This window comes from Silurus meridionalis, chromosome 11, assembly GCF_014805685.1.
Source record: "Silurus meridionalis isolate SWU-2019-XX chromosome 11, ASM1480568v1, whole genome shotgun sequence".
NCBI classification, from domain to species: domain Eukaryota; kingdom Metazoa; phylum Chordata; class Actinopteri; order Siluriformes; family Siluridae; genus Silurus; species Silurus meridionalis.
Window position 1 is genome coordinate 7,941,115 of NC_060894.1, and position 144,179 is coordinate 8,085,293.

At 38.8% G+C, this 144,179-nt stretch overlaps 3 protein-coding genes across 20 annotated transcripts in view; 2 read left to right on the forward strand and 1 right to left on the reverse strand.

Moving 5' to 3' along the window:
- vezf1a (vascular endothelial zinc finger 1a) overlaps positions 1 to 22,555 on the reverse strand; it is a 23,859-nt gene extending 1,304 nt beyond the window's left edge. The window contains exons 1-6 of one of the 3 annotated variants that reach the window (XM_046861731.1): positions 22,217 to 22,555; positions 9,611 to 10,371; positions 6,663 to 6,732; positions 5,725 to 5,890; positions 3,111 to 3,146; positions 1 to 1,833 (exon numbers count right to left, since the gene is read on the reverse strand). The exon at positions 1 to 1,833 is cut by the window's left edge and continues 1,304 nt beyond it. In XM_046861731.1, coding sequence (XP_046717687.1) covers positions 1,460 to 1,833; positions 3,111 to 3,146; positions 5,725 to 5,890; positions 6,663 to 6,732; positions 9,611 to 10,371; positions 22,217 to 22,249 — 1,440 coding nt within the window. In that variant the 5' untranslated portion in view covers positions 22,250 to 22,555 and the 3' untranslated portion in view covers positions 1 to 1,459. Of the gene's footprint in view, positions 1,834 to 3,110; positions 3,147 to 5,724; positions 5,891 to 6,662; positions 6,733 to 9,610; positions 10,375 to 22,216 lie in introns of all 3 variants that reach the window. The other 2 variants (XM_046861730.1, XM_046861732.1) reach the window with 2 other exon arrangements.
- A 3,838-nt stretch (positions 22,556 to 26,393) lies between these two features.
- Positions 26,394 to 106,686, forward strand: myo18aa (myosin XVIIIAa). 9 transcript variants are annotated; one of them, XM_046861722.1, is made up of 48 exons: positions 44,875 to 44,970; positions 46,483 to 46,606; positions 47,559 to 47,597; positions 49,439 to 50,218; positions 51,387 to 51,458; positions 51,696 to 51,764; positions 53,317 to 53,382; positions 54,126 to 54,213; positions 55,048 to 55,154; positions 56,818 to 56,994; positions 57,077 to 57,287; positions 57,546 to 57,688; positions 57,763 to 57,863; positions 58,952 to 59,015; positions 59,107 to 59,251; positions 60,321 to 60,332; positions 61,814 to 61,981; positions 66,725 to 66,815; positions 67,215 to 67,410; positions 68,558 to 68,644; positions 70,033 to 70,174; positions 70,273 to 70,432; positions 70,727 to 70,913; positions 71,273 to 71,477; positions 71,571 to 71,680; positions 72,690 to 72,755; positions 76,167 to 76,295; positions 81,097 to 81,240; positions 82,400 to 82,489; positions 82,675 to 82,794; positions 83,124 to 83,235; positions 83,378 to 83,505; positions 85,613 to 85,767; positions 88,627 to 88,750; positions 89,953 to 90,153; positions 90,249 to 90,359; positions 90,539 to 90,643; positions 90,905 to 91,051; positions 91,191 to 91,304; positions 95,517 to 95,633; positions 95,725 to 95,808; positions 97,190 to 97,327; positions 97,806 to 97,991; positions 98,265 to 98,404; positions 98,873 to 98,917; positions 102,648 to 102,770; positions 103,047 to 104,529; positions 105,340 to 106,686. In XM_046861722.1, exons 2-47 carry the CDS (start codon positions 46,568 to 46,570, stop codon positions 104,509 to 104,511), a joined length of 7,503 nt encoding a protein of 2,500 aa, XP_046717678.1. In that variant the 5' UTR covers positions 44,875 to 44,970; positions 46,483 to 46,567; the 3' UTR covers positions 104,512 to 104,529; positions 105,340 to 106,686. The 9 variants fall into 9 exon arrangements, with proteins under 9 accessions (XP_046717680.1, XP_046717681.1, XP_046717678.1 ...); XM_046861723.1 differs by having other exon boundaries at positions 44,878 to 44,970; positions 46,338 to 46,606; XM_046861721.1 differs by lacking the exons at positions 44,875 to 44,970; positions 46,483 to 46,606; positions 47,559 to 47,597 and adding an exon at positions 48,604 to 48,819.
- A 31,702-nt stretch (positions 106,687 to 138,388) lies between these two features.
- The window catches only part of sez6a (seizure related 6 homolog a), a 127,697-nt gene continuing 121,906 nt past the window's right edge, over positions 138,389 to 144,179 (forward strand). For 4 of the 8 annotated variants that reach the window (XM_046861268.1, XM_046861269.1, XM_046861271.1 and 1 more), the window contains exon 1: positions 138,390 to 138,868. In XM_046861268.1, the coding sequence (XP_046717224.1) occupies positions 138,763 to 138,868 (106 nt within the window). In that variant the 5' untranslated portion in view covers positions 138,390 to 138,762. Of the gene's footprint in view, positions 138,869 to 144,179 lie in introns of all 8 variants that reach the window. The other 4 variants (XM_046861274.1, XM_046861272.1, XM_046861273.1 and 1 more) reach the window with 2 other exon arrangements.

Genomic DNA, 144,179 nt, shown 5'->3' on the forward strand with positions numbered 1-144,179 from the left:
AGAACACTGAACTTCAAAGCAAGATACAGTCAATCGTCTCAGAACCTCAGCGGCTGTTGGCCATGTTGAAAGACAACACGAAAGTACCTGGGCTTGTTCGAGAATAATGAAAGTTAATTAGGAATTCAGCATAACCTTGCACACAGGGTAAAGGGAATTGCTTTAATGACTGCTTTCACTGCAGGTGGCCCCCTCCAGGGACGTCTGAATCCTGATGGAAAGTCGATGAGTGCGTGCTTAAAAACTGCACGTGTGCACAAGGCAAAGTGAAAGAGTCGGATTTCTCATTAAAACACCAAGACGGAATCGTTCCATTAAAAATGGCCGGTAATATCAGTTGTTCATTTTGTTACCCCCCCTAAACCATGATAGGGGGGGAACAGTGCATGGGGAAATAGATATTTACAAAAAAAATTATTCCAGGATGCTGGACATTATTATTAAGGAAAAAAAATATATATAAAAAGTTGTTTACTGGGTTTTCCTGAGCAGAACATTCCTCTTAACAGGGCCCTTGCTAAAAAAAAAAAAAGAGAAGGAAAAATAATTATTCATTGTATGTTTAAAAACAAGGGTATAAAAACACTACCTACTAGTCTTACGACATGAATCCAGTCCAAATCAAATTGAACTTTTGAGTTGCAGCTTTTCACCAGTCACTAATGGCCAAGTGCTGTCCAGGCTGGTTGCCCGAAACAGGTTTGATCTTTGATAATACTGTTGCTGTACACAAGGGATACGCTTTCAGTGCAGGAATCATTCCTTTATCTGTTCCTAATTTAAATAAAAATAATAATACAAAAAAAAAATTTGAGTAAACAAATCATACCCCAACTGTCCTAAAAAGAGCAAGAAGAAACTAACAGTCATGAGTCAGTGATGGAGCACTGCAACTGAGGGAAAAAAAGTTCACAATTGTAGTCAGTTAAAATGCAAACACCAGCATAAGCAACTGTACAATAAAATACAGTTACTTGTACCTCGAGTCATTAATCAGCCACCCTTTTCTGTAAAACATTTCAAAACCTCCCTCTCAGTAAAAGCTTTCATCCCTTTGAAAGTTACTTCCTTTAAAAAAAAAAAACTAAATTAAAGCAGGCTACAGCTAAACAACATAAAAAGAAATCCCAATGTTCTGAGATAGAAAATTAATATTTATATATAGAAAAAAATATAAATCAGCACTTTATTGCATTTGTCTTTAAAAAACCTCGGTGAGGTCTGCGTGCTCAGTGTCACTAAATATTCGTCCCATCGGTCATCAAACCGCGAACGAAATCAAATCGAAGTAAGAAATCCTTCACAAAACGTCGGCAGGGAACTCCGTCGCCGCTGCAGCGTTGCCTGTGATGTGGCTGCAGGGCCGCGCCACAAGAGTAAACACTTACTGGCTGGGGAAAGGGGAGGGGGCGGAGTCAGCTGGTTAGGAGAATCAGGTTTGGATGAGCTCAGGTGCAGATCACCATGGAGGTGAGGAGGGCAGGACCTGTGATAGAAAGGACATGCTATCCATGGGCCGCATGGCGATGTTGAGCGGACCGCCGATGTTCATGGGCATGGGTGTGGTGATGGCGACCGGGTGTGCGATGTTCATTGCCGACGCCGTGGCCGGGATGTTCACCGAGGCGATGTTAACTGGGCCTGTGATGGTCACCGGGTGCTGCAGGCTCACCGGCGCTGACGTAATGTTCACAGTGTTTACCGTTGTGCTGAGGTTCACCTGAGCGCCGATGGTCACGGCCGTGCCGGCGTTGACGCGGCTCATCTGCGTCGTGACAGGCGCAGACATGGAGACGGACGTGACTGTGCCAGAGTGGCACACGTCGGTGTTGTCTGGAATAAGAAAATAACACAAATGAGAGGATTGGTTAATCAGATCACTCGCTCGCTCACTTTCCATACCCTATAACTCCAATCCACTTGTCCTAACAACTTTTAAATATAATTTTACTTAAAAATAAACACCACACTGTATTGCATAGACTGAGGTGTATGAATAAATGTGTACTTTTTTAAAAATATGAGTATAAACACTAGACACACACCTTTGGCCTACATTCAGAGAAATGTGTTTTCTATGCTTATATTATATATATATATATATATATTTTATATATATATATATATATATATATATATATATATATATATATATATATATATATATATATATATATATATATATATATATACGTACACAAAATTAACGGTACACAATTTTTTAATTGACGTACTTTATTATTAATGATATTTGTGATCAAAATTTGAACAGTTTACATTTTCTACCAATTTTAAATTAAATGTCTGCTTTGTTAAATAATAGAAGACTAATATATATAAAAAAATATAAATCAAATTAATGCAATACACTTTTATTACATTGAGGTGTGTAATTAATTTAATTGTCAATTAAATAAAATAAAATAAATTTGTTTACGTTTGTTAGACCCTATTTGGGTAATACAGATGTGTATGTAAGTGTGTGGGTGTGTTTTACATTTAATATAAACTTTTCTAAATATATGATCTATTTAACTGTTCTACTTATTTCAACATAATTAACAAATGTCTTCATTCCTTCCATCCTTTATTCATTCACTCCCTCGATATGCAGAATTGTCAGGATTTCCTCCTTTTAAGAGAAATTCTTGAAGCTGGACACAAAATGCTAAAGAATCCGTAGCGCAAGCGTTAGCCGCTAACCAGGAAATGGATTCAAGATTCTTTTCTTTTTTTACATTTTCATTTCACAGCAAGTCGTATCCTGCATATAACATGCATGTTTGTGACGAATAAAAAATCTTAAATCCACAGCGCTAACGTTAGCAGCTAGCCGCTCCCTGGTTAGCAGCTAATGTTAACGGTACTGATTCTTTAGCGTGTTCTTGCACGCGCAAAAAAACAAATCTTATTTCCGGTACGCAGTGAGTAGCCACAGTGGCACTGCGCTAACTCTAGTTTCTTTTCTCATACCACTGGCATTGTTGTGTATGTTTCCAAATGTAAAAATAATAAAACATATGCTCAAACACCAGATTTTTGACCTGGAATTGAGAAATATCTCAAACAAAATGAAAAATCTGCATCATCACATAAATCTCCATGTTTACCTCTTAGCAGCCCTGATGTGTTCCACTGCCAGTCCCCTATTCAGAAATACAGACACAGAGTGTTACGATAACCAGGTGGCCATAGCCGTGGGTGCGAGTTGCGGTGATGTCACACTCCACGACATCACATCACGCACTCAGCCTCGGGCCCGAGGTGATGGACGGCATTGATATTAAATATAAATTGGCTTCTTGTGCATTGGGATGAGACGGATCTTTCTAAAAGCGAGTACCACTAATGGTTGATTCATTTTGTGTGTAATAAAGAATAGGAAGGTATTATATTGTGTGATCGATGAACTATGGTAATGTCACACTCTGGCAATGAAAGCAAAGCAGACTGCAGAGTGCAGTGGGGTACGAAGTACACAAACTATGTACTTGAGTTAAGGTAGAGATACAGTAGGTAAAATATTACTCTAGTAAAAGTGCTCCCTTTAAACATTTACTTGAGTAAAAGCACAAAAGTATTTGCCTTTAAATAGACTTAAGTATCCAAACTACTATGATTTATTATGGCTATAATGTTCCCATTATTATTTGGGTCACAAAACTCTTGTTTATTCAAATCAGCTTATGTGAAATGACTAATGTTATTCTTAGCACAACAATCTATTAATAAAATGATCTTAATGAGTCAAATACTGACTGATATCTAATTAAATGATCACAAGCCAAAAACCTTCTTCGTACAAATAAAGCTATGGGTGCTATGGCGAGTTTCCTCCATTATTTATTCCTGATGCTGAACTGTAAGTTGGTGCTAAGTAGAAACCACGAAATGTAGAAACCACCAGCGCGCGCTAGACCCTGGTTTGTGGCTTTATGTGCTTCAACAGTTCCAATTTTATCCGCTCATGAATTAAAAAAAGAACGACTGATTTCACAAAATGTAGTTGATTAAAAGTAAGATATTTGATTTGAAATGTAGAAGTTGAGGTAAAATTGTCCCCCCATAAATAAATATACTTCAGTAAAGTACAGATACTTGAAAAAAGCTACTTAGGTACAGTAACGTATTACATTTACTTCATTACTATCCACCACTGACTGAGTGTATAGTCCAGTAGGACGGTTTTGTAAACGGGGATTAGGGCATTTATAGCCGAGCAGGTCCTGTTTAATCTGGCAATCAATCAATCTAAATCACCGCGATAAATCAGTACGGACACGGATTACATCATTTCTGTTATACATTTCAATACACAAAATTTAAAAAGCAACAAAGGTCAGTAAAAAAAAAAGAAAGTACAGTTTGAAAAAACTAACAAACAGCTACATGTGATGAAAAAGAGGACTAATCGACATGTACTGGTTTATAGCATTGCAAAGACGTGCAACTATAAAATCTCCGAACTACAAATCTAAACAGAATTTAAATGGAGGCAGTTCATCCAGTCAAGCATGAGACAAAGACCCACGTCTATATAATAGTTTCATGCGTGTTCAAGGAAGTTAGTCATCACATGTATAATGTCTTTTGGTTAATAAGATCAGGGAAAAAACAGCTAGTCATGCCATTAAGAAACAGCCAAATCACAATTTCTTTGATCCTGAAGACTTTAACACTGGAGACTTCCACTTGTAGTAAATTGAATCAACACATTCTGACCAATCAGATGGAAAAGAGAGAATGTGCTATAAATGATCACTGATTTATTATTTTTTCCTCACAGCTTGATTACCTTTTCAGTAAGCGACCACCTCTTGGCTACTTTAAGGTGCATTGGCATTTAACGCCGATGGGGGTTACAGTGATTTCTAAAACTGCAGCTCTATGCACAGATGATAATTACTAGCTAATTAAATATGGATGTTGCTTAACTGTTTAAACCAAGAGTTATATTTGTCCTTGGAGAACGCGAATGCCACGGAACAGACAAAACCTGACCTGAATAATTTTTCTAAATGAATGCTACATTTGACTGATTTCACCACATGACAGTGTGTGGAAAAAATCAGTAGCTCAGGCAAAATATCAGATTTCCAATGTTTTCCAACAAGAAAGAAAGCATGAAGATCTGCATTCCTGCAGCTGGAACATAATCTATCCCATAAAGGTCAACACAGAACAGCATGTCCATAAGTATTGTCCTCAAATACAGCCAGCCCTGAGGTCAGCTTGGGTCCTGTGCATTCGACTGGCTCTGGGCTGTAAAACTCACTTAGTTTAATGCAAATAATCAAGACACCAGAAATGACTGAGCCACAATGGCCATTCTCAGTCCAAGAGATAAAGGTTTAAGAGGATCTCAGATTACACCGAGCTCTAAAGGACTTTCTAGAGACACACAAGTAAAGGGACATGAAAACTAAGCTATGTAAGGATGAGGTGAATATTAGTAGTAGCATAAATAAACTACCTCAGATTAGGACGGCTGATCAGCAGATTTGATTTTAGGGTGGGCAAAATGACTACTAAACTTAAAATAAGAAGGATCAAACATGAATACATTAAGGACAAGATGCCATTATGAAAAAGAATCAATAAGGGAGTTGTGTGTCTAGTGATAGTCTAATAAAAATGCATCATATGGTCACATAGCCCAAGCCTACTCGAGTCACAGTGATCAGCCGTCCTTGAGCGCTTACACTTCCAGTGGAAAATACGCACCTTTGTTGCAGGAGTTGTTAAAGTTGGTCTGGCCGTGTGTCTTTAAGTGGCTGGTGATATAGGCGGCGCTAAGCATCTTGCCGCAGATGTTACACGTGACCTTGCCCTCGTGTCGGATCATGTGAGAGCGCAGTCTGTCTTTGGTGGCGAAGGCTGACGTGCAGGCCTGCCGAGGTGAAAGAGTGTATTCAGATAACTTTAAAATGTACTACTGCAATCAATAAAAATAGCAACCAAGCTTTTATCCATCTTTAAATTAAGTAGGGTGCACTATCCATCTATCTGGATTTCATGGGCATTGCTGGAGTCTATCCCAGGGATCTCAGTTCACCACATCAGGGACAGTATTGCATACACACACACACACACACACACACACACACACACACACACACACACACACACACACACACACACACACACACACACACACACACACACACACACACAGGACAATTTGGAAATCACTACATGTCTTTAGACTGAAAAAACAAAACAGGAATATCTGAAAAAACGTTCCAAAGCATTTTGAGAGCCCTAAATATATTAAAGTGTGAAGGCTACAGAGTATGATGTACATTAGTTTCATTCTCATTAAATTATTTGAGCAGAACTCATTCCCTGTAGATGTCCGTGGGGTAATCATGAAAGAGACCACACCCATCAGGATAAAAATCTTCTCACTATGAAGACATGTTCATGAATTTGCTTAGACACTTGTCTCTAATGGGATCATCTACTGCAATCATTGTGATGTCCTTGTCTTCTAGAGGTTATAAATGTGCAAGTGTACTTAACCTTTTCTGCTTGTGATTGGTAAAAAATGGTATAAGTATAAAGCCTACTAAAACAGAATATTTTTCAGTAGCCCCAAAGCATCAAAGAATTGCAAACAAAAGAGGCCAGTGTGTACATTGATGAGGATGCTGAGGTCATACCGTAACTTGGCATTTAAAAGGTCTCTCTGAAGAATGCACATGTTTTACATGGCAGCTGAGATGATCAGGCCTGAGAAAGGAAAGAAAAAAGAAAAAATGAAAAGGAATAAAGCAGAAAGGAGGTCAATGAGATCATTATATACAAAGGTCTATTACAGTAAGTATTCAAAGAATAATGTTACAGCTTAGTGTTTAGTGACTCTCTTGGATATTTTCTGTCCTATTTGACGGTGTAGAACATTCCGTACAGCAAAAGCAAATCTGAAAGTCAGTGTATTTGGGGATAAAAAAATAAATAAAAAAAAAAGAGTGAGTATCTCACAAAAGTGAGTACACCCCAGGGTAGTTAATGTGCAGCCTCTATAGCAGTACATATTTACTATCCTCTAAAAAAAATTATTGTCAAAATAACTGGCAACAACAGTGAGAGAAAAGCTGTATTTTGTTTAACCATGCAAAGCCACATGTCCTATTCTTCATGTTCTTGTCTGCTTGACAGGACCATACACATTTGTATATCTTGTATTAGAGCAGTTAAATTTGGTGCTTTGAGAAAAATTCTTTCATACTGAACAATGGATGTTCAACATGACACCTTGTGGCAAAGAACTTCCTGAGGATTTGAGAATTGGAATTGTTGCTCTCCACAAGGGTGTTTGAGGCTATAAGATTAGTAACACCCTGAAACTGAATTACAGTACAGTGGCCAGGGTCATACAGAGGTTTTCCAAGATGGGTTTCACTCGGAACAGGCCTCCCAAGGGTCCATCAAAAAAGTTGATTCCTCATGTCCTGTGGTCTGAGAAGACTTAAATAAACTTGTTTGGCTCAGATGGTGTCTAGCATGTGTGGTGATGCCCTGGTTAGAAGTACTTAGAAAAATGGTGTTTTGCCTACAGTCTAGCATGGTGGTGGTAGCTTCATGGTCTTGGGCTGCATGAGTGCTGCTGGTATTGGGGAGCTGTGGTACATTGAGGGAAACATGTATTCAAACATGTAGTGTGACCGTCTAAAGCAAAAATTCATCACTTCAGAAACTGGGCCGATTGGCAGTTTTCCTACATAATGACAACCCCAAACACACCGCCAAGACGACAACTGCCTTGCTGAGCAAGATGAAGGTGATTGAGTGGCCAAGTATGTATTAATGCAGTGCTAGATAACAATGGTGCTCTCAAGATATTGACACTCTGGACACAGTTTTCACATGTTCACTACTATGCTGTTATTTATCTTGAAACATTCTGAGCAAGCAAGCTCCATGTTCTGGCCCAAAACCTCCGACAAGGAGCGTTCAAATGCTTCTGAACAGTTGCCGTGCTAAAAATGGCTTCCTTTCTTCTCGACTCGCATTGCTCACCCTGAAATTAATCCTTAGATTATTACTCACGCAGTGCCGTGAGGTGGAACGGGATGAGTAGGGAGCCGTTCTGACGCACGCTGCCTGGAAATAGAGGAGTGATGCAGTGCGCTCTTAAAGCAGCCACAATCACAGATCTACAGGGACTGTAGCAGTGAGCAAGAGGAAATCCCAGACTCATGTGTCACCAGAGTTTTTTATTACACCCCCCTTCTTTTTCATCCAAATCTCTTGGGACAGCATAGGCAGGCTGAATGAATCTACTGGAATCAAAGCAGCCAGTCTCTGCCCCCTCCCCCTGCGGGCCGCGATGGTAGGACCCGCCGCGTGCTGTGGCGCACAAAAGCAGCCAGTCACAACTATTCACTGTGGTTATAAATCAGCCGGCTGCAGAGATAAATCAGCGGGAGCCAGACAATGTTAACGTCATATGGAGGAGCAGATGGTGAAGCCTGCTACGTCTTTGTACACGTATTTCACAACTGAGTATTAAAAACCACTGACATCATCCCACTCTGGCAGATTAGGCCACCAAACATAAAAAAACAACAACAAAAAAAAATAAAACGCACACACTGGAAGGAGCCTGTCAGAGTGCTACCTTAAACCATTTAGAGGTTTTCCTTCAGCTAGGAGCTCTTACTTACTTAACACTTAATACATTACCTAATTAGCCTCCATTAGTTAAAGTAGTGATAAATCAGGGTATTCCTCAGCATTGACTCTACAATCTGAGAGAAAATGCAGTGCACCTTGCTTCAGAGTGGCTCATTATTATTTCTGAAGTAAGATAGCATTAACCAGCATTAACCTTTTACCTCAGAGACAGCATGCACTTTCAGAATCCCATTCATGTTGCCTAGCAGTAACATTACGTCCAAAGCAAAAACAAAAATGAATTAAATTTGAATAAATAAACACCAACAACTTTAAATATTTAGGGGTTAGTAGCTCGTTCGGTAACACAAGCGAGAAAGTAAATATAGCAGTTTATATTGTAAACAATCTAGTAACACAAACATTATACAGATTTTCATTGAAGCATAAACAGGACAGCAACAGTTTGTATTAAACTGTTGACATTATTTCACTGAACTTCCATGTAAAACTAAGAATATGCTCCATGCTACTTTTTAATTACTGCCTAATCAAACAGCTATGAAACAACAAATTTGCAATAGAATGGATTAGGAAACGTTCTTTCAAGTTTGTAGATCACCACATGTGACTAAGCTATTAATCTCAGATAATTGGATAACAGAAATAAAATCCTAACAGCTAGCTAGCTGATAAGATTTCCTAAGCTAGCCAATAACTGATAATAGCCTGATAGCGATGTAGTTAATTGCAAAGAAACATTTTAATGCACGCTAGTTAAAAAAAATTATATCTTGAACTGTAGAAAGCTAAACAGAAAGAATATGCTGGTAGCTAATAGCAGAGAACGTTCTGGAAGAAAATTAATATGAGCATACTAAAATTGGAGAGCCATTACTTTGTGTGTTGCAACACACTAATTAATATACTGAAAGCTGTCTATCAGGGAAGCATTCATTGATGATATTTGATGATACTTTAAGTGGCATACCTGGAGAATCCCTTCCCACAGACAGAGCAGACGTAGGGCTTGTGCACACCGCCGTCGTGCGAACGTACATGATACGTCATGCGGTCTTTCCTCTTGAATCGCTGTTGACAGATTGGGCACTCGAACGGCTTTTCGTCCGAATGAGACAACTTATGCCTGTTCAGGTGGTAGACATCACGAAAAGCCTTGCCGCACATCTCGCACCCATGGTTCTTCTTCACAGGCTTGGCCGGCTTCTTGGGCGCACTCGGCTGGCATGCAGCAATCGTGGAGGTCGGCACCATGGCACCTGAGGCCGATGTCGCAGCCGTAGTTAGGATGTACGAGGGGTTAGCGTTGTTTTCTCTCGTCATGCTGGAGAGCAGTGGCACCATGGTGGGCGCCGTGGTCTGCGCAGTCTTTTTAGGCCGTGATACCATCTTGACCCCGGTGTGACACGACTCATGCCGTCGCAGGTGATAGCTATCTCGGAAGGCCTTGTTGCAGTAACCGCAGATAAACGGTGTTTTGCTTTTGGGTTCTTTCTTCACTATGGCCATTGGTGCTCCGATTCCACCTCCTCCGCCACCATGGCCCCCTCCACCTCCTCCTCCTCCTGTCACACCACCCATGCTGTCCTTTAGGTGGTCGGCGGAGCTCACTGGTGGCTTCTGATCAAGCTGGATAGGCATGATGGGCTTATGGTCATGCGGCTCAGCATTCAGCAGTGGCAGCAGGCTGTTCGGGCCCAACTGGTGCTGGTGATGCAGGGTGTCATTCGCCTGCTTCAGGTAGAAAAAAAAAAAAAAAAAAAAAAAAAAAAAACACAGCATGTCATCTATATAAGTTATAAGTAATAAATCCTAATTTAAAAAAAGATTTTACCCCAAAACATTAAACAAGCTAAAATACAACAATAGTATCATTCGTTCGAATGAACACATTGAATCCCAATTTACCCATTTGTCTGATTGACAGGTCAATAAAATACACTATAAAGCTATAATATCCAAACAAATGAAAACATTTTAAACAATGATTCAGTGAATACTGCACAACATGCTCCGGATTATGAAAGGTGTCTGACCCCAAAGATTCAATGGATAACACAGTGTCTCATTAAATGTCATCAGCCATTACTAAGATGTAGAACAAAGGAAACGATTAAAGGACTACAATGAATGTAAGTAAGCTTTAATCAAAAGGTGCCAGGGTGCCACTGCATTTATTCCCATAGAATAAATGACGCAAATTAGTTTTAAATATATCAGCCATCTTTATTTGGCCTATTCCTAATAAACGATATGAGGCATGTTTTGGACATCTCCGACTGGAAATAAGTCGTCGCTGTAGTCAGAAAGAGCAAAGCAGCATAACCTACTGACAAAAGAGCAACGAGGAAAGTGCGAGACGAATTGCCCGGGTTTCCCCTCATGCCACAAAACTTTATTCAAAGCAGAATCAGCTGCATAGTCCTCAGGTCTTGCTGATGCTGACTTCCTCCTACAAAAGCCTTATTCTGTTTGGTAATACACACACTGAAGATTATGGAGACCAAGTAGCCAGACAGGAAATGAATCACGCACGGTTTATGTTTCAGAATTGCCTCGGCTAATGAGTGCAGACTAAACACGGCCTCCTGCAGGTGACAAACTTTAAACGCCGCTGGCGCCGTAAATCCAGGAAACGGTGGGTTCTGTTTTTTCGTGAAGCTATATCAATAGAAGTTGATCTTTTCAGTGATCACCTTTAACCTATGAGGAAAAACTTCTACCCTAGTAGGCGTGGTTCCTCACAGGTTGGCCCCACCTACATTTTCAGGGGAATGGGCACCTAATGAATAGTTTGATGCAAACTATATTAAGCTCTTGATCTGAGGATTTTGGAGCGACATGTTCTCCACAACCACCATCAGAACACCAACTGAAAGAAATATTTTTTGCAAGAACGGTGTGTATCACACAGTATAATACCAGGGATCTATGCAATGCAATGAGAGTTTTTTCTGACCCATTGTTTGAAGGCACTACAAAAATAATTGTTTAACCAAAAATGTGGAAAAAATATATATATATTTTTTTATCAAAGCATTATCAATGCAGTCACTCAGTGTGATGAAAGTAATGCAAGCAAGATGCAAGCAATTTGTGTGTTGTGTAAATCTTACCTATATGACCCCCCATATTAGGTTTTACCAAATGTACAAAGCAGACTAATTAAAAAACGTGTGCATTTCTTTTCTTTTTTTTTTTTTGTGCACAGAGCCTTTAAATAAAATACGTTGTAGAATGGCATGATGTGGTCTATTGTGCTCGAAAAGCCACTGGAGATTAAACGCACGCAGCTCTGAGCATTGATTCTCAAAGGTGGAAAACGTACAGAGCGGAGCAGCCGGAGGGAAAGTGTGTGAATGAGCGAGCGAGTAAGAAAATGAATGAGCCAGGGAGAGAGAGAAAGAGAGAGCATTTAGAGATTAAATACAAGCCGCTCTGTCTGCTTCCCACCTGCTGGACCATGGCTCGATGTGAGGGAGAGACTGTGAATGGGCAAGACTGAGTAAGGGAGAAAGTGAGTAAAAGAGTGAATGAGCAAATGAGAGAACTGCAGTTCTCAAAGAATGCTCAGAGAAACTGGGGAATCACAGAAATGGTAAACGGAAAACCCAACAATTGAAACGCAAAAAAACAACCCCCTAAATTCGGAGCGTCTCGAAAAACAACTTGGGGCTACTACAGATTCTAAATACATCCAGCGTAAACAGATCCATCCTGCTATAATGGCATGATGGGTCATGTGACCTCAAAACTAGCCGACTCATGTGGAGCGAGGCTTTGAGCCAATGCAGCCTCAGGCGATATCGAGTCCAGCACTAAACACCGAGAATGAGGTGAGCAGACATAAGATAGAAGCTTTGGAACAAGTGATTTGCCCTCAGGCATTGGGGGAGGTAAAGAGCTGCGGCTGGAGGAAATTAAGGCCAAGGCCCTTTTGACCCAAAAGTGGAGAGGTTTGTTTATGGCAGCACTGAAAAAGATGGGGGAGGGGACGTCCATCACAGAACTGGCCGGTCACTGTGTGGCCTGCAGTGTGCTTTTGATTACACAGCCAAGGGGAAAACCTGTGTGAGGCCGAAATCGACGAACCACAAGCCACAACCACAATTGTGCAAATCTGCATTCCTTTTTTTTTTTTAAATGCGGATTTCAGGAGAGAACATACAGTATCTCTTTTACATAAATACAGTGATTCATAAAATCAACCACACTCATTAAAGCATCTGAGATCGGTCAGGACCCTCACAGGACACAAGAACACGTTTAGGATAGTTTTGAAGGTCCGTTTCCACAGTGTAGATCTTTTTTGATCTTCTACATAGTGTAAACAAGAAGTAAATCATCTGGAGATGTTATGTTACAGGAAAACAATCAACAGGGTGGAATAAGATGAGTCAGAATGTGTCCAGTACGAAACACAGTTACTGCTACTGCCCCATATTAGCCTACTTTCCCAAGTCAACACATCCTGAAGTGATTTATTTCTCTTACACCACAACTATTTGCCAATGAGAGCAAATTTGATCTGTTTTTGCAAAGAACTTCAGCAAGGGAGGTTGCTTCCAGTAGTTGTTTATGTCATTGTAGCTATAAACGATCATTTTCCAAACAAAAGCCTGTAAAAACTCACTGCTACAATATTATAGCTCTAAAACAAGGGGCTTCCTCCAACTTAGTGAAAACTATACCACATACAAACGAACATACGTTCATCTTCAAGTCTTTACAACCCCAACCATATTTTTTAAATCATGGTTGTACTATAAAAACAATATTTGTTGTACTTTAATAGATTTATTGATGGCTTGCTACTTGTAACTACAACCATTTTGGGGGAGGTGTCAAAAATGAGTTAGCTAGCCAATTAACGACAATCCTTTTTTAGATGATAAAAATTATACTAAAATCTAACATTAATCACCCTTAATACAGCACCTTTAGACATCGCTCTGGACAAGGGAGTCTGCTAAATGCTATAAATGTTAATAAAATTTTTAACAGAAGTTAAAAGATTGATATACAATATAACTTGTAATTTTCCACAATTTCTTTTCCAGGTCTGTTTGTGTCCAGGCTACGGGACCCGTTTCCCACCAGAGTTCATGTCTCTGGCACTAGTCAGCATCTTCTTTAAACACCTAACAGAGAACATGGAGTCTTAAGAGCCTACATTGTCTCTTAAACCTACAATATACAGACAAACAATTTTGGACACCCGACCATAAGATTCGAATGTGCTTTTTAAACATCCCATTCCACATTTAGTACCCCATTATAATAAACTCCACTCTTACAAAAATGTGTTCCAGTAGGTTTTGGAGTAAGATTGTGGAGGTTTTTGCTCATTCACCCACACAGGTGTCATTAAAAGACATCTACATGTAGGGTGAGAAAGCCGTGGGTGCGGTCAGCGTTCCAATTTATTTGAAAGTTATTCAATTGGGTTGAGGTCACACCTCTATAGCAGACCACTCAAGATCTTCCAACCCATGTAAACCATGTCTTCTTGTGTTAACAGTTTGCTGAACAACCACGTATGGCTAGAAAAATCAGTTTTTCCCAATTCTTATGTTCATATAGTATAAAATAATCTATTAGCTTTCTCAACGATGTTCCTTGCAACTGTAACATAGCCACGAGTGTGAGAAAGGCACTATATAAATAATACAAATAATTATTATAATTATTATGACCGCAGACGACGCGTCAGTACAATAGCGGGGAGGGACGGCGCCGGAGGGAGCAAATGCTGTGCTCCTCTCACTATTGTTGTTCAATGGAGCATCCCAAATGAGTGAGGACCAGTGCACATCAGGGTCCAGGCACGGTAACAATCGTTTCTTAATCGGCATTATGGTCGCGGCCGCTGGATAACAGCCTTTCAGACGCAACGAACAATCTCCGCTGAAAGGTTTATTCATCCTCAAGATATGTGCAACTCTATATACTCTCATGATAGTTGCTGTGTTGTAGTGAAAGTGAATGAAGTTTGATCTGTACGCCATGTTTTTCCAAAACTGGATCAAAAAGAACTTTGGAAGGGTTCTCTAATAAAAAAGGACATCTGTCATTTTCCTTATCCAACATAAACTGTCCAACATAAGGATTTTGGGTTGCTTTCAAAATCTTTGAAACACTAATGCTTCCCAGAAGTGATCCCTACATAGGGACCCCCGACAAGAACACTATTGTGGACTGAATATCATAATATTGCATTTTAAATTAAACTACAACAAGAAAAAAAAAAAAAAAAAACATATATATGGGTTACATCAGAGGACTCTGGGAACGCAGGGAGCTGCAATTAAGACGCACGTTCTCTTCCGCAAGCGCAAAAGCCCAGGGTTAAACACCTGACCCTTAGCATTCGGGTTCAGCCATCCATCCGACAGAGACAGAGACGGAGGGGGTGCGGGTGTGGGGGGAAGAAAAGACGACAGAAAGAGAAGAAAAATGAATTCCCCTTGCATTCTCCTCCTTATTTCATCTGCCCCATTGTTGCTTTCCCCCCTAAATCCGAGCAGTGATGCACTCAGGGCCCGGCGGGAGGTCTTTGTATGAAAGTCTCCGCTGACTGGGTTCCTCTATTCATGGTCAGAGGCGCTGCATTTCTCCATACACACCCCTCGGTGAGACGCCGAAGCCTGGCTCACAGATGCAGGGAAACCTGGGAACTTGTGTTTAGTGTGTCTATAGTGTGTATAGTGCGGTAAAGAGAGGGGGGTGGGGTGAAAGGGGAATATTCACACCATACCACCCTACTGTCTGTACACCTGCTTGGGCAATATTGGGCCACTGGGCATAATCCAGTCTTCAGATATACAAAGGTTATAATTAGCACAAATAATATCTATAGCTTCTATAGAAACAAACCGAACAAGCGTGACAAGCCCAAATGTGTCTTGAAGTCGACGTTGAACAAATTTCTTTTCTCGGTGGAAATGCCACTCGCTGAGCGCGCACACAGAAACCAATGTAGTGTTTAAACACAAACCAGTAAAGGGTAAAATATACTGATGCATACAGCTACATGAAATCAGCACCAGAGTGATGAAATCTTCAGTGATGTGGAATCACATTTGCTGCCCAAATCTGATTATTTATAACAGAATGTCCCAATAGGTTTTTCCCCCCTCAACCAGTTCGCTAATGATTACTGCTAATGATCTGATACATACTTTTTTTTTTATCCATTTCGAGCTACACAGATCGAGCCATTTCTTCAACATTCGTTCCTTCATTATCTTGAATCTAGTAAGACAAAATGTTACAGCTATATACATCATATCAGATATATGTTGGAGTGTGGGTGTGTGTGTGTGTGTACAGACAGAAGTGCAGTAACTGCAGCCAGCTTCGTCTTCACGCCACTCTTGACAGTTTTGATCCAAATCAGCTCTGAAGGCTGAGGTCACTCCAACCTAAATAACGTCCCGGACGAAGCAAAGCTCAAGAAGCTGCAGGATTTTTTTTTTTTTTTTTGCTGTTCCTTGACAATAGAGGCTAGACCGAACGCAGCAGCTCATGCCAATTCATTTTTGAGCAAAACTTGTGTAAATTTGAATTTGAATAGATGGAATGGGTGTTTAACAGGGGAGGGAAAAAAAAAAAAAGAAGAAGAAAAAAAAAACCCACTCAACAAAAGCAGCCCTTTGGGGCGAAGGAGAGCAGACTGTACAATCTGCATATTAAGACCTGAAACTATGATTTGTAGTAACTTTCTCACAGTTTTACCCGCATGAGCTCATCTTGAACAAATGTTATTTTGTCGTCTGACTCATTAATCCCCTCCTTCCTTTTCAGTGACTAAAATTGGCCTGCTACCAACTGCTGTGTCATGCGTTTTATCAAAAGAAATATTTTACTTAGTAACAAGGTTGTGCATGTTCTTGCGTTATCGCTCTGATGCCTGACTGACATCCGAGAGCGAACAGAAGCGGAGAAGGAAATGCAGGTGTGTAGAGACGGAGGCGTGATGGAAAACAACCAAAACCACAAGTAGACGTGTTTTTTTTTTTGCCAGTTTTCATTCCCAGGATAAGGGCAAAGGTGCTAACACTGCTAAAAAGAAGAGCATAGCGGGCAGAAGGAAAAAAAAGGCAGAATTTTACTGGTGGGTAAGAAATTACACACCTGCCTACCACCTACCTGCCCAAAATTGACATTAAGATATGTTGCATAGTTTATAACTACCAGATAAAAAACACATTTTAAAGTCCTGTGTCCGTTCCCTTTCATTGAATGAGTTTATATAAAAAATAAGAAAAGCCTTTGAGGTCTCCTGGATCACCACAGCTGGAGGTAGCTATTATACGGCTAACAGCATAGCTATCAAGTCAAATGCTGCATCGCCTCATGAGTTTTCCCTTAACGGTTACTTTCAAAACTGTTAAACATACATGGAACAACTTAGCTCCCCTCATCACTTACGCAATATGTTACCTTACTTCTGAAATTACCTGAAATTTATAGTTACCGGTTTACTTTTAACTGGTACAAACTGCTAACACTGGAAACGCTTTCCGAAAAATGCATAATACCATCACAGAAATCTTTACCACAACAATTATAGCCACTTTTATTACCATCTTCAGATGGAGCGTCAACCATATACATCCCTGTATATGACTGACAGAACGAAATGGCAAGAGATAAAGAAAAAAGCTCGGGTCACATGAGTTTGGTAGTTGTGGGTTTGTGGGCTCTCCCTCCTCGCTTCACTTCAGCTGGGTAATAAAGGGATTACATGTACTTCCACTCTCTCGGCACTCGCACAATGCCTGTCGCACACAACCCTTCACATGAAAGGGCTACCAAATGAAATCCTCCTGCTCTTTCGCATTCTCACTTACTCTTATTCTCCCCTCTCCTCCTGCCTTGAACAGAGGACTCCAGATGTGTGCCACTTGGCTAATCATCATCTACTGATCACAATTCAAGTAGTCAGAAATTCACAAACAAATGATACGATATTCCAAAAGCAAGAATCAATGCATCACCAGAGGTACCTGGTTTTAAGTGAGAGCATGGTAATTACCATGTAGCAGTGCAACATTAGCAGTACAGCATTACTAAATAGAGTCACTGAACCTTCAATACTGTAAAGTCACTTAAAAATAACTGATATAAAACCTGAACTGTATCACCGCATCTCCATTTGCAAGCAAATTGTTCCAACTTGCGATGTCTTGTGACCTTGTTCGTAAGCTTTACGCTTAAGCCTTTAAAACATATAAACTCTATCGTCTACTGAACTCAATAAATCATTGATCTAGGAGATAAGTAAAATGATAGCAGTTTCTGCTGAAGTCACTGTGAATAGCACTTTAAATACTTTCACTCCCACAGCATGATTCCAACTAAAACGACATTCTGTTGCCTCGTTGCAAAGCCATTCTCAGGACAAGGTGGACGAAAACATCCACCGTTGGTCTAGTTCTGGATTTTTGTTGAAGCACTTAGACTAAAACCCCGAATTTGCAACTAGCCAATAATTGCTTTGTGCCAATTAGCGGACCCAGCTGCACTCCCTCACCACGGTGGTGGATACAGTTGAGCTAACCTTCCACCATTACAGAGTCTACATCAAAGCCAAGAGAAGCTAAATAAGAAGCATAGCCTTAGGATATGCATTTGAACTTCAATAATCAGATTCACTGTTCAAAGTGTGCATGAGGGACAGCATGCATTAGAAAATATACAGATAAAGGCATGCGCACATGTACAGGCATGTGCTACATAGCAGAGATTAAACCAGTTCAAGTTCATCTTATTGAATGTCCAAGAAGATCACAATCAAACAAAGAAATTATAATTCTGTATAAAATGCTATACTCTTTATTCCAGACAAATAGCAAGGGGCATTATAGGTGTTCTGCATCACTAGTTTCACCAGGAGATGAACAGAGGGCTGGTTTTTCTCCACTACAAATTAAAAAAACACATGCAAACAAGCTGAGCGTTTTGCCCACTTAACATTAAACTAAAATCATAAATCTGAGAAACTCTACATGCAGTAATGGCCAAGACTTTTTTCTTCGTCTTAATGTCACAGCGAAAACATAGATCATCTTATATTATTTGTTATTGCATCACAAACTGCAGAAAACATCTCAGTTTCGCCTGCAACTCTTATTCCATTACAGGCTGCCGAAATCATCTCAGATTCGCTTGCTACTGATTCCAATGTCCAAAGTTAAAGTCATAAGTGGCATGACCCCAACTAGCAGCATTGCTTCCTGTACATATAACACCAGGCATGTCTCATGGAGCTTGATTTCCTAATGTGCTTTCCTAAAGTAACTGGACTAAGGACAAGGACAGTGAGTATCCTATGAGTAAGGCTTGGCAGGGGACCCTTAAAGAATCTGTGGAAAATTCTATTCCTGTGTATCAACAACTTCAGACTCAAGACCAGATCATAGATTGTGATAAGGAAATCTGAAATCTTATTACATACTTTTAAAACAATTCCAAGGGGAAAAACAGAACAAATCAGTGTTTAAAGTTAATTTTACTACTCCAAAGATGGTAATTTTCAACAGCATGTTCTGGTATGTTTTATTCCTCTTATTCCTTATACCACAGAACATAAACAAAAAAAATCTGCACAATTATTAGCTAACTCTAGGACTGTGATGTATTTCTTGTGTTGTGCTCAAAATTGATTTATTCAATGTTGTTCCAAAAGCTAACCTTTAGTTTCTTTCCTAAATTGTATACTGTCATAACTTATTAGCAGTAATAACCTGATATGAACATATCGTAACCTATACTGAGCTGTACGCAGATGTTTAAGGCTCAAGGCAAGCTCAAATCAAAACAACTGTGTGGTATTTATTCTTCCTTAGTTTGTTTGATAAAATAGTCTGCAACAAACCAGCTATCATTGATGGAGTGAATCCCAGTCAGCTAACTTACCCACATTACATACAAATGACTTTAAAACAGGTATATGGAAATCATCTTAAATTAAAGATAAAATGTGTGGGGAAAACATTCTAGATATTGTACTGAATCTAGATATTGAGTATTAGGCACAAAAATGGATTAGCCAAAGTCTTGTTAGTAAAACACACTAGTAACAAACTGGTTGTTTAACCGTGTAATAAAGGTGGAATTTGGTATTTAGATGTAATAAAGATTATATTTACTATTTAATGTAGCTTATGTTACAAAAAAATACATAACAGTTTGTTGACATACCCTGCAACAAACTAGTCATCGGTGATAGAGTGAATCACAGTCACAGGTAGCTAGCTACATACAAATAAATACAAGACAGGCATGTAAAAAGATTAAAGATAAAATGTGTGTGAAAATGTTATAGATATTTTACTAGGTCTACACAGTGAGTAAAAGGCACAAAAAAGTGATTAGTCTTGTTGGTAACACACATTTGTACTAACCATTTATATTTAACAGGGTAATAAATATAGCAACTGGGTAGCAGGTTAAAATGATTATGATTAAGATAAACTTCGTTCTCTTTTGGCTAAATTAGTAACATAGCAAATATAGCATAGCAAATACTGTAATTCATTTCCTGTAGTTAATCCTTCAGCTTTAGGATATTCATTAGCTAATAGAATAATAAAAGATGGCAACTGGATTGCAGATTAATATATTATATATAAAATATACAATTTTAATCTTCAAACCAGTTGCATCTTTTATCATCCAATTTATTTCACTGTTAAATAAAGTTGGCAAATGGGTAGCATGTTCAAATGATGTATATGAAATAAAAAAATAATGAAGATAAAACTAATATTGCTTTTTTGGTGAATTATTAACAAAGCAAACAGAAGACCGCAAATACTGTAATTCAGTTTCTATAACAAATTCTTCCTAATCTTGCATATCTTAGACATTGCACTGAAGCTACAATTCATTTGTAAGATGTTTTAATTAAATACTATAATAATAGCTTATAATTATAATAATAATAAAAATAACATAGCCTTCAATAAACTAGCCACCAGTGATAAAGAAAATCAGTCACATGAACTTAAAGACAAAATGTGTGGGAAAAACATGCTATAGATGTTTAACTGGGTCTACATAGTAGGTATAAATCACAAAAAAACAAATGAAAGCTTTGTTAGTAATACACTCTTGTAACAAACAGTGTAATAAGTTGGATAAAAGGTGGTTATAATGTTGTACATGGGGGAGAATATATGCATTATTTTGCTTTTTTGGTTCAATTATTGACATACAACATACTGTAATTCAGTTCCTGTGCCGAATTCTTCCTAATATTTAAGATATTGCACTGAATGTTAAAAGATGACCCAAAACTATTATTTTATAAGCCATTTTAATAAATAATACTTCATCACTGTGGTGATATTTAGTATTTAATGTAGTTTGTGTTCTATTTGCAGCCACATGAACCGCAACAGCAGAAAGCCGTTACACTGAGAGCTGCACGTGAACTGTTTGTCCAGGTTCAGCTCGTGAGCCCTTTTTAAATAATAACGGAAACACAGTTAAAGCCGATTAAACATGTAGCTGTTAGCACACAGTGAGGGGAAAATCGCCGAGAGAGCGGGTAAAACGTGTTTTCCGGGTAAGAATACGTCAATAAAACGTGAGAAAGTTTGAAAAGAAAACGTATATTTGTATAAAAAAAAAAAAAAAAAAAAGCTAACTCAAATAAACTAGAGGCTAACTTGGCGGACTTTTTTTTTTAACCCCGGGGTTCACACGTGAACCCGACAAAGCCTGGACTTAAAGAAGGGCAAAAATTAATGAGGCATATTAAACAAGATGGATAAACATAAATGATGAATAATAAGTATTGCGTTATAGAAAGCAGCTAAAACAGTAAAAGTGCTCAGTCTCAGGTGAATCACATGCGTTCGCACACAATGAAACAGATGCGGGGGTGGTACGTAAACGCTTTGTAAGAAGGTAAAAGGTTTGAGAAATACATCTGAAATATTAAAGGAAAAATGCGTGGAAAGTCGTAAAATCTGATTTTCATGTATCCGGGCTTGGAATTCCGGATCCCACATTAGAGAATAGAGGGAAAAGTTCCCAGCGCTCAACTTCATTCAGCAGCCTGCTCACCGACATCCCTCTGTATTTCTACACGGATCTACACAGATCCCGACCCAAGCAACATTTCTACAGTTAAATCAGTGAAAATCTGGTGATGTTTATTGAACAAATCTGATCGAACACGGCAAACCGATCTCATCCGAGGAAACGATGTTTGAGACTGTCTCTGCTGTTTCCATGCTGCTGGGATGGGATCACAATCACAGAAATCGCATCTCGTTTCTCAACTATCCCATGATCAAAAAGTGCTAAACAGCACCGATGTCTTTAAAAGTAATAACACAATTACTCGATTTCCATTCGGAGCCATGCCCGAACTCACAGCTGGAAGCCCGGGAATTGATGCACCATTGTTTTGGTGGAAATTGCTCATGCTTCCAATCTATCTATCTTTTCCTTTTTTTCCCCTTTTTTTTAATCAAACTTCCCATCTAAAAGCTGGCGTTTTGAAACCTCTGATTGATCATCTCTTTCGTTTCGTCTAAGCATCCAAGAGTCTCCTTACCTGAAACAAGAAGGTACTCCAGCTCGTCTCCATTGCCAGACTTAAAAAAAAAGCTGCTGGAAAACCTACAAGAAATCTACAACAAAGCAGCTCAACATGGCAGCTGCTACAACTTCCTGTAACCCCGGGGCTGAACCATTTTACAGAGATACGGGGGGGTGAGCTCGGGGTAATAACACCGTGAAAGTTTCGCTGGAGTGGAGAATACCCAAACAGTGTTATATAATACAGAGTTTTGTATGTGAACAGTGAACAGTTTTTAGGAAAATGTTTAAATTTATCTGTTGTGATTAAATATTGACGTTAATTGCTTTTAGTCACCCCCTTTTCAGTGCGTTATACTTTCTCAAACGTTAGAAAAAAAAAGTTGATTCATTGCACAGAGCTGCGGTGAGATTGCTGTAATGCTGTAATGTGTATGATGCTCTATCGGTTTTACTTCCTTTTTTTATATATTAAATTAGCATTTCCCTCATCTTATTTATTTAAGAAAATGTATGACTACGATGCAATTCAAGAGGGAAAGTAAATTTTACTTCATGTGTTCTTATTAGTTCCCCATTTTCCTGTTCTTGTGCAATTATGGAAAATCTGTAAAAAGAAAAATTCATGCACCCCCCCCAACACAATCAGTCCTTTGTTTTGTTCTCTAACAACCTGAGCAAGAAAACATATTAGATCTGGAAAATCAATCCAGCCCAGAATTTGGAAAGGGCCATCTGGAAATGGAATAGAAGCTTACAAAAACACACTCCCACTCACTTTCAGTAACTGCTTTATCCTGCCCAGGGTTGCAACAGAGGGAGAATTCTCCCTGAATGAGACCCCAGTCCATCACAAGGCACTGTGCACACATTCACACCCGCAATCACACCCAGTGGCAATTTATCATAGGAAATACTCAGTTTTTGGTGTCAAATCAGCAGGAAAGGACCTGTAACTCTGGTAGATGAGTGGTGAAGGAAACGTAATTATTGTAGATCAGTGGTAAGGGACTGTGCCTGTTATAGATCAGTAGTTAGGAAATGTAACTATAGTAGGTCAGTGGTTAGTAAATGTGACTGTGGTAGGGGTCAGTGGTGAGGAACTGCAGCTGTGGTAGATCAGTGGTTAAATGAAACATGGCTATAGTAGTTCAGGAGTTAGGGACTGTGGGTGTAGTAGGGTTAGAGTTAGGAACTGTGGTTGCAGTGGGGTTAGGGTTAGGTACAGTTGCTGTGGTGGGTCAGTGGTTAGAGACTGGTTTTAGTAGTGTTAAGGTTAGGGACTGTGGCTATTGTAGGTCAGTGGTTAATAAGGACTTTGACTGTGGTAGGTCAGTGATTAGAGACTGTGGTTGTAGTAGGGTTAGGGTAGAGTCTGTGGTTGTGGTAGATCAGGACTGGGTTAGGACCGTGGTTGTGGTAGATCAGTGTTTAGGGACTGTGGTTGTAGTAGGGTTAGGGTTGGGGACTGTGGTTGTGGTAGATCAGTGGTTAGGGACTGTGGATGTAGTAGGGTTGGAGACTGTGGTTGTGGTAGATCAGTGGTTAGGGACTGTGGTTGTAGTAGGGTTAGGGTTCGAGACTGTGGTTGTGGTAGGGTTAGGTTTGGGGACTGTGGTTGTGTTAGATCAGTGGTTATGAATTGTGGTTATGTTATATTAGTGGTTAAGGTCTGTAATTGTTGTAGATCAGTTGATATATATATATATATATATATATATATATATATATATATATATATATATATATATATACACACATACATACATACATACATACACACTCACCGGCCACTTTATTAGGTACACCTGTCCAACTGCTCGTTAACGCAAATTTCTAATCAGCCAATCACATGGCAGCAACTCAATGCATTTAGGCATGTAGACATGGTCAAGACGATCTGCTGCAGTTCAAACCGGTCGTCAGAATGGGGAAGAAATGTGATTTAAGTGACTTTGAACGTGGCATGGTTGTTGGTGCCAGATGGGCTGGTCTGAATATTTCAGAAACTGCTGATCTACTGGGATTTTCCCGCAGAACCATCTCTAGGGTTTACAGAGAATGGTCCGAAAAAGAGAAAATATCCAGTGAGCGGCAGTTCTGTGGGCGCAAATGCCTTGTTGATGCCAGAGGTCAGAGGAGAATGACCAGACTGGTTCAAGCTGATAAAAAGGCAACAGTAACTCAAATAGCCACTCGTTACAACCGAGGTATGCAGAAGAGCATCTCTGAAAGCACAACACATCGAACCTTGAGGCGAATGGGCTACAGCAGCAGAAGACCACACCGGGTGCCACTCCTGACAGCTAAGAACAAGAAACTGAGGCTACAATTCGCACAGGCTCACCAAAATTGGACAAAAGAAGATTGGAAAAACGTTGCCTGGTCTGATGAGTCTCGATTTCTGCTGCGACATTCGGATGGTAGGGTCAGAATTTGGCGTCAACAACATGAAAGCATGGATCCATCCTGCCTTGTATCAACGGTTCAGGCTGGTGGTGGTGGTGTAATGGTGTGGGGGATATTTTCTTGGCACAATTTGGGCCAATTAGTACCAATTGAGCATCGTGTCAATGCCACAGCCTACCTGAGTATTGTTGCTGACCATGTCCATCCCTTTATGACCACAGTGTACCCATCTTCTGATGGCTACTTCCAGCAGGATAACGCGCCATGTCATAAAGCGCGAATCATCTCAGACTGGTTTCTTGAACATGACAATGAGTTCACTGTACTCAAATGGCCTCCACAGTCCCCAGATCACAATCCAATAGAGCACCTTTGGGATGTGGTGGAACGGGAGATTTGCATCATGGATGTGCAGCCAACAAATCTGCAGCAACTGCATGATGCTATCATGTCAATATGAACCAAAATCTCTGAGGAATGTTTCCAGTACCTTGTTGAATCTATGCCACGAAGGATTAAGGCAGTTCTGAAGGCAAAAGGGGGTCCAACCCGGTACTAGTAAAGTGTACCCATTAAAGTGGCCGGTGAGTGTATGTATATATGTAAAACATGGAGAAGTCATCATAATGCAAAAAATGGCTTGAATAATTAGCTTGAACATTATCTTTAATGTGTGATGTTTTAATAAGTATCCTCCATTTTAGTATCAATTTATAAGAATCAGTTAAAACGTTTGTAAATCACAGGCTAAATTATTAAATCTGCATTGTGTCAGTAGAGGGCGCTGTGCACATACTAATAAAAAATGGTAAAAAATGGCCCAAACTGCATATAATTTTGTAGGGTACTGTTCATCATTGTCTGACCTACAGAACACAGTAATTATTATTATTATTATTATTATTATTATTATTATTATAGAAAGAGATCCAAGAACATGTTCAAGAAGCTGTAAACGTTCAACTGTAAAAAGAACTGTATCAAAAGTTCTGTTTTCTAAGAATGTAGGAATTATACATTTGTGGAAATTATTGATTGGATTTATGTAAAGCAATTTTTAAAAATGAGATGAAAATTAGAATTAGAATTATATTTTTTTGCAGTTCAGCATGTACTTGCATGTATTTGTCATGTGCTGGTGCTAAATTTTTTTTTTTAAAGCTTTAAAGTATGTGGAAGATATAATATTAAAGAAAGAAAAATACAATAACTGAACAGTTTGTGCAGGGTATGTGAAGTGAGGCAGTGCAAATATTATTGTAAGTAAGGCAGTGCAAATAATCATTTTTCCCTAATAAGTCCAAGGTGCAGGGTTGCAATATAGTAGTACCATGTTGATTGTGTTAATGTAACGTGAAATGAACAGTAGTTTTACATTGTAAATTAGTGTAATGTTAACTTTAATGGAAGCAGGCCAGAGTTTATAAATATTACTGAATTAAAGGGCGAATAATTTAACTTAAATTGTAGGATATATGTGAGGGATGATTAGGCTTACTTATTTAGGGAGGATTACTGATTTAAGGGAATGTCTGAGAGAAAATGGTTAATAATGTGTTTTGCATCGGATACTTTGGGGAAACAGTTTTTTAGAGAAAGAATAGAGCAATTAAAGTAACATCATTCACTAGGATAGAAGTGAGCGGATGCTATGAGATAATTAACAAATTAAGGAAATGTATAACAGGGGCGTGGCTACATGGGTGGCATAGGTGTGGCACAGGGTGGCATCTATATAATTACCTTTCATTTTACAAGCTAGAAAGAGAAAAGAAAACGACCAGCAGTGGTCCAAGCACTGGTGCTTTCTAGCTACATTTTAACTCACAGTGTACTAGGTGTAAAAACTGCGAATGCTCTTTAGAGGACGCACACACACGCACACACACGCACGCACGCACACACACACACACACACACACACACCGAACCCACATACAGAGGCGCGCGCGCATGCACGCGCATTCTGTCTTATTTCTACCGGCATGTTCTCAGAGCGGTGAGTCCTACCTAAGCTTTCATTTCCACTTTTTAGACCTGACATGTTGTAAGTGTCAGATCCTGGAGCTGATCTAATATATAAGAGCATTAGGGAAATCGTAATGTGTGAGCTGTCAGGAGTTTGGTTTCTTATAGAACTATAGGTAGAAATGCGACAGTGCAGTAAAGTCTATACTACACAAGATTCCTTTTTATGTTGGTTATGTTATTAGACTGTAATAACGTATTGCGTGACTATATGGTGTAAAACATTTTTTAGTATTTGGCACTGAACTTTCCTTAATCCCAGACGTGTTAAACTACTTCCGGAAGAGCACCTATAGACCTCCGTGCTGGGTGTCGTATCTACTGTTTATACATCAATCAGCTGTTTAGCGTTTTTTCTTCCACCTCATATGGTTGTCTGTTATGCATTTGGTTTCTCACTAGATATAAAAAATAAAAATAATAATTATAGATTTAAAAATGTAACATTTAAATTCGTCATTTACACTACCTGTCATTAAAGGTACGTGAAAGCCAATGGGAATGTGCCACGTCACGCTGCGGGCGGTTTTACCAGCAGTCTTGTGTATGCGCGTGCAATGTTTGTTTGTTTGTAGACTTAAAAAAAAAATGCAAACGCTGAATTTTACTCAAGTAATTGTACTTATCTATGATGCTGAATTTGATTCTTTATAATTTAGAAGCTTTGAAATTGAGATTGATTTTCTTCTCTGCTGTTCCACTTTTTTCTCTTCCCAAGACTTAAATACCGCTGAAAGTTCCAGCTGCTCTGGACGCCTTGGTCAAGGATGGAGTTTGTATTAAATGTGGCTGAAATACAGCTCTGACATTACTTTTGCCTAAGAACAGCTTGGTTTGGTTGGGTGGCACTCGTGGTCTGCAGCTAAACATGTTCAACTTGATCAAAAAAGACAAGGAGAAGGATGGGGTGAGGAAAGACAAGAAGAAGGACAAAAAAGAGAGGATGTCTCAGGCTGAGCTGAAGAGCCTGGAGGAGGTAGGCATGCGACGGGGGTTCTTCAACATACAGCGTAGTAGTTCCAAGAGAGAAACCAGGACCAAATTGGAGATTTCTGACCCCATTCCAATCCAAGTGGCCAACAACCCAGAGCACACCTTGATAAATGTGAATGCGGAGAGGCTCAATAACAGAAGCTCAATGCTCCTGGATGTGGGGCGCATAAGCGCCTCTGGCTCCAGTGACAACATTAAAGGAGAGATTATGCAGGATGTTCAGAGATCCTCCTTCAGAGAGCAGGCCTCTAGACCAGGCTCTCTAACAAAGCAGGAGTCTCCTGTAGCCAAGCTTATAAAACGCTTATCCTTCTCTCAGAAGAGCAAAGAGGAGACTCCCTCAGAAGGCTCGGATCCATCAGGACCAAATTCAGCTACTCCTTCTCCAAAGGTGGAGACCAAGGCTTTTCATATACCCAAATACATCTCCCACCGACGCGCCCCCCTCAAGCAGGTCCAGATTCCCTTATTAGTAGAAAATATGTTTCCGGCAGACTTGCGTTTACCTGCTGTCATGCCTCCTGAAGTCCCTGAAATGAGAGCGCTAGAACTCCAGCGGCGCAAAACTGGTGACTTCGGCTTCTCCCTACGGCGCACGACTATGCTGGACCAAAAACCCGATGGCTCTGCCTACCGGCGTGTGGTCCACTTTGCTGAGCCTGGTGCGGGCAACAAGGACCTGACTTTGGGCCTGGTACCAGGAGATCGCCTAGTGGAGATCAACGGGGTGAATGTGGAGAATAAGAACAGGGATGAGATTGTGGAGATGATCCGGCAGTCAGGAGATACGGTCCACCTGAAAGTGCAACCCATCGTGGAGCTGAATGAGCTTAGTCGCTGTTGGTTAAGAAACAACTCAGGAGAGCGTGGTGAGGCTTATGAGGTAAGATGAGGTCTACTTCCTTTGCTAATATAAAGGCTCTAAGGATTGATGCCTGACATTTGGTATTTTTCTGAATTGTCATAATTTAATGCTTGAAAATCAACTTTTCCATTGACCTTCTTGTGATCTGTTCCTGTTGTAGTGGGTTTCCAACAACTACTCTAGTTGGATTGGCTGCTCCTACGTCTATGTAAATTTACCTTTGTCTGAATGAGTGTGTGATTCAGAGTGCTTTTGCATCTTATCCAGGGTGTTTTTCTGCCTTGCACCATGTGACTTATCATTTGCTGGAACAGTTGGATGATTAAAAGTCATTCTATCGCTTTGTTCCTCACAGGACAATTCAGGAATCAAGTTACTGTACGGCAGTCTATGACTTTTTTGGTCCCCCATACTGATATGCCTTTAAAGAGATGTGTGCGGGTTGCATGTGTTAGTTTGCATATGAATTCGAGTAGCAGTCAGTAATGCACTGTAGTATGAGTGATTCTGAGAAGGAGGATGTTGTATTTTGTGCCCAGGTTGGCATAAAAAAAGACTTTTGTAAGTCCGGAGTGGTGTTCATCCAATGATATCATCAGTGTTGGGTTTCAGTGACTCAGCGCAGACTCACCTGAGGGAATTAACCCTTCCCCTGCACCATCTCTGTGATCTCAGTGATCTTTATGATTTTACAAACTTACTCTGTCACATCTGGATGATTTAAGGTTCAAACATGCAAACTGACTTGATGGCATGTTTTTCTAAATTGCTCTGTTTAAAAATGTATGAATTTTATATATAATTTGAGATTTTTATCAAGCTAACGCTTTAAACCCCTTTTGATATTTTCTATCCTGCTTCACCTCCTTATTCCCCTGTTACACTGTGGCACTGTTTCATAGTGCATTCTGGTCCAGCAAGATAGGTGACCCACTTTAAATATATCTGGGCTGCTCTGTGCTCTGTTTGGCTTGCTTTCTCCCTTGAGCTTGAACTCTTCCAGGCAGGTACTGTAGATCTCTATCTATATTGCTGTGACAGAATTAAATTGGTGGATATTGTGGCTAAAAATTGCAACACGAGACTGAAAGTTTACCACAGATCAGCTAAAAGACATTACCTTTAATATGATAAGCATCTGTATTAAGTTCACTCCATAAGTGTGTCAAACTGTAACCTTTCACTCATTTGCCAATTTGTTTTATCAGCTATGACCTAGGTCACCCTGTAGATAGACTGTTCCTTACTGTAGCTGATGTAATGCATGTTTTAATATTGTTATACACTCTAATGCCAAAACTATGCTGACCCCTGACCTTCATTCCCAACCATTGTGTGGAGGTCAGGGATCTGTGCAGGACACTTGAGTTCTTACATACAAACTTTGACAATTCATGTCTTCATGAAAAGTGAATGGTACAGCATTGAAAAACAACTGAGAGAATTCTATTCTTCCACCTGTTGGCACCAGTTTGGATGCCCACACAAACATTTGGCCATGTCGTGTAAACTTTGCAGAGGTGGAAAGAGTAATAATAGAATATTCTACTTAAGGAAAAGTACTGTTACTTCAATGAAATTTTACTTAAGTACAGGTAATGTTACCAGTCTATAAATCTGCTCAAGTAAAAGTAAAAAATGATCTTATTTAAAAGTTACTCATAGTAAAATGTACTGAGTTAATTTTTTTTATTGAAGGAACATCTTTACAAATAAAAGTGCAATAACAAAAAATGAATGGGAAAAAAAAAACCCACTACAGTCTATGACTTAAGCCTAATGTGAGACATGCACTTTTGCGGTAAAAAAAAATCTGCTGTTAAAATGTCATTTATGTTGCAGATTCTGAGTGAGCGCATGCATTGAACAACTTTCGATTCGACGGCATTTTGCATTCAGCTGGTGTCTGCATCACTGGTGTCTGTCTTGTCCGTCTCTATCTTTCTTTCTTGTGAGTTCTGTCGCCCATCAATCAATTAATCAGTGCATTTGTGCAGGGGTGCGAAATCATAAGATATGATTTTTAAACTATTTATTTGTATGATACAGCTGCAAATAAGTATTTAAACACCTGTCTATCAGCTAGAATTCTGACCCTCAAAGACCTGTTAGTCTGCCTTTAAAATGTCCACCTCCACTACATTTATTATCCTAAATTAGATGAACCTGTTTAAGGTCATTAGCTGCATAAAGACACCTGTCCACCCCATACAATCAGTAAGAATCCCACTACTAACATGGCCAAGACCAAAGAGCTGTCCAAAGACACTAGAGACAAAATTGTACACCTCCACAAGGCTGGAAAGGGCTATGGGGAAATTGCCAAGCAGCTTGGTGAAAAAAGGTCCACTGTTAGAGCAATCATTAGAAAATGGAAGAAGCTAAACATGACTGTCAATCTCCCTCGGACTGGGGCTCCATGCAAGATCTCACCTTGTGGGGTCCCAATGATCCTAAGGAAGGTGAGAAATCAGCCCAGAATTACACGGGAGGAGCTGGTCAATGACCTGAAAAAGAGCTGGGACCACCGTTTCCAAGGTTACTGTTGGTAATACACTAAGACGTCATGGTTTGAAATCATGCATGGCACGGAAGGTTCCCCTGCTTAAACCAGCACATGTTCAGGCATGTCTTAGGTTTGCCAATGACCATTTGGATGATCCAGAGGAGTCATGGGAGAAAGTCATGTGGTCAGATGAGACCAAAATAGAACTTTTGGGTCATAATTCCACTAAACGTGTTTGGAGGAAGAAGAATGATGAGTACCATCCCTACTGTGAAGCATGGGGGTGGTAGCATCATGCTTTGGGGGTGTTTTTCTGCACATGGGACAGGGCGACTGCACTGTATTAAGGAGAGGATGACCGGGGCCATGTATTGAGAGATTTTGGGGAACAACCTCCTTCCCTCAGTTAGAGCATTGAAGATGGCTGGGTCTTCCAACATGACTATGACCCGAAGCACACAGCCAGGATAACCAAGGAGTGGCTCTGTAAGAAGCATATCAAGGTTCTGGTGTGGCCTAGCCAGTCTCCAGACCTAAACCCAATAGAGAATCTTTGGAGGGAGCTCAAACTCCATTTTTCTCAGCGACAGGCCAGAAACCTGACTGATCTAGAGAAGATCTGTGTGGAGGAGTGGGCCAAAATCCCTCCTGCAGTGTGTGCAAACCTGGTGAAAAACTACAGGAAATGTTTGACCTCTGTAATTGCAAACAAAGGCTACTGTACCAAATATTAACATTGACTTTCTCAGGTGTTCAAATACTTATTTGCAGCTGTATCATACAAATTAATAGTTAAAAAATCATACATTGTGATTTCTGGTTTTTTTTTTTTAGATTATGTCTCTCACAGTGGACATGCACCTACGATGACAATTTCAGACCCCTCCATGATTTCTGAGTGGGAGAACTTGCAAAATAGCAGGGTGTTCAAATACTTATTTTCCTCGCTGTACATGGAATATGGTCAATGCATATAAACCACAATTTGTTCTCTGTGGTTTATATAACACTTTACCCGGGGTGAAATGCAGCAGGTTTTGATTAACACTCAACACACTATAGACCTTAACACGTGCTGAGTATTAGAGCATATAGACGATTGGTGTTTTCTCCAAAGATTAAGATGGTTCCAGGTTTTTAATCCTTTAGACAGGCAGAAAGTGAATAACCGCAGCAGGCGGACTTTTAAATGCAGATGGAATGTGTATGCATAGTGTTTTTAAAGGGGGTTGTTGAGTTCCGCGTGTGGACTGTAAGTTTACCCTCACGCATTGTGAAGAATGCAGCTGTAGACATAGGTGTGGTAAGATTGCAGGCTGATTGGAACACTTGTCAAAGATCTGATGGTGTCACTTTGTTTCACAAAGACATGGTTGTGTGTTTCATCACTACCAGTTGTATGGAAATAATGCTACCTGTAGGTCACCAGTGATCTGGGTGTAGATGCTGTGTGCTGAATACCTCAGAGTCTGTTTTTGACACGAGATGCTTTCAAATTCTCACTTGTTAGTTACGTGATTATTATTTCTCATATTTCTTCAAAATAATAGCAAACAGTATGTGTGTTCAGTGCTTAAAGAACATTTCAATTCGTTATGCTTTTATTTATCACCACACATCTCCAAAGGAAAAAAAATTTTTTTTAAGGATTTTCATGTATTATTACATGTACAGTAACAAATACATTTGTAAATTGTATAGTAATACAAGTGATTCTAGATATAATAAATTTTTTTTTGGTGTCAAAAAACATCCTAATTTAATATGATGCCAAAATGTAAGATCAATGTGAGAACAAATGTTAGACATTTTTTTCTTTATGTTAAAAGTTTTTCTGCATTTCGGTCTTCTGCTAATACCCACTGAGCTCGATCTCCCCTCTCATACCACAGCTACCTACTGGGGAGGGTAAAAAACTCATAATTCCACCAAGGCCATTTAACCATCATATTCCAGTCTAGTGTAACACAGCCAGACACCCTCTTTTGCATAATTGAGCTCAATGACACTAATGATTGGCTTGGGTTGCAGTGAATAAAAGGGGAGAGCGTGCGCCTCTCCAACCCCGGGATTCAAACTCAAGTTTTCCTAATAATATGGCAAGTGTTTTTCTGCTGCACCACTCAAAAACCTTGTCATATTCATATTATATTATAGATAAATTAATAAAAGATGGTTTATCACCTATGATTTCTTACGTTTTTCGAACGCTCTTGACCTTTTCGTGTTTCTTCGTTACTCATGTCCGTTTTTTGCTCTCTGGAAGTGAAGATAAAGGTCTGGACCATGTTTAGCTTGTGGCTTTTTTACATTTTAGATATTTTATAGGAGCAAACCTCTTGGGTCAAAGGCCTTGGTTATGTGTTTGTAAAAGCATAGAGAATAGATGAGGGATGATGTTATTCTGAACTGAGCTCGAGATCGAATTGCATTCGAGATGTTTAATAGCATTTGCTTGCAGCTTCACTCTCCTCATAGTGCGCTATAGGAAAGCAACACCTCATCGGCCTTATAACTGTCCCAGATTCCACCATTACGTCCGTAGTGCATGAGTGAAAAAATTGATAGCATTTGGGATTGACCTAGAAGCAGCAGGACTATAAAAAGACCTGGCGAGTTATAAATCTAGATCATGCTTCGCAGCTGTAGTCTATTTTGTGAGAGTTGAGATGCTAATAAACTGTCAATTTGTGCATTTGTGGTTAGTAAACTGGTTCAGAACATTCATACTCTGAGAGTACAGGAAGTGCCACAAAAATTCTCGAGGCAAAACTGTCAGCTTGTGAATTCTCCGTCATTCCTAAACATGCCCTTCATCGCCGAACTGGACGTACAGGTTTCAGGTTTCCGCCTATATGAACATTTGCAGCGAGGACTCCGGCACGTTTCAGCTTCCATTCATGCTTTGTGCTTAGGTCAAATTCCAGTTCTTCAGAGCCACACCCAACTTAGCGTTGCAAAACCGAGTGGCGATCTCTGAGATTTGAGGGTTTTTTGTGATTTTCACATGGCCTGTGAGTCATGAAAAGGCTCAGATATCTATAGCTCACCTTGTGGACTTCTGAAAAAAGGTTTTTTGTTTTATATATATATTGTCTTTTTATTAATATCAGGTACAGTACGAGGCAAATGGTCAAAATTGTTACTGTACAAGGAAAAAAACATTTGTTTTGTTTTTATAGTATGTTGAACTCTCAGTGGCAAAATAATGATTTGGTCCTGTGTGACATTCAATGGAGCTCCAGATCACTATTTACTTAAGGTAATGGTGGAGTCATCTTAGTTGTGTCCATAAAGGGATGCACATTTTTGCACTTTTCCATTTAGTAGAAGCAACATAAATCATTGGAAAGATTTAGAATCCAACCCACCAGGATAAGAAGATGTACTGAACATCTACCATTAAGGATACAACAACATTAAGTTGTAAAGTACTAGTTGTAAATATGTTACGTTTATTTCCAAACATTTTTGATTTCCAGTCAGTTTTGGAGCCACTCTGTCACATCTAGTCATTGTCCTCTGGCTGTTTTCTCTGTCATTACTCTGTCAGTGCCTCTATTAATTACATTTTCGGATCGGATTTTGATTATATAACACACCATCTTGGCGACACACCAGCTGCCAAATGCATGAAGTGTCCGTCTGGCTGGAAGCGCGCCATCCACTCAGCTCGAGTCCAATTCACCCCGGGTCGCTCTGCCCCTTCACATCATTCTCATTTCTCATCTTCCTCTTCTGTAAGCTGTCACTCAGCTTCCTGCCAGTGTCCGTGTGCCAGCCATGGATGTGGGAGGGAGGACAAAATTCAGCCCTGTTTAGTGTTGGCAGGTTTTCCTTCTCACCACAGGACCAGGAAGTGAGTCCAGACATGGTTATTGGTTTACCACATACAGTAAATTGAGGGCACACAATGATAAACGTGGCTCTCCTGTGGATAGTGGAAAAAGAGCTTTGGGTCGACTTCGATGACTATCACTTCTGTGTCATTTCGAATTCTCTCTTCAACTAATTGCTATAAAATATAATCTCATTGTGTCATTAGTGTGCTGGGCAAATCAAACAAATCAATGCAAAGATACGCACAAATTTCAGTTCCCTTTAAAGACAATAAATCATTTCTGGTGTACAATAAAAAATGTAAACTTTAGACCTGTTAACTATAAATCAATCACAGTTATATTTGTTAATTTCGATTCATTGCTAGATTCTGCAATCATCTCTTTTATATAATACTTATTTCTATTCAAATGCTTTCTTTGTCAAATTCTTGCATAAAACGGTTATTTATTGGAGTATTTAGTAAGAATGATGTGCTGTACGTAACGATTCATTACAGAACTACATATTACTACCTAATAAATGTGTAGGTTTCTTGCTCAGTGATATCAGTAATACAATTTTGTGTAATAAAACACTAATATCATAAAACATTTTGAATCAATGTCACCATGGTGTGATGCAGCCCAGATTTACATTTTATGTCATGTTTTTTTTGTTTCGATTTCTATTTTAGTTTTGTCTCCACCCCCCATATTGTTATCTGATTATACGCACCGGTTTTGTGATTTTTTTTTTTTCGATTAGTTTGCCTACTTGTCTGTTTCTTTACAAACTCTCATCAATGATAGTATGAATCTCCCTGTGAGCCTCCCTATGCTCATTAGTGGTGTCTCGGTGTATAATTTTTTCTGGGTACTGAATTTTCCCTCCATTCACCTGCCAGAGATTTTCCTCAGCCTGATTTCGTATGAGCAACTGATTCTTAAGAACATTTCAAGAACTGATTGATTGTCGGATTTAGATGGGATTATGACCGTAACCTGTCAGGACCTGTTACAATATTACAATTTGTTGTTACAATAGCCAAACCTGGAGTTACTGCAAGTTCAGATGTCTAAAGTAGTTTTTCTTCCTGTTTATGTTTTAAGAGAATTCCGGGAAATCAACTCAGTAAAGGGAAATGCCTGAAATGCTTTTTACGACTGTCCAACATTCAAGCATCAAAAAGGGATGGAATTTTATCCTTAAATTATAACCGTAACTGTGATATACAAAGTTGTCAAATAAAATTTGATTTGATTTGACTTGTTGGACGCAGGGACATCCTTGTGGAAATGCTGCCTCTGTTGTGAAATAAACTTGTTTATCTCTTGATGTTATAAGGAGAATTATCACAAAGCCCAAAATAAAGGTGAAAAATGTACAGTTACTGTTACAGTTACATTATGACTCCTGTCATAATGTTAAATTGAAGACTTCTCTGAGAAAAGCTAGCCATGTACATGATATTGATCTTTTAAAATAGTTTTTAATGAACACATTTGTTTGTTAGTTTTAAATTATGTGAGTCTCTGCCAAAACATCAGTGATTTTTTTTCCCACTTGAAACAACTAAAAGTTCTTCTGAATCTTTACTCTACCATGTGCTGGTTATGCTGCAGGAAAAGGCCAAACAATTCATAAAAGTAATTCTAATCCCTTCCCCTGCTGTATTCCAGCATGTATTGCATTTTGTATGTTCTCTATCACACCTTGTTCTTGTGAGCTTTGCATTGTTCCACATCATTTGTATAAACACCCCAATACTGTATTTTGAATATGCTAGCTACCTGTTAATCATTCATCCTAGAGTCTAGCTGTGTGTGTGTGTGTGTGTGTGTGTGTGTGTGTGTGTGTGTGCATGTGTGTGCGTGCGTGCGTGAAGAACATGCATAGTGTCAGTCTTATCTCTACTATGTTTTTAAGGAAAATGTTCATTTTCCTAGGGGCATATGAAACTCTGGATGTGCAAGAATGTTCCATGCAAGCAAGCCTAAACTTGTACGAAGCATCCGGCTGCTACATCCGCCGGCTGTTCTGTGAAAAACCATTAGAGAAATTCACATATTTAGTGTTATGTCTAACATTAGTATTTGTGCAGGAGAAGACAGAGAGGATATGTACAGAATTTTTGAAGCAGTCTTGAGAGATCTATAGCAAGATGTTTCAAGAAAAGGTATAACTGAAGTTTTTTTTTTAATGGTTGGCAAGTAAATGAAACCAAAATAAAAGCTGTTTCATTTGATCATGTAGTATATTATCACATTCATTCAGTTTCTTACAGTCTCAAAGTAAGGCACTTGCTTGAGACAGAAGTCAATTCTTTTCCACCCCTACCATCCACGTAAACTTTGGCTTGTTTTGCCATCAACGGTAAGCATGTATTCATGTAGCAGCTCCTGGAAATCCAATATTCGGAAGATTTTACCTCAAACACACACCTTCTTTTACACCTTGACTACTGAAGGTTCCCTGTTACACATAGACTTGTGAGACACTTTCATCTTAAGCACAATAAAGTTCTAAAAGGCTAAAGTTTTACTATTTGCAGATCTTACCATATCTTTTTCAGTCACTTTTGGTTTCAGGAGTCGTAGCTTGTGTCAGCACATTTATTAAATCCTGTATTTAAACTGATCAACACACTGCTTTAAGTTACTTTTTAAATGGAAATTCTTGAGTAATTATACTTTATTAATATGCATTAAGTATTATTTAAATAAATTTTAAAATGTATCTGGCTATAATTGAAATTAAAACCTAGCGTTATAAATTGGGTTCCTCTTCTTTTTCTTTCGGCTTCTCCCATTAGGGGTCGCCACAGCGGATCATCCGTCTTCATACTACTGTCCTCTACATCTGACTCTTTCAAACCAACTGCCTGTATGTCTTCCCTCACCACATCCATGAACCTCCTCCGAGGTCTTCCCTTTTTTCCTCCTTCCTGATGGCTCCATTCTCAGCATTCTCCTACCGATATACCCAATGTCCCTCCTCTACACATATCCAAACCATCTCCATCTCGCCTCCCTCACCTTGTCTCACATGCGCTGTCCTAATAAACTCATTTCTAATCCTGTCCATCCTCATCACTCCCAACGAAATCCTCAACATCTTCAGCTCTGCTACCTCCAGCTCCACCTCCTGTCTTTTACTCAATGCCACTGTCTCTAATCCATACAACATCTCAGGTCTCACCACAGTGCTATAAACTTTTCCTTTCACTCTCACAGATACCCTTCTATCACAAATCACTCCTGCCACTCTTCTCCACCCACTCCACCCTGCCTGCACTCTTTTCTTCACTTCTCTAACACACGCTTCATTACTTTGCACTGTTGACCCCAGGTACCTAAACTCCTCCACCTTCTCCACCTCTTCTCCCTGCAACCGCACCACTCCACTGCTCTTCCTCTCATTCACACACATGTACTCTCTTACTCCTACTGTCTTTCATTCCCCTTCTCTCCAGCGCGTACCTCCAATCAACATTCCTAAAGCAAATAAGGCATCTGTGGTGCTCTTCCTTGGCATTAAATCATACTTTTACTCACAGATGGTCACCTCTTCTCTCAGCCTGACTTTCACTACTCTTTCCCATAACTTCATGGTGTAACTGATCAACTTTATTCCCCTGTAGTTACTGTAGTAATGTCTTCCTTATTCTTAAAAACCGGTATCAGCACACTCCTTCTCCATTCCTCAGGCATCCTGTCACCTTCCAAAATCTTATTACTCAATCCGGTTAGAAACTCCACTGCCATCTCTCCTAAACATCTCCATACTTCTATCGGTATGTCATCTGGTCTAACCGCCTTTCCACTCTTCATCCACTTAATAGCTGCTCTCACTTCCTCCTTACTAATCCTATCCACTTCCTGCTTCACCATCTCCACCTCATCCATTCTTCTCTCTCTCTAATTTTCCTCATTCACCAGCTTCTCAAAATATTCCTCCACCTTCTCAACACACTCTCCTCACTAGTCAATACATTTCCATCTTCATTCTTTATTGCTCTAACTTGCAGCACATCCTTCGCAGCTCCGTTCCTCTGCCTGACCAATCGGCACAAATCCTTTTCTCCTTCCTTACTGTCCAACTTCTTATACAGCTCCTCATATGCCTTTTCCTTTGCTTTAGCCACATCCATCTTCACCTGCTGCTACATCTCCTTGTACTCCAGTTTACTTTTCTCATCTCTCTGTCAATCCCAATTCTGTTTTGCCAACCTCTTTCTCCTTATGCTTTCCTGCACTTCCTCATTCCACCACCACGTCTCTTTGTCTTTCTTTCTATTTCCAGAAGTCACACCAAGTACCTTTCTAGCTGTCTCCCTTATCACTTCTGCAGTAGTTACCCAATCATCCAGCACCTCTTCAGCCTCTATGTGCTGCCATGTCAATCTAATGCTAAGTCTGTCCTGCTGACCTTTTTTACCATAGAGAATATTACCAACTGGCCCAGAATAGCGTTGCCATTTTTCCGTCCTCTGATTGGTTGGTCAGAGGGAAACAGCCAAGTTTGACTGACAAAAAAAGTGTGGCGCGCTGCACACATCAATACAACTGAGTTAGACTTTTTTTATGCCTTTAGAAGAAGAGAAATTGATTTGGTCTCGGACATACTTTAAAATCCATTTTGAAGAAAAGCTAGACATCGTGAGGAGAGGTCGGCCAAACCTGAAGCTAGCTAGCGTGTCTCAGCCCGGGAAAGGTTTTGTTCTCCACTTCCAGACCAGTGAATACGAGCGGTACCACTGGCTTACAGACTCTGAGGAGCAGTGCAAATTATGACTATGCATCTCTGGTGAGTGGGTTGTATTTTATTAAATTTTTTATTGTTTTTGTAATGTTATTAGACAAATATTGATTCTGAACTGCTCCAAATGATCTAAGTGGCACAGGTGCGGTTGTAGTGTAGAGGTTTGAGGTCTTAACTGGGTTTCTTGCTTTAGTAAAATGGTATTCACCCTCCATATGTGAAATGTCTCTCTCTCTCTCTGCAATGCCACGCGTCGTTATATTGCGTTTTTTGTATAGTATTGATGGTTTTAATAATTGCGACGTGATAGTGGTGGTATTAAGAGGTTAAGATTAGATTCCAGCTAATTATATAAGGATTCCTGCATATTATAAAAAATGTGCAAACCAAGTTTGAATGCTGTGCACCTGATCTTTAGATTAAGCAACAGATATTTTACATGTGTGCAGGTAGGGCTGTGAAAAAGATTTGAAAGAGAAGTTACTAGGTCTTGCAACTGTGTGGCAATTAAGTCTGTATTTAGTACAAAACAGACACTCTGCCCAGTCATATTGAGGTATGAGGTGCGACAACTGGTTCTGCTAGCAAAGGCTTACTCTTAATTATGCAAGATGGCCAGTAAAGTTGTTAACAAAAAGGTAGATAATCAACTGGCATTGTGAGCTAACATGGTGGTAGCTAGTTGTGGTGTTGATACATTTATAGCTGGATGTCATAGTGTTAGTCTTTGTTAGCAATATGTTAACCTTTCCTGAACATATTTTTCTTTCTTCTCCTATCCAAAACCACTCTTTTCTTTTCTGCCTAGTATATCCTTTAAACAATTAAAACTCAATTAAAACTTCAAATTGTTGTGGTTGTGCAATTTGTTACAGACCAAAAAGGCAATGTTCAAGACATATATAAAAGGTGGGACGCTGTCTAAAATGTAAATAAGAACTAAAAACTAAGGAAATTTAAAGTTTTTATAATTTTAAGGATAAAATACAGTAATCTTGAATTTGATGGCTGCAACATATCTAAAATAAAAGTTGGGACAGGACCAAGTTTACCACTGTGTAGCATCCCCTCTTCTTTTAACAACAGCCTGTATATGTCTGGTAACTGAGGAGACCAGTTGCTAGAGTTTTGGGAAAGGGATGTTGTTACAGTCACATCTAAAATAGGATTCTAGCTGCTCAAAATTGCTGGGTCTTCTTTGTTGTATTTTTTGTTTCATGATCAGCCAAATGTTTTCAGCTGGTGAAATGACTGGACTGCAGACATGCCAGTTCAGCACTGATGATGCTTTTCCAGATGTGCAAGCTGCCTATTCCACAGGCACTAAAGCATCCATACCATCAGAGATGCAGGCTTGAACTGAGAGCTGATAACAACCCAGATAGTACCGCTTCTTTTTAGTCTGATGTGACATCTATTGTTTCCAAACAAATAAAAATATATATTAATTTGCCTGACCGCAGAACAGTTTTCTACTTTGTCTCAGACTATTTTAATTGGGTTTTGGCCCATGTGCACATATGGCTTATTTATTGCATGACAGAGCTTTAACCTGTATTTTTGGATGACTATGGTGAACTGTGTTTCGGATCACTTCAGACAGTGATGTCTGGAGGTGATTCTGAGCCCATGCAGTGATTTCTGTTACAGACTTATGCTTGTTTTTAATGCAGTGCTTCCTGAGGGCCCAGAGATCACGGCATGCAATATTTATTTTGCTCTTGCCCTTTGTGCACAGAGATTTCTCTGACAAATTCTCAGAATCATTCGATGATTAATATCATGTATTGTAGATGATGTGATATTCAATGACTTCAATTTAATGTTTAGGAACATGATTCTCAAATTGTGTCCCAATTTATTAATGCAATTATTTTGCAGTTTAAAGTAAACCTTTGCCCCTCTTTGTTTCTTGAATAGAGACATGAGTAGTTTATGCATCTCTAAAATACTCTTTTTTTTTTTTTACTCTTTCAAAAAATTTAATGCAGGGCAATTTTTCCGACACAGAAACTCATGAATTACTTATTTCTTTAATGTTTGAATTCACTTTTGTTTCATTTTATGCCTCAGATTTTTTACATTTGCACTTTTACATGTGTCTATTCTAACTTAAAATAGAATTGGACATAAAACACATCATTACAGACTGATTATCTTAATTCGCACAGTAATTCTACAATGAAGAAACAAACAGATTATTTTAAAGTATAGCTGTAGCACTCTCAGGCCAGACTGATGATGATGATGATGATGATGACATTGACCATTAACCTGCTGAGCTAAAAATAAAACCTGGCCTCAGTCAGAAGCAAGATTACTGGATTACTAATGGGCAGGTCCTGATTGGACAAATGGGAGCTCCTGATTTTGTGCCAATGACCTGGCAGTTCAGTTTGTGTGTGGTTTGGCTAGGGCAGCGTTCAGATCACAGGTGGTTTACAAGCTTTACAGTTAAGGTGTGGAGTTTGATTTATGTTTTTAGCTTTTAGCGAATGGTTCTATTCAGTAGGTCAAGTGAGCTAATATTTGGTCTTGTTTGCTGAATTGTTGCTCCAGTCCAATAAGCAGTGCTTAGCAAGGGCTGGACCATTTTGATTGTTTGCAACATGTATAGGAATTTTGGAAGAGTGGAAAATTCCCTTGTCTTCCCCACTTCCCAGATAACATTTTTTTCTTTAGCATTTTTCTGGGAACTGCAAACACTTACACTGAAGCTTTTCAATTTGGAAAATGGGAATTTTGGTGATATAAATTTAAAATTGGGAGTAGATTTTTCAATTATAGCACATAGTTTTTTTTGGTTTGGTTTAAAAAAATTGTGTCATTATTGCATTATTATGCATCATTAATTATTTTCTTGCAACAGTAAACCCAAGTGTTTTATTCTTTAGACACCATGGCCCATTTTTTTCCACTTTTCAGTGCATTTCCACTATTTAAATTCCCTTGTAGACATGACTGATGGTTGTCTTGTTTCACCACATTGTTATGCCCCATAAATGAGAAAAAGTCGCAGCAGGCTATTTCCTGTCATGTTTGCCACGAAGCCTTTTTCCTCCTTCTAGTCACAGTTTTGAGCTGGTCCATATTTTCCCGTCACAAGTGTGCCATTCAACAGGCCTCAGCACAGTCTCTGTGCCATCTGTCAGCGTGGCACACTCTCCTGCAGAGCATGTGCTGTGTGTCATATCTGCCAGGCTGCTTCCGGGTTTGGATTGGATCCAAGGCGGAGGGGAAATCTCAAATCCAAAACGTGATGAATTCTAATGAACTGAGAAGACTGATGTGGGATAATGCCTTATCATGACACACTTTACTTGGCAGTTTAAGCATCGTATCATATCTGCTCCATCTATCAAACCAATAAGGAGGTACATGAGTAAGAGATCATGGCCGTGTAACGTTTTGCCTGACATCTATGCTTGAACAACGTTTGACATTGTATAGATGAGACCTTTAGCTGTAAATAAAGGGAGGGAGGTTTTCAGAGCTGTGCTGGTTTTAATAGAATAGAATGTCCATTATTTGTAGATGGATGTTGGCCTGCTGGATGTTCAAATGGTTGATCAGATAGGATTGATGGCTGTTTAGATGATTGATGATAGAGATGGGACCCATGGTTGTTAAGATGATTGAGGATAAGATGTTATGGATGGATGTTTAGATGATGGATGATTTTCATATACATTTATGGTTTTAGGCAGACGCCCTTATCCAGAGCGACTTAGACTTCTCATTAAAACAACAGAGCGGTGGAGGGTTGAGGGACTTGCTCAAGGGCCCAAAAGTGGCAGCTTGATGGTGCTGGAATTTGAACTGATGAACTTCTGATCAAAAGTCCAAGGTCTTAACCACTGAGACAATGATAAGATGGGATAGATGTTTAGATATTGAAGGATTAAATGGATGGATGTTTTGATGATGGATGATCAGATGGGATGGATGGATTTTGATGATTGATGGGATGTTTGGATGGATGTTTAGATGATTGATTTGATGGATGAATGCATGTTTAGATGATGGATGATTAGATGGGATGGATGCAGGGTTAGATGTTGGATAAGAAGAAAGGATGGTTATATAAGTTGAATAGTTGTATTACATGGATAAAATGTAAAGTTGGAATGGATCAGTCATTATACATCATATGTCTTAACTTTATTTTTACAGCTAGTGGTATTTACAGCTAAATTCTATATTGATTTGTGTGCGCATACATGCTTTAAAAGTTAATTACTGTGCGAATTTATGAAGACTGCCTTCACTTTACTCCACTGTACATGAATTTTCTATTTTGTGAACTACAATTGTGTCTCTGTAAGACGAGGTAGTGAGCTGGAGCCCCCTGGTGGCTGTTTTTTGAAAGCACCTAGGATGTGAGTTCTGAGCAGATTGCCCTCATAATCACGTCCCTCCACTATGTATTCAAGCTAATCTTTAACTACCTAATGCAAAAACTGATGTGATGTACAAATTATATATGCGCATGTAACATTATGATCAACTGTAAAACTCCTAAATGTAATAACTCATATGATCTTTTTTTTTTTTGTTCATACCATCAGACTAATTTTACATTTATTACAGAAGTTTTACTTACAAAACAAAAAGTATAATCATCTATTTGGCGTGGTTAAAGTAAGAATTTCTATAAGGAGGTTTTTTTTAGAGATTAAACAGTTAATTTAAGAGTTCCAACTGGGGCAGCGCTCAGGACAGTGAATGTTATGCTTAACAGTTTCTTAGTAACAAGTCATGAAGCTTTTTTGTTGTCGTCTTTAATTAAAAGAATAAATGAGCTGGTTGGCTTCCTGATTATAGCAAACTAACTTGTTTGGATGAGGTTCCATATTCATGACTACAAATGGATAAAAAAGTACAATGCTGTTTCTGAATAAAAAATGCTGAAATGTAAGTGGAATTAAACACTCTGGGAACAATTTACTTTAAATACAAGTGGTCCCCCAGAAGACCTAAGAGTTCCAAAAATCTTTGAATCTTGGATCACACCAATGTTTACGTAATTATTTTTCTATTACATTATATCCTGTACTGTACAGTGTTTTTTTTTTTCTAGTCATTATCAAATAAAATGCCGTTTTGTCGATCAGAAAAGATGAGATTAGAGGAGAGGGTTTTGTAGGTGGGGTTAAATGATTTGAGTGGCTGGGGGTCTGGGCTTCCATGTTGCTGTTTGGTTGTTATTTTTAGCTCGGTCAGTATGCTGCGGCAGCTGTTCCACCTTCCCTCCTTGTGTTTGGCGTTATTTTGAGTCAGATTTCCACACACACACACACACTCACCAGCCTGGACACACACAGACCTCAACACACACGGACCGCCTCAAATCCACGTGAAGTAAAGGGTACGACTGGATTATAGCTGTGAGTGATTTGAATGGTATCAGACAGACTTTGGTGTAGTGTTTTGTGTGTGTGTGTGTGTGTGTGTGTGTGTGTGTGTGTGTGTGTGTGTGTGTGTGTGAGAGAGAGAGAGAGAGAGAGAGAGAGATAAGAGTGCCAAGACTCCACTGGCTGTTCTGATTCCTCTCCTCTATTTATAGTGAAGCTCAGGCTACTGATGAAGGTTTCAGGCCTGGGTTAGAGACTGAGTGGAGTTTGTAGTGACTCAGATGGACTTCTAAACATATCAGAGTAATCAGTTTTGCTAAATATTGTGGTGTTTTAACACACATTATTGTTAATGCAACCTGCCAGCTTTTGTTGTTATACTTGTATGTCTCTGTTTGAAAAGAATTGAATCATTTTTAGACAGTGTGTATGCTTTAGAGATAATAGTAACAGTGTTTTTTTTTATAAATGTCTTCATTTAAAGCACATCATATTTTACCTGACTGCCATCCCATATTCATTTTTAGAAGAGGAAGAGCTTTTTAAAAGTTTCAAAAACATAGTAGATACAGTCCAGTCTGTCACTTGAGATCTAGTTATGTATAAATCTGTTGCAAAAGACACCAAAATACATTGTCTTTAATAAAAAATGCAATAAAACATAATATGAACATAATAGTTATAATGCTACATACATGAGCTAAAATTTATTTACACCATTCTTTATCTAACAGTCTATTTTGTAAAAAAAAAAAAAAAAAAAAAGAAAATCTCTTTCCTGGCTTTGGTTTAAAGATACTGGTTAATTTCGAGTCATTCTTTACAGCCTGTTCGTTTTTCTCAATTTATCTGAAGGAGCAGTGCTCATTGGTTTAGACATGACATTAGCACTGTAATTACACCCAAACTGTTACGGTCGAAACATGAGGAAACAATATAATGAAGCAGGTTTCCAATGCGAGTTAGATTTGGTTTGTTCTGTCCCCCCAGGTTTTGTTATAGGAGCTCAGCTGTGCTATTGATGCTGCAACCCTTCACTGTGTTGCAGTGAGATTGATTTATTAGAGACACATGCTAATGGGGTGTTGCGAGAGCTGAGAGAAAGACTTTAACAAATATTTGTATTATTACTTAAGGCATGAAATAGCAAGAAGAAGAAGGATTATATGGTTATATGTGTTACTAGAATTAGTTATAAACTATAGACTAAGACTGCATTGAAAAACATATTTGTATTCATGCAAAAGTGTTTTAGTTGAGGATGTTCCCTTCGGGCTCTTTAAATACGTGCGTGTCTACACACCAACCGGTTCAAACTCTGTTTGAATGATCCACGAGCTTCATTCCTAAATGATTTATTCTTCCATTTCCTTTATTTTTCTCTCTCCTACTTTCCCCAGCTGATCATTTCATCCCACGCTCCATAGCCCAACTGCCCAACTGTATCACTCTGAGGATCAACCAGCTGTGAAACACCTGTCCCATCAGTGCTCCAGCCCATCTACTTTGCCCCCTTATTTTTCTTTCTCTCTCTTTCTATTACAGCTCTTCTCCCACCCTTTTTCCTCTGCTCTCCTCGCTGTGCTTGTATTTTTGTCCCCGCTCAGCCCATGACCACGGTGCTGTCTCCATGGCTTTCTCATCACGCTTTTCATTCTGGGAAAAAAAGGAAAGTGACGTTTCATCTCTGTGTTTGTTTTGCTGCATGTACAGTACCGTGATAGTTTGTCGAAAGGTGTATGTAGGTGCTGTTGTAAAACAGAGTCGAATGGCACGTCAGAGCATAATTTGTATTTGAATTTATCTAGTGGTGATAGAGAAGGCAGTCAAACTGAAAGTCATAAAAAGCAACAAAATGCAAAAAAATGGCCATACATTTTAACATGGTACAGATAATTCGCTTTCATTTCTTTGGTTCAGACAGACAGCGAATCATAAATTAACTTAAGTGCCTTCTGACTTCTAACGCACGGCCATTTCAAAACAGGCCTTTGTTGTGCAAAAAATAATTTTTTAAAAAATACAACCAGACGTTTTTCTTCCTGTCTCCAGGATGATGCAGCTCTACCTCTGCCATGATAATCTGTATTCTATGTGACTCTTAGGACACGCCTCGTTCTCCGTAGTGTTGTGATACGTCATATTCACGTAGCAGCGGTGATGATGATAGAAGGTCCTGGAGAAACAGTTCAGCAAGTAGAAATCAATCTTCATATAAAATATTGGTCGAATCATTGGTCTTTTGAAAAAATAAAAGTATAGATACCAAAAATTATATATAAATGAATCATTTTTTACAGATATGAATGCTAAAAACAATACATTGTGATGCAAATGTCTTGCACCCGATGCACGCTATTTAAAATCGATCGTTGACTTATATGCCGATGCACTGATGCGAATGTTGAATCCTACCATCCCTAGTTGGACAGTTTTTATTTTTCCACCTTGTTGATTTTTATTTATTTATTTATTTATTTTTAAGTTTAACATTGTCACTTCTAAGCTTTCAGTCAGGTGTTTAGTGCTAATATTAAAAGTTGTTAACCTGGATCATCATGCCATGCTTAAGTCTGAGCCTGGCTTTAATTTGTATACCATTTTGACCTGCATTTCTTTAGGTTAAAGATGAAAACCCTCCAGGCTCCAAAAGTCCAAATGTAAGTGCTGAATGTGGATTTGATTGACCTTTGTTGCTAAAGTGGTAATGGCAGAGTCTAGATCAGTGTTTCTAATTCTTTTGGCAGTCTAGAAAAGAAAATCATATTATATTTTGATTATTTATCAAAGTCTTTCACTCAGAGAACCCATTTATACAATAATAGTCATTGTGTCTAGTTAACATATATGACAATTGGCCTGCTTCCTAATAGATATCCTACCTAGACCTCACTGTGAGGACCACAGTTTTAAAGATCACAGATTTAAGATGATGAATGCTTCTGTGAGGCTGTTCTTGGAAACACTTTACATGCTCAAATGTCTTCTTAATCTAAAAAGAAATGTTGGCACTTATATCATTATAATATTGTATGACATGATGTGGAGTGTGGCAGGATTATTCCTGTCTGTTTGCTGGAATGTAGAATGAAGCTGCTCTTTCTCATTTATTTTGGCAGCTTGCCTAGATTCTCTGTAATAAGGTTTTCGAGTGGCTTCTGTTTTTCCACTTTTCAAAGTGCAATGGAATGCATTAATGGAAAACGGTAATAGAAGAAGAGTATTGTTAAGACTTTATTCTCAGTACAATGAGGGCGATATGATTATTCCTCTTCTAAACGAATACAAAGCTGTTATTATCTGAAACGACATCTCTTATTAGAATCTCGTTGAAATCTCTTTGCGAAGGTATTAGAGGGATCTGTTTCTGTTTTTAATACAGCGTAGTCAGCGAATAATCAATAGGTTATTGCTGTAATAGAGAATGCAGTATTTCCCCTTTAAAAAAACACCTCAGTGATGCTGCTGCTACTGCCATGGATGGTGGTTGCAGGTTTGTTTTTCTCTGAGCATCGGTGCACGTGATCCTCTGAGCCGGGCAGCGTGGTCTGCTGACGGAGACATCCATCCCTCGCTTTTCCACCAATCCTGGTTAGACAAAGAGGGGGAGGGATTTCTGGAAAGGCAGAAGGCAATGGGGAGAGGGAGGAAAGAAAAAAAAAAGCAGTGCAGTGAAATAGACGGAAGTAGTTGAAGGCAGGATGGGTCCGAACAAACGGGAGATGTGTGTGAAGCACGTGAGCTGGTGGGTTTGGTAGCTCTTCTATAGAGATGGGTTCAGACCTGGAGCCTGTTCGACGCACTACTGCGTTCAAAGGAATGATACACTCTGCACCAAACTGGAAGAGGACCAGCATCATCACCTTCAGGATCGATATGAAGGTCTGTCTCTTGACAGGGCTAAAAATAAGGCTAAGATGCACTCATATAACCTATTGGGATTGTTTTGGGTTTTTTTTGCTACGCTGGTGGGTAGTGATGTCTGGAAATTTGATGATGTGGACTATTTCAGCTGTTTGCAACACACGTGCTGGCCATGGTCCAGTTTTAACTGGGGTGGACTGTAGGCAGACTGATTTTAGGGCTTGACGCCAATGTTGCATTGCAGTGCACCCAGTGATGTGTATGGCAATGTTTCTTGTCTTGATGTGAATACCTGAGGTGAGGAATTATTCCACACGCTGTGCTAGCAGGTTGGAAGGAGTAGGATTAGTGGACTGAGTGACCAGAAAATTTAGAATCTAGGATATAACCTACAAAGTCCAGCCAAACTGGTTGTTTTAAGTGGCGGTGTTTTGTTCATTAGAGCAGCAGTAAGATCAACTGGAAAATTGCAACATGTAAAGTAAATAGCCTCGAAGAGCTGCCTGAAGTTTTTGATCTTTTGATCATTTGATATATATATTGTTCAGACTTAAATAGATAACTTTTACCTTTATAAAAAACACTTAATTTTTCCATCTTTCAGTTTCTTATCACCTTGAATTGTGTGTGTGTGCAGTCAGACAGTGATTGCAGCATGAGTACTCAGTCTCAGTCTGTGGTGGATGGAGGGGGTGGTGGAGAAGGTCGTGAGCCTCCAGCCTCTCACAGGGTTTTGGATCCTTCTGCAGAGCCGAGAAGCAATAGCAACATCGCTGGCCCAAGCCAGACACGCAGGGTAGTGAGTAGGGTTAAAGAGGAACCTACACCTAACACTGTGCCCAACAAAGCTGCCTCTACTGCCACCTCAGTACCCAAATCCAGTAAACCCTCACATGATGACGATATCTCTGTGGGGCTCGCCAGTCTTATGGGGCGTGGGAGAACCAAAGATCACCGAGCTCGGTCCAGAGCTGGAAGGGAGGCAAAGGAGACGGACGAAAATCCCAAACCAGTGGAGGAGACAAAACAAGAAGCCTCTGATAACACTCCCTCTCCTCCTCCTGCCCATGCTGTGACAAAATCTGACACCGCTCCAACTGTTGCCTGTGGTCCTGCCACTAAACCAGGTCCCGTCAACCCGTCTGCTGACTCCATCCCAAAAGCTAAACCAGATCCATTAGCTCCACCTCCTGGTTTCATCCCAGCCCCTAAACCCAAGCCGCTTTCCTCACCTACTAGTTTTAGCCCACCTCCTAAGCCAGACCCCCTAGCCCCACCTGTTGGGTTTGTGACTGCTCCAAAGCGAGACCCTTTTTCCCCAGTGGCAGGGTTTATCCCCAGGGCTAAAGTGGATCTTCTAGCACCCCCTGCAGGTTTTATTCCTGCTCAGCGACCTTCTGCAGTCCGTAAACCTGAGGTAGAGAAGGCATGTGACGTTGTGAAAAACTTACAAAGCTCACCTGACTGATGTGTCATTAACCTAGTGGCATGGATTCCAAACAAAAGAAAAGATTACAGCATGTTGTTGATTTTTGTTAGCCCATGGTAATTTCTAAATTATTTTTGAACTACTTTGCAATTAAATTTTATTAACCGACTAAAAAGGATTCTAACACAACAAGAAATACATTGTATTTGGTCAGTTATTTTGACAGTTCGTGCATAAACTAAAAAAATGAGTACAGAGGAGGACTTTTTTTATATTGCATTTTCAAACTATTTGGAACCATTCTGCTTATCTCTCTTTCCAATATAGTAGCTTTTGTAGTTGAGAGTTTTGATGAGCACTTTTAAGGATTTTTTTAATCTCCAAAACTGGAACTTTTGTTTAAGAACGATTTTAATAGAGCTGACAGAGGAAGGAGAACCAATAACCATTCAAAATCCAAACTAAAAGAAACCTTGAGAGGAACCAGACTCAAAAGGGGAACCCATCCTAATTTGGGTGATCTCGAGAGTGTGATAACTGGATCTCTAAAGGCTTTTTCGGAAAGCTGGAAAGTTTACATACACCATGAGTTTCCTTTTGGTAAACGTTAGCAAGCAGAATGACCTAAAAATACTTTGTGTGTGTGTGTGTGTGTGTGTGTGTGTGTATGCACACTAATTATTTGGTTAGAATTTTTGGGAAATGATTAAAAGCTTTATATAAACCTCTCTGCTATAGAAGATCTCGCTTCTGGAAAATTAGACAAGCGAAGAATCCTTGAGAAACCCTTGTTTTCTACGTTTGTAGTGAGTGTTGGGAATCTTGTATAGTGATTATATGGGTTTATGGAGAAAATATATTGGAGAAAATTGGATTAAAAGTATTTCTGGTGCTAATCATACACTGGCTTAGCGGAGTAAATGGGTATATAATATTCATGGGTAAAGGGATGGGTGTATGATGTTTTATATAGATGTTGAAGTAAGAGTGGTGAGTTTTAGTCGTTTGGGAAGAGGCGCAGTTGCAATGTCATGCTTTGTGCATGTTGTGCTGGCATGCTTTTATTTCACTATTGTGTTATTTAGAGTTTTTGTGTATGTGCCGGCACATACTTTCATTTGTTCACCCATGCACCCTCATGTGTGTCACTCTTAAGGTAAAGGGAGCATCTCAGTCTCCTGCACCAGCTGGGAAGCCCATCTCTAGGGCCACTGCTGTCAGACAACAGGTGTGTGTCATGTGTGTGTCTATTGTAATGAGCACATGCTGGCTGTTTAAGAACGAAAGTACACTTTAGAGTTTCATAATGAAGTGCTAAATACACATGGAAAAAAAAGTTCCTGTTTGTTTGGAGACACCGTTGCGTCACTAAAATTACAGTCAGTGAACTGTGAATCCTGAAACAACAAAACATTTCTGTCCTCTTACTTCTTTTGGTTGTTCGACCGATTGCTTTTACCTGCAGAAACCTCTACTGGTCCCCACTGAGGAGAATCATAAGCGTCTGGAGCAGGTCCTCACTCTGGACAAACCCGTAACTGTTTCTTTACTGTCTATCTGCCCTGTTTTCTTTCTCTCCTTAGCTTGTCTGTGTGTCTCCCGGCTTTGCTTTCAGCACACAAGTGGTCTGTCTCCACCCCAATCACCCCACCACCTCCGCATCCCAGAACTCAGAATAAGAACACAGAATAAGGGTTGAAATTGTGTCGGATGAGATGCTAAAATGATCCGTCAGTAGATTAATGGTCTGGGACTCGTCAATCAGACTTTAATTTTGTAATGAACGTGGAGGGCGTGTAAATGGTGGACACAGCACTACCTAAAAACAGCATTTGCATTAGTAGGACTTTTTGGGTATAAAATCTAAAAGCAGGAACAGGTTGATTACCAACAACGACAACCTGCAGCCCTAAACCAGAAAAGGCATTGAGTCCAATTTACTTTTCACATATAAATTTTTTTTAAATGTCTTGTAAAATGTAATAGTAAAGTCTAGATATCCAACTTTGTAATCAGAGAATGTGTATAAAATAAATGACAACCTTATTAAATTTGTCATGTCAGGCTGCCAAGAAAAAAAAATCCAGCCAAATTTTTCAAGCGTATTTAAGTGATTTCTTGAATTCAGGCTTTCTCATTTTTCTGAATTCATTTTTTATTTTTTTTTATTTTTAAACCATAAAATGGACCTTCCATTCCATCCACTTTCCACATAAGTGTGTCTGGAAGTGAGAATGGATTTATAATTAAAATCTCTGGAACGGAGCATTACATATTAAACGCTTTATTTCTACCGTCTCATTTGTGCACACAGGTCATTGCTGACTTTTCCATTTTTCCAGCTCATTGTCTTTGTCCTCATTTAGGTTTGTCTGCTTTGTCCCTCCACAGTGAAGATCAGATATCAGTACTTCCTCAGTCACCAGATGCTTTCTACTGTTTCTTAATTCCGTTGCTGTTATTGTGACCTTACTGTTCATGATTATAAAGGAAGTAAAATACGTCCTTTTGTTGCGACACATACAGTTTATTCTAAATATGTATCCAATATCTGATAAACCCTACAAAGGAAATTTTTAACTTCAACCCCCCCTCTCTCTCTTTTGTTCTCTCTCTCTCCCTTTGCCTATCTAAGACCTTTTTCTTTTTACATCGATTTCTTTGTCATAACTTATTTTCTTTCCTCAGTGTCTCGTCATAGTGCCTCACTGAGAATAACTGAGTCGGACGCATCAGGAGCTCAGCTCAGTTAAAGTTTTGTCCTAATGAACTAAAAATTGTGAATTCAAATCCCAGGACTGCCAGAGCTCCACTGTTGAGCTCTTAAGCCAAACTTCACTCATGCTTTCATTTTGCTTTGCATTGCTTACAAGTTTGCTTTAAATAAATGCATCAGTTGTCCAAATGAAATAAATGTACTCTTGCATGCTATATCAAAGCTAATGGTGAATTGGTTGAACTGCTGTTTTAACCAAAATCAGCTTTTTGTTTGTTTGTATACGGGGTGCTCGTCCCTGCTGTGTGCGTCATGTTCAACTTCCTGAAAATGATATTTGACCAAGCTCTTAAACCCACTCTTGCCGCAGGTGAAGGTGGAGGAGGACCCCGTGTCTGTCCTGCAAGCGGCTCACGCGGCTGCTTTATCACCCAAGGTCTGACAACAATGCAGTGCATTAACCTGTAGTGTATGAGCTAGTAGAGAGTGTGGCACGGTAGCACATGAACCTGATTTTCTTTGTTAAATTTGTTGAAAAGTGAGTTGGGGTGTGGAGTTTGAGTTCAGTGTTTGGTAGTTGCTCTGCCACCTGTTGAGAGTGATGAAGCCAGATGAAGGCAATCCTCTCTGTGTTCCTACTTGTTTAATGTAGATCCAATGCTGTCACGCTCGAGATGCCTGCAGCGGTTGCCTAATTTCACACCAACCCTATATAATAATTTCCCTAATTAAATTTCGATGCCTTTACTCAGCATGCATTTGGTTTTAGTGTTCTGAATACCAGCATGTGTCTGTTAGTGTTTCTTACTTTGAGCCAGACGTTCTGAAATGCTGCAAGACTAGCAAAAGAGGAACAGCCACTGAGTGTGAAACTGCTGCACTCGGCTGCAGGTTTCACTTCACGCTTTTTTCTGTCATGCATCCGTCATATCTGCGTGTGTGTGTGTGTGTGTGTGTGTGTGTGTGTGTGTGTGTGTGTGTGTGTGTGTGTGTGTGTGTGAATGCCACCCACTGTCCTTCCTGGTATGTAAAAGTTCAGAGGATGCAACTGGTGCTTAGCCCCCTCCATACAGCACTGTATCGTGGTGTAGTAGTGGGTCGTGGTCATGGTAAGTGAAAGGTTTTGTGTGTCCGTGCACTGTTTACCACTTTCTCTTTGACTCCCCTTGTCTCCTACAGGTGAAGACCGAGGAGCAGATAGCTGCAGAACGAGCCTGGTTTGGCACAGAGAAAGTATGGCTGGTTCACAAAGATGGCTTTTCTTTAGGTAAGCTGACCTTCTTGTTTGTTACATGATATGTAGTTTCACTTGATGTCGTTTGTCACAGAAAACATCATTAAAGCTATTATTGTTTTTCTAATTAACTGGTCATTTTGGCATTATACCACAGTATTATTGGAATTCTTGAATCCAACTGTTTGGAAAGTGTTGATTCATTTTCTATAACAGCAGATAGAACAGTGGGAATATGCTTTTATTGTTACGTTTCACATATTTCCTTTGAATTAAGCAGTAGCATTAACTCATTTGAAAAATTGATTGTGTTTATGCAATATAACTCCATATGCAGAGATAGATATTTACATTTTGTATCGTCATTGGAACATTACATTGTATTTTCTCTTGGATTTGGGTGGTCTTGGGGAGTATCACGTATTTTTAGTCTTTTTCGTAAAGTTAAAACTTCAATTAGTTTGTGGTATTGAGTTTCACAACACTAGACAAAAGCCTTGTGGGGACAGTTGAAAAACTTCTCCAGTAATGAAAGGTTTAGGTGTAGATATTATTTTACTCCAGTTGTGGTGTTTTGCACTTGTTAGTTTTTTCGTAACATATTTTTCGTTACAAATCCTTATAACAATGTCACATCAAAAGCCAAATCGAACAGACGAAATTAAAGACGCATAACTAATATGAAATTTTGAACCTTTATAAATATAACATGCTCTAACCCCAGCTGCTCTGTGTGCCAGCTTGTAAATGTGGTGTGTTTCATAAAAAATTAATGACTAAATACAAAGCCAGACAAGTGTGTAAGTGTACACTGAGCTTTAGAGTCTCTCAGCAGGCTTGTGTTTCTGTGTCTCTGTGTATCTGCAGCGACCCAGCTGAAGTCGGAGGAGGGAAGCGTTCCAGAAGGGAAAGTAAAGATCCGGTTGGAACATGATGGAACAGTTTTGGAAGTGGATGAAGACAATGTCGAAAAGGTGAATCATGTGGGATTGGTCTTAATTCCTTTGATGAGATCACCTTATCCATGATTGGGGGCTTCTCTCAGTTTGTCCTGTTTCAACACCTTTGAACATAAATTTAGATTTATTGGGGGTTCTCCTTGGTATTTTTGTATTCCTCAAACTTTTACAGGATAATCGATATACTGAAATATAACCCATTGCCCATGCTCTAACCCATGGCTCCCTAAACTACGGCCCACGGGGGAGCCGTATTCGACCCGTGGGCCTTACATGTAAAATAGTACTGTGGCTAGATTACAGGGATAATATGAGTAAAAAAATCTATATTTAAAATTAAATAAAGATTTTTTTACTCATATTATCCCTGTAATTTATAATAAAGGTTGACTTTCAAATTTCCCTTAGTTATTAATAGAGGTCGAGGCACAGATAGTTGCTGGAATCGGCTATATTAAAAAAATCCAGCAATTTTTCCGGCTTCCTGTCCGCTGTCATTACGATGGTGGCCTCTAGGGGCTAATCACCTTGCTAATCGCTAATCACCTTGTGCTGTTACACATGAGACAGCATGCTGCATGGAGTGCGCTATATTATATTTATTATTTATAATTTATTAATTATATAATTTGTTAATAAATATATTCTTATTTTTCATTTAGCACATTTCCATTATGCAGTAGATTTTTTTTTTTTTAATAAAAAAGAAATGTTTTTATAATGTGCAGTACTATTTTACATGTAGTGTTATGTTTTTTTTCTCCAGTATTTATTAAAAAATATTGGTTGATTAATCAGTTATTGGCAAGTACGATCCAACCCTAGCTATCAAACTTTAGTTATTAACATAGCCCAATTACACTGCCCGTCCAAAAAAAAGTCTCACACACACTAATATTTCGTTGGACCACCTTTAGCTTTGATTACGAACATGATCAGTTCATCCGCCTCTCTTCTTACCCTAATCCATCACCATGGAACAGGGCAAATCTGGACTCATCAGACCACATGACCTTCTTCCATTGCTTTAATCCTTATGCTCCCTAGCAAATTGAAGCCTTTTTGCCAATTAGCCTCAATAAAAAGGTTTTCTTAAGGCTATACAGCTGTTTAGCCCCAATCCCTTGAGGTTGCTTCGCATTGTGCATGTGGAAATGCTCTTATTTTTATGATTTAACGTTTAAGTGATCGCCGATCACGATCATTCAAGATACCTATTTCCTTAGTTAAATCCAGGTGGTGACTTTTTTTTTGGGAAGGGCAGTGTACTTGTTAGTTTCATAGTAAATAAGTAAATGTTTTGATTTTGATAGCAGTGAATATGAAAAATGTTGTTATGATGGTAATAAATCTCTTTTAATAGGCGATATATTTCTGAAAATGTAATGCTCATTTGTCTGTATGGTGCATAATAAAATAGACTAATCCAGCATTAGGAGGCATAATAAATACATTTTAAATCATAATGAAATCCCCACAATAATGCTAGTAGTCACTCCAGGACATGCTGTTATCTTTTAGAGACCGACCCAGCCCCTCATTAAAGAAAGGAAAAATCATGTGGCCCTCACAGAAAAAAGTTTGAAGACCCCTGATCTAACTTATAATCCTGTTAAGTTGGCGACCAAATGTCCATAAGTGAAAATGACTAATGTCGTTCGCTCTCTTTGTCTCTAAGGCGAACCTTCCCTCATCTGACCGTGTGGAGGATCTGTCTTCGCTGCTCTACCTGAACGAATCCAGCATCATGCACTCACTACGACAGCGCTACGGAGGAAACCTCATCCACACCTACACAGGGCCTAACATAGTGGTTATCAACCCTTTTAGTGCACCATCCATGTACTCAGAGAAGGTGAGAGTCTCTACATCGCTGAGTTACAGCGGAAACGGAAAAGGGCAATAGGAAATACACCTTTTTTTGTGTTTAATTTCAGGTGATGCACATGTTTAAAGGTTGCCGCAGAGAGGACACGGCTCCGCATATCTACGGTGTAGCCCAGGCCGCATACCGAAAACTTTTGACCACACGTCAGGACCAGTCCATCGTACTCCTGGGTAAAAGCGGCAGTGGAAAAACCATCAACTGCCAACACCTGGTGCAGTACCTGGTAACCATCGCAGGTAGCAACAGCAAGGTGTACTCAGGTGAGAGAAAAAGGAAACAAGATCAAGTAGAAAAGGAGATTGGTTTAGTTTCGCAGATCAGCTGGGATTATTTACATATTTTTGCAGCAGGAAGTGAATGTGAACCTGTGTCGAAGAAAAGCTGCTGAAACATAATTAGTTACTTGTTGACTTACTTGGACAAGAAACAGTAGTTGATAAACACAATCCTTAAACTTAAATTGGACTGTACACAAATATAAGTAGCTGTATTTAATGACTATAATTTGTTATCCCCAGCTGAGAAGTGGCAAGCTGTTTACACCATTCTTGAGGCATTTGGAAACTGCAGCACATCTATGAACGGGAACGCCAGCCGCTTTTCCCACATCGCTTCTCTGGACTTTGACCAGGCTGGTCAGGTGGCTTCCGCTTCAATCCAGGTACAAATCGGAACAGCATTCTCCCAGCTGTTTATGAGAGGCGATTATTTTATGCATATCTTCTCGTCCTGTAGACGATGTTGCTGGAGAAGTCGAGAGTGACACGGCGACCTGAAGCCGAATCCACATTCAACGTTTTCTATTACATGATGGCAGGAGCTGACAGTTCTCTAAAGTAAGATATTGTAGTACTCACCGCATCCCACTGTGGATGAAATGACCGTGACGATAGGATTCCCTTGGAAATACTTTGTAGTTAATATTAAGAGTTTTTTCCATAAATTTAATTCCAGTGGTATTTAAAAAAATGAATCAGCATTGTAGAAAATTCAAATCAGTGCAATGTTTTTGCTCTTCTGCTTTTGTTCCACCAAGCGTCTAGGGTTCTTCAGATTGTCTCACTTACTCTGAATTAAATTCTGATGATGAATCTAAGTGGAACCATAAACAGAGGAGTTTCCTTTCAGAGATTTCTGCTTGATGAATTCTTATAGAAGGATTAACCATTTAAAAGAACCCTTGAGAAATGCCTTTTGGAAAAATGTCACTCTTTAGACGAAAAATGATAAAATTGATATTGTGTTGTCCCCCTTTTGCTGCCAAAACAGTCCTGACCCATCGAGTATTAACAGCATTAACTTCTTTAGCAGTTTGAGCTCGTCTGTTGAATCGAACCAAACTGGCGAGCTTTCGCTCCCCATGCGCATCAATGAGCCTTACCTCCTTTACTGGTTCACCACTGTTCCTTTCTTGGAGCACTTTTGATAGATACTGACCACTGCAGACCAGGAACATCCCACAAGAGCTGCAGTTTTGGAGATGCTCTGACCCAGTCGTCTAGATGTCACAATTTGGCCTTTGTAGAACTCACTCAAATCTTTACACTTGCCCATTTTTCCTGCTTTTAACACATCAACTTTGTGAACAAAATGTCATGATGAAGAGATAATCAGTGTTTTTCACTTCACCGGTCATAATGTTATGCCTCCTCAGTGCAATTGCATAATGATTACAGAACACAATAAATAAATAATAGATAATTACAGTATAGTGAAAGTAAAGGTTTTTTAACACTACACTGTAATTATTTATTATTTATTTATTGTGTTCTGTAATTATTATGATGATGTATTTAGATGTTCCTTACTTACTCAACTCAAAAGGGAAACCCAATTGTTTTGGTCTAGGGATATCAGGTCCCCACATTAACCTTTCTTTTATCAGTTTTTGAATTCTCTTCATAACCCTGTCTTGTGTCTGCAGAACTGAGCTGCACTTCAACCACTTTGCTGAGAATAGCGCATTCGGGATCCTGCCTCACTTCAAGGCAAGCTCCACCTCCACCTACTCTACAAGGAATTCATCTACACAAATTTTCTACACACTTACATTTTGACTGTTTTTTTATAACTTTACAGCCTGAAGAGAAACAAAAAGCCACTCAGCAGTTCTCTAAACTCCAGGCTGCAATGAAGGTATTGAACATTTCTGCAGAAGAACAGAGAACCTTCTGGCTGGTGTTGGGTGCCATCTACCATCTAGGGGCTGCAGGAGCTACCAAAGGTATTGGCAAGAAGTTTTTCTGGCATTATAAGAAATTAAGCTTCTTTTGGTAGGAGAAATAAATTGATAATACAGTATTTTGAAATGTTGTGTGAAATTGAGTTGCCAGTGTAAAAGCTTTTTGAGGGGATTGACACTGGTAGGAGCACAATAGATGATTTGACTCATTTAATAAACTGAACTTTGACTAATTTCTTTTCATACTTTCTACTGCCGTAATGATTTTTGACTGAACACTAATGGCTCCGGATGTGTTTATTCTCAGTAGCTCATTTGATGCTCATTTTGTCTAATGTTGCCCCCCTGTGCAGTCTCAGTCGTAGATGAAAGCGGTAATGAAAGTCTCAATCACTCTTCTGGCTGTCATCCCTTTCCAGCGATTATTTTTTTTTTTCTGATTCGGAAATTTCTTCATTTGAACTGCTCAAAAATTATTTAGAAATAGGTTGCACTTTCTACATAGTCCAAATGATCACACAGGCAAATTGTTTGTTCTTATGCTTGTGTTACAGCATGCATCAATTAAATCAAGTCCTTTGCTATAGCATTGTAAACCTTTTTGTGAAAGTGTCATCTAATTCTAAGCTCCCAATTCTAAACTCTGGACATTAAACTGATAATAAAGCACAATGTCTTTATTTTTCATCCGGTTGCATTTTCAAATATAGCCACTCTGTGGCAGTATAGTCATTCAAAAGCGACTTGGTTACGACCCATGTCTCTCCTTATCCTCAGTTCCTCTCCTGCAGTGTGACACTGGGTTAATGCGTGTGGGCGATAATGGTAATAATGACATTAAGCGAGTGGCTCATCACTCAGCACTCTACTGAGATTCTGGTAATGAGCCCATTAATGGGTCTCATGCGTTTAGAACAAGGCCTGTATTCTCTCCAGAACTTTCACGTGCACGTGTGTGTGTGTGTGAGACTGCATGCTAATATGAACCTTAACGCCCCTGAGCTTTGTTTCTCCAGTAGAATTGCAGTGTGTGAGATTTGTCTTGTTAACCCTTCTGTGTTCACTCACATGCTGATGTTGCATGCCGGCGCTACACCGCATCGTAACCCAGAGTCAGATGAAGGTAATACACTGTTGCATATTCACTGGAATGTATGTCTGTGTTTTTTTTTTATTTTTTATTAAATCACTGACAGCAGACAGTTTATTAGCATTTTAATGGTGTTAGGCTTCCATTTTTCTCACACTTTCATCCTCTCTCAGTGCAGCAAAGCAGTGGGCTTGTGCTGCTGATAAAGCGCCTATCTGCTCCGTTTGATGTTCCTCCATAGTTCTGTTAACAATCTGTGTGCTGGAGCATAACAGACAACAGTGGGGGGAAAAAATCCCTTCTATCCATAATGTTTGATCTTTAGTCTAAAAGATTAAAGTAAATTTGAAGAAATTGAAGAGACGCTGTTGAGAATGTTAAAACGCTGGTCCCTTTTCAGGCGAACGATGGAGGAAAGTTTATAGCAGCCATGTACACATTTTACAAATTCACTTCAGACAGTAAATCAGTGTTTTGAGCAGATTTGCTTAAGGTGCTGTCACACTTTTTTTCTCAATCCCCATGTAATTTTTGGAGAAGTAGCTGTAGGATGGGTGAAAAATGCTGATGCTGGCATTTTTGGGTCCCAGCTGACCTTTTTTTCCATTTCCTACAATCTTGTCGAAGCCAGAAAAAAATCAAGTACAGTGTTGTAGAGCAGAATTTGTTTAGTTAGGAGACAAATATAAGGACATTTGACTTGTTGAATGTCTCATAAACGCACTACAACAATATTCCAGTGTAACAATATAGCAAAAGTAGGACATCCACTGATACATGATGCCCCACTTCATCACCAGTTATCAGTATACATAATAATATTACTGGGCAATAGTTGAGCAGCTGAGAAAAATGTTGTGTATGAGGGAGAAAGTATAAATAATAAATACAAACTTTACTCTCATTGTTTCTTGACTCTTTGCTTTAGACACCCTGTAGATAGCATGCTATGTTCAGAGGTCTCCCACTGGTACACATTGTATTATGGTTACAGTACAGACGTCATGAGAGTCACCTTTTTGTTCATATCGGAACAAAAAGCTCTCCAGTAAGTGCTTTCCTTGGAAAAAAATCCTAGTGTGAAAGAAGATGAGTGATTTTTGACACTGACACACTGTTATCTATTTAAAAAAAAAAGGCTGTCACTGACACTGGATGTCTAGGCATGTCTGTAAGCTTCTCTCTGCTGTTACTTCAGGTACATTGTCTGACATGACTTTGAAGATTTCTAGAGATGATTAAGCCATTGAAATGTACTTTTAATGTCTAGTAGCAGGGCTAAATCTGACTGTGTTCATCTCCTCTGTCTCCATTTACTGTCACTTAGTTGAAACTCAGCAGCTTTAGTATCACACCGGCGCCTTAACAGCTCTGTGCGCTGATTATAATCCGCCTCTATGCATAAAAGCTTATTCTAAATAAATAAACGTAAATAGAAAAAGCAGTAAACGTACGATGAATCCTGTGCAGCCCGCATTATTTCATCCATTCATCACTCTCTCGCCATTCCTCAGCCGGCCGTAAGCAGTTCGCCAGACATGAATGGGCTCAAAAAGCGGCGTATCTTCTGGGCTGCAGTCTGGAACAACTCTCGTCGTCCATCTTCAAACCCCAGGCCAAGGGAACGCTGTCACGAAATACCAGCATTCGCCAGGGGCCTGAGGACTCTGGAGACAGCTCAGGCAAGTGCAACCACAACCACACCCTTTCACTAATTCTGTGATAGAAACAAAACAAACCTGGCAGAAGGATTTTTATTTGTTCTCCTTCTCTTTTTCAAACTTTGCTTTTGTCTTTCCCTACTATAACCTCACTAATGAGTGACTTCTGTAGTGTAAACTGATTTCAAAACAGACAACAAACAGCACAGCAAGATGTAGCATCATATTTACGTATTAAATACATTAAAGCCTTTAATTTGTCCCACAAAATGACAGTAAAATGTAGATTTGACATGAGTTTTGTACTGCTGATAATTCAAGTAGCATGTCAATTAGGCTTTAAATTATAGGTACTAGGTAATAATTATAATATATTTGATTGTGTTTGATAATGATCTCCATCAGCAATGAAAATAAATAAATATCACTGCAGATTCCCACTTTGTTCTAGAGTTAGCTAAAACATCTATGTTGCCAATCATTTTGAAGCTGACTGAAAGGGTAGGGCTGCATTTAGAATTAATTTTTTTAAAGCCTAGTAATAAAGAAAAGGCCGGTTTAAATGTAAAGATTAAGCTGTTGTGTCTGAGGGCTTATTGGAAAAAATTATAGCATGGTGGTGTGTGTGTGTGTGTGTGTGTGTGTGTGTGTGTGTGTGTGTGTGTGTGCGCATGTGTGTGTGTGTATATATAATATATTATATAGGGCTATCGATTGATTCAATATTTGATTGCAACTTAATCGAACATTTTTTATCAATTCTATACAAAAATGTACCTTAAAAGGTTTTTAATACTCTAAACATAATCTAGTCATGGAGAAATATGGATGCCTAATTCAAATTATTAGTGAATCAATACTCAACATAGAACATGAACGCAAAATGTTCTTGTAAATGGTGTTTTAAATTATGTCAATCATCAGGACACCAAGCGGAACTTTTGCTATGTTTCCACACGGACGGTTTTAATTGCCGGATGTGTACATCATTGCCGATTTTGGTGCTTGATTTGAGACTTGATGCATCATTAAAGCAATGTTTAGTTTTGTTTTTTTGATGTCTGAGAAAAGAAAGGATGTTGTGAATAAATATGTGGCCCATTTTTTTTTTTATTATTATTTATTTATTTTATAGAAATAGTAAAAGAAATGTGCATCGCATTATTCGCCCGTTAATAAAATTTGTGCCATTAAAATGAATTTGTAGTTATTGTAGTAACAGCTCATACACAGAGATTTGTACACCAGTAGCTCATATTAATCCAACACTAGTAATAAATTGATTTAAAACATGTTGCTGTTTTGTGAAGATGGTATGTGAAGCTTTTTGTTAGGAGACGTTTATTTAACATTTATGATAGAATTCTTATTTGTAAGCGCTTTCAGTCTCTGTTATGATCATTTTCACAAAATAAAAGAGATACTGTGCTACTTGTTAGACCAGGAGCTTGTATCTCAGACATCTCACAGCATTCAATATATATACTGTAAACTGAATAAATGTGCATTCTTAGCTAATAAATTAAACATTGTAATAGTTGGCAAATTGCTGTTGAATAAGCAGAGAAATACACTCCTATATTACTACTGTATTATTCCATATCCAGGATTTTTGTATTTCTCTTTTTCCACAGCAATTTGCCACAGTAGCTCTTTTTATTTATTAAAGTATTACATGTCCTCCTTTGTGCCTGTTTATAGTCACATTCAGTGCAGTGGAACATTTATGAAAGAATTTCCTGTTCTATAACAGTTTAAAACCGTCACTTCCCATCTTTTTATAAAAGCACCATCCTGCACCGTGAATAGTTTATCCAGGATAATGGGAGGCTGTAGTGGAGCGTTGTGCATATACATTCTTCTAGGAAATTCATGGGTATTAAAAACATATTTATGGTTAAAATATCACATTTAGCTGAAAACCTATTTAATAAAAAAATTTAAAGAATATTGAAAGAAATCTTTCTGTAGAGAAAAACAGCCCCAGTTGCAAACATTCTGGAAGCTGTAAAACTGTATAAAACAGAATGCTAATTTTGCAATAGTATATATTAACATAAATATATCAAATATTTTAAATGAGAAAATACTATTAAAAGGAAAAAAGGTCGATTCTGTAATGGAAATTACTGCATGGGATCAAAAAACACCTCCAGAAATCACTCTCTGTAAACATCCAGAAATGCAGGTTAAAGGTCTATTATGCAAAGAAGTGGCCAGATGTGAACATGGGGCCAAAACCCACTTAAAATGGACTTTAGGCAATGTGGAAAACTGTTCTGTGGTCAGAAAAAAAACATTTATTCTGGTGTCACATCCTCCTCATCCTAAAGATGACAGGGACTATCCAGCTTGCTATTGAAAACATTTGGTGCATCAACAGTGGTGGACAGTAATGAAGTAAAGTACAGATACACAAAAACTACTTAAGTACAGTAACAAATTACATTTACTTCAAGTATTTCCATTTGGGGAGACTTTTAATATTTATATATAATATATACACTAGTCAAAAATTAAACTTTTTACTAAACTACATTTTGCAAAATCAGTCGTTCCTTTTTATTTATGCACGGATGAAAACAGGTCAAGAGCGCAGCAGGCCACCAATCAGGGTTTTAAACTTGTTTTGATTGCTGCTTGGCAGTGGTGGATTTAGGCAGAGGCGACATGTACATCTTCCTGCCGAGTGTTTTTTTAAACCCCTACTCATTTGCAAGTTTGCATCATTTCGGAGTGTGCACCCACCACCCAGAGAAATTCCCTCACTCATCCACTCAGAAAGAAGAGGCGGGTGGTGATGTCATGACAGTAAGAAGCGCTGAATCCAAATTAAAATTATAGATGACAAAAGAAGGTCTAAACCCTCAATTCAGCCCAATTCAGAAGAAAGAGGGAAGAACTATGGGGGAAATGTGAAAAAGGTTTGCATGCAGCTCTATCGCTCATCTCATTATTAGGATAGTAGAAGCTAATGTATCTAATGAAATAAGGTTAAAAACTGTATATCACTTATGCTGTGTTTCCTGCTATGCTTTTACTCTTAGTGCAACAATATTTCATTTAGCTGCATAACATTATAATTTAGAGTATGTAGTTTATTATAATGTGTGTAGCAACAAAACAAGTCCAGCCTACTGTAACTAGTCTAGTTGGATTGTGGTTAAACAGCACTGATTGCTTTGGTTGCCTTTGATTGAGGTGATGTTATGAAGGTTTTCTGTGATTGGACTGAGGTCAGTAAGGGGGGAATCTCCAGTGCAGCTTTAAAAGCTCATTTAAAAGACATATAAGGATATAGATGTTGTATGTTTCTTATGGCTACAGTTATCCAAGGAGTTTTATGTTTTTTGTTTCTGAGATTTTGATAAATTGTGCACAATGACGTGTATTTAATTGTGCAATAAATGCATTTATTCCGATATTTACATATTTACATGAAATTGAGCTCCCAGAAATGTCTCCAAATTTGTGGACTGCTCTGAGAATATTTTGTACTTATCCAGTGACGGTCGCTGAAGCAGAGAGGAGCTTTTCAAAACAGAAACTATTCAATGAGGGAGATGTTGGGTCATGGCGTGGTTCACCCAGAGCCTCATTCAAGCTAGAAACGCCATTGCCGCTTGGTGGTATCTACTGTACTTTACACAAACATCCAGTTTAGCGACAGTTCAACAGCAAGCAGAACATCTGAAGGCAAATACTTGTGTAATTTTACTCAAGTGAAAGTTTAAAGGGAGCACTTTTACTTTTACTGGACTCATATTTTACCTACTGAAGCTCTACTTTTACTCAAGTACATGTTTGTTTTTTTTTTTTTTTTTTTTTTTTTACTCGAGTGCTTCATCCACCACTCATTAAACATAAAAAATATGACAAAGTCGTCCCAGGACTGTTGAGCAGCTGGAATCCTGTATCACTCATCAGTAACATTTCCTCAGTTTACACTTTGATATTTTCTATGCTCCATTGTGCATAAAATATGTATTTATGAGTATGTAAATCATTGCATTCTGTTTTTACTTACAGTTTGCACAGCAACGTTTAGTGGAATTGGGTTGTACTTAAACACATTCTTTTTTAGGTTTCATTGTGTCCATAAGGAAAGTGCTGATTTTATAATCAGGCAAGTTTTTTTTCCTCCATAAGCCAAGATTTGTGTTCTTTATATTGATCCCCCATGCAGGTTATCACACCTAAACATGCACGGAAGGCGAATAATCCTCTTTAAGTCTTGAGCACACACTCTCTGCATGGCGCAGCATACAGTACGCAGTGTTTATTCGTCTTTGTTTAAACAGGGAGTTGTGTGTACTGTGCTGCTGCAGGTTTGTAATAAGTGTCAGCGTTTTTATTTCTCTACAATTGCGTGAGCTGAGATTGTCGCCCAGGGCAGCGCCTACACATTCTCAGACACATTCCCGATGTCTCCCGAGGGTGTGTCTAGATGCGCCGCTGCCTCTTGGTTGCAGGTGCAAGATTTATCTGATGCCAGAAATGCTTACTGTGTACTAGGAAGAATGTGTGTGGGTGCCTGCAGCCTGAGTCACTCCATCCCCACTTCGCATATTCAGATTTGATGTCAGCACTGAACGCATCAGAATGATGAAAGCGCTTTCTCCAGTGCGGCTTTATTTTATTGTGCTCAAGTTCCTACTCATCCTTATCGGTCCTTGAGGAACATATGTAATTATTCAGACATTTTCTTTTACATACACGTAGTCTGTCTGGAAATGAGACGTTGTCTATGTGTGCTTGGTGTAGGGTCCAAGGCCACGGCAATGGAGTGTTTGGAGGCCATGGCTTCCAGTTTATACTCTGAGATTTTCACTCTCCTGATCTCCCTCATCAACAGGTGAGTCAATGTTGCCTCAGATGGGGAAAAAACATCTTTTTTTTCGTATGTTTTCTTTTTGAGGTCAACGTTTTGACATTTAACCATAAATAAGAAAAAGGAAATTGGGTAAAAATGATTGAAATAGTGAGAATAGTATTTAAGAGATTAACTGCAGTTTAATCTCTTAAGCTTGGGTGCTTCAAGTTGTCTGTTTTAATGCTAGTTTGTTATTTATATGTGTAAATGATAGTTTCTACGTATTGGAAAATATAGAGGATTTCTTTGCAGAATAATATATGAATTATTTTCCATTTAAGAACGATTTGCCCGTTTTTTTTTTATATAACCAGGAAATGATTTGAGCCTTAGAAAACAAATCTTGAAAAGTGTACAATGTTTTTCTTTGTCTTCCTTTAGAGCTCTGAAGTCGACACAGAAGCACTCGCTGTGTTCTGTGCTGATTGTAGATACTCCAGGCTCCCAAAATCCTCGACAGGCCAAGAGCGAGAGAGGTGCAACCTTCGAGGAGCTCTGTCACAATTACACTCAGGAGCGACTGCAGGCTCTCTTCCACCAGCACACATTTGTGCAAGAACTGGAGCGCTACAAGGAGGTCTACACACACACACACACACACACACACACACACACACACACACACAAAATACACTGTAACATTAGTAACAACAGGGAAATTGTTTAGATCTTTTTGTTAGTTAAAATATTTAGGTCCAGTGAAACTTTCCCCACATGGCAAAAACTGTCAAACTGACTTTTTTTTTTTTGCTAATATTCAAGATCAGTAATCACGTAACAAAATTAAATTGAGAACCATAAAAATTAGTACCATTTCAACAGATCAAATACAACCCTAATTCCAAAAAGTTGGAATGCTGGTTAAAATGTGAAAAAAAAAAACACTTTGAATGCACAGATTTGCTAATCTCATAAACCCATATTTTATACGTAAAGAACATAGAAAACATTAAATGGTGGCCGTAACATGTCTCAAAAAACTGATACTAAAAAGAAACAGCTGGAAGGAATATTTTGCAACTAAATATTTGAGGTTGTATGTTGTAAAATCATACTGAATACCAGTGAAATAAAGCTGAATTTTTAAACAAGTTAGAATGAAACTCTAAATTAGATGAATGCATTACGAAAAGATGGTACACTCAGAGAGTTAAAATTATTATTCTTTTTTATGTTTATAAAAAGCTCATAAAATGTGATGGTATTAACTGTAAGCACAATATAATTTACAAAAATATGTGAGTGCAGTAAAATCTATTAGCAGAATCTGGCCTTTTCAGATTTAATTAGATCTAGGTTTTTTAAATGAAATAAAGCAATTTATAACATTTATAACAAAAAAGTGCTCAACTATGACATTAAAAAACTTTCTTTTGTGCATTAGGGAGAGCTCATTTGTTAAAGTTGGTTAAGAAGCTCAGAAGTTAAGTCAAAACTTTGTAGCCCTCAGTCAGCTGCTGTGTGATGCTGAATGTTATGATACCTCTCCAGAATAAATTTAATATCAACCTGCTAAAAGCACTATTAAACATTGCAGTCTCCATTCAGTCAGACAACCAAAAATACATTGTTAATAGATGATATAATGGATCATATGTATATACTTTTTTTTTGTATCTGTTTCCTGTGTATGTCTGATTTATTTGAATGTTTCAGTATTGACCAGCAAACTGTATATTTAGGTCATTATTTAAGATGCTAATCAACATTTTGCATTCATTTAGGAAAACATTGAGCTCACTTTAGACGACATGGAGCAGAGTCCTTCTCTGTCTGTTGCTGCTGTAGACCAGGCATCCAGTCAGGCTTTGGTAAGATCATACCTGCAACAATGTTGTATTACAGCTATATATATATTTTTTTTTTCTGTTTCTTAAAACCCCAACAAAAACTCTCTCTGAAGGCTTTCCTATGGCTAAAAGCTCTTCTTTAAAAAGCTGTCTTCACTACTCTGACTCGATGGTGTTTGTTACCTACCATCATCAGACGAGTGCTAAATATCTTGGAGCACCAGTGAATTCTTGCTTGTCTAGGCTGATCTTTCTCAGTCGGGATGCTGTAGTTAAAGTGTAGTGCTTGAATTGAGAATCGATGTAGGCTAATTGCTTCATCTCATGTACATGCATTTGCTATTCTTGCCTCTATTAAACTCGAGTTAAGCGAGACAAAGGGACAAAACAGTCAGAATTGCAGCGGCTATTTTTCCAATAATTGTGCCAGGGCCCTGCTCATAGGCGTCGCTTTTGAGACAGAACTAGAACACTAACGGCTCGGCCCATTTACGCCTTAAGCATGCGAGAGCATGATAATTGCTTGGACAGGCTTGTTGTTGTTTAATGGTGGGTATAGTACATTAAAGCATGAAATTAAAAGTGCAATGGTGGTGAACGGAATTCAGCTTGCTGTTCTTGTGAATTTATAAATGCTTGTTCCAATGTGAGTATGGAGATTCGCTTGCAGAATGGTAGTGTATAGCAGCAGGATTGAAGTTTGAGCATGTGCGGGTGGGTACAGTTTTGCTAGTGGAGGGTTTTTTCTACCTGCATATCTGTGTCTGTCAGTACCAGTATATGGAGCTTAGCCTCTTAGACAAGCAGTAAAGAAGGTGAAATGGCCTTTACACTGTCCAGGCTTAACATTATGACCACCTGCCAAATATTGTGTTGGTCCCCCTTTTGCTGCCGAAACAGTCCTGACCTGTCGACCATTAACAGCAATTACGTCTTTACCAATTTGAGCTACAGGAGCTCATCTGTTGGCTGTTGGACCACATGAGCCAGCCTTTGCTCCCCTCATGCATCAATTAGCCTTGGCTGCCCATGACCCTGTTCACCACTGTCCCTTCCTTGGAGCACTTTTGATAGATACTGACCACTTCATGACCAGGAACATCCCACAAGAGCTGCAGTTTTGGAGATGCTCTGACCCAGTCACAATTTGGCCCTTGTCAAACTCATTTAAATCCTTACACTTCCCCATTTTTCCTGCTTCTAACACATCAACTTTGTGGACAAAATGTTCACTTGCTGCCTAATATATCCCAACCACTAACAGGTGCTATGATGATGAGATAATCAGTGTTATAAATGGCTTAATGGTATGCCTGGTCGGTGTATTCATGTCAGTTATTCTGAAGTAGGTGTGCTCTACCTGCATTTAGTTAAGAAACTCCTGTATCTTCTCTGTGTGTGTCTGTCAGGTACGGACACCATCGAGGACAGACGAGGCGAGGGGGCTGCTTTGGCTGATGGAAGAGGAGGCATCGAACCCAGCAGGATCAGAGGACGCATTAGTAGAAAGACTCTTTAGCTATTACGGCCCTGCAGAAGGAGAGAGCAAAGGTCTCTTAGCTGCATTTATTTACACACACACATGCACACACGTACATATACTTAAACACAATAACAATGGTGCTCATGAACGCCTGGTTTTCCTGCAGGGCAAACACTGCTGCTGAAGAGCGAACGGCCACAACACTTTCTGCTCGCCCACAGCCATGGCACAGACTGGGTGGAGTATGATGCCCGTGGTTGGCTGAACATTGCCAAGCAAAACCCTACCTCCCAGAATGCAGTCAGTCTACTACAGAATTCACAGAAGTAAGACACACGTGTACACACTACACACACACGTTACATTGTATCGCTTCTTTCAATACAATAAAGGACTTATAAATAAATAAAGTAAATATGCTGTTTATTCTGAATGAGCAAATGATGTGTGCAGTAAAAAAAAAAACAGCATCACATGCCCAAACCTTAAACATAAAAAGGCTTTTCAGTTTATTGCACAGAATACAGAGCTCTGTATGTAAAGACTGGAACACCATTAGTGTTAAGTGAAGTCAGCAACACTCTATTATGTAATACATTTTCTCACTCACTATTAAACAGGAAAAACATCAGCGCCTTGTTTATGGGCCGCTCCAGCAGTGTGACTGTGCTGTCAGGTTCGATCGCCGGTCTAGAGGGCGGCTCTCAACTCGCTCTGCGTCGTGCAACCAGCATGAGGAAGACCTTCACCACCGGTGTGGCTGCGGTGAAGAAGAAGTCCCTTTGCATACAGATCAAGCTCCAAGTGGTGAGAACTTTCGTGAGAGCATGAAATTCAATTCAATTAATGGAAAGGTTGAAGGCGGAACAAAATCTTTTACATGGTCATAATAGTAGGCCTTAATAAAAAGCATTTCACTGCATGTCGTACCCTGTATGTATGTGTTTGTGACAAATAAAATTTGATTTGATTTTGATTTGATAATAATAAAACATTTAGAAGTTATGACTCTTATTTTTTAGTTATGAAGTTTATTAAGACTGTAGGGTTTTGTTAATTTTCTAATAATAATAGATTCTAAAACAATGAAATTAAATCAGAGTTGAGGCCAAGATCTTATGATTTCTGATTTAATCTTAATTAATTATTTATTTATTTTTTTACAGGATGCGCTGCTGGACACAGTCAAAAGGTCAAGGGTTCACTTTGTGCACTGCCTGCTGCCTAAGATGGATGTTTTAAGAAGTTCCAGTTCTGCTGAGCTCCAGGGTGAGAGCTGCGATCCAGGTCTCATGCAGCTGGACGTGTCCCTACTGAGAGCTCAGATCCGGGGCATGAAGCTTCTGGATGCTCTCCGTATTTACAGACAAGGTGTGCAGAAAAGCAGGAGCTTTTCAAACTTCAGTTTCTATTTATTTATTTGCATGAACAAAAAATGTTTTTTTTTTTTTTTTTATATCGCAGGTTATCCAGACCACATGGTGTTTTCTGAGTTCCGCCGTCGCTTCGATGTCATGGCTCCACACCTGACCAAAAAACTTGGCCGTAACTACATTGTAAAGGATGAGAAGAGGGTGAGTGGAGAGAGGAGTAAAGTGCTCCAGGCATTCAGGAAATGAGACAAAGCCTGGCGCTCATCTCTTGCTTTTGTGCCACCGTCACAGCGAAATAAAGCTCAGTTAATCGTGCCCATTGTGACGGCTTAATCAAGCTTTCCCAGCTGTGTTTCCCGTTCGAATCAATACAGGGTGCAGACAGGAGAAATATATTAATTGCTCTGGGGCTTAGGGCTTGGAAAATGGCCTAAAAATCTTATAGCAATTATCAACTCTGAAAAATGTGGCTGCCATCTTGAACCTAACGATTTGCTGAAGAAAGTGGGACTGCACTTGCAAAACTATAGGTTTATTTGAAATCTCCCCAGCTGCATGACTTTGTTGAATTTCTGTACCAGAAAATAAGCGTGAAGACTTTTTTTTTTTTCATCCTGATGAGAATTGTGGGAGAAAGGAAGGTCAATTGTGTTTGAATTCCCCGTGGATGAAGCCTCGCAAAAGTGAAACGGTGGGAAGAAGGAGGAAAGCACAAAAGCCGGCATTAGCAGGAGAGAATGGGCAAAAAAGTGCAAGAAGCAGATTTCCCCTGTGCCAGCGTCTCGCTGATGGGTTTCTGTGGAAACAGACTGGAACAATGGCGCTTTAGTGCTGCTGGCTGCCACCCCCTCGTCCACTGTAATCTAGATGGGGCTTTTCAGATCGGGTTCTCAAGACCTGTCCTGCTCTAAGAGACTAAAAGAAAAGAGAGAGAGAGAGAGAGAGAGAGAGAGAGAGAGAGAGATGACACTGAAGCTGAGCATTAGCATTAGCAGGACACTTTGGGACTGTGAAATAGCTCTGGTTAGTTTTGGTCTTTTTTAACTGCTTATGTCTTAACACATCATCACTAAAAGAGTGAGCGATCTTTTGCAAGTAGATTATAATTCAGCAGTTAAAGATTTTGGAAGCTTAGTGAAGGATTTTTGCCTTCCATTTGACTTTTAAGTGAAATCACTTGAATTAAAAAGAAATGTTGTGTGTTTTGCAGGCTGTAGAGGAGTTGCTGGAGTCTCTGGACCTGGAGAAGAGCAGCTATCATATGGGCCTAAGCAGGGTGAGTGCTTGTTTAATCATGCTCCCATAATGATTACTTGTAGACTTTTATTCCTCTGTCACTAGAAGCAACAGCCAGAATAACAACTAGGCAGTGCAAGAAATGTCATTAAAAACTCTAAAGCGAATCATCGCTGTGGTTGTTGTGTACTTTATCTAAGAAAAAAACAATGTCTACACCAGCACAATAGATGCATCTTCCTTTTGTGTCGAAATCATTGTTCGGCTCATCACTGGCAGGTGACAGGGTTATTCAGCACATCTCGACCCTGACACGCTCGCCTGCTAATCACAAATTAAACCGAAGTCTCCTAGTAGAGATCTAATCCCATCAACTGGAAAGAAGGAAAGACCCTAAACAGTCTCCTCTGCTTCCAAACAATTGCAGATTCATTGACTTTGGAATGAACGGTTAATTATTTGGCAGGTGTGGAGGGAAAATCGGACCACTTGCAAATTTCGATTGAGAGATTTTCATTAATGTTCACTCAGCACTTCCTGTCAAAAGTGTGCTTCCTCAAAACCCCTAAAACTCGTGCGCATTTTGATTTCACAAACAAGCAAGCAAATCTAGCCAATATACATTATCTGACAAAAGTGAGCAATTGAGAAATGAAACTTGGATATATTTTAGAGTAGTCAATGTGCAGCTTGAATAGCAATACAGATTTTCTGTCTTCTGAAAATAACTTAACATACAGCCACTATAGTCATAATAGCTGGCAACAAAAGTGAGTACACCCTAAGTGATAACAGCTGTAAGTTGTAACCATGCAAAGCCACACATCCTATTCATCATCTTCATGTGTTTGTCTGCTTGACAGGACCATACAAATTTGTGTATTTTGTATTAGAGCAGTTAAATTTTGGTAAATATAAATTCTCTCATACTGATCACTAGATGTTCAACATGGCACCTCATGGAAAGGAACTCTCTGAGGATTTGAGAAATGAGGCTATAAGAAGCTCGGTAACACCCTGAGTTTCAGTACAGTGGCCAGAGTCATACAGAGGTTTTTCATGACATGTTCACTTAGGGTGAACTAACTTTTGTTGCCAGCTATTTTGACAATAATGGCTGTATGTTGAGTTATTTTTAGAAGACAGTAAATATATACTGATATACAAGCTGCACATTGACACTCTTAATATATCCAAGTTTCATTTTTATAGTTTATTCCCTTGAGAAGAGTTACTAAAATGTTTGCTGAAATGTGAGGGGTGTACTTACTTTCGTGAGATACTGTAACTGGTTGTAATTGTGTAACTTTATTCAATATATTTACATTTCTTTTCTCCGTGCTTGCACAGCTGTATTTAGTCCTGCTTGTCAATCAAGCTTTCATATTAGAATATTAGGCCACACCCATGCAGTAAGTTAAACAGTGGAATTTTTCTTAAATTCCTGTCTTTTATTCCAGTTAAAACTTTTTCTCGATGTTTATAAAGTCTAGCTGATGTAATATGCTTAACTTTGTAATGACTAATAATTTTGAGAAAGATTCTTCAGGACATACAGTATTTTTATAAAAGGTGATAAAAGCACTTACACTGAAAGTGTCACCGTTTAATGGAGGCTCTTGTGTTAAGACTTTTCAGTAAACTGTAATGATTTGGCGAATCACTCTGAACACTGTGCTTATGAAACACTGTTTATAAATCACTCGAGAAATGCTTGCTAAAAGTTTTGTGAATGCTAATGTATGTGCAGAGTTGTTGCAAAATGACATTTCGTTTGATGGACATTATGATGGTGACAAACAAGTTAAAATTTTTTTAGAGTTTTTAACTTGATGTGCGCAAAATATGAGTGTCATTTGAGTGTCAGGTGTGCTTGCAAAAACTTAAAAGACACGTAAGGTGTATTTTCGTTAAATTCATATTTAATGGTCATTACTTTTAATCTAACATTGGAGTCGATGGAACATCTTAATATGCACCAATCACATTTCAGCAACCATATTAGTAGATCTTCTCAAAAGACAATAATATAGAAATGAAACTTGGATATATTTTAGAGTAATCAATGAGCAGCTTGAATAGCAGTACAGATTTACTGTCCTTTAAAAATAACTCAACATACAGCCATTATTGTCAAAATAAGTGCCAACAAAAGTGATAATAGCTGTATGTCGTTTAACCGTGCAAAGCCACATGTCCTATTCATCATGTTCATGTTTTTGTCTGCTTGACAGAACCATACAAATTTGTATATCTTGTATTAGAGCAGATACAATTTTGGTGCTTTGAGTACAATTCTCTCATACTGATCACCAGTGTTGTAAGAGTTACTAAGAAATAGTAACTAGTTACAGTTACTAGTAACTCAATTACTTTGTTGATTACTTACACCAAAAAGTAATGCGTTACTGTTAAAAGTAACTTTTTAGTTACTGTACTTTTTTAAAGAACGTTCTTTAATGTTCCCATTAATGCCCTTTTATGCGTAATGGTCTATACAAACACAAAACTGCCTTAAACACAAAGTAATGTTTAAACACTATTTTATTTGTCAGACCAGCACAAACTGAATATATCACAAGGATTTCACAGCTTAAGTATGAAAACTATTAACAATGTACAACATAACACAAAACATTAGGCTAACAGTCACCGGGGTAGCTTCTAGCTTCTAGCTTCTATATCCAAGTTTCATTTCTATAGTATTATCCCTTGAGAACATGTAATAAAATGGTTGCAGAAATGTGAAGGGTGTGCTCACTTTTGTGAGATACTGTACATACATTTACATACTTTGACAGCACTTTGGTCATATTTGGTCAGAACATACCTTCACAACAAACAGTGTGCCAAATGTCGCATTTTTTTCCCAGAAGGTTCTGTAGCCTGATCTAACCAGAACAAGAAGAAAAGACACTGCAGAATAACAATAGTTCTCACTTTCTGTGTCTGGCCCTCTAATGAAAAATTTCTTTGTATGAATTGTATTGTTCTTTCCCATACACTTTAAATAATAAATAATCATCTAGAAAAAACAAACAATATCAGAAGGCTAAAGGTTAATGGCTGTTTCAATGTGTTATATTATATATATATATATATATATATATATATATATATATATATATATATATATATATATATATATCTATAATATGTAGTTTTAGGGAAAAAATGTGTGCTGAATAAAATATGACAGCTGATACTACACTTTTAAACAGTAGAGTATGCCTGGGTTATTCAGTGCGGGATTTTCATTAAACACATAGTGTATCCTGATAGTTTCACAAACGGAGCTGGAAAATAACATTAAACACTGTTAAGAACAACAGAAAATGACCATGCTCAGTGTTGCAGCAGGATTGCATCAATTTTCAGTTATAGTGAATTCAGCTGGGTAAATGGAGAGTTTACAGTGTAATGATGCACTCTGTGTGTTTGTGTGTATTAGGTGTTTTTCAGAGCGGGTACTTTGGCTAAACTAGAGGAGCAGAGAGATGAGCAAACCAAACGAAACATCACGTTGTTCCAGGCTGCCTGCAGGGGTTACCTGTCTCGCCAAGCCTTCAAGAAGAGGAAGGTAAACAATTCAGTGAGAACACACGTTCATCCAGTGATATTATTTATTATAAAGTTCAGAAGTCTTTACCACTATTGTGGCTGGTTTTCTTTTTTTTTTTTTTTTTTCGACCATGTTGAAAACTTCTCAGTTCTGATTAGAGCTGTTCTCGATTCTGGTTGATCAGAATGTGTCCATGAATATTTCCATTATAGCAGCTCCCTCAGTAAAAGTGCATTAATGTAGATAGCTCTAAATCTATCTAATTTCTAATTATATTTAATCATTAAGGTATGTTAATGTTTCTGTTAGGTGACATTTCTTTTTGTGGATAAAGTCTCCATTCAGCGCTTTGTATCAGTTGTCAGGGTAAAGGTCGTTCTGGTTTCCCAGTAACAAGCATCATACTATTTTTGTCTAAATTTTGAGAGGAAATGAGGGAATGAACCTTTATAGTTGCTATAACAAACGGGATTATAGGGACTAATGGTCTCAGACATTTCAGAATATTACTTACTAATAGATAGAATAATAGATGTCTGATGTTCTTTCATATTTAAACAAATATTCTAGTATTTGAGGAATAAAACAGATAGCTAATAACTGAATGGGTAGCCTAGTAATCTAGGGATGTACTTTCATTTAACAAAGAAATAAAACTTTAGTAGTTAGGTGTTACGTTTGACTTGTAAACATTTTTTGAAACAAAGAAACAAAATAAAGAACTCATTAAGGTATTAAATAGAAAATAATTTGAAACCAGTACCCGATGTTATATTGCTTGAGCTATTGTTATTTTCATCCTACCATTTTAATATCTTTATTATAATACAAAAAGCTGATACACTGGTATAACCTGGGGTATTGATATTGCAGCAAAGTGAGCTTGGAAGCCAGAGCACATAAATCAGATCATCAGATTTCCCAGCTCCCTGAGCCCAATGTGTCCGACATCCATCTGAATTAGTTATGAATGTAGAGTCTGACACATACACTTCAATCAAGGTATGATTTTCCAACCTGCCAACAGAGACCTCATCAGACAGACCCTGTTATTGATCTACAACTTTAAAAATGCCACCTGGGCGTCTTTTATTGTTCACTGCTTGTGCACGTTTCTGTACGGATGTCTGGCCAGTAATGACAACTCATAATAAATATATTAGTCTGCCGTGATCCCTTATTCTTCCCCCTTAAAGCACATTACTGCTAGGATTTATTTAGGAACGCTGTCATGATTTCATGGTTAGTTATCATGTCACGCAATTTAAAAACAGTACCACATGCAGTCTGATGGAGGTCTACATTAGCATGATGAAGGATCGCACCTTGATTAAAGTGTTCAGTGCATCTATTGATAGATGTCTGCATCTATTTTTTTACCCAAAGAATGCCCTAACGTCATTCTTTCTTAATTCTTTTGTGTCTGGCTCTAACTGTCCACGATTCATTTAGACACACACAATTCGTGTCAAATTGTGTGGAAATTAATGAATTGGTTCGTTAATAGTGGTCATGAAAATTAACCATGAAAGCATGATTTATTTTTATTTTTTTACAAGATTATACATTCACAATGTCAAAATGTACGCTTTGACTTTGAGTTTATGGGATTATTATTGTATGGAAGTCGGTTTATGTTTTAGGAATGCCAGAAAGTCACTGGAATAAAGCATCAGGCAAGAGTGATGAATATAAATGTTATATTTATAAGCATTAGTTATATTAAAAACGTTCTTTTAATAGCCTAGTGATGCACTCCTGAAATTCCATCCTGTTAAATAGGCAGATTTCATTATTTGAAAATTCAAGTGTAGCAGGATCTGAAATCCAGCACCACAGTGTAGCACCGGTTACACAAGACCACGTTATCAGTTTCACCGCATTTAGTGCTGCCGGTGAGCATGTCCAGAATTCACTAGCGGATTTGCCTCTTTGTATGTAAGTTTTATTCTTGTTCTGTGAGTAATTTTCCCACTATTGATTTTTCTATTATGGGTTTTGTGTCCTTTCACCTTTGCGGTAGTGGGTAAGTACCTTGTGAATAATGAACATGGAGCTGGAATAGAGATTCAGAGAGAGAACAAGGCCATTCTTCATAAAGGTAGGCCCTGCCTTGGAGGGGGGTTACATTTAAAAAGGCAGGAATAAGGATTGTAGTGGAGCCACTTCCATTATAGTAATGGATGCTGCTGTCTTCACTCTGAGGCCGAGTGTGTTGTAATAAGAGATGACTGCTGGCTGTTTATATGTTAATTAAAACTATTGTATATGTCAGTGTTTAGGATTAATATTTAAAATCTAAGTTAATGTAGTGGCAATTTGAATTGTTTACCAACTGTTTATATTGATTGGATTAGTTAGAGCTAGGTATTAGGTTTGGTATTATTAATTCAATAATGCTTCCCAAACTTGCTAAGATGCCTTATATAGTCAATGCTTATAAGTCGTCTGTCTAAGTCCAGTGTTTACAGTCTAAACATTTTTCAGTACCATATTTCCTTGGTTACATTACTTGAGCAGTCATTTCAAATCTGTCTATTTGTAAGTGTTTGTATGTAGATGTGCCTCCTGAGCAGTTACAAAAAATGCTACCTGAAGTTCAACTATCATTACTTGGTGCTAATATAATTTTCAATATCCTATTGCGGTGATTATTGTAATGGCCGTGAACAAATAAAAGCTATTAATGAAGTAATGTAATTAATATCGCTGGTGACATTTTTGAATGTCTGTATTTATAATGTAAATGACTTTTAGATGGAGGACCGACATGATCATCAAAAGTAATCCTATTTTGTATATAAAATAAAACAAAATATGTGATATAAAAGGAATTCATATAATCAAGGCAAAGATTATAAAGTTTTTTGTTTTAATGCATTTGAATACACCCGAGGTTGACCCTGTACTCCAGAGCGAGTTATTAACTTAAAAGTCTGCAAACATTAGCTAAAGATTTCTCTTGTTTTTCATATGCGAACTGCTAAATCAAACCAGTTTCCAGTGAATTAATTCAGGACTTAAAAGATTAGATCTGTGAGAACAAGCAGTCAAGGTTTATTGATTATGAGGGCGTGTACCTCTCGTTTTTTTTGGGTTGACATGAATCAGAACTGAGATAGCGCTCCTTCAGATATAAGTCATTTGGATGGATCATGGCATTATGAAGCCCTCATGCAGTTCCCTTTCTGATATTCAGTCCACGCATTTTGATTATCTTGCTGAGGCATGCTCATCTCCAACATCCTCCATCTTCAATTAAGCATGCATGCCTGGAATTGTGAGCCTTTGTTTTTTTTTCAACACTGCTAGTGATAACATTTGTTGAAGTGTAGGATTTATGGAACAACGTCCTGCTGATGAATGGCTTCGAAGTGTTAAGCATTGTCGAGTCTCAAAGGATCTATTATGAATCATGAGAAGAAGCTGATTTTCTGTTTTTAATTGCTGCCTCTTTGCCTGAAAAAGGGTAGGAGGTGTACAAGTGTTTGTTTCTGGAGTAACGTTTATCTGAGGTTTGGGGAGAAGATCTGGTTTGAAAAAGGACACCTTTTGTGTAATTAGAGCATCCTTTTCTGCTGCATCAAAGATTCTTTTTGATTACAGTGACACCATGGCCCTGTCCTGCAATCTCCAAGAGTGCTGCTGTTGTTTTTTTTTTGTGAGACTTGACAACACCAAGCTTGTTAGAAATGCTACTCTGGCCATTTAGCCTCTGTGTGTGTATTTGTGTTTGTGTGTGCATGCATGTGTGAATGCGTGCGTGCTGCTACCATTTCATACCATGACAAATTATAATTGGCCAAACAGGTGGCCTTCAGGGGCAAAAACCACTTGATGCTTAGCAGAATGCTGCTTTAATTGGGTTTCCACAAAACCAGTTGCTGCTACAGACGCCCAAGCCGCATGTAAATACCACAAAATCCTTAGCCGTCTGCCAGGATGCTTGATTTAATTAATCAAAAGAGCTCCAAGCCTTTGTGTGTGTATGTGTGTGTGTGTGTGTGTGTGTGTGTGTGTGTGTGTGTGTGTGTGTGTGTGTGTTGAAAAGCTGATGGATTTTGTCTGCCAGTTGTTACAGTGCTGATTAAATAAAACACAAATAAACACACAGACATCAAACACAAACACTTATTATGTCTATTATGTGGATGCTTGTTTCTATTTATCCTTTTTCCCTGAGTGCCATCTTTTTCTAAAGACTAAAAAGCTGCATAACACCTGAAGATTACATGTCAGTACATTGTGCCTATAAGTAATGTAATGACTATTTTATCAGCTGTAGTATTGCTTATTTACCAAATAGGTCAATTTGTCGGTGTTACTTGAACATTTTGTCTGATCCACATTTTACAAATCACCAAGTTGAAAGAAATTGGTGAAAAAAAAAAATTCTAGGCACTTTCTTTGGTCACTCAGTTACTTTCCATAACTCTGCATACAGTAGCAAATAGTTTGTTCAGACTCTGTTACAAGACATAGGTACATGACATTTCATCGTAGCAGTGAATCATATAATGTAAATTGGTCGATCTGTTTTGTTGTGTATATACAGAGTAGATGTCCATGAATTTTTTGTATAAGATGATAATGCACTGCCTTGCAACAATATCTCCTCCTCTGCAGTAACAAAAAAACAAAAAAGTTCCCTGCCAGCCCATGGACTGCAGAGCCACCCACAAACTCTATTCTTTCTCTCGAACACCCTCCAACTCTTCCTTGTACAACCTTTTTCTTCCTCTCTCTCTCTCTCTCTCTCTCTCTCTCTCTCTCTCTCTCTCTCTTTCTAACTCTCTCGCTCTGATGTTTTGTTGAACAGGTCCAGGACCTGGCAATCCGCTGCATCCAAAAGAACATCAAGAAGAACCGGGGGGTGAAGGATTGGCCCTGGTGGAAGCTCTTCACCACCGTGCATCCTCTCGTCGAGGTCCAGCTGAGCGAGGAGCAGATCCGAGGCAAAGATGTAAGTCTGTCACCCTTTCTGTACAGCCGAATTAGTCTACCGATCAACCTTTTTTGCTCGTCAGTCTGTATTAGCATCAGTCTTGTCTGCTGGCCTGAGTGCACAGATCGAAATGTTCAGATATGAACTGAACTTTCAGCTCTAGTGATAGCTATAAGGAGGCAGAGCCACTCCCACACACGTGGTGTGAATCCCTCAGCTTTGATTTCAGGGTAATGTGGTCGCCGATCAGCCGAGAGAAGGAGATAGCTCTTTGATTTTCTTTTCCATGACATTCTGATTTGAATTTGTGCTCGAAACCTTAGGAATAAGGCAAAGCTTACATTAGTGGCTCTTTTCTTTAGAGGTATGCCCATCTTCCTCCCATTAGGGGTCGCCACAACGGATCATCTGTCTCCATCCGTGTTCTCTATATCTGCCTCTTTCAATGCTACCTGCATGTCTTCCCTCACCACATCCATAAACCTCCTCCTTAGCCTTCCTCTTTTCCTCCTTCCTGGTGGCTTCATCCTCAGCATTCTCCTACCGATATACCCCATGTCCCTCCTCTGCACATATCCAAACCATCTCAATCTCGCCTCCCTCACCTTGTCTCAAGAACGTCCTACATGTGCTGTCCTTCAAATAAACTCATTTCTAATCCTTTCCATACTCATCACTCCCAACGAAAACCTCAACATCTTCAGCTCTGCTACCTCCAGCTCCACCTCCTGTCTTTTACTCAATGCCACTGTCTCTAATCCATACAACATCGCAGGTCTCACCACAGTCCTATAAACTTTCCCTTTCACTCTTGAAGATACCCTTCTATCACAAATCACTCCTGCCACTCTTCTCCACCCACTCCACCCTGCCTGCACTCTTTTCTTCACTTCTCTAACACACTCTACATTACAGAGGTATGCCCATCTAAAATGTGGAAAATCAGAACTTCTTCATCAGAGTCTGAATCTAGGCAGGGCAGCATGATTAAACAGAACTGCCGTTATTGTTTGTGGCAGTGTCACATATAGGAGGAAGAGGAAGTAACTGAGATGGCTTTGATCAATCAGGCTTATCTGCAGATCTTAATTTTTCTGCTTCCAGCACAAAGGAAACTTGGGTCAAAGGTCTCGTGTTGTCTTTTTTGATTAGCAGCATGATGATTGTGTACTTGCAGGAGGAGATCCAGCAACTGAAAGCAAAGCTCGAGAAGGTGGAAAAGGAGAGGAACGAGCTGAGGCTGAACACAGATCGGCTGGAGAGCAAAGTGAGAAAAAAAAAAACACAGTCTGGTTGTCTCTTATAAATGAGTCTATAATGACAATTTTTGTGCATTTTTGTGAACACCACTCATGGTTGTCCTTAACACCTCCAAATTTAGTAGTTTTGTTTATTTTACTGTGACCCTCTGAGGAAATTGGATAGTGAATGGAAGTGTGTTATTGATTTCAGATCACAGAGCTATCAACAGAGCTGTCAGATGAGAGGAACACTAGCGAGTCTGCATCCCAGCTGTTGGAGACGGAGACGGCTGAAAGACTGCGTTTGGAGAAGGACATGAAGGACCTGCAGGTAATGATTAAACAATACACTATTCTCAGAGCTTCATGGTGGCCTGGTGCTTATTAGGTTCCATCCATCACTGAATTAAAATAAAATGTAAAAGTATTTCCTTGCAAAAAAATGACAAGAACTTTTTTGTTTATTGTGTGTTATAAATTTTATAAACTTTGAACACTGCACTTAAGCTTCAATTATAAGTAAGTTTAGACTCGGATATTTTACAAGTTGTTTTGTTTTCTTTTAAGACAAAAAGAATGTGTTTGTAGTAAAACTATACATGTGAGCAAGATGACTGCTCATTCCTGATCATGCGCTAACATGAGTTTATCTGAAACCAGACAAAGTTTGAGGAAATGAAAAAGCAGATGGGAAGCATGGAGGTGGAGGTAATGGAGGCACGGCTTATTAGAGCGACAGAGCTTAATGGAGAGCTGGATGACGGCGAAAATGGTAAAATAATTCACATGAATTATTATGCTTTGTATAAATAATGACTTTTGTTAATGTTACATACCTTTTGAATAATACCTACAGTACCATTCTATAAAATATATCAGCAAATTCTATAGTCTAGTTTTCTTGTATGTTTCAGGTGGTGAATGGAAGCTGAAGTACGACCGAGCAATCAGAGAAATAGACTTTACCAAGAAGAAATTACAGCAGGAGTTTGACGACAAGTTGGAGGCTGAACAGCAGAACAAGAGGCATTTAGAGAGAAAGGTATGTAACTTTGTGCTTTATTTTATAACCCTAAAATGTTGGACACTACGTTAAATGTAAATGATTTGCAAATCCTATAAACTCATACTTTATTCACAATAGAACATATCAAACATTTCAACAATTTTTAAGAAAAAAAAAAGCTCATTTTGAACTGGATGACTGCAACAAAATGCTGGGATAAGGATAACAAAAGGCTGTTAAAGTAAATGTTACTAAACAAAACAGCTGGAGGGGCATTTTGCAACTGATTAGGTTAATTGTCAACAGGTCAGTAACATGACTGGTAAAAAAGAGTATCTTAGAGAGGTAGAGTCTCTCAGAGGTAAAGGGCACCAGAGGAGCATCAAACTGTGAATAACTGTGTCTACAAATGTGGAATAATTTCAGAACAATGTTCCTCAACATTAAATTGTTAATAATATCTTCAAAAAGAGACATTTCTGTGCACAAGGGACAAGAGCAAAAATCAATAATGGATGCCCATCCACGATCTTTTGGGCCCTCAGGTGGCATTGCATTAAAAACTGAAAAATCATTCTGTAATGGAAATCTCTGCATAAGCTCAGAAACCCCTCCAGAAATCACTGTCTGTAAACGCAGTTCACCATGCCATTCACAAATGCAGATTAAAACTCTATTATCTAAAGAAAAAGCCACATGTGAACATGATCCCGAAATATCGCAGTCTTCTCTATGCCAAAGCTTATTTAAAATGTACTTTGCTGTAAAATTATTTTAGTTTTATCTTTTATAGTTTAAGTATATGCCCGCCTAAAAAAAGTGGATTTAACTAAGCAAATATGTAAGAGCCTCCCATTGGTTAATTACTGCATGGATGATTATGTTCCAGCTTGCAACAAGTTATTTAACCCTAACTGATGCAGTGAGTAGCTTCTGATACATCCTGTGTTCATAAAAAAGATGTTAATCTGTTTCAAGAGGGTCAAATTATTTGTATGCATCAAGCAAAACATCTATGAAAACTGCTGAAACTACTAAAATTATGTTAAGGACTGTCTAACGCATTATTAATAACTAGAAGCATAGTGGGGAATCATCATCATCTTCAAGGAAGTAATGTGGTAAAAAAGAATCTTGAATGATCGTGTTTGGTGATCACTTAAACGTTTGGTGAAATCAAATTGTCTAAAAACAACAGTAGAACTCACAGCTATTTTTAATAGTGAAAGTAAGAGCATTTCCACACACAATGCGAAGGGAACTCAAGGGATTGGGACTAAACAGCTGTGTAGCCTTAAGACAACCATTTATCGGTGAGGCTAATTAGAAATAAGGCTCAATTTGCTAGGGAGCATAAAGATTGAACTCTGGAGCAATGGAAGAGGGTCATGTGGTCTGATGAGTCCAGATTTGCCCTGTTCCAGAGTGATGGGCGCATCAGGGTAAGAAGAGAGGCGGATGAACTGATGCACCAATCATGCCTAGTGCCTTCTGTAAAAGCCTGTGGGGGCAGTGCTATGATCTGAGGTTGCTGCAGTTGGTTAGGCCTCGGTGCAGCAACATTATGTGCCCAAAGAATGAGGTCAGCTGACTATCTGAATATACTGAATGACCAGGTTATACTCTCAATGGATTTTTTTCTTTTTTGATGGCATGGGCATATTCCAAGATGATAATGCTAGGATTCATCGGGCTCAAATTGTGAAAGAGTGGGTCAGGGACCATGAGACATCATTTTCACAGTCCAGAGTCCAGACCTTAACCCCACTGAGAATCTTTGGGATGTGCTTTTGAAGTCCAGACTCTCCCATCATCAATACAAGATCTTGGTGAAAAATTACTGCAACTCTGGACAGGAATAAATGTTGAGACATTACAGAAGCTGCTTATCGAAACGATGCTATGCTGAATGTGTGCCGTAATCAAAGCTAAAGGCGGTCCAACAAAATATTAAATTGTGTTACTTTTTTTTGGACGGCGGTATATCTGGGGAAAAAAAAGGTTAATGAATCAGTTTTCCCATTAAAACATTAATTTCTAAACCTTTTAGCATTATGAGTAGTATGTCATTAAAGATTGACATTTTTTTCCCCCAAAATCAGCTGCTTTATTCTTCTCTATCTTCTCTCTGATGTCGGTGTAGCTCACTGACTTGCAGGCTGATCAGGAGGAGACCCAGCGCTCTCTACAGCAGGCGAAGAAGAAAAGCCAGAGAATAATGGCTGAGCTCCAGGACACCAAACTGCACCTGGAGAACCAGCAGAGCCGCAACCACGATCTGGAGAAAAAGCAGAGAAAGTGAGTACAGGCAGAGTTCATCCTCTCATTTAAATTCAATAGAGTCACACACACACACACACACACGTCTAAATGCGCAATGATTAATGTAGATGAGATGTGCATCGGTATGAGAAATTCACAGTATGATCACCATGTTGACCAAGAGCACATATTTTGTTACATAAAGACTTCAAATGAGGAGGAGGATGAGAAATAAAAATGAGCAAATATTCAGTTATGTGGTTAAAACAACTGCAAATGCTGGTTTCTAACATTTTTACACAAGCTAATTCATTTTAATGTTGAATATCGTTGTATTTGCCAAAAAATATCACCTCTGCAAATTATGTAAACAACATTATTCAATCAGGCAGTACAAGCAGACTCTTTTATTTGGGGACAGGGCTGTATTTTTTTTTTTTTATAATTAGTTTTTAAATGGCTAGCTTTTAAATGTCCTTTATTTTTTTCTCCTTATAAACACAAGAACCAGTGTTTGCATACAGACATCATGTCACCCATACAATTTTATGTCCAGATGATAGTGTCCTTTTAAATATGGCTTTTGTTGGGAACAAAAAAAAACACACCCTGATATTGATTATTTCAATCAACTGTTTTTCTATAAGTATTTTCAACCTGAAAGTATTTTCCAAAATGTTCTTACATCCAACTCTTTATTGCTCATACACCACAGTCAATTATTATAACCCTTTATACAGTGGTGTGAAAAAGTGTTGGTCTTGATTTCTTTTTTTTTTTTTGCATGTTTGTCACACTTTAATGTTTCAGATTATCAAACTACTTTAAATATTGGTAAAAAATAACACAAGTGAACACAACATGCAGTTCTTAAATGAAGGTTTTTATTATTGAGGGAAAACAAAATCCAAAACTAAATGGCCCTGTGAGAAAAAGTGTTTGCCCCCTGTTAAAACTGTGGTTTATCACACCGGAGTTCAATTTCTCTAGCCACACCCAGGCCTGATTACTGCCACACCTGTTCACAATCAAGAAATCTTTTAAATAGGACCTGCCTGATAAAGTAAAGTAAATTGAGATCTTTCAGTTTGGAAAAGGTATTAAAGTCATTTCTAAAGCTTTGGGACTCCAGTGAACCACAGTGAGAGCCATTATTCACATGGCAAAAACATGGAACAGTGGAGAACCTTCCCAGGAGTGGCCGGCCGACCAAAATTACCCCAAGAGCACAGTGATGACTCATAAAAGAGGTCACAAAAGACCCCACAACAACATCCAAAGAACTGCAGGCCTCACTTGGCTTAGTTAAAGTCAGTGTTCATGTCTCCACCATAAGAAAGAGACGGGGCAAAATGGTCTACATGGCAGAGTTCTAAGGCAAAAACTACTGCTGAGCAAAAAACAACATAAAGGCTCGTCTCAGTTTTGCCAGAAAGCATTTTGATGATCCCCAAGACTTTTGGGAAAATACTCTGTGGACTGACGAGACAAAAGTTGAACTTTTAGAAAGGTGTGTGTCCCATTACATCTGGCGTAAAAGTAACACAGTATTTCAGAAAACAGAACATCATACCAACAGTCAAATATGGTGGTGGTAGTGTGATGGTCTGGGGCTGTTTTGCTGCTTCAGGACCTGGAAGACTTGCTGTGATAATTGGAATCATGAATTCTGCTGTTTACCAAGAAATCCTGAAGGAGAATGTCTGGCCATCTGTTTGACCTCAAGCTGAAGCAAACTTGGGTTCTGCAGCAGGACAATGATCTAAAACATACCAGCAAGTCCACCTCTGAATGGCTGAAGAAAAACAAAATGAAGTAGCCTTGTCAAAGTACTGACCTGAATCCTATTGAGATGCTTTGGCATGACCTTAAAAAGGCGGTTCATGCTCGAAAACCCTCCAATGTGGTTGAATTACAACAATTCTGCATAGATGAGGGGACCAAAATTCCTCCACAGCGCTGTAACAAACTCATTGCAAGTTATCGCAAACGTTTGATGGCAGTTGTTGCTGCTAAGGGTGGCCCAAACAGTTATTAGCTTTTTATAACACTTTTTCACACAGGGCCATGTAGTCTTAGATTTTGTTTTCCATCAATAATAAAAACCTTCATTTAAAAACGGCATGTTGTGTTCACTTGTGTAATTTAATATTTAAATTAGTTTGATGATCTGAAAGTGTGACAAACATGCAAAAAAAAAAAAAAGAACCCTAAACCAACACTTTTTCACACCACTATATATTAACGGACAGCTTTTTAATTATTTCTATTATGCAAGACATGAAAGTAATTTGGATGATTAAACCAAGCCTTATTGGATTCAGATCTTCATAGGGCACACACAACATCTCCTTTATTATAGCGAGGACCTCCTCTAGAGCCCCTCCAGTCCTCCTGGGGAGATAAAAAAAAAAAAAAGAGGTGGAAGCAGAGGTCACATGTGAGCACCTCTTTACTGTTCAGAGAAACTTAAGTGTCTTACTGGACACTTCAGCAGAGTACCATGCTCATGCTCAGTGTACAATTTTAAATGAAGAGCCTGCCCTTAACACCGGATTTGAGCACCGAAAATAGGCTCTGGTATGAAATACGAATGCAGAATGATCCTTCAGGAGAAGAAGAACATGGATACTGTATTGATGCTGAAGAGTTCCTGGATTATTGTAAGATCATCGCAGTAGATTTTTGATGCATCGGTTAGCCGAGTCAAAGAGGTGTGGCATCTGTTAATGCGTCTCATTCCATGATTCGTACGTCTAATGATTAGTACTTCACAGACACAGGATCAGAATGGCAATTCACAATGTCTCAATCATTTTGGATAAGGGTTAAAGATTCATAGCTCTGAGTGTGTGTGTGTGTGTGTGTGTGTGTGTGTGTGTGTGTGTGTCACAGGTTTGATTTGGAGCAGACCCAGGCTCAGGATGAGGTGCAGAGAGAGAGGGCACAGCGGGAGAAACTGGCTAGAGAAAGGGATGTGCTGACTGGAGAAGTGTTTACAATCAGACAGCAGCTGCAGGTAAGACGTGTGTGTGGGTGTGTGTTTTTGTGTGTGTGTGTGTGTGTGTGTGTGTGTGTGTGTGTGTGTGTGTCGCATTCACCCAACAGACTTTTTCACTGTAGTATACTAACCATTCTGGCTGTTGTGACTACTGACAGAAAATCAATTAGCAATTAGTTGACAAATAAATTTCATGCTCAATTGACAAGGAGAGAAGCCTAAAGATTAAATAAAATTTAAATGTAAATTCTTCAAGTTATCTGGTTTACATCATATATTTATACAGGTAATCCCCAAGCTACAATGGTTCGGCCTACGTTTTATTAAACTTAAGATGATGAAAGCGATCCGACGAAATTGTAAAGTTTTACGCGCCAGGCAAACGTGGGAGCGTATGCAGTACGATACATTGAGACACTGCCAGGACGTACACATCTCCTGTCTTGTGAGATGCCTTACTCTGACAAGTGGTCGACCGAATACAGATGTCTTGGTGTTAGATCGCATATTTTATTCTGCGTTTTTGGTGTTTCAAAGCCTAATTTTAGCTCTGTGTCCCTCCTTTTTATTGGTGTCACTGGACACTAAAACAGAGCGCGTCCGGCTTTCGGACTCTCGAGAACAGATTCATCTATACAAACCTGCATGTCACATACATATATACTGTAAAGTTTATACAGTATGGTGCTGTAAACTTTTGCAAACGTTTTGCAAAATTATGTACTGTAATTTGTTATATTTTGAACAAATAAAAGTATACTACCCCATAATAATCACCCTTCTTTAAAACTCCTTGGTAGGCTTGGCAATGTCTTGACTTACAATATATTACAGTAATAAGTTTTAGATGGGTCATCAAAACGCGTTTCCATTGTACGTCTGGGACAACCTGTATATATTTATGCCATTTGGCTTACACCCTTATCCAGAGCGGCTTACAGACATTCATACAACTGAGCAGTTGAGGATTAAGGGCCTTGCTCAAGAGCCCAGCAGTGGCAGATTTGTGGTGCTAGAATTTTAACTTACGATCAGAAGTCCAACATCATAAACACTAAGCTATCCCTTCACTCATATAGCTCTTATTTGAGACACAGTTCAAATCAAGGATGCCAGTGTTTAAATCAGGTTAAAATGCAAAGTGAGGTTTAAGTGCAGTGTGAAACACAACAAAACTACAGAGTAAGAGGATAAAGACTTGGGACTGTGTGTGTATGTAGGATAAGGAGCTGGAGCTGTGTGGGCTGAATGTGAAGGTGGAACAGCTGGAGGCCGAGCTACAAGATCTCTCCTCTCAGGAGTCAAAGGATGAGGCATCATTGGCCAAGCTGAAAAAGCAGCTACGTGACCTTGAGGCAAAAGTCAAAGACCAGGAAGAGGAGCTGGATGAACAGGCTGGAACCATCCAGATGCTGGAGCAGGTAGGTGACCAGGGAACTGCCTGATTAAAAATGCTGCCTGAAAGAATGGTGTTAAACGTTAAAATGCGCGTGTGTGTGTATGTGTGCGTGGTCAGGCTAAGCTGCGTCTGGAAATGGAGATGGAGAGGATGAAGCAGATGCATTCAAAGGAGCTTGAGAGCAAAAATGAAGAAGTAGAGGAGATCAGACAGTCATGTAGTAAGAAGGTAAGACAAGAATCACTCACTCAGCTTTCTAACCTCATGCTTTGATGCTGGCTTTTAATGTCTTGTCATCTACGTGGCTGTTTGAAAGTATAAACTCTATTGTGAAAGCCTCCTGTTGAGCTGTGTGTGTGTGTGTGTGTGTGTGTGTGTGTGTGTGTGTGTGTGTGTGTGTGTGTCAGCTGAAACAAATGGAAATGCAGTTGGAGGAGGAGTATGACGATAAACAGAAGGTTCTGAGAGAGCGGAGAGAGCTGGAGAGCAAACTGCTGAACGCTCAAGACCAGGTACAGCCCAAAACACGCCTCTTAACCAATCACAGCACAGTGTTGTCCAAAATTATTCAGACTCTAATCAACCACATGAAGGTCTTGTTAACTGTGCCAACACTGTAACAAATCAAATCAAATTTCATGACTGAAATGCATGGCTGACCCAAAAATGTCTTCTCCTGCCAAAACACACACACACACACACACACACACACACACAATCCCAACATGCTTCACATTCAACTGCTGCAAAACTGATTAAATGTGTCTCCTCAGGTGTGCCAAAGGGATGTGGAGACGGAAAAGCGTCTGAAAAAGGATTTGAAGCGCACCAAGGCCTTGTTGGTTGATGCTCAGCTCATGCTCGATCATCTCAAGAGCAATGCACCAAGCAAGAGAGAGATCTCACAGCTGAAGAATCAGGTCTTACTTTCCACTTCTTATAGCCAAGCATGAACACACTTAAGTCTCTATTTCGCTTTCCCTTTATCTACACTCCAAACGTACCCTGAGCGTTCTTGAAACCCCGCCATTAATTGTTTGTGTACGTGCATGCCGACAGCTGGAGGAATCAGAGTTTACCTGTACAGCATCTGTGAAAGCTCGCAAGTCCATGGAGCTGGAGATCGAGGACCTACACATGCAGATGGAGGACATTTCCAAAGCCAAGATTTCAGTGAGTTACGTTTTTGCTCTTAAGGGTATGAGAGATTGCTTTTCCTGAGAATGGAAGCATTGTGTAATTGAAAGGTTTAAATAATTTTTCGTGCACAGGGTGTGGCCTTTGTTTTAGCAGGAAGTGCCGGTGTGATCTGATGAGTTGGTATTGTGTGTTATTGTGAGCGCTTCTGGGGAAGATGTCTGTAGTTAAAGCATGTAATCTCCTCGTCTTTTCCTGAGCCAACAACATGCAATTACTCTGTAATTACTGTGTTCAGTCTTGCCATGTTTTTTACTACAAAATGGTAGAAACATGGTTATTAAAAGAGTGGCAGTGTTTTACAGGCATAGCACGTAAGGATTTTTTACTTTTTGTTTTGTTTTATTTTTGACACCATGTAGATTACTGCTATAAAGGAAGTTTTTTAAACGTATATAATCACTAAATAAAAGAAGCAGTATTTTAGGTCTAAAGAAACAAGTGTAAATGTTTTTTTTCGTATGATACAGATAAGGAGAAAAGTACAGTGAAATAAAATCTACAAATGTGTTGACTGGATTTTTCCAGCCTTCCAAAAATTCAACCAACAAACATCCTTGAGAGAGTTAAGCATTGCAGCAACCTTTCAACCCGACAATGAGGAGTCCCCTAAGGGGAAATCAACAAGGGCACATTTAAAATACAGTTTTGCCACAGGGGGAAAAGATAAAGCGCATTGTAAGTGGTAAGAAGGTTAGAGGACATAGAGTGCTTTGCTTGAGCTATATATGATGTATATTGATTTCCATTGCACAATCAGAACACCACAGAAGCATAAGTAGCTGTTCTAAAAGTCCAATTATTCCCATATTGGGATGTCTAAAGCTCTACAGAGCAATCTAGAGAGAAAATTATAGGTTGTCAATTTCAGATGAACACTTTATTGTGAGTGGTATAAATGGTCACATGTCCAGAGCCATTTACTTCCAGCCTATGTTCAGATTTCTATAAAAGAACGTAGGTAAAAAATGTTATGGCACACAGCTTTACAACATCTGATGCATTGACTCTACACCGGCAATTGGGGATATTGTGTTGTATATCATAAAAAAAAGAAAGAAAAAATCTCAAGTTGTCAACTGTTAGTTACGGCCAATGGAATAATGGCATCTTGGATGTGTAATATTCATTATTCTTTGATAAAGAATTGTCTTAAGTGTCTAATATTTTAGACAGCATGTATGCAAGTGACATTCTGTTAGCAAACGCTACTTTTTTCCCATGCTTTGAACCCCGCGGCTTAAACAACGAAGCGGCTAATTTATGGATTTTTCCTGGGTTTTCCCGGTTTCACAAGCTTCAAGCCAAAAAACTGAGCCCCATAACATTAGACCAATGAAATTACCGAACGGGTTCAGGTGAACCAATGAAACTCTTTATATTAAATCAGATGCACTCCCACTAAATCGGGCCGCACCACATCATAAATATGGATGAGGTTCTTCTGACATTTGACCTGCCACTCACTCGGACTAGCAACAGAAAATGTGAATCATTCGTCACGCTAAACAACCGGGCATGAAAAAACGCACTTCACCTGTGTTCTGAGCTGCACGGCATCCGGAGAAAAGCTTCACCGATGGTGATTTTTAAACGCACAACGACGCCAAAAGAAAAACTCCCGAGAGAAATTGTTATGAAAGGAAGGAGGAAGGCAGTGAACAATGACTTTCTTGGTAGGCTACTGTTTAGATACAAGCCGTGTAACAGACACTGTCTTTCATTAAAGCCTGTGTAAAGTTTATTAGTTTCAATGTAGGCAATGTAGGCTTATAGACAGGTGTGGCTTATTAATGTTCAAAGTAAAAATCTTTGTAAAATTCAGTGGGTGCGGTTAATATTTGGGTGCGCTTAATAGTCCGGAAATTACGGTAAGTAACACCTTAGGGGAATGCTGTTGTTGGAAAATAGTCAACAGCATTGATTGGTTGATTTATTTCCTAGAACACTATATCATGAAGTGTTTTCATCCCTCTTACAAAAGAGCAAGGACAATTATTCTTTTTTTCAAATCGTTGTAGAATGTTATGTTGTACTTTATCTATTTACAGTTAGATTTAATGATTTAAAACATCATGCAAATGTTACTACAGCCACTGCCAGATTGATTGTCTGAGCTGCTGTTATACAAAATGAATCAACACCTTCCACCCAGGCAAACTCATGAATTCAATAAACCATAGCAAAATAATTTTAAAGGTGCACAACATTCACATTTTAAATGAAAGATACTTATAAAGATGCAAATAAAGTTTTTTTTATACTGTATGTCATTATTATGGACTAATTATTATTACCAGAATTTTGATGCTACCGCATTTCTGACTTTCATTTTCCTCTATGGCTTTGGAGGAGTGTCTGTAACTTATGACAGTTGTGCTCCTGCGGGAGTTTGTGCTGGTCTGCTTACAGCTGCTAATTGGCATACTTAATTACGCCGCATTCCTTTTGGTCTGTTGGGACGGTCTATCTAATTTGAAGTGGGCTTATGTTGTGTGTGTATTTGGGGGAACATGAAATGAACTGTCATTTTCAGTGTTTTGAAATGCAGCATTGCGATGGGGCTTTAAGGGCTCCTGTAGACAGACAAACCACAGAACTCTTTTGTACAAGTTTGGAAGGACACTCTCTATACAGTATCTCACAAACACCCCTCACATTTCAACAACAATTTTAGTATATCTTCTCAAGGAACAATAGTATAGAAATTAAACTAGTCAATGTGCAGCTTGTGTAGCAGTACAGATTTGCTGCGCTCTCTAAAATAAATCAACATATCGTTTGACCAAGCCACATGTCCTTTTCATCATATTTTTATCTGCTTGACAGGACCATACAAATATGTATATTTTGTATTATGGTTTGATTCTTTGATTACAATTCTCTCCTAATGACAACTGGATGTTCAACATTTCACCTCCTGGCAAAGAACTCTCTGAGGATTTGAGAATTAGAATTGTTGCTCTCCACAAAGATGGCCTAGGCTATAAGAAGATCACTAACACCCTGAAAATGAGTTACAGTACAGTGGACAGGGTCATACAGAGGTTTTCCAAGACAGGTTCCACTCGGAACAGGCCTCCCAAGGGTCCATTAAAGAAGTTGAGTCCTTGTGCTGTGTATGAGGTGCAGAAGCTGGTTTAAAAACAGACGCTTAAGTGCTGACAGCATTGCTTTCGAGGTTGCAGAAGCGGAAGGTCTGCTTATTCGGTGCTCATACTATACCTCAACAAGTCATTTGCATGGTTGTCATCCCAGAAGGAAGCCTCTTCTGAAGCTGGTTTACAAGAAAGACCACAAACAGTTTGCTAAGGACAACCTGTCAAAGAGCATGAATTACTGGAACCATGAGCTGTGGTCTGATGAGACCAAGATTAACTTGTTTGACGGTTTTTTAGCATGTGTGGCAATGCTCTAGTGAGGAGTGCCAAGAAAACTGTGCCTTGCCTACAGTTAAGCATGGTGGTGGTAGTATCATGGTCTAGGGCTGCATGAGTGCTGCTGGTACTGGGGAGCTGCGGTTCATTGAAGGAAACATGGATTCCAACATGTGCTGTGACCTTCTAAAGCAGAACACGATGCCCTCAATTCAGGAACTGGGCAGAACGGAGGTTTTCATACCCCAAATGCACCACCAAGCTGACAACTGCCTTGCTGAAGGTGAAGGTGATGAGTGGCCAAAAATGTCTCCAGACCTGAACCCTACTGAGCACCTGTGGGGCATCCTCAAGCGAAGGGTGGAGAAGCACCAGGTGTCCAACATCCAGCAGCTCCGTGATACCATTATGGAGGAGTGGAAGAGGATCCCATTCCATGCCCAGGAGGATTAAAGCAGTGCTAGATAACAATGGTGCTCACACAAAATATTGAAACTTTGAACACAATTTTAACATGTTCACTTAGTGTGTGCTCACTTTTGTTGCTAGGTATTTTGACAATAATGGCTGTATGTTGTTATTTTCAGAGGACAGTTAATCTGTACCATTAGTCAAACTGCACATTGACTACTTTAAAGTATGTCCAATTTTCGTTTCTTTAGTATTGTCCCTAAATGGTTGCTAAAATATGAGGGGTGTACTCACTTTTGTAAGATACTGTAAAGTCCAGCATAACAAATCACCTTTAAGATATTGCACTCAAGAGCAGGCAGGTATCATTAAGCTTCTTTTACTTTGTGTTGTATTTCAGCTGGAGGAACAGATAAGCAGGCTGCAGCGAGAAAAGAATGACCTGCAGTCACGTCTGGAGGAGGACCAGGAGGACATGAACGAGCTGATGAAAAAGCACAAGGCAGCTGTGGTCCAGGTTCCTCACTGTCTGCTCTCTCACTTTTCTCATGTTTGATGTCTTTTAGTATACGTTTGCAGAATAAAATGGAGTGTGTTTCTGTTTGTAGTCTTCTAGGGACTTGACTCAGATCAGTGACCTGCAGGCTCAGATGGAGGAGGCCGCAAAGGAGAAGCAGGAGCTCCAAGATAAGGTGCTCGAATCATAGCGGTGATCCAAAATGATGTGGATCAAACAGCATCACCATGCACAAAGCCATACTCCAGGCCTCAGTGGAAGTAGAGGCATTACAATAGCTCTAAAGATCTTAGACCTTCTTAGATTCTTATCCTAATCTAGTTTAGTGATTAGCTTCTTTCTAGACAACCTTGCTTCCTTTAATGACACTGAACTGGAAGCTGAACAAACATGCCTTTTTTCTGATGCAATGCTCTTAATTAAAAGATGCATACACCAAGGCACAGTAGGAGCGTACATGTGATAATGGCTCTTCAAGAACATTTACCATACCAGAAAAGAGATTAAGATTGCACTGTATTAATACCAAAGATGAATTACAGATTTATTTCCCTACATTATTGATTTTCTGCCATTTTCAGTATTTTTTTTAGTTTCAGTCTTGACAACATAAAAATGTGTTGATCTGATTTAGTTGATTATAGATTATAGCAGTGGAACCTGAGTTCATCACCTATCTATGGTGGATTGAACAAGTTTTTATTCTTTTTTAAACAGACAACCCCTTACTCATTTATAATGGACTCGGGTACAATCAGTGGAATAGTATTATTTTACTACTGCTCTCAGTGTAATGATAGGAATCGGATTACAAAAGTGCTTGTGCTGTACTAGTGCCTCATGATGTAGGTGCTCGTCAAAGTTAAATGTCAATGGTGGAACTAATCGCCTCAGTCAAAAAGCATGCTCAGGTGATGCTCAACACTGATTCTGTGCAATTTTGCTCAATAAAATGTCACAGAAAGCAAGAGGCAGAGGTTTAAGCTCTGGCGCTTTGAGAGCTTGGCCGATGCTCACTTATTGCCACTTCTATCACCTGGGTCCAATTTGGGCCCAGCAAGACCAACACAGTGTCAAGAATCCCCTCAATTGCGCTGAGATCTGGCAAGTGTGACAGCCGTAGCATATGATTTACTTTTTAATCAAAGTTTTCAGTGAGCCCTCATGTCTTGTAAATGGCATCCCAGAAGAATTACACACATCAGGATTTGTCACACAGCTGTAAATAGTGCATACACACAGATTGTCTTGAAAATATTGCTAGACTAAAGAAATCATGGCAGAACCTACATTTTATAGTACAATGACTGGCACAAAGTCAACTGTCCTAACAAAGTTATTCTGTACTGAAAGAAACGAAGGTTAAAATAACACTTCCCTTAACATTTGATTTAAAGTATTTAAAAAAAAAACACAGGGATATCAACCTTAAGATATGATATCAAAAGATCACCACTATATCCTATATTGAGATAAGCGCCATAGATGTTGTGGCGCATGTGAATGTGTATAGCCGATGACCTTTGAAATGAAGAGCATGGTGTATCTCCACACAGCTCCAGTCTGTGCAGAGCCAGCTAGAGTTCCAGGAGCAGTCAATGGTGGAGAAGTCTCTGGTCAGCAGACAGGAAGCCAAGATTCGCGAGCTAGAGACCAAGCTGGAGTACGAGCGCACACAGATCAAACGCCTGGAGGTAAGAGAGCGAAGGATGGCGAATGTGTGTGGGTGGATGGGTTGGTAGGCCATTCTAAAGCCATTGAGCAAGCGGCTGAGTGAAATAAATCAGCACCCTTTACAGGAGCACACTTGAGCTGTAACCTTTTATTCACCAGCACGTCCACCGAGTTCCTAGTGTCTTCTGAGACACCCGATTTTGTGCGAGTAAGAAATGTTTGATATAATATTTATATACCCCAATGGCATCTGCTCACAGTTTGCATTTTAAAACCATATTATCAAGCGAATCACTTCCAACATGCTATACTGCCTTCAGTTCTTTAAGCCATGCTTGTTAGGAGTTTGCTGCTAGTGTGAAGTAGCGTGAAAATCCATTAATAAGTGATTTCTCTCTTTTGCGTGTAGCATTAAGACTGTATAGCTATATTCTACTTTCCTAAATCAAATACCATCACATCAATGTATTTCGGCATAACTTTACCTTTAATCTTTAGGCCCTGGTGACACGACTGAAGGAGAACCTCGAGAAGATGGCTGAGGAGAGGGACCAGCGCTTAGCTGGCGAGAACCGGGAGAAAGAGCAGAACAAGCGCATGCAGCGGCAGATTCGCGACATCAAAGAGGAAATGACCGAGCTGGTCAAGAAAGAGGCTGAGGCCAGCCGCAAAAAGCATGAACTGGTAAGCAAAAGAAATTCTGGTCAGAAATGCTTAACAGGTCCAACTTTTTACATATTAAACATCAGAACAGTGAAACGTATTTGAGTCTTTGACTAGGACATAGTGACATAGTGGGAGCCTCTAACATTTACACAAAACCCCAAACACCTTAATGTTGTGTGACAATTAATATCATAGAAAATGACAGCCTTCTGCACAGCATTACAAATGGACTTGACTTAAGCCCTATTCAGTGTCCTATAACAACTAAGGAGAAAACTCCTGTGCTTTCAGGAAATGGACATCGAGAGCCTGGAAGCAGCCAATCAGAGCCTGCAGGCGGACCTCAAGCTGGCCTTTAAGAGGATTGGCGATCTGCAAGCTGCCATCGAGGATGAGATGGAAAGTGATGACAATGATGACCTCATTAATAGGTATGTTTGCTCATGGCCGGGATAGGCCCAACAGTTTTTACATTATGTCTAAAAATGTGCAATTAGTCTGTTGTAATGGGGCCCTGGAATATGCTTTATTTCCCTTTCTCTTGTTTCAGCATCTCTCTATGCCTGCTATTCATAGTTAAATATAGTTGCTGGTGGAGTAGTTTGTTGTGTCTTATGTACAGCATATACAGTATCATTGAGTTTCTTTCCTACAGGTAAATATTGGTACATGGATAGACCATATAAATGAACAAATAAAGCGGAGACACACACACACGGTGCATATACTTGTCCTTTGTGTGCAATAGAGAATTTTGTGACCTTCGCAATGGTTTAAATTCTTCATACTGTCGGTTAAATCTGTTGTTTGTTTTTACCAAAAACAGTGCTTTTTTTTGGACGATTCAAAGCTCATATTTTTAATAGACTTTTTTTCTCCCATCTCTGTGTTTGAGACAGTTTGCAAGACATGGTGACAAAGTATCAGAAAAGGAAGAACAAAAAGTGAGGACCTGAATCCCTCAGTCGCTTGTTTGATCTCCATGTAAAATATTTCTACACGAGATCATGAGCATGAAAAAAATCTAAATGTGCATGTAAAGAGACACTAACACGATTACATTACGACTACACACTGCTTATGTGCTAACTACAGCATCCAGTGTTCATCAGCCATTTTATCTCATGTGCATAAATCTGCAAACACTCCACGTCTGCCTCATGTCCATTCAGCCAGTGTGTTTATGCCTCATTGGATTTAACAACTTCTTGATTCCTGAACACCGTCAGTGCACTGATAAAAAATAACTGGATGAACTGATTGCAGTGGAGGGTCAACTTGAGCCATGTCTGACAAATTCTCCTGTGCATCGGTTTATCTTTATTCCGTGGCTGTAAAATAAGCAATAATGTTGAAATTGATTTCTAGACAAATCAAAATGTCATGAGGCATCAACTTGCTTTCGGGAATTTGTAGAAACGCCGTGCACAACATGAGGAATGTGAGGAATTACTATATCTAAAAATTGAACTTAAAAATGTAGTTCCAGCGTATATACTGTATAGTTCAAGCAGACAAATCCAAACATCAGAGATTTTGCAAAGAAGCTTGTTACATGAATGTAGCATTTGCTCTCATGGCACGCTGAAAAAAAAATTAACAATGTCTCTTTGTAGAGTGGAGTTACGGTGAATTATTAACTCGAAATGTTTTTACGAGACCGTAATGCGTATTTAAGCTGCGCTGGTTTGATTAATGTAGTGCATTTGTGTGGATAATGCAGTGTGGGAGTTGGGCTGTGGATGACTGAGCAGTACTAATAATGTGGAGTGGTTTGGGGAATTTCTACAGGAGCTTTAATGATAAATCTAATTGGGTGGAACGGAGATATGTAACCAATAGGACTATGTTGTCACAACTGATTAATGTCCGGACTATAAAGTGACTGTGTGTGTTTGTGCTCGGTGCTCAGAGCCCGAGGAGATCCACACCAGTAGTCTAAAGCATGGGATGCAAATAAAGGGCCATTGCATATGTAGTATTCTATTAGGTACTGCCGTGTCTATACGCCTTTGTTTTTTTTTTGTACCTCAAGCAAAAAAAAAATCTGCCTGACCATCAACCACAGCACTGTTCAATTCTAATTAGTCGGATAAAAGTTGTGTGAGTAATGTCTATCGTATTCCCTAGAATAGGCCGCAAATAGCTGAATTGAACCCAGTCAGTGTAAGAGTATGCTAAAATCATATGTTAATTATATGAGGAGATACATAGCCATTGTACTAGGAACATGTCTACATGTTTATTCAATGGTGGTGCATGCCTCTTGAGTAAATGTCACCTTTTAAACCATAACTGGCAGCAAATACAAAGAGGGAGATCCCTTCACCTAAACATTATGCTGACCAGAGAACAACTCGCCTCAGTCACACAGGAGCTTTATTACTTCACTTTACTGTTCATCATGTAAATATTTGAGCTCTGGGGTCTACGCTGTCAAACAGAGAAGCACAATGCGGTACTTTATAACTGCTCAGTATGCGTACAAACACCCACAGGGAAAAAAGAAGGAACGAACCCTGACAGCTAAATTAGAGCAAGTATGAGGATACAAAGTCAAGCTCACAGCCAGCTGTTTACACGTCAAGCAAAATATTTTTCTCTGTATATAATCTGAGGTATAAAATAACATATTTGCAAAAGCTTTTTGTTATGTTAGGGCTGTACTGCAGCAAAGCACAACGGTTGGCAGGTGGGTAAAATCATGATCAATCCCCCTGCAGAGTTTGGATTTGTTCAAGCAGAGTGAGAGGTAATAGCTTGTACAGGGACAGTAGCTTGGTGTCAAATCCTACTTCAGGCACCAAAAAAGATCAAGAATCACAAGGGACATGACAGCGTTTCACCCTATTACCTTCCTGGGGGGAAGAGGGATGATTCTTATTACCTCGTTGTATTTTTAGTATGCTTGGAATACTGGCAATTATAGCAATATTACAGGTATTGTACTATTCCAAACACTACTCATTTTAGAAATATCCTGTAGACTTTAATATTAAGTATTTAGCTCTATTAATAATTGTTAGTAAAAACACGATTCAACGAATACATAATGCACAAACTTTTAACATTACAGCTGCTGATCTTTGGGACTCGATTGACTCATTCGTTTATTTCAATCATGCCTGCATTTGAACGATGACTGTTAAAAAAAAACAAACGATTGTTGCTTTTTTGTGATTTTCACTATATTCTTTTATTTAAAATGAATTTTCCCCACACCCACAATAATGTTGACAAGACCTGTAAGATTAGATTTGTATCACACTAACACTGATAGTGTGACATTATGCTAATATTCTGCAAATCCATTCCAAAAGCTAGAGGTAGACTAAAGAACAAAGACAGTGTTTTCTTGGGTATTTCATGATTGCAATCGTGAGGGAAATCAAAGCAAGCAAAACTATGCTCTGCAAAAAAAGAAAACAGCTGGAGGAGTTCATTGCTAGCAGCATGTGCTACTGTAACTAGGTGAGGACAAGGGATTTTTTTCATCCAAGTAAAGCAAAAGTACACAGCTATAAACAAATATTTTGTTTCTTAAGTGATCCAACACCCACTCACTACTGCAATGCAACTTAATCCAATGTAGCAAATTACAGCACTTATTAATTCTATCAAGAATGAGCTTAATAAAGCATATTTATCTCTAAGTAAACTTGGCAAAATGTTCTATGTAGCCCCTGATTGATTTATTATCAGTTTTGGTATTTATAAGTACCAAAAAACTTGTATGTGCACTCGGTCTTAAAAAAAATAGTATCCCTGCATCCATAAGTTATAATATACTGAAATGTTTGAGTGGTTTTTCCTGCTTACCCTTGACAGTGGGCTTTAAATGCCAGTGAATATGTCAATGGTGCAGAAAAGAGAATGAATTGGGATGACTTGTCCGACTTGCTTCTCGCACTCTTTAGCAATTCGTTTTCTGCCTGTTATCGCCTGGGCTGAGGTGCATAGCTTCGGTAACAATCATTAGAAAGAGACAGGCAGGGAAACAGCCAATCATTAACATAGCCATTAACATAGTTAATTGTGCCTTCAAGAGGTAATTTGCATTCTGTTCAGAGGCTGGACCTGTTTCACTTGACAGATTCTCATCCTAACTTATTGTTATCCTAACTTATAACATTAAGAGCCGAGAGGCAAACATGCAGGTACATTCATATTTATAGGCAGGACCATTTGCACTAGACATTTTGAAATATTCAAAGCCCTATGGCATTATGTTGCCTCCTGTTTCATGCATCGCAATCACAAGTGGACTTTATTATGCAAATGTTTTCAATTATGCAGCCAATCTAACAGTGGAAGTTGTTAATGCATTTAAGTCCAGCTCTGCCATTGTCATAGCCTCATTTTCTCCCACAGTGAAAAGGTTTGCTCAAAACTGCAGTACTGGCAGTAAAAACATTTTGCCATAATTATGGTCTTTATTGTCGTTTGACTCTCAATCAATCCATTGAGAATAAATTAGTTCATGTTCAAAGTCTATCTAGTAGCTGACTCACTAATTCACACCTTAATAATGTTTGCATGGTTTGAAGTATATCTTATTATTTCTGGAACCAAGCTTTCTGACGTTGTTTTCTCTTTGCCGCATGTCTTTTCCATTAAACAACAAAGCTTTTGTCCTTGTTACTGCCACTCATTGAAACTTGCGATTTTTTACAGTGGAGAGGATTCTGATATGGACTCTGAGGTGGAAGACCGCGTGGACGGGGTGAAGTCCTGGCTCTCAAAAAATAAGGGCTCCACCAAGACCTTAACAGACGACGCCAACTTAAAAGCCCCCAGGTCAGTATGGACCACCTTCTTCCTGAACCTGAAATAATGGAGATTTTGGCTATAGTGAAGGTTGTGGTTTGTGCTACTTACAGCTGAACAGTGTATACATGTGTATTGCAATAGAGGGCTGTTTGCAACGGGGTACACCAGTGGTTTGATCTTTACAAGTGTTGTTTGTACATTTACTGACAGTTTTCATGTACATTTTCCATTTCCAAACTGTACTACTATTGTATTGATTTCTATCTTTTTTTCCTCCTGTCTGCATCTGTTTCTTCATCAAAGCCTTAAATATCCTAATGCAGCCAATGCTGATGTAAAAGACATAAAAGAAGGGAAGGAGGGTAAAGAAGGTCATGATGGGAAAGAAGGGTATAAAGATGGCAAAGACACTGAAATTAGATCAGTCTCTGTGATGAGCTCACTTAGCTACAGGAAGCGCTCAAATCTGAAGGACTCAATTGGAGGCACTGGGGATGAGAGCTCCCTTTTTAGTACCCTAAAAGTGGAACCAGACACCCCAGATCGCTCATCACTACGCAGAGCTAAGAACAAGTCCAGTGAGAACGCAGGAGATGACCTAGATGATCGGGGGTCTGTTATCTCTCAAGCTTACTCTGAAGCCACCAGCAGAGCCAGGAAAGGTCTTGAACGGCGATGGACCAAAAATACTCAAGAGTTCGACAAGGAGTCTGTCGTGTCTTCAGTGGCCCCTAGCAGAACTTCGTTCCGTCGTGGACTCGACCAGGACAACGATGCTAGCTCCACGGTAAGCGGTTACAGTGCTCGACGAAGTGCATCATGGATGGAGGACAGTCGAAGCGACTGTGGGTCTGCAGTGAGCCCTGGCTTAAGCCGCCGCTCTGGAGGACGAAGCCCTGGGAGCATCAGCGTCAGCTCCCGGACTTCACTAGCACGCAGCAGCCGGCTTAGTGAATTTGGTGTTAACTTGGCAGATAATGATGATACCCTGAGTGTGGCCTATAGTGAAGGTGGAATTTCATCCTATAGTCCTCGATCTCTAGGCCGAAGCCTTTCCAGCCCTGCACAGAGCCGCTCCGCTGGGGGTGAAGCACTCGATGACACAGACATTAAGCCTGTCAGTCACCGAAACTACCTTGACCCCGATCTGGAAAAAGCCATCAACGAAGTTCTCAGCTTTAAACCCATTAAGTTCAAGCGCCGTAGTCTGGAGGACTCGGAAGAAGAGAAAGGGGGAGAAGGAGAAGAGGAGGATGACACGAAGAGCATACGCAGTGTGAAGAGCTCCCTGAAGTATGACGACGATGATGATGATCTGCACAGAAGCACATCTAGACTTCAGCGTTCTGCATCTGGCTCAGCACTGGACTACACCCGCTCTTCAAGCAGTTTCAGCTCTCGTAGCAGTAGCCGCAAAGCAAAGAAGAAGAAGAACCGAGACTTGGATTCGGAGAGCTCGTCAGCTGACGAACACAGAAAGGGCTCCAAGAAGAAAGGGAAGAAGGGCTCTAGGAAAGGGAAGAAAAAGGAAAGTGAATCAGAATCGTCTGAGTCATCCGACTCATCTTCCAGCTCCAGTTCTGGTGTGTCCTATCGTAGTTCCAACAGTATAAAGAAGTGCCCGGGCCGTGGTGTTGCAGGATCTGACGAGGAAGCAGGGTTAGATGCAGAAGAGAGACCCTCTAGCAGGAAACAAGAGAGGAAGAAGAAGAAGAAGAAAATGGACAACCTGGTGATGAAGTATCTCTACAGGCCTGATAGTGATTAAAACCAGGAAATGCAGCAGGTGACTGGAAGAGCAGCATGGTGTTAAACTAACACATTAGCCAAACACAGCAGGCCTACTGACAGACAATAGGATAGTTTTCAGACTGATATAACTACTAATCATAACACGGCATGCCTGTAGATCTCAAGAGTGGTTTTCGTGCTGAGTTTGTGCTATGAACTCTTAACAGTGTTTAAAGTTCAACTTTAAGAGGAAATTGAAATTAATGACCTATGTTCCTCTTGTTTTGCGTTGAAGAGCATGGTTTCCTTCGTGGGTTCTTTTCAGTCCCCCCGTGAAGCCTGGGGTTATCGTCTAATTATTCGCTTCTTCCTGAGAAAGCAGTTTATTTAGAGAGCTCTGTGGGTGCGAGTGCACATACTAATTCCCAGTGAAAGACTGGTGTGATAAATGACTCAACTGCAGCAAAACAACACAGCTCTGGAGAAGTTAATTTACCAAGACCTCTATAGCATGCATGGTCTTTTCCCTGATGATGTTTTTTTTATACAATATTAAATTATTTAGAGTTCCACTGAATCCACCATAAATGTATTTATTATTATAGGAGTGCAATGGTGTTAATAGTAAGGGCAAGCATTTTTCTCTACAAACATCTTTTGAACGTCTTGTTTGTGCAGGGAATCACTGTACAAACTCAGTACTTGTATTGATTTCTGAATGCATCTGTGAGACCAAACTGTGGGTGTGCGCTTAACCTCCAGCAAAGAGCAGAGAGGTCATGCTTCACTGCACATTTTTGCAGTGAGCCTCAGCTAAAAGTCTCTCTTTCTGCTTCTTTCCTTCTTCCAACTCCGATTCCTTTAGGAGACACCTGAGCCGGACTGATGAAGAGGTAGGTGAGGAGGAGAATGATCGCCAGCAGACCCTCATTGCTGATGGAGGAGGTGAATCCAGACTTTCAGAGACTACAGCATAAAGCTAAACTATCAACACATGCACTGGATCATGTCCCAGGGGAAATCTTCACCACTTCAGACTCAGACTCCGAGACCTAGATGTTTTTTACTTGTCTGTTCCGCACATAGCCAAAAGACAACGCTAGAGTACGTTATTAATGTTATTTACTTTTATAGGAGTTAAGGATTTCAAGACATAAAAAGAAGCGTGAAGTCTGCAAGCATTCTTCTTTTCACATCCATCACCTGGACCTTTCCTCAGAAAGGTCCGTTTTCAAGAAGTAACAAAGTATCACATCATCTATTAGATGATTACAATTCTTAGATTAAAAAAATGAAGTGTTTTTGTTCTTGAAAGTCACAGAGATGTAGACATCTTACATTATGAGCTCCTCGCGCCTTTCTCTCCTTGCTTTAGCAATACAATGTTCTCTGTAGGAAACGCTTGCCATCATCAGCCTCAGAAGACAAACAATATCTTTATTATTATGAGGAAAGAAATCTTGAGCTTTTTTTTTTTGGTTTTGAAAAAATGTGCTTCTGATCAGACAGCTGCTGTGTGGTGGTTGTGGATTTTGCCTTTAATCTTTATCACTTATCAAGCCTTGCTCTGAGATCTTATTTAGTTGTGTATCTTCCTCTCGTCTTAGGAAACATTGCTTTTTTTCTTTTATTTTCACTTGGGATTATAAGGATATTTAAGGATTATATGCAGACTACTAACTGTTAAGTGTGGGATTATGTAATGCCTGCATATGCACTTGGCAAGAAGCAAAATATTTGGAAATGTTTTTCAAAATATAATTTTACATGATTTCAATCATTCGGCCCTATATATCAATGAACTGCTGCAATGAGGATTTGTTCCTATCAATATTGTAATATTTGCCAAATATTAATTATGGACTGGTGGTGGAAAAAATCTCGGAAGTGTGTATGCGAAGACACACTGGTTATGTGGACAAATCATGGGTAATTTTGTGTGCTCAAGCATGAAATGGGGAAGAATATAATGTGTTGAGTGGACAAGCTGTTAGCGCAGCTTTGCTTCGTTTCCCTCTTCCATGTTTCCTATGCATCAGTACGTTTTATTGTGAAGCTGCATAAAATGACACTTTGTGTCCGTTCCTGTTGTGGCTTATGCAATAAACGAGAAGGGATTAAGAATATATTTAAAACGTCTTTTAAAACGTTTACATAATGTCAAATGATATTTGGATTAGTTTTATTGTAAATAAATATTTGTGATTGTTTACATTGTCTTTTGTCAAGTTATTATTTTTTATGCATGACGGAAGGAAACTGTATTCTTTCAACATTTTTGTAGAGGAGACCCATTGTTTTGTTTTTTGGGTGAAAGAAATTAGTGAGCAATAATGGCCCCAGGTGTTTTACACTGTTTTGAACACAACCGTGTCGACTTCCTCTTGTCATTATCCCTCGGTTAAATCCCCATTGCTTTCTTCAAGGCCTATTAAATCCTTTATTAAGTGTAAACATTGTTAGATGACCCACTGGAAGCCTAAAAGAGGGAGCAAGCATTGCTGCAGGGCTCAGGAGCAGAATTTAGGCAGAATGCCAGAATTTTGATGTTCTATTATTATTGTTATTTATCCTATTTTCTTGTCATGCTTTTTGTTGGTATAGGCAACATTACAAAATAGCTGTCAAACAAGCTAAATCAGTGTTAAAGCATTAAAACCTAATATAGACTGTTGTTTTTCTCAGCAGCCTCTAATTTATTTACTGATTTCAGAAAACTGACACTGGAGATTCCTTTCAAAAATGCAAAATAAACAATACATAATAATAATAAATACAATTATTTATATATATATATATATATATATATATATATATATATATATATATATATATATATATATATATATATATATAGGTAAAATATGAGTCCAGTAAAAATAAAAGTGCTCCCTTTAAACTTTCACTTGAGTAAAATTACACAAGTATTTGCATTCAGATGTTCTGCTTGCTGTTGAACTGTCGCTAAACTGGATGTTTGTGTAAAGTACAGTAGATACCACCAAGCGGCAATGGCGTTTCTAGCTTGAATGAGGCTCTGGGTGAACCACGCCATGACCCAACATCTCCCTCATTGATTAGTTTCTGTTTTGAAAAGCTCCTCCCTGCTTCAGCGACCGTCACTGGATGAGTACAAAATATTCTCAGAGCAGTCCACAAATTTGGAGACATTTCTGGGAGCTCAATTTCATGTAAATATGTAAATATCGGAATAAATGCATTTATTGCACAATTAAATACACGCCATAGTGCACAATTTATCAAACTCGCAGAAACAAGAATCCTAAAACTCCTAGGCTAATTGTAGCCATAAGAAAAATACATCATCTATATCCTTATATGTCTTTTAAATGAGCTTTTAAAGCTGCACTGGAGATTCCCCCCTTACTGACCTCAGTCCAATCACAGAAAACCTTCATAACATCACCTCAATTAAAGGCAACCAAAGCAATCAGTGCTGTTTAACCACAATCCAACTAGACTAGTTACAGTAGGCTGGAATTGTTTTGTTGCTACACACATTATAATAAACTACATACTCTAAATTATAATGTTATGCAGCTAAATGAAATATTGTTGCTCTATGAGTAAAAGCATAGCAGGAAACACAGCATAAGTGATATACAGTTTTTACCCTCATTTCATTAGATACATTAGCTTCTACTATCCTAATAATGAGATGAGCGATAGAGCTGCATGCAAACCTTTTTCACATTTCCCCCATAGTTCTTCCCTCTTTTTCTGAATTGGGCTCCTGAGGGTTTATACTTTAAAACTTTTTTGTCATCCATAATTTTAATTTGGATTGCAGCGCTTCTTACTGTCGTGACATCATCACCCGCCTCTCCTTTCTGAGTGGATGAGTGAGGGAATTAGTGGTGGTGGGTGCACACTCCGAGTCCCGACCAGGTTCAATCACAGCGTATATTATTTTTTACACAACCGTGCAAATGAGTGGTAAAAAAATAATAATTAGAACAGATAAAAATGTGTTTTAAAAAAAAAAAAGTTAACTCATGACAATCATGCGATTAATTCATATACTAATATTATATATATAATTTATTTGTTTATATTTTTTATATGGTGTGCAATGAGCTGTTGCCATAGAAACGCTAACAGAGGCACTGGTAATATGTATGTAATATGCTGTTATTTATATAAACGCAATTTTCGGAACTTCTAACCATTTTAGGATCTAAAATTCAACAGTGATGTATAGTTAGTGCGTTTGCACAAAATAGAATCCTACAAAGTTAATATGTTATCTCTGTTTAGATAGACTGGGCTTTCCACCTTTAAATCCATAAACCATGTGAGGGTCTCTGAAGGATTGCACCCCCTGAGGGGAAAAAATACATTTGGGATGGAAGGAATATTCCAGCTACACTGGTGCCCTTTATTTCAAAAGCATGGCTTTTGAATAAAACATGCTATTACAAAGTTCAAGTAAATAAATGCAAGCAATTAGGAATGTGTATCTAAAAGAGAATATAATGGAATTGACCTAGATTACATTTCAAAGAGATTGCCCAATTTCCACCAAGAGGATCAGTAATAGGGTTTAAAGATGTTTGGTATTTAATCCGCACCAGACCTCAAGCTCCTCTCCTAATGGATTGCATGGCTCGAAAGGCATGCAACTTATTTCCTGTTTTCTGCAGGTCGCCTTAAAAGCCTGTTTCCTTTTTATTATATGGCCTCCAAAAATATTTGTCTGTTGGGAAAAGGAAGCACCTACTACTACAAAAATGTGTCTGCTCTGTAATTGACTGTCACATTTTCTAAGCCTTTAGTTTAGTTAGTCATGTACATTCACTGGCCCCTTGATGAGGACCATCTGCTCAGCCCAATCAGATAATTATCATGCAATGTGTGAAATTATCATCACTCTGCCTTTTATTTCTTTGTGAAGTAAGGTAAAGTCTGTGTCTACTATAACCTCAGTTTCCTGTTCTTGGCTTGAATATTGTACCCTTTTTGCTTGTTGTCCATTCTCAGGTGCTTTTCAGTTTACCACAGTTGTCAAGAGTGGTTATTTGAGTTACTGTATCCTGTCAGCAAGAAGTCAAGTCAAGTTTCAAGTCAAGTTTATTTCTATAGCGCTTTTCACAACAGACATTGTCTCAAAGCACCTTTACAGAAATGGTGAATGGTGTGCATTTATCCCTGATGAGCAGCCGTGGCGACTGTGGCAAGGAAAAACTCCCTTAGATGTAACGAGGAAGAAACCTTGAGAGGAACCAGACTCAAAAGGGAAACCATCCTCATTTGGGTGATATCAAGAGTTTGATCATAAATCTTTCAACAATACAGAACACTGGAGAGTGAGAACTAACATGAGTACTGGAGTATAAGATTATAAGTAATGTTCTTTCTACAATCTTATACAATCTTTATGGTTATAAAACTAGGAGCTACTGTGATCATCACAGATCCAGCACCAGCTTCTCCATGCCCGAGCCTTTAAACACTCCAGGAGGTCCAATGTCAAAACCACACATGTAGCGGGATCCAATTGGCACTGGTACATCTCTAGATGGTTCGAGATGTTTGCGAGTTCGGCATCTTCGGCAGTGGAGAGAAAGAAGCAGTCTGGCCGTCCTTTTCTATCCTTTACCGGCAACTAGGTATTTCTCTCAGCCGCAATTGCTTATATTTCGTTATTATTTACAGCATTTAGCAGGCGCCCTTATCCAGAGCGACAGACGAAATGAATAAATCAACATTGGTTCAATAGGTTGCAAACCTAGCATAAAATAAGGCTAAACACTGTTGAAGAGAATTATAGTTTATTTTTTACATAGAGATATAAAACAAACAGAAAAAATTTGCTCGTTTAAGTGTTTCAGGAAGCGGTAGGTCTTCAGCCGTCGTTTGAAGATAGGCAGAGGCTCAGCTGTTCGGACATCTAAGGGGAGTTCTTTCCATCGCCTTGCTGCCAGAACAGAGAACAGTTTTGATGTATACCTACCTCTTACCCTGAGAGCGGGTGGGAGCAGTCGAGCAGTGCTAGAAAATCTGAAAGAGTGCAGTGCGAGGAGGGTTGAGAGATTTGCGGTAACAGGGTACTGGTTCATTTTTGGCTTTGTAGGCAACATTAGTGTTTTGAATCTACTGGAATCCAATAGAGGGAGCGCAGCAGTGCGGTGGTGTGGGAGAACTTAGGCAGGTTGAACAAAAGTTGCGCAGCTGCATTTTAGATCATTTGCAGAGGTCGAATTGCATTGACGAATTGCTTCTAAATGCGTGTTTTTCAATCAATTTTGTGCAAACTCTAGAGATTGTGGTGTACATTTCTAAATTATGCAAACCAGGTGATTTGGTAACAATAGCCAAATATAATCACTGCGATCACAGTTTTCTTTGTTGAATTGTTTGATGTAAACATTAATTAAAATGCAATGTGTATCTACATATAGAGATATAGAGATGTATGTCTCTCTATATTTATCTGTAGAAAATAAGTTTCCTGTTCTACATTTAACAAGTTGTATGCGACAGAATGGATTTCATTTTCTTTCATTTTTATGCATCAAACAGTAATTGAGATCTAACTAAAGAAAAGTGTTAAAGAAACTTCAGACCACATGCCCTATAGGATTAGGCAGAGGAATTATTTAAGGCAGGTGCTGATTTGTCGAGTTACCATGTCATACTTAATTCGCATGGATTTGAGAAATTCACGCTTGTCACTTTGCTGCTCTCCTCTCTCGGCTCGGAGGTTTGCACGCACATTGAAAATTCAGGTAAATGCAGATTGGAAGCACACAAGATGTGATTTAACTCTACTTTCAAATTATATGTGTGCTGGCCCTCAAAAAGGGGCACTTGGAAGAGCTAATTCAGGGTCACTGCTGAATGAAACAAGGCCTGACTGGGTTCCCTAATGGCAGGCTGCAGCTGCCTGTCAGAGTGCTGTGATTTGGGGTGCTGCGAGCCCATACAGCGAGCAGGTGAAGCAGCGGCTCTCATTTGCAATTCAGAAAGCACTCTGTGTACCGCTTTGAGCTCAGCTTTGTTTGCACATACTGTTTCCACCCTAATGAGCAATGTGCTCTGGTGGAAGAGGCAGTGCGACTTCTGATGCAGAGTGGAAGGGAGCATATAAATATATATATATATATATATTTGTAGGAGTGAAAACACCTACTCATCTATCCCAATCTGACTGTAGACAGACTCAGTAAATCGTTTTTTTAAAATACATTTTGTATATGCACAAAGAAAAGGAGAAGGCGCAAATATAAATTGTTCCAGATTTTCAAGCTGACGCTCTGGCAGGCACTCTGATACTGTGCTGGGTGGAGACTTGCAGCCCATATTGATTTCACTTTTTGTCTCTTTGTTTCTTCTTTGTTTGACTGCCAGGGCTAGATTCATGAAATTACTCATTAATTCTCCTTCTCTGCATGAGAGATGAGAGAAGGCTGCGTTCTGATGAAATTTTCAGCTGATGAAATTTTCAGCTCCCTAAAGCACATGGCTCAGTGGCTCTCTAGCGTGAATGTTTCCTCCTCATCATCTCGTACAGCTCTGTGCCTGTTTTATGCTTTTTTTCTAATCCAGTCTGCTATTGCTTTCAAGTGGGAACATAAGAGAAGGTACGTGATTACAAAATGTAGGCTATCACTGAGAGTCCTAGACCTGTAACCAAACAATCAACAAGCATTACATGTTCTAATAAGAACACTCCTATAAATAACCAATTGAAATACACCTGTAATGTGTTTTTGTAATCAAAACACCAATTCAACCTCACCATGCCAACCTCTGTTTAATCATCAGAGCAATTGGGTTTCAGGTAACTGCGTTAATAGTAGGAGAAAAGAACACATCCTAACAGCACTTTCTATTAAATTTGTTTATACACATTCACACAACACAAAAACCCATGGGGATGAAGGCTAACTTTGTAACATATAATAAATAGATTGTCTCTACATGAGAGATGTTGTTTTCTGATGTAAAAGGATGCCTCACAAATCACACTCTACATACGAGGTGGTATCAAAAGACTGGCGTGCCACAAACCTGGTCGTCTTCGCCAAATGTCCTCCCTCAGACGCCTTAAAACCTGGCGCTGTTTGGTGGTCTGGCCCTTGGGGGCAAATTCTTGCTGCGAATGTCAAAAAAGACGATAAGCATGCCTCACCTTTTTTGCCATGGAGATGATGTGCTCTTCCACTGTGAAGACTGGTGCTTCGTCTCAGGCTCACCCAAGTTTTGTCACCAGTTATGATCCTCGATATGAAGGACGGGTTATCCACGTTGTTCTTGGCAGACTTCAACTTGGTGTTCCTTCTGCTCCTGGGTCAGCAGCCTGGGGTCAAACATGGCAGCAACATGACGCATGTTCACATCACAAGTGAGGATTGAGTGGACTGTTCCGTATGACACACCAACAGTGGCAGTAATGTTATGGATTGTTCTCTGCACAAGTTGCTGAATGGTTTCAACATTTTTGGGGGTTGAGCTCCTTAAAAGTCTTTCTGAACTCTCCTCGTCTTCCAGTGATGTTCTACTGCTCCTAAAAAGTGCATGCCACACAAAATATAAGATAAGTGTCAATCAAATCTGAAATAGTGGTTGGAAGTCTATTGCCATCTGGAAGCCCTGCCCTCTTTCCCAAATCTAATGTTCAGGGTTTTGACCCTGCATGAGGCAGCCTATTGATAACCTATGAGGATACCTATAATAATTTAAGAATGATTAGATAGAAAAGTTTTAGAAAACAACCTGCAAGCATAAGATCATATGGCTCAATTGAATAAGCTTTGATTCTGATTGCAGAGATGACTGGTTCAAACCCCTGGCAGCTCTCCAGAAAACTGTTGCTTGGAAGGATCAGGGTGGTAGAATAAAGTATTGCAGGTGGCAAAAAATGGTCCAAACAGAGAGTCATGGTAGGTACTGAATGCTCCATATGAAGCATTGTAAAAAGCTGGCAGAATGCATGATGTGACCTGAAATGGGTCACAGTGTCTAAGAAGATAAAAAGAGGAGTGATGGAATAGGAATAAAAGAGGTTCAACTTAATTCTGCATATATAGATTTTACAGTGAAAAAACTGGGGGTGGGGTGGCAGCTGTGAAGCAACACTTGCCTTATTTTACCTCACACTGAAGCCATCTTTTCAGCACAAACACTTTCTTTAGAAAGTGGAAGGACAAACCAGCAAACTCTAAGCTAAATTGAAAAGAAAAAAAATAGAAAGATAAAATGACAGATACAGTACATAACAGACCTCACAAACTCTTACTCTGTCTGAAGAGATGCAACCTCCCACCAAAAGAATTATGTTAGTCCAAATAGCTCAGTGGGTTAAGGCCAGTGGCAATTATTAAATTATACATTATTGCTCAAGAAAGATGAAACTACAGATGCTTTACATACCTTGTCTCAAACCATGATCGGCATAGAGGCACTGGCCTTAACCTACTGAGCTATTTGGGCTGACAGACTGCTTCCTTTTTTGGAGGGTTTATCTTTACTTTTAACATCAGAGTAAGAAATTATTGATTAAGAAAGAGACAGCTACAAAACCATACACAGTACATCACCTGAACCCAAGCCTGGAGTCAATACATTCAGACAGAAATTGGCCTTGACCTTGACCAATGAGACATTCAGGCTGGTAGCTTTTTTTTTTTTTTTGAGGGGTATCTGTCAGTTTGTACCAGCAGAGACATAAACCAGAAAGGTAGAATATACTAGAATACCAGAAAGTATTTTTCCCCATTTAAAAACAACAAGCATAGGCCATTTACAGTGGTACTGTGTAAAAATAAGATCTAATATGGAAAACACCCAGCTTCTTATGTGTGTTGAGTGTGGAATGTTTTGTAAGTCTTTCTCCATCACTAGTGCTAGTTTTATCTGTAAAAATGTAAGTTAGTTAGCTCTCTGATAAAGAAAATACTAGCATTAGAGGAGCACATCCAGATAATAGAGTGAGTTAGTGAGAGCGAGGCAATTTCTGCATTGGAAAGTCTGGATGCCTTCAGCGGAGTTATCAATCTCCCGACTTCCCAGGTGAATGGGTGACAACCCTGCAGCATACCTGCTAAGTCCAAGCTAACTCTAAGGCTCCCACTCCTCTCCACTTAACATGTCCTACCAGGTTTGCTCGCCAGAGTGAAGAACCCACTGGGAAACCTTTGTAACCCAAAGCTTTGGTCTGAAGACAGATGATCCGCTGTGGCGACCCCTAAAGGGAGAAGCCGAAAGAAGAAGAAGAAAACTGTTTCGGACAATGTCCATTGTTAAAAGTGCTTTACAAATAAAATTGAATTGAATTAAAAACTCTTGAGCTTTGTATTGTCTGGTTTAGTCAATACAAATTCACTTACAGCCCACTAATAAATATCCTGCTGATATTCCCCTTGTATAATCCCACATGATGGCTGTCGTTATGGTCCACCTGATAAGTGATTAAGTGCTTTGTAAAGAAGAACAGGTATGGAACAGTTTGAAAAAGTCATGCACGGGTAAATCATTGGATGGGATGCTGATGGCTTTTTAACAGCCAGGTTTGTTTATGAACAAGCTGCTGCACTGTATTGACACGTGATAGGCCCGGAGGCTTATTCACACATATGCATGTATACTTTATGACCACCTGCATAATATTGTGCTGGTCCCCCTTTTGCTGCCAAAACAGTCCTGACCTGTTGAGCATTAACAGCATTAACTTCCTCAGCAATTTGAGCTACAGGAGCTCATCTGTTGGATCAGACCACATGGGCCAGCCTTCGCTCCTCACATGTATCAATGATTGGCAACCAATCATTAACCAATGCGGTTGCCAATGACCCTGTCACCGGTTAATCACTGTTTCTTCATTGGACCACTTTTGATAGATCCTGAGCATTGCAGACTATGAACACCCAAAAAGAGCTGCAGTTTTGGAGATGCTCTGACCCAGTTGTCTAGCCATCACAGTTTGGCCCTTGTCAAACTCAATCCTTACACTTGCCCAATTCTTCTGCTTCTAACACATCAACTTTGAGGACAAAATGGTTACTTACTGCTTAATATATGCCACCCACTAACAGGCGCCATGATTCAGAGATAATCAGTGATATTTACTTCACCTGTCATAATGTTATAATGTCATAATGTTATGTCTGATCGGTGTAAATGTATGTGTCCAAACTTACACACCTGTGAATTGAAAACCATTCCTGGTGACTACCCTGTGTATCTGATGAGAGAATGACAAGTTTGGCAAGCTGCTACAATTAATATTTAATGATGATGGGTGAAAGGAACACTGAACCAACATGGCTACCATTCTATATTAACATCAAACCCTGACACAACACCAAGCAATTCCATCTGGACTGTGTCTAATTAAAACCAACTTTACCATACAAGATAATGACCCGAAGCATAAATCCAAGCTCTGTAAGTGTTCTTTACAGAGTAAACAGTCTGCTGGAGTGTTATCTATCATGGAATGGCATGACAAGTCATGGGACCTAAATCCTGTTAAACTGCTCTGGGGTCAGAAAGAAATCAACTAGTAAAGAACACCTTTGGCAAGTTTTACATGTGGCATGGCAAAGGATTTTAGCTTATTGTATGGAAAAACTGCCAGGATGCCAAGAATGTGAAAAGCTGTTATTTATGCTAAAGGAGAATTTTCAACAAAACTTTTAGTTGTGTGTGTGCAGTTAACTGCAAAAACATAACAGCATCTCTAATTCTTGTCAAAATGTCATCTAATGTCATTCTCATAAAGTGGGAATGAGAACACACCGACCGGCATTGCCCAATTAACATAATTTTTTTTTATGTTAGACTTGTCCCTTCATTGTATGCCATTTTAATCTTGTTTTTCTCCCAAATTCTCAGCATTTTTTATTCTTTCAGACTGGTCTTTTAGTGTATTTTTGAGTACCACATAATATTGTTGCTAGTCATCAGGATGTCCCTGAGATTTTATGCCACCATTTTCTAAGCGAAAAGTCACATTAACCCACCATTTCATTAAACGCTTATAAAGTATTCATCTAATTAGTACCAAAGTAAATCTAAATAACAATTTTCAATAATAAAAGAATAAAAGACGATACATTTTTGTTAATTGCTTAATATTGATGGAACTCCACTCTGTGCTAAGCAATACATGAAGCAAATAAGGTCACGTAAATATAATAGAAATAATAAAAAATGTGCCATAATTGAGATGTGATTTTGCATGAACATAAGAACTGTGGCACAGCAGCAGAGTTTACTGCCATATTTTAGCCATATATTATATATCTTTCTAAAGTGACTTTTTCCGCTCAGGTCAGCAGTAACCTGAGGGGATTGAGTTCTATTTGTGAAGAGTGTTCACTGTCAGACTGGCAGCCAGAGAGAAATGTGGAAGCGGAGCACTCTTATTATTATTGGCCCCAAAACGTCCACCAGGAAAGCATATTTCACTGCAATGGAGTGGGTTGTGCTCTTATTTAATCACATTTTACTTTATAATCACATTTAATATAAAAAATATTTACTTTCACTATACTTCTGTCTGACAGGGTTTTAGACAGATGCTGATTTATTTGTAGTAGAACAAGAACAGAAGTAGAAATCATTTCAACTACATACTGTAATATGTACATTAATTTCAATGAACTGCTATCAGTGAACTACAAATACTTTCTACTTATCATGTAATGCATGTGCATGTATATTTAAAAGTTTTTTGAAGGTTAGAAGCTAACAGGAAGCATTCCCACCACACAGCTTCAGGGTCCTTGGAGATCTCTTCTTTCCTCTAACCTCGCAACACCAACCTTGTCAATGAATAGGCTATGCTAAATTACCCCTTAGAGTGAAGATGTACTACATACTATACTCTATGGATTTTTTTGAGACACCATGGTGTGCCAGGTATGCATTTCGAAACAAGTGCCATGTTGGACACAATAGCTTTTTTTTTTTTTTTGGTTGTCTTACAGAGAACACAAACTTCAATCTGAAACTTTTGATGCATTTGTATAGACTGCCACATAAACCTGATTAAGGGCAAAAAATATTCGCTTATGTAATTACTAAATACAACTATAAACCATATGGAACTCATTACAAACTGCATGGATATGAGCCATTATTATACTGAATGACTGCACTCATGCTACATTAGGTTTACACCAAAACTTTTAGATAGACAACAAATGGCAGATAACATTAATGAGCTATTTATCTGTTTAATTTTTAACCTCATAATGAACTCATACCGTAGCATATAGGCATGGATATTACTGATAATATAAGTACAATCACCGATCTGCAGGGTCCAAGCATCATGCCCGAATAGCAGTCAGTGTCCTGTTCAATGCAAGTTACATGCGGCGCTGAAGAGAGAATCGATTTTGTGATGCACCGATCAAATCCCTACTGAGTTTCTTTCCACCCAATGTTAAGACTGTTAATAATGGTCCAGTTAAATAAGAGGCAAAAGTTTTCTAGCTGTCTGGCTTTTATTAACTGAATGATACTGGCAACTATTTCTGTCATGCAGTAGGAGCGAGTGCATTGATGTAAATCCTGATCACCTAGACCTGCTGAAGACAGCTCACCTCAGTGATATGGAATAAAACTATAGGAGTTTTATGTTTCAAATATGTTGACGGATAAAGATATGACAAAGAACAAAAGCTGAAAAAAACAACCCAAATGATTTACCCTTACTGCCCTTGCCTGCTTCATTTAATCTTGAGCTGTTTTTGTGAAACAGGGCAAAATGCCAGATGCATGTTGCTCACCCTGTCAGAAAGTCCAGGCAAAATGTTCTAACCCATGACCCAGAAGTCTAAACTCATGCACACGGGGCCAAATAATACTTATTTATGCAAAAAAAAAAAATCATCAGCTGTCTGAACACAGCATGAGGAGGTTCTTGCACACCAGTTGCTGGAAGAAAAAAGCAGTTGACCAAAGTGGCGTGGTCAAGTCAGACCAAAAAATACCAAAATACCATCATCTTTGAGGAACTACAGGATTTTAGTCACTTGAACACTGCAGTGGTAAACTTTAGTGGATTAAAGAGAAACTAGCAGGCTGCAGTATTCTGGATTATGTGAAATATCCTAACAGCCTGAGCAAGAAGTTTAACCAAAAGTGAGTCAAGTTTCAAAATACCAAGAGACTGAACAAGCACCTAAATGCTGGTCATCCAAATATTACAAAAGAGGAACCTGGATGGAAGAGTAATTGTGTGATTCTAAATCAAGAGTTCCGAACAGATTGATCAGGAAGTTCTCAGAGAGGATGACAAAGTATGGGCATGCAATTTCCGGGAGGATTAACAGCTCAGGGTTTCTGTGGTCTGACTTTAGGTGATGAGCTGGAATAAGAAAACAACCTGATTATCTGTCTGTGTGGAGGAGAGGATGAATATATTGTGAAAAGCAAAACATAGATAATGGAAGCAACTTGATGCTTCACAGAAAAGTTAAACTTGAAGTATCTAATGCCAGTTCGTTTTAATTAATCAGTTGGCATAGAGTTCGAATTGCTTTTCACGGATGTGCACAGGCTTCGGCAAGATCACAGGCTTCGGCAAGATCTACATAGTGCAGTATCTGGGACTTGGATTTTTGGTTGTGTATTGTAAAAACAAACACTAATGTTCTGTCATAGAATAACAAACATCACTGAGCCATACCTTAAATCATACACAGTATCTGAAAACTTTCAACATCCTAATTGTTTTGCTCCTGTTTTAGGTATAAACAGTTGAACAGCAATGCAATTTGGTGTGTTGGTGATTTAAAAAAAGATGTTCCTTTGTAGAAAATAGTTACTGCATTTACACTGGAGACTCCTTCATTAAATGTTAAACATGCCCTTACAGAAAATGTATCCAATTATATAGAATATTTGCTCTAAAAGCTCCTTTATAAGTTGTTACTACGGAAACTACAGAAACGAGGATGTATTAATGCAGCACATAAATATAAACCTGTGACATGATCTGCAGCCAGAAATGTCAGAAATTAAGACACCTTACAAAATCTCAACTTTTACAATGAAGCAACCAGATTTGTAAGCTATAAATGTAGTCCTATTGTACAAAAGAAAGAAAAGTGTGTGTCTATGCTGCAAGTGGGTACAGCTTTCTTTTTCTGCTAACACACATTCATCTTACTGTACATCTGCATGCATCTTGGAATCCGCCTAGCATGAGAGCAATTTTGAAATTCAGTACAACTTCATCATCAAACCCATCATAAACACCCTCCCACTACCCCCACCCCCTTCTCGCATCTTCACCTTTCACTAACCTACTTTAGAGCCCTGAAGGTGATGTGATGATAAATACAAAAACTAGAGTTTTCACCCCTCCATCTTAGCTTCCAATTTCCAAAAAAGCTCTGTGTTTCCTCCGTTGTCTTTCTCTACCCTGAGGTATTGACGGATTGTGTTTGTTTACCACTGCTTCGACGTTTTCCTTTTTTAAACCTGACATTTAGCAGCTGCGAGTGCTCGACAAATAGAACACGTTTGATTTGTGCAGTATGCCTCCATTATGTGATTTATGGCAAATTGGCTCATTCAGTGCACATAACTTTTGACCCCTTCAATCTGCAACGAATTGCATAAATGCAGAGCTCCATTTCTGAAGTAAGGGCTATAATACAGAACAGGAGTCTGCATGGGATGCACATATATACGTATATATATATATATATATATATATATATATATATATATATATATATATATATATATATATACACATAAATTTTTTTTGTCTGTGTGTGTATGTATGTATGTATGTATATATATGCTACAGTATGCTATAGTATAATTTGACTGCTTGAATCTTGTGGTGATTAAGAAGGCTACCTGTGTGTGTGTGTGTGTGTGTGTGTGTTGCAGTAATATTTTTAGATGCTGTAATGTAATATAATACAGTTCTTGGCTGCATATAGATGGTAACTACCTTGCCAAGCTCACTACCATTTTACCATCCTTCAAAAGTCCCCTGAGATTCTAGAAAAATTTCTAGTTAAAGCATATTGTAGAAAAAAGAAAATATAGCCGTACGCATATCTAGTATATAAATAAATAAATACAAAAATAAACAGTGAGTTACATTTTGGGTAATAATCAAAAGGTTACAAGTTCAAATCTCAGGGATATAATATACAATTAATGAAAAAAAGTCAAAATATTTAATACAGTTAATACATTCAAATTGCAAACCTCTGTAACAAAACATTCAAAATGAACTAATTATCCTATAATCATTAGCTTCACTTACTAAACTCAACAAAGTGAAATAAATAGATATCTCCAGTTTGACATTGTCGAAAGCTACACGTATTTATATCGTATTACTTAAACTCTGTTGATTAGGCAATTATGATTGATGATAATGATAATGATGATTAGGAATGTTGAAAGGCAAACATTTATGCTGGGTAACGGTGTATTAGGTTAAATGCACCCTGTTGTAAAAAAAATAAAAACAAACAAACAAACAAACAAAACATGTTAGGAAGAAACTTTCTAAGGAATTTGCCAATAGACCTTTCCGATAAACTATTTTTCCCTGATGTAATTGTTTCACATCTGACTCCTTTGCTGGAGATTAAATCCAAAAATGTTTTTAAAAAAAACATCTACTCATACAAAAATTTCACCATGTAAACAATTACACACTTTACAAGTCCCCCTGTATTAGCTGGTTTACAGAAATCATAAAGTAGTAGAGCGAGTACATTAATATGAATTCACCTTACAGATAAAATTGACCAATCAGGATTTAGGAATATTGTGGTCTTTCTATTTGATGCTATTCATCCATGGAAACCACTATATCTCTTAATGGACTAAAAAAAATAATCATTAAATTAAAGCTTCTCCTATCACCCAAAACCACATTCATAATGAGCAATTTTAAAGCAGGAGTGTTGCCGTGTTTTCAGAGCAGTTTTCTCGTTGGATGGGGATGAGTAAGAGGGAGTTTTAATCTTGCCAGACTCAGTCAGGATCCAGTTCTCCAGCAGTCATGTTTATCAGCTGCCGGCTGAACTCTGCGTGAAGTGTGACTTTGCGGATCTTGTGTGGGCCTGAACAGCTGGAAATCTCCATCCTCATCACATCCTTTCACCAAGACGGTGTGATTCAACAAGCATGTCTGTCTGTTCTCCTGGTTTTAGCACTCATCTGCGAGGAATAGAGCTTTGTTTCTAACAGTATTGATGCTGCAACTCCCCGGAGACAGTGTTAGCCCTACACCAAGGCTCATCTGCCTCAAATTGAGCCTTCAAGGTGATGAATGCCCTCGGCAGATGTATAAGGCCGATGTTTTCTCTGTACAGCTGGTCATAATGCATGTGCACTGCCCCAGCAGGGCAACAGATCCATATATCAGGGGTTGTGTGTGTGTAGAAATATAGCCCTGTGTTGACGCGTGATGGTAAGTAATAGTCGTCGCCCGTTGGAGCGTCACTGTCTCGATCCATACCGTGTTTTCACGACTTAGGCTGCTTAACTCTATTTCTATATTTTCTATATCGAGCTAACAATGCCCAGTGATGATATTTACACCAAGTTGTACAGAATATAAGAGCTTTAAACAAGCTAATATCAGAAGAAGAAAAATATTGAGCTGTTAGAACTCAGTTTTGCCTACGTTGTCTTTCCTATTTTGTCTTTTGTTCTTTTTTTTTACTTCAGACTTTATGAGCTGTAAACTAGCAATGGTCATAAATCTTAACTTATAATAAACAAGAAGAGGTTGTGGTCCTTTATCTTTCCTTATTTGGTATTTTATTGCAAATGCCCTAATCAGCCGGCCATGTAAAGCTTAATAACCCTAAAATACATAATTAAAATAAATAAAGACAATGAGAGGCTTAGTGTGACTTTAATGAAGGTAGAAAAAGGTTTAAACAGGAATAATAGCACATGTCAAAAGTAAATATTAAAATAATTTAGGTTTTCTTAATATGTTTTATATTTACATTGTTGAATTAAAAAGCTTGTGACAACACACACATACACACACACACACCATAAACGCTCCCAGAAGCAGACTCTAAAGACTAATATGGATGATTGGATTGCTGTCAAACATGACCACTGTGCTTTTTTAGTGGAGTTGTTTTGTTGGTTCTGTTCAGGTGGCTGGCGGTGAAGAAGCCCCAGCACTAACCCTGCTATAATGATGCAGTCTTGCTCCTGCTGGGAGATGGTGGTCCCGGCTCTAGTTAGCCCTGTCGCTCTCTGGTTCCCTGTAGAGCTGACACGGTGCTCACTTCTCAGTCTTCCACAAACAGGCAGGTAAAATTCTCCTCAGTGCTTCTGAAAAGGGCTTAAAGGTCTCACTTATTTACAAAGTGGCCATGGATCATTTGCATTTCCATTTGCATTTATTCATTTTATCCAAGGTTAAGACCAGGTAACACATCCTAATGGGTTTATTCCTTTCAAAAACACAACCTGTTGTAAATGTGTTGAAATGCAAAAAAAATTTATTTATAATCCACCATTAAACATGTTACATTTATTAATCATCAAATGTGTTTGACTTTGGAATATTAAATACTGAGAATTCTAGGGATTTTTCAGAATACATTGAGGGATGCACTGAAATTTAAGTCAATAAATGTGTGAAAGTAAATTTTAACACATTAATAAGGTTCTATAAGAAATATTTTGGCATGTCAGCCCTAAATGGTCATCAGGCACAGCTAAAAAAAAAAAAGACGATTTTTGGTGACACTTCCTTTTAAGAATCAGAATCTGAATGATAAAGAGCTTTATTGCCAAGTATGTTTGCAATTATATGGATTTTTTTTTTGGTAACAGAAGCTTTCAGTTGCAGATAAAAAAAAAATTGAACAACGGGGAGAGCATATAAAAGTTTAAGTGTTCATAAGGCAGAACTTGTGTCTGTCTTGGTGCTCTGTAGCGTCAGCCAGACAGCAAAAGTACAAAAAACATATGGGTTGGATGTGAGTGATCTTCTGAGCCTTTTATTCACTCTGGATGTGTACAGTTCTTGAAGAGTTGTCTAGGGAAAACCAATAATCCTTTTAGCTGTTCAAACCGTCCTCTGTAGTCTTCTGATGTCTGATTTTCTAGCTAAACCAAACCAGACAGTTATTGAAATTCACAGGACAGACTTGATGATGACTGAGTAGAACTGTTTAAGCAGCTTCTGTGGCATGTTGAACTTCCTCAGCTGGCAAAAGAAGTAAATTCTCTGTTGGGCCTTTTTAACAATGGAGTTGATGTGATTGTCTCACTTCAGGCCCTGAGAGATGGTAGTGCCCAGGAACTGTAGAACTCCACTGCTGTCACAGTACTGTTCATGATGGTGATCGGGGGAGTACGGGGGGGCTAGGGGGTGGGGTATTTTCCTGACATCCACAATTATCTGCACTGTTTTGGGCATGTTAATCTTCAGGTTGTTATGACTGCAATAGGCAGCCAGCTGCTGAACCTCGCTTCGGTATGCAGACTCGTCACCTTCGATGAGGCTGATGACAGTAGTGTATCTGCAAACGTCTCTAGGTTACGTATGTAAATCTGGTTCCTGAAGGGTCGAGACAATGCATCAACAATGCTTTGGGAATGCTTCATTTGTGTAATCTGTCCAACAGAAAGATGCGATGTCACCGGTGGGGAGACAGCGCTAGCTTTGAACATGAAGGAAGCACTGCGGGGATGCAGGAATTGTGGCCTGGAGACACAGTGTCTTGTTAAGAAACCAGGCTTACATACGTAACCTAGAGACATTTTTTTCAGGAACTCATAACATCTGGTTGTGTCAACAACCAGAGGACTCATAAGAGGAGAGGATAGCATCCACAAACCACCTACTGAGGGTCTGCTTATTGCCCGAAAAACCCTTTTTATACGAACCATAGTAGACAAAAAGCTGTTCCAACTTCTCCACATGGCAGATCTATGGATGTATGTGTCCAGTGCTCGCACCGGGCACATCTAATTATCCTTCTCCTGGTCAGGGGCCTGAAAAGGAGGAATATAGAATGTCTGGAGCAAGACTTGTTGTGGGACAGCCGAGGGCATCTTGAGGACATACCCTGGTCTGGGGTAGAGGAAGGCCCTTGCCATGCCTGGGGTAAACTTCAGACAGGAGGGGCATGAATGTCCCCAACCCTCTAGATGGCCAGAAGAAAAACTTGATTATAAAAACGTTCAAGGGCACCTTAAACAAGGGCTTGAAGGGAGGATCAGACAGGACCTCCAGGACAATGGCCATGTCCCATACAGGCACACTGGGTCAAACCCCGCAGAGGTAACATGTCACAGGTTTTTCCCTAGTGATTGCTCGGCAAGCGGAGCACGATAAGCCGCAATAGTAAAAATATTTGAAAAAATCTGCCATGCCGGCTTGTAAAGGAGGCGAGAACGCAGATCCCCCTGGTGGTTGATAAGGGAGACACCGGTGTGTTGTCCGTACGGACCAGCAAATAATGGTCCCTTAGGTCTGAGAGGAAATGCTTCGATGTTAGAACCACGGCCTGCATCTCCAATCAGTTGATGTGCCATGAAAGATGGGGCCCTTTCCATAGATCAACCCGTGAGAGAGGCATCCATTTGTAAACGTTACGCAATGACAATAAGCCCCCAACATAGGGCCCTGTAAAAGGAACCCAGGATCTCTCCACATGTCTAAGGCCTGTAAGGCTTGCTGCGTGACCTTGATTGTGCAATGGACAATCATCTCAAAGCAGCTTTACAGCGATAAACCGGGTATAAAAGTTTGCTCCTTCAATAGTACATTTGTCTTTAATGAGCGATGGTCAGTGCTGACAGTGGCAAGGAAAAACTCCCTGAGATGGCATGAGAAAGAAACCTTGAGAGAAACCAGACTCAAAAGGGAACCCATCTTCATCTAGGAGGCACCGAATGTCCATCCATCACAGTTCCATCATTGTCAAGGTGTGCAGTGATTGGCAATTAAATGCAACCTGTGGTTCTGAGCCAAATAATTCTCCAGTTCTCTTTGGGGAGATGAGGACAGTGAGATTTGTGTGTTGGGCAATCAATATTTTCTTCACACAAAAGATGCAAATGCTACCAGACTACCTAGTCAGAAATGATTAGGAAATGCAGAAACGCAGAAATGGTCTTCATGGCAGATATTTCACAATTAAAACATAGAATATAAAAACAAGAGAGACTAGAAAGAAAGGTCTATCAGCAAATCACTCAGTAATTAGACAGGACTGGTTTCTCTGTGTGTGACCTGGTTTGTCAAGGTTCTACATAATTTACGTTCAGAAACCTGACATGGAGCGTGCAGCCGATCAGACAGCAAGCAAACAGCAGCACTGATACAATCGGTTGTGTGTGAAACCATGTGAATAGGAGCCATTATGCTGTCATGGTGTTTTCTTTGCAGAGCCGATCAGCGTATTGTTCTAACACGCCAGGCGTAGCACAGGATTAGATTACTGTTATTTTCTCACCCTTTTCACGCACCTAACAAGAAGCAGAGCCACCGCTCCTCTGCCCACACAGGCAGATGGAGACGGTACAGAAAAACAACAACGACAACAACAACAAAAAAAGCCTCATAGGCTCCAGCGTACCCCTGTGGAAATTCTCTGATGTCACCCTATTATAAATTTGTGTGATTATTCTTAGCTGGAAGTCCAAAACTCATGAATATTCAATTTTGCAGACATATGCTAAGTGAACTTTTAAATTCACACTCGCATATCAAGCAAGTGAGAAAAAAAGCATCAAAACTTTGCATATTCATTTATTCATGAGGCTATCGTTTTTATGTTGTTTAATTATTGATCCTCATCAATTAGAAGATGCATGAAGATTTACAAGCTAAGTGCCAATATTATTGGGAGTGTGTTTTCACTCTTTCGGTTAAGACCCAGAGAGGGAGATATTGTGAGGGTGATAAAAAAAACAACAGTGTTGTTTTTGTAGATTTTTAGAGGTTGGTAAGGAGTGCAGTGGATAAATATAAACACTGATTTCTTTTTTCCCGTGAAGGCCAATTCCACACGTACAGATGGAACAGCTCCAGTGTGTGTGTGTGTGTGTGTGTGTGTGTGTGTGTGTGTGTGTGTGTGTGTGTGTGTCTCTTTCTCTCAGTATGGCTCTTTCCCCCTGCTAAATCTCCAGAATCACCATCTGTCAGCTATGAAGGCTCAGTTTCTCAAAACTCGCAGCACCACATTATAGTGCAACAAAACAAGCTTCAGCACTGCAAACAACTCTGTTTAAAGCGATTGCATTTTTTATTAAGACCTTTAACCATATACCATGCCACAAAGCAGCTTTAAAGAAATCTGTATGTAGATCAGAAAGGACCGCAGAGAGGACAAGTAACAGGGAAAGTCCAAATGGAAATCGTTCTCCTTCTGAGTGTAATGATTATAAATGAATACTGTATGCAGGTGTGAAAGAGGAAAGACGCTCAGTACTGAGTGTAAGCAGATTGTGAATTGAGCCCTGTTTGGACTGGATTAGTTTTACTTGAAAAGTTGGAGCAATACAAATATTAGCAGTGTATCTCCTACAGTCACACTTTATCTGTCACTGTTTATAAATATTATGTTAAAGAGGACCTTCACCATTCATTCAGTGTAATGACACTCTAGGAAGCTCTCACTGTTTTATATCTTCTGCTAAAACTAAAATAAGAGAAAGCCTGCGTTTAAAATGCAGACTGATAAAAATATAGATAAGGTTTAAAGGGACACATTGGGGTTTAAGTCAAGTTATTGATTATCTAACCCAGGATTAGGTGAAAGATGAAATGTGACATACAATATATGGAGAAAAGATACTGGACACCTGACCATAAGATTTTTTTGAACATCGTTTTACACACTGCTGTTATAATAATCTCCTCTCTTCTGGGAAGATGTTCCATAAAATTTTGGAGTGCTTGTGGAGATTTGTGCTTATTCAGCTAAGTAAAGTCAGGTACTGATAAAGGGCGAGGAGTAGGGTGTAGTCAGCTTTCCAGTTCATCCCAAAGGTGTTTAATAGTGTTGAGGTTAAAGCCTCAACACCACTCAAGATCTTCCACTTTAACCATGTAAACTTTATCTTCATGGAGCTGGCTTTGTGATGGAGATGGACACTCGGTGCAACCCAGATGAGGATGGGTTCCCTCTTGAGTCTGGTTCCTCTCAAGGTTTCTTCCTTATGCCATCTCGAGGAGTTTTTCCTTGCCACAGTTGCTCATCAGGGACAAACTTACTTACAAAGAACATATTTACTTTTAATCGCCACATTATCTGTGTAAAGCTGCTTTGAGACAATGTTCATTGTTAAAAGCGCTATACAAATAAAAATGAATTGAATTGAATTTGTGCAGAGGGGCATTGTTATGCTGGAACAGTTTTGGGTCTCCTAGTTCAAATGAAGGGAAAATGTAATGCCCATGCATCTCGAGACATTTATACAACTGTGTGCCTTCAGCGTTATGGTAATAGTTTGGAGAAGAGCCACATATGGCTAGAAAGGGTATCACAATATGTTTCTCTATATAGTATATTATGGATATATGACCTAGTAATGCTTAGTCAGTGTACATGGAAATGACCTGTATGTAGTACACATGGTACACATGATCATATAGATTTTCCAGGAATCTACTCAAAATGTCCTCTGGCAACATTACTGAATGGACATACTGTACAGTATGTCTAGAAAAATAGTATTTATTGTGAATACAAGACTGTCTTTAAGATTACAGCAGCAGTTCTTAGATAAAAAAACAGATAAATGAAAAGTCTAGCAAAACAAATTGCCTCTATCCAACATACTTCATATAATTTAAGATTTTGATTGGTTAAGTAATCAACATCAGCTTCAATGTATTAATTATTATCAGTGTAATTTGTTTTGCCAATTAATCATTGCAGCTCAATTTTCTTTTAATGCTATTTTACACTATTTACAACTTTGACAACAACAACCCTACCAACCAAAACAATCAATGCATTCCTTGTCAACTTCAGCTAACTGTGTACTTACATTCATATTTCTCTCTACGGAACATTGCCAGATGAACAGGAAACATGAATAATGTAAACATAAATTTGTATTGTTTATATGAAAGACCATTTTAATAATCACCAGGGGTGTGTGTCAGCAAACTGTCACAAATAATTTTTTTATGCCATCTATTACCTTTTAGCTCCGTTTCAGAACATTAAAAAAGTCAGCAAGTTTTGCCGTCTCTGCACGCTGCTTGACTTCGCCATCAGCTACCATTAAAGTTTTATGAGACAATAACTCAACAAGTTCGAGGACATCTAAAGAGCTTCAATCCAACAAAAGTCACTCCATTAGGTGACAGGTTGTTTCTGGATAAGTCTCAGTGCACATCACTGCCTATTGAACATTAATGACAGAACAGTTTGTCAGATTGTCAAATGAATGCCATTAATAATAAAAAAAGAAGAAAGAAAAAAAAAAAGCAGGTATTGGCTAAATGTGTTAGAAGATCACATTTTAGGACAAAAAAGTGGTGTGAAAATGTGTTTGCCCCCTTCTTATTTTTTGCATTTTTGTCACACTTTAATGTTTCAGATCATTAAACTAATTTAAATATTAGTAAAAGATAACACAAGTGAACACAACATGCAACTTTTAAATGAAGATTTTTATTATTGAGGGAAAACAAAATTCAAAACTACATGGCCTTTTGTGAAAAAGTGTTTGCCCCTAAACCTAATAACTGCAATTAAGCGTTTGCGATACCTTGCAATGAGTCTGTTACAGTGCTGTGGAGGAATTTTGGTCCACTCATCTATTGTTGTAATTCAGCCACATTGGAGGAACACTTTTTTACACCACTGCATATATATATATATATATATATATATATATATATATATATATATATATATATATATACACACACACACACAGTGGTACCTTGACCTACGAGTTTAATTCGTTCCGTGGACGAGCTCGTATCTCAATTTGCTCGCACATCGAATCAATTTTCCCCATTGAAAATACTTAAAATGGCATTAATCCTTTCCAAATCTCAAAATGACACCTTGTTTTTATGTTTCATGTTATTAAATTAGGAAAATACATTTTCTAAATAACAAATCTTGTATACAAACATAATAGAAAGAGTATGTAAAGATATAATAAGGTTTTATTCAGTGTATTTATCTTGGAGAAGAGACGACTTGATCTAACGAAAACGCTGGGCGGAGGGGGGCGGGGGGATTGATAGAGGCGATAAGCGGAGGCAAAGGGAAAACTCGTTTTTTACTATCACTACTGTGCACTACGTATCACTTTTATTTTTTACTTTTTCTTCTTTGCTTATCTTAATTTTGGTTACAATCTTCGCTTTCTGGCTTCGCTTCGCTATCTAGCAGCGGCATCTCGAATGCGTACCTAAATTTTTTGCAAAACATCGACCGAGTGACCGCTCGTACCTCGGAAACTCGTACATTAATGCACTCGTAGGTCAAGGTACCATTGTATATATATATATATATATATATATATATATATATATATATATATATATATATATATATATATACATGCAGTAGGTTGTAGCAACACATTGTATTTTGCTTACATATCATGTAGCAGTCAATCTATGCATTAATAATAGATTCTAGTATTTACTTGTTTTTCTTCCAAAAGAGCTCAATAAAAGTGTTTTCCTAAACACTTTTAACACTTTTTTAAACACCTAAAATTGTGAGTCCCAAGCCAGTGACATACAAAACTTCAAAGCTCCTGCAGCTTGTAGTCAAAACAGATATCAGAGGCTGAGAGCTAATGCTGAAACTAAGATTTTTTTAGCTTGATAGACACTTGTTCTTCCTGATTGACTTAGATTCTTCTAGTGTTTTAGTGCACAAACTTCTCAGAACTAAATATTGCATTCACAGAATGATCTACAATGGAAATGTCTTAAGTGGAAAAAGCTAATAAACACTGCCTACCTTCACCGCATCCTTGACATTTATAGATGATTTATGGTTTTATTGTAGTACCAAGAATGTGAACAATTAAATTGTTCTGAGAAAAAAAACTTCTATGGGAAGACTCAAAGTTGAGATGTGCTGCTGATTTCAGTTTTCCAAATGATGTTAACCTACCAGCTAATGATGCCACAGGAGCAGTTGTTCAATCTTTATCTGTCTTTTTTATTTTTTTTTATTTTATTAACTTTCAAAATAAACAGAAATGAGGAATTCTGTGCTGTCCAAAAATTTGTGATGGGTCACCTAAAAGTATATACAGTATGTGAGGTGTGTGTGTGTGTGTGTGTGTGTTTGTGTGTGTGTATTAGCTAAAAGTAGCATAAATGTTTGAGAACAACATGTCAGGGAGCCACCAGTCATGCCTATCTCCAATGCTCACACTCTCACTCAGCCTCTCCCTCCTACAAATCACCTACATCTTACCTACTCCTACTGATCACCTACACCTGTCCTCCATTTACCTGTCCCTTTTATAAGGTCCCTATTCCCCTTCACTCATGGTCCGATCTACCAGTTATGACCAAAGATCACCCGGACTTCCTTCCTACCTCTCTCGTCCCTGTGCTTCCATGTGTCCATCCGTCCATGCTTCCATCCGTCCATGCTTCCATGCTTCCATGCTTCTATTATTACTTAATATTGATAAGTAATAATCAGTGGTACACAGCCTATTTAATGATTAACTTTTATAATAATTGAATAAGATTTATCTAAATTTGTATATTATTAGTTCAGTTATATCAGTTATTTGGTCAGCAGTTTCTTGTATTACCTACAGTGCAATTCAACTACCAGCACTAATGAGAATTAGCTGTCACTTCATCTTTACCTAGTAAGTTCTTTAGTCTGTTTAGCTCTGTCAGCTCCTCACCTGTACACTCTGCTCAAACTGCATTCCGAGCCTCAAAATTCCATCATGCTCATCATTTCATTTCAAGGTAGCTGAACCAAGATACCCCAGAACATAGCAATGTAGTATACTTAAAACATCCAACATTTGCAGTGTATGCTACTTTTATATCAGAAAGCAGATAACTGCTAACCTTTTCTGCTAACCCTCTTACATTTAAAGGAGGATTTTCCTTTTAAATTCAAATACAAAATTCTCTGATGGATTCCTTTTTAATCAATACTCATCTCACTCAAGACCTTTTATCTTCCTGAGCAGAATAAAAAGAATTTTTAATAATAATTGGATTAGGCTACAATAAACATATGTAAACACAAAAACATAAATCGAAATGTTAAGTAGATTTTCTGTTATTTTGAACTCCATCAAGCGACACGCACAAAAAAAGGTGTTATGATTTATATTAACAATACAGATGATGCCAACAGAGCAAATTGAGATTCATTATTTGGTGTTCTCGATCTAAACGCGTTTTTAAGCTGGAGCAGTGTTGTCCTGAGCCATAAAGCATGTTTTTTTTTCTCTCCTAATCCATACAGCTCCAAGACTGAGGCATGAATGAATGATTAGGTGAGTTACGGAAAAACCAGCAGGCTGCAGTAGTGTATGAGTTACAGCCACAACACACACACAACAAACTGGCCTGAGGAGTTTCCATTCAGTCTGTTGTGTGTGTTAATGCAGTCAGTGTTTGACTAATACATGACTCCACAGAAATCAGAAATGCAGACACAATTTTGTGATGTGGACTTGGAGGCAATATGAAGGGATTAAAACTTCTGCAAGGATTCTGTAAAGGAAAGTAATCAACCAAACTTGGTGATGTGATGCATGCTGATCTGAATAATAAATATCAACTGTTTGACAACAACAACAACAACTTTACAAGTGACCTATTGAATAAAACCAATAAACAACATAATTTAAACCCCAGGTCTAATTATCTCACATCTGTTAGTATAATTTGCATGTTTTCGAATGAAAAAAAACGGTTGCAAGATCCCTGGCCGGTTGACAGCCAGGTGTATATAAAAAAACCGACAGCTGTCAAGGTTAGAAGAGCACAACACACATCACGTCAGTGCAGTGTCTCAGCCCGCAGCTACTGAGGCATCGTCAGAGGACACACCGACATCCGCTGTTCAGCCAAGGTCAGGCAGACTATGGGAAGCCTCTCTCTGGACAGGGAAGGACAGATGGAGGGGAATGATGAGTGGGCTAACAGGACAGTGAGCTTTAGTCTCTAACTACAAGGTGGAACAACTAGGTAGGTGTGTCCAAGAAAGCTGCCAAGAAATGTATATTTATAACATTACCAGGATACTCTCTCATTCATTTTCATCTGCATTTATTTTTCCTGGACAGGGTCCAAAATGTATTTCAGAAAAAAGACACTGGGAATACATACAATCACTTTTAGGGGTGATTTAGTGTAACAGATTCACCTCTTACTTGGAGTTGGGAGGAAACCAGCGAAAAAACATGCTGACTTGAGCACAAAAAGGATAAAACATCAATTAAATAATGCATGCAGAATATAATATTTTGGCTTATACAGCAAGCAGGCTTCCACAAGATTTATAAAGAAATAATTTGATATTTAAATGAATCAGCTACAATACGATTCAATTTAGCGTCCGGTGATACATAGAGAATGACTTTTCAGAATCCGATAGTTCTGGTCCTGATTTGCAAATGATTTTCATTTCATTTCAGACTTACAAGTAATTCACGTCGCTATGGATTATTCTTTAACATGCCAGTTGTCTGTCCCTCTTTATATAGTCAAAATGTATGATTATTGCCTCAATTTATTTTAACGGTTGCCTTTTAAATTGATGCATTAATCCAAATAGGTGTTGCCAAATCTAAATATGCAAATTACATTAAATGTGTGAAAATTTGGGGAAAAAAGAGCAGATTAAATAAAATTACTCAATTATTCATATTTTACAAGGCCTTTCTGTTCAATATCATTTTTCTTTTTATCTTTTAATGATATTTTTGCACACAAATTTGGTGTAAAACCATATTACACTTAAGTATAACATATCTTTCAGTAGGTAATGTTTTTTATAAAATAATCATTTTTAGTATTAATTATATAGTTAATGTTATATTTTTTCATTCTATGTATGAATATATTTTTGTTTTTCTTCATTTGCATTATTTCATTTTTCAGTAAAAACCTGTGACCCTTGTAGCTTTATGTCATTAGTAACAGACATCCATCACACAGTAGGAAGTATTCAGCATATGGCCAAGTGTAGACAGTCCAAAGCTTTGCATATGCTCCAAACTATCAGCTTGCAACATCCTCCAAAATATTACCATAAATGATTTAACATACCACATAATTTGTGGCAGCACTACTAAATTACTGCTTAACATAAATCAGTGAGTATCCAGGAGAATGCTGGAAACATGCCACTGAGAACGAACAGTGAGTGAAACAGTATTAAACCTGAAGGATGAAGATATAAAATCTGAAACATATGTAAGGACAGGTGTTACTATCCAGGGGGCCAAAGACTGGAAAATACCAGGTCCATAATTTTTCTTAACTAGATCTGCAGCAGCAAAGGGTAGATAATGGGTTCTACTGATGAACTACAAATAAGATTAGCCCCCCAGTTCTTGTCTCTGCCCATGTATATGAAATTCCACCTTCAGGAGACACATTCATCACAATCAACTTGGAGGAATGACTTTGGTAGGTCACAGCATTTTTTACTTGCCTAATATCTTTGATTTATTGCTTTGGCCACTGATTTGTAATTAGTAATCGAATAATATCCCTAGGGACAATGCCTGGTATAAAAAACATAAAAAAGACATCTTGCCAATTTATTCTTGTCTTTTTTTCCCTCTTATTCTTGATCAGTAAATCTGAATAAATGATCTGGAGTTGTGTCTATACCATTGACAATCCGGGACCTGTGTCCTTTATTTCACACCATGCATGAACTTAATTATTAATCTATACACTTCATTATTTCCTGATATGCTAAGGATTTATTAAATGAATTCATTTATTTCTTCCTGAAATACTACTTAAAAGGTTCTAAGAATAATGACATGTTTGATGAGCCTGATGAAACAGCGGGGCATTTCGACCTGCACGGAAACTCACCAGAATCCATCAAGAATTTGAGGGATTATTTCAACCAGCAGGTAAAGCACCAGAATAGCACCATGAACTGTAGCTGAATTTCACTCAGTCAGAAAAAGAGTGGACACAAAATGACAGGAAGCCTCATCCCAAAACACCAGGTGTCATTCTTAGCTGACAGGACTACTGCTGTTATTAAGGTAAGATGAGGCATATCTCACTTTATTTATATCAGGAAAAGCCCAAAAGGATTTGGCAAGGAGATTATATCTTTACATGCTAATTTAGTCCTTATAAATAAGGATAAGGTTAATAATAATTGAAAGAATTCTTGTCAGTTGTAAGGTATGCCGGTTTTCAGGTCAGGAAGTGATATTTTCGGTCCATCTCGGTGTGTTGTGGGGAGCAGGTGTACGCTGGTAATATGAGGGTCAGTCTTGCGGTGAACCCAATACAGGGCAAAATTCTCCAGTGAATGCACTCATGTTGTATCTACTGCACTCGATTTCCTGCTGAGAATAGGCCATGACAGAATAAGTTCTCTCAATTTCTAAATAACTGACAGGGTAACAGTTGAATTCTTCTAGTCAGCCATGTGAGCTTCTTTTACATATCCACTGATGACTTTTCTTATAAAGGTCACATGTAAGTGTGCAGCCAAAAAATAAGAACAGCAGTGTTAAAATTTTAGCGTGGTTCTATAAATACCCATTTGGAAAGTACGATAATTGAGGAATCAAACAAAAACACAAAAGAAGAAGGGGAAAGAAAACACTGCTAATGTAAAATGAGGCTATCAGCAAGCCGAAGTGAGGTGAAAATTTGGGTTTGGGAGTAATAGTGTTCAATTCCCTTGTTCTGCCAGATGGTATGCGCAGCCAGAATGACTTCATCAGGACACATTGAGCAATCCATCCAGCATTACAAATGAAAATGTAGATGGAGAGAGAGAGAGAGAGAAAGAGAGAGAGAGAGAGAGAGAGAGAGAGAGAGAGAGAGAGAGAGAGAGAGAGAGAGAGAAAGAGAAAAGAAACAGGGTGATTTAATCAAGCTCCATGAGCCCATGATGTGAGCTTATTGAGACAAATAAGACTGGTGGCTCAGGAAGGACATGAGGCCTGGTTCACATTTCAGGCTGTGAAACAAGAAAGACACACACACACACACACACACACACACGTCTTGTGCTATTACATATATTTGAAGATGTGCAATTTATGCATAACAGTGCATATGAGATTCAAAAACTATGGCACCATTTCATGTCTCACTCATGAAACATTCACAATTTTTACATTGATGAAGTGATGAAGATGAAGTGCCTTTCACAACAACATATATGTATGTTTTACTTCTATACACCCGAACACAGCATTCTTGCCCCTTCCCCTTTAATCTTGAAATTTAAAACATTCCATATTTTCAGAAATACAACATGCTTAAAACATGCTTAATACTCAACTCCAAACATCAACTGTGATACGATATCTGTTTTATGATTTTCATTTAACCCTGCTACAAGAAAATTTTTGGAATGTTCCACCAGGAGGCTGCATTATATGAATTTTCGTAAGATCATAGGAAGAACAACGTGTACTTTCACTGAAATGTCTTTAATGTGCAAAATTAGCCGGTTTACCACATTTTGCGTATTTGCTAATTCTTCTTTGTATTTTTCAGTGTAGAAATCCGATTTATTGAGTGGCAATGCTGAACTAGTTCACCAGTGTCAGCCTCATATTGCCTGGATCATTTCACAAAAATATCTTTTTGTACCAGCAACTTTAATTCTTCTGAATTCTTTATACAGTCAATAAAACACTGCCTCTCCATTAAGTTTTAACATTTGTTAACCTCCCTTTAGGGGAACTCATGAACCTTAATTGTGCACTAAATGAATTTCCAGCTGTCTGTTCAAACAATATGATCACACAGCTAAACCGCTGATGATAACTTCATTAGGCTACCTTCAACCGGTGGTCATTTCATTTCACGCCACTGATTTTCATTACCCAAGAAGAAGTCTTTCTTTAACGACACAAAGACCCAGCAGAGCTGATTGCGGTTAGCAGGTTATGTTTGTTAAGTCTAATCATGGGAAGGATAATGAGAGTGGCTAATGGACCAGAAACCCATCGTAATGTTGGTGTATGTACAGAGACGCTTGTTTGCTTAAGGGACATGGGGAGTTACTTTGACTTTATGTATGTCAAGATTGTTCATGCCACAATCAACAAATCTAGCACCTTCGCAATGCACAGATGTCCTTTGGCATCGCAAAATCATTCATATCTTGTTTTGCTGTTGTAGAAAATGCTCTTATTTACTAATGTTAAAGCATCAAAGATGAAGTATGCATACTGTATACTGTCATAGACTGCATGTGTTCTAGAAATGTAACTAATTACATTTTTATTATGTTGAATAAATGACTGATGAATGATGTGTGGTCAGAGATGAAGCTTAGATATTGGACAAAGAAATGTCTATAAACATGATACATTCATTCATTCATTCATCCTTAGTGCCTTCCTGGTCAGGACTGTGGTGTTTTGTATTGGACTAGTTTTTTTGCATATATTTGGGAAAAAAATACAATTAAATTCCCTAGGAGGCATTTGCAAATGAAAATAATAATTTGTGTCTAAAAACAATTCGGTGCGCACCTGTAAGAGAGTGGTGTATCTGAGAATGACAAAGTTGAGATTTTTTTCTCCTGTGAGTTATTTTATTCATTTATATCTTTTCAACAGTGCTATTCATATGCATATTTTCAGGGGTAGGAAATATAAAGAATTTTTTTTTTTACCCTTAAAAGGTTCAATATGCTTCTGATAGTCCTTTATGCTCAACATGGCTGTAAAGAGAAGCAATTTTAGTTGGTCATGCTGTTAACATAAATCTAACTCCTATGCTACAATTATGAATCACATGTTCATGTACAGTAAGATTTTTTTTTAAAGAATTGCATTATTTAGGATGCAGATAGAGATGTAATTGGATTATACTAAATGACCAGTAACATGATTATACTGTGCTACACTATATAGAGTGGTTTGTCTTCTACTCTTTCTTTTCACTGTTACATCTCCTTCTATAAATAATTGTTCTTCTGGTGCCATCATGACCATAGCAACCTGAAAAATATAATTGTTAATTGATGTCAAATGACTCCCTGTGAATTAGTTGTTACTATAGAAACAATTTATATGTATTTACAGCAACGATTATACTTCTACTGCTATTTATCCTTCTACTGCTGTTAAAGGTAACACATTCTGACCTATTAGAAGGACGTATTATACAGTGCTTGGTAAAATAGCTGAAATAGGTGATGATCTTCATAATGGTAGTGGTGATGATGGTTATAGGATGATAAAAGTGAGGATGGTAGTAGTGGTGTTAGTAGTGATCATGGTGGTGATGGAGGTTATAGTAATGACAAGGGTGAGGTTGGTAATCATGGGCGTGATGATAGTGATTATGGTAACAGTAGTGATACCTAGGGGCAAATTTGATGGATTTTTAAAAGATTGGAGGAAACCGCAGAACCCGGAGAAAACCCATGAGACAGAGAAAAAATACACAGACAGTGATCCCGAGAGTGGGTGGTTGTGAAGCTTCCCACTTTCTTCCCAACACCTACACTGCTGAATTAACAGCTACGGTGTTAAAGCCTCTCTAACGGTGTTACATCAAGTCTTACATTGCTTTATTTCATGCTACATGATGTGCTCGTTTGTCGGTAATACTCACGCGCTAAAGCCGCACGTTAACTCTTACCGGCGCCAAGTCACGCGCTTCTGTCCGCACACTTCCCACACGTAAGAGGCGACAGCGATCATGTGCGCATGTGACGCCTCGCGCTCCATAAATAGCCCCCGTTTCTTCCCGCTTTGTTTTTCGAAAGTTGCTCAAGTGGCCGCGACTGAGCGCGAGGAGGTGCACCGGGGTGCTGAGATCTGCTCGCGCGAGCAAACGAGGATCTGAGGATCTGTCCGTGGTGCTGAAGCGACAGAGCGCGAGAGGTACAGCGCAGCCGGTCCATGTAAGAAACGCAAACTGTCCTCGTCCGCGCTGAATCTCGCACGCGCTGTTCCAGCCTCTTACTCTGCGCGAGCGCAATCCGCTTATCGCGCTGCCGCGATTAAAACTCTCTATCGTCCTCTCTCTGTATTTCCTGGATCAGTCTGGTTTTCGAGCAAATACGCTACGCTTCGCATCGTTTCCGGGACGTTTAGCATTTTCCAGAGGACATTACACGACGAGAATTAAAGGATGCGCTTTAATCCAACGGTCATGCCTGAGAGAAGTGCTGACCGGTCCCACGCGCTCATCCTCGCGCTCGTCGTCGCCGCTTCTCTGGCGAGCTCGCGAGGCCAAGGTAAGAGAATCTTGATTTTTGTCTATACATTTTACTTATTGCACCCAGGTACACGCGACAACTCACGTGGAACTTTAACAGCTGGAAAAAAATTAGCAAGGGCACGTGGCGTGGCCCTGGGTTTAGAAAACAGAGACGCGTAAAGATTTGATCGAAAGGGACGCTGTTTAAATACAGTAATCTTATAGTGTGTACTTTATAGCCAAGCAGAAAGAAAGAAAGAAAGAAAGGGATAGAATCAGACAGACCTTGTATGGGAATTTATAGCTTCAACAGGTCCGTTTATGTGATCTAAGAGTTCGGTGCATTTAGAAATTTGTTACAATTTCTTTATAAAAATCAACATTCAACAATCTTGCAGCTTTCAGAGGACAGATAAACTGAACTGAGAGACATGAGAAGTGGAGTGGAGCTGCAAACTATTGTAAAAATTACAAGAGGAGTGCCTTTTCTAACAGAAGAAGAAGAAGAAGAAGAAGAAGAAGAAGAAGTAGAAGAAATACAGATCTACAAAAACAAAAAAAAACAAATACTGTTTATTAGCCCAGAACTCTACAATGCCTTCATGTAGGTTTCAACTGCACGATACAATAGATTATGCAGAATAAACAAATCTGCCAAAAGCTATAATTGCATTACAAGAGAGAATTTTATCACTACAACCAAAAAATCTAAATAAATACCTCGCACAGGAGCTCGGGATAATCCTCCAGACCTGCTCCTTATTACACACCCTGAAAATCCCCTAATATACTTTACATCTCCACAAGTAATGGCTTCTAAACCCTACCTAGTGCACTCATTGTCCACTAAGACATAGTTTGTTGACATTATTTAGGCGAATTCTGCAGCCTAAGGAGATTTTTTTTAAATCAAACCTCCAGGGACAAATCATAACCCAAGCACAGACAAGCACTCAGAATAATCCCTGGGTGTTTTATTAACAGCTACAGCATTCAATTCAGTCTCAAAGGATTCATTAGTGTTTAGATCAGCATCTTTTTAGAAAAAAGAATTTTATACTTAGTGATTTGAATTATGTTGTGTACTAACATAATCTAACCATAACTAAAATAAACCCAAGTACTAAACCAACTGTACAACAAAATGCGCTGATCTGACTGAGTGATCACATGACCTATTTCATAGGCCATAAAAACAAGTAACATAGTTTTGTAAAAACAGGCAATGATAAAAATGAGAAGATATGATGGCCATTCAGTAATATCTAAATAAATGTAACTTCACACCTATGTATTAGGACATCGTCTTGTTTACACTTAAAAGCCCTTTTACATGTATAAAGCATGTAAACTCTATAATTCACTTCACTTTAAAAAGCCAGCTTGTTTTATTTTAATAAATAATAAATAAAAATAATTTATTATCTACTGACCTATATTATAATCAGATTATATATATATATATATATATATATATATATATATATATATATATATATATATATATATATAAAGACTAATAAAGTGTGTGCTCAGTGTCTGCTTGTACACCAAATAGCCAGTGATTTCGTAGGTGCCCTACCTTTTCTTTAAAACTGCACTATTTTATTAAAACTGATAATTTGTCTAAATTAAAGAGTTTTACAGAAGACTAACCTCAGATGCCAAATGCACAACTCTGCCAGACGCAGTGCTTGGCAGATTTTTGCCAGCAGTTCTCACGCTTTGCTGAAGTGAGCGAATATAAATTCGACTTCTGGTGTACGGTTTGAGGCAGCCTGCCAAGTCTTTCACAAAGAAATCAATTATAGTGGGAAAAAAAAGGAACAGAAAAAAAAACCTAATTGTGAGGTGATAATGTCCACTAAAGATACAGTGTTTTAGTGGGTTTTTTTTTTTTTGATTTTTGAAAATTCATTTGATAATGCATTTCCCTGTGCAAAAATGTAGGCAAAAGCATTTGTACAGCTCATTATTAATGCATAAATTTTACACCTCACACTACTAGTTTGTGACCTGGTTGACACACAGCCATAATGATGCATGATGTTCTTCAGATAATGTATGGTTCCAGAAAGAAAATATACCAGGTTATACCTCTACACTTATGATTCCTTAATTCTCATTATAACCACAATGTTTCAGGATTCTCTATTCTGCAACTCAGTTCCTAAGATGCTGTTTATATCAATGTCCTAATATTTTTGATAAGTCGGTGCCTTTACAGGGACTTGACGTGCGGCTGACAGTTGATCTTTGAAATTTAAAGAATCCTGCATGTTATTAATACAAAAGTCTCTAGTCTCCAAAGCTTTGTAACAGGATATTTTTTGTCACAGGATAGTCTTTAGGACTTCTTAGTAACACAACAAGCTGCATTTTTTCAAATTACAATCAAGGGGGTGGAGGGATTCTGTGAATGAACGATTGTTTATAGCTGTACGATTGTTTATAGAATGTAAAATAAGAACAGACCCTTTCTTGTTTCTTCCTCACAAATATTCCACAACATTAAATTAAACTAATTCATCAATAAACACAGAAATTGTGATAGATGGTTCCTGAAACCAGCATAGTATTAGTAAGTACACTGATGTAAAGTAAAAATGCTGATTCTAAATATAGGCTCTAAAAATTAAGTATATTGAATGGTTATATACAATACCCAATAATTTCATTTCACTGAGTTGAAAGGGGAAAAAAACGCATTCTCTAAATCTGCTTCAGCTTGTGTTCATTTAGCGAGTGCTTCATTGTCTATGCTTAAATGGAACATTACCATTGAGGTCTATTAACAGATTGCCAAAATTGTTCCACGTGTCATTATCTCGCTGGAATCCATGCTGTCGCTCTGAGGGGGTAAAGACGCACAGATGACTGGGGCAGAGACAGCAAACAGACAATTGAACCAAGCTCGCGGCCCTGAATATCTCATTTAAGAGGAGAGCTCAGCAAAGTGCTCCGACACCTGTTTTTTTTTGGATTACTGGTGATTAACTTCATCAAGGGCTATTCAGCAGCTGAGCACTGTCATAATTAGCCTTGCTTTCCTTTAGCTTGTCAATTGTAAATGAGAGCAATCATGGCAGAATGCCCTTATTTGTGCTGGGTCCTGGCATCAGGCGAAAGATTTCCCAGTGTAGTAGAGAGTGTATAGATTCCAGCTGAGCACTGTTCCTTTCACTATCACATCACCGGTGCTGCAGTGCCGGTCACTTTGGGTTTCTGTAATTCTGCTGCTCAGGAGATCAAGTATCCTCTTGACATCTAGAAAAGTATAATTGAGATCTGAGGCTTTCTTTTTTAATATGTCTATCTTTTTTAATGCCACTTGTAACACCTTAATGTTTTTTATTTGGTGTGCCTGTTCTAAATAATGAAATATTGTGAGGTCTACGCACTACAAATCCCTTCAAATATAATTATCACATGAATAGAATGCACATTATACTAAATCTCTCTTGTAGCTTGCTTGCTCCAGGACACACAAAGACTCATTTTAATAGGCCTCTCAATTGCCCATGATTGGCTAGTGTCTGTGTGATTGACAGGGAAGAAAGAGACTTTGCCCCTACCGCCAGAAATAACTATTTGCACTCTTTGGGGTGCTTAACATCTTCAGTACTCAAACTCAATCTTGTTAAAGAAGGGGTGGATGCTTTTTTGTTGCATCAATCAGTACTACGTTGAATTTAGAGTGAAGAACAAAAAAAACCTCACTGTTCATTCATATTTGAACATTTTGTTTTTTAAACAATGCATAGTGTCAGCTCAGCATACAGAAGTCACAGAGGTCAAATAGAAAGAAAGAGAAAGAAAGAATTTGTCAAAAAAAAAGGTCTTCCCTTTCTAGCCCCATGAAGTGCCTCCAGCTAAATATTTTACAAACAGTAATGGGTCAGAAGCAAAATACAAAATGCTACACAAGCCAAGCAGGTTAATTTCTAAGTCTGCTGAATTGCTCCGGTGTTTGATGGGTCCACATGGAGATCATGGGCTGTACACAGGTTAATGATTACTCCTCCTAAAGGTTTTAAAAGCGCCCTCTCTCTCTCTCTCTCTCTCTCTCTCTCTCTCTCTCTCTATATATATATATATATATATATATATATATATATATATAAAAATGTATATATAAAATATTTAATCGTAATTAACAATTAACAAAACATGTGATTAACAATTAATCACATGATTGTCATTTTGATTAATCACAACTCATTCACACGTTTTCTGTTCGAAAAGTTTTTTATTACTCTAATAAACATGGGCACGGACAAATTTGAATGCTTGCCACTGTATGTTTATTATTAGTGAAACCATACTGAACATAGAGCATGAAAACTAAATATTCTAGTAAATGTTTTATAGTAATTATGGTGTTTTAAATTACATAAATCCTCAGGAAACCAAAAAGGATTTTTGCTATGTTTCCACACGGATGGTTTTAATTGCCGCATGTGTGTACCATAGCGGATTTTGGTGCTGATTTGAGACTTGCCGCATCAGTAAAACAAATGTTTAGTGATTAAAAATAATGTTTCGGTGAAGTTTATTATTTTTTTTTTATATATCTGAGTAAAAAAGGGACATCATGAATAAATGTGTGGTGAGTTGAAGGTTTTAATTTCGCCTGGTTTTTTTTACATTTATTTATATTTTTAATAAAAAAGAAAAACTGGTCTACCAGAATGCACGTTAACTAACAGCATTGATTGCGTGTTAACAAAATTGTACATCTTCAAAAATATGTAATAGCACAAGACGATGTGTGTGTGTGTGTGTGTGTGTGTGTGTGTGTGTGTGTGTGTGTGTGTGTGTGTGTGTGTGTGCATGTGTGTGTCAGTGTGTGTTGTTTCAGCAATGGTATAATTACCATGTATAATTAATAATTATTTCTCAGACTCCTTGTAGAATATTACCAGAAAATACAGTAAATTTGTATACAGTATTGAAAAGCTGAAAATCTGCAAAAACAGCTTTTATAGTCTGAAATGGCAAGTATTTATTGTGACCTTGAGCAATAGTGAAAACCTGGAGAGGTCATAGACAAACAGAAGACTGAAAAACTTTCAAAATCTGATGAGAAATTTCTCAGAGTTTCTTCTTTAAGAAATCAGAAATTGTCCAGCAAGGACCTGGCTCAGCATCTGTCAGCTTCTTCTGGTTGCCAAGTTGACCTTTCTACTGTCTGAAGAAACTAGATCAGGAATGGTCTTTGTAGAAGGATAGCATAAAAAAAAAACACTCTTATGGTAGGCGAACAGGGTAAAAAGCCTAAGATATGCTAAATCTCACAAATACTGTAATGAAGATCACTGGAAAAGAGTAGTATGGAGTAACAAATC

Coding starts and splice junctions, on each gene's coding strand:
- myo18aa (XM_046861721.1), top strand. CDS start 48,709: ATGGGTTCAGACCTGGAGCCTGTTCGACGCACTACTGCGTTCAAAGGA. Junction 70,433..70,726: donor CTACTACAGAATTCACAGAA/GTAAGACACACG, acceptor ACTATTAAACAG/GAAAAACATCAGCGCCTTGT. Junction 82,490..82,674: donor CAGATCGGCTGGAGAGCAAA/GTGAGAAAAAAA, acceptor TATTGATTTCAG/ATCACAGAGCTATCAACAGA.